The sequence below is a fragment of the Pinus tabuliformis genome, chromosome 4_1 (genome assembly GCF_031772625.1).
Source record: "Pinus tabuliformis cultivar Carrire ecotype Pingquan chromosome 4_1, CPIR1, whole genome shotgun sequence".
Classification (NCBI taxonomy): Eukaryota; Viridiplantae; Streptophyta; class Pinopsida; order Pinales; family Pinaceae; genus Pinus; species Pinus tabuliformis.
In genome coordinates, this window is record NC_142303.1 from 85,533,829 (window position 1) to 85,678,007 (window position 144,179).

Here is a 144,179-nt window from a genome sequence, read left to right on the forward strand (position 1 = left end):
GTGGTCGGTAAGCCCAGCCGTTTCACAAACTCTGCCGAACTGAGGTTCTTTTGGCTCTCGTTTTTGACAATGAACTGTAGCGGGGAACCATTTACCCACATCTAGGAGTGGAAGAGGCGCTCCTCCTCCTCTGGATCTTTGGGTTCTTCCTTCTAGATCTTTGTAATGGGAACAATGGCGTTGGGCTCTACATCAATAATCTGCTTCCCTTTTTCATTCCCCTTATCGGGTTCTGACTCAGAGTCGGAACATGCATTTGATTCCTAAGCCTCCAGCTCAACCACTAGTGACTGCTTGGCCCGACACTCACTTGTGTTGTGAGTGGAGCTCTTATGGAACTCACACCACTTTCCCGTGTCCTTCTTCGGCTTCACGGTGTTGTTCTTTGCTTGCGGCTTTGGCGGGTTGTCCTGGGCCACCCTGCCTTGGCTTTATCCTTTGTTCTGTGGTTTGGGGGCACCTTTCCCTTGCTTTGGATTCACATATCCAAAGTCTCACTTCTTCTATTTAAACTTCTGCTTGATCTTGATGGAATATCAGTACGCCGTGCCGAGTAGGAGATGTCCAGGAACTCCATCTCATCCTAGATGTACTTGTGTAGGCAGCTGCGGTACTTGAGTACCAAATGTTTATCAAAATCCTTGATACCCAACTTCATGCAAAGGGTATGAAAAACATTGGTAAACTCCAACACATCTTGGTCCCTTCCCTATCGCAGTGTTGTCCACTTTATGTATTTATACTCATAGCTCCCTACAGGGTAGTATTGCTCCTTGATGGCATCTCGAAACGAATTCCAAGTGGGTGCGGCTAAAAACAACAAGGTCATACTTTCATCCTTTTGCTCATAGTAGGTTTCCCACCAGTCTTTGACGTGGGGGGTAACTTTGAGAAGAGCAAAAGTAATATTTTCTCGGCTGGAAAAATCATGAATAGAAAAATATCCTTCTAGAAGATTTAACCATTTATCTACAACGTCTACATCTATTTGGCCCTCAAATATGGGAATGTCAAAGTTTACTTGTACCTTAAAAGGAGTGGAGCCTCCAGAGTGGCTGTTGGATGTGGATGCACCGTCGGTGGGCAACCGTTGAAGGATCTGGGCAAAGTTATCCATCATCGCGTTCCTTTGTTTCTTGAGGGCCTCCTTGAGCAATATTTTGATAGGATATCCTGCCCCCTCGTCTTTCTTTTCTTCTCCCATGGGCGGTCGTCGGGGTTTGTGAGTATGATCTTGCAAAGGTTCAACCAGATTGAGCCCTAACTCCTTATATCCGGACCTTGTTGGGACATGCAAAGAAAAACAAAGAAAGAGCAGATCGCTCTGATACCACTGATCTGGATTTAAAGAAGAACGCAACAAATTACAGATATAACCATAAATACAAAGATGAAGTAGAAATAACACTTCATTTCATTAATATCAAATACTAAAATATGCTTACAAACATAATGGAAATAAGACTAGCTCGGGCGATGGTAGCTTATCTCTGAGATGAGATGTGGTGGCTACATGACTCTGAACTATGTTACAATGAGACTTAAAGGCCTATTTATTATTCAGAAACAATGGAAAACCCTAAACATTCAACAACCTAACCCTAGGAGATGAAGCGCCAAACTATGGGCCCTAATTGGGTAAATTGGTACATCAACTTTCCGGGGTCGTAACTTTGGCATACGATCTCTGTTTGACGCGCACAATACCTCTCTAGAAAGGTTTATCTAAGGACTACAAATTTTGAATGACCAACATTAGTTATTAAGCCATGTTGGTCCTAATTTTCCCAAAAAACGTCGTTTAGGGCCTCAAAGTGGCTCCAGAAGTTTAGGACCCGAAAAACTGCCAAAAATAGTAAATTGTGCTACAAATAAGAAAACTGAAAAAGTAAAAGAAACAATGGTGGGGGTCCAAGTGGAATAGGCGGGTGGCCACCAATATCCACCTGGATCAATTTCTTTGCTGAGGAACTGAAATCCAAGATCTGAGTTAGTTTTGAGCATGAGATAGAGGAAGGCTTGTCCTTTCAAGCCTACGGCCTTGCTTGTAAACCATTGATAGTGTTTGAATGACATTTGGCTATTAATTACAATGTTGTGATCACTCATTTCAAAATCTTAGAAAGTATAAGGAATTGGGTGATAACTCCACCTCTCATTTTTTTTGTGAACGCCAAGATTCCTTGTGATCCCTCTATTTACTAAAGAGTTTGCTTGAAGGTTTAATTCTCATTACCCCTGACAAAATGTGACCGTATTTAGAGTGCTTATCTCCTTCTCAATTTTAGGTGTGATCAAAGGCCAAATTACTATCAATTTGAGGTTGATTTCAAAACCATTAAATTTATAGATATATTTGAATATCATATGACTATTATGGTTGTCAATCAAACCTCTTTTTTTAGCAGTATAATCAGGTAGAGAGCATAGGCTTATGATTGATTGTTTGTAGCCTTTTTTAGGCCACAAGCATATGATATTTGTATATTTCTCTCATGATTTGGCCAAATCCCTCACATTCCTACATCCCTTTTTAAATTATACCAATATTAATATTATAGGATTCCTTACAACACACATACATATATATTTTGAAATTCAATGTGATGTCTAAAAAATCACCAAAGCGATAAACCCATAGGCACCACCTTGACCAATGTTATATTGCAACCCTAGGTAGTATGTAGTCTCATTTATGGTACTAAGATTGGATGATACTTGTGATAAACCCATAAGCACCACCTTGACCAAATTTTAAGTTGCAATCCCAAGTAGTATCTAGTCTCATGTATGGGACTAATATTAAATGATACTCAAAAGCACATGACCCTATCAGAGTTAGAATTGATGATGACCACAAGAGTCGTTGGTTTATTTTGGATATTATTTATGTTGAAGCCACCTTTTAGTTCTAAAGTAAGACCTAAAATCACTTTTAATTGGCTAAGTTTATGTCTTCTTCAATGTAAGGAACCAAGTTTAAATATTCAATACCTAGAAATACCTAAAAAAAGTGAAAATTTTCCCTATAAAATATCATAGTAGACTTTAAGTGCGATTTTTTGGAGTTTCCGACGGTTTTTTGGCCAAAATCTGGCTAAAAATTTTGTGGCCAAATGTTAATTTGTGTTGTTTAAATTGGTTTTTTAACTGCATATATGGATTCAACGCCCTCAAAAACCCCTGGGGAACTTTGATTGTGAAGATTTCACTTTCAAACTTGTGATTTCCATGAAGCCTACCTGATTCTAGGCAAATTAGATTGGAAAATCAACCAGAAAACTTTCCAAAAAGTCACACCCAAAGCCTACTCGTAAAATATCACTGATAAATTATTTCAAATATATTTTTTTAAGATAATAATGATAATTTCTAAAACTTTCCTTTGAGACTTACAAACTTGAAAAACAATAAAAAAATGAAAATTAAAAGAGATGCAGACGCTTGAAAAGAATATTTGAAGGGAAGATATGTGAAGAGAGGCCTCGACCCATAAAAGTCACCATGGCAAGCGTGCAAGACAAACACCAACTCTTAGGCAAAAAGAAACTCTTGAAAGGCTCACACTTCTTCCTAGACGAAGATTTAACCAACAAACAACAAGAGGAGAGAAGGGAAGAAGTGGAGAAAATTAGAGTAGCAAGAAATGAAGGGAAAGGGCATGGTTGTACAATGGTAAAGTAGTTATTGCAGTGTTTGGGCGTCCGGGCAAAACATGACAACAAGCTGGCAGTAAAGAAAAAACATAGAATTCGATAATAGGGAGAGAAACGACAAGATCAACATGGATGAAAAGGGGTGAAGACCCAAATTTGAGTCTTATGTACCAAACTGCGTAGTAGTCAAATCCTACCCAGGTATACATATGTTTAAATTGTTGGAACTGTAGAGGTTACCCTGGGAGGAGGAGACATAGGTTAGGGCCTATTGCGGAAGGTAGAGACATAATTTTTTCTCATGGAAACTCACAAACATGATGGTTGCAAAACTCCTATGTTTGACGATTATTTGAAGTTAGCAGTTTGGATCGAGATAGAAGAAAATGACAAAGGGTATGGGGGGATACTAGTTCTAGTGAAAGAAAAAGAAGGTCGTTACATTCAGTTAATTAAAGAAGATGCAAATAAACAATATTTATGGTTCAAAATATTAGAGAATGAGAATCACATAAGAATTGCAGCATGCTATTTTGCCCCTTAAGTCTCAAAAACTATAAAAAATAAGGGTCTAGACAACAAGGATCTGTATGCAGCGTTAAAGCAAGATATTGTCATGTATTCTCAGCAGGGAGAAGTTCTTTTAGTGGGATATTTCAATGTTAGAAAAACAAATCATCAAGCTAGTATTCATTGTTGCAAAGAGGATCACAGTCCTATTTGGCTCACTGAAGAGGAGAATCCCCAATGGGTGAGGTGTTCAGAAGATGACAAAGTTAGCAATCATTTTGGAGAGGAGTTGCTTACACTATGTGGGGCTTTCAACTTAATTATTTGCAATGGTCTAGATAGATGGAAAAGGTCTGGGAACTTCACTTGCAACACATACAATGGGGAAAGTATCGTTGACTATGTGATGTGTTCACAAAGCTTGATAGAAAAGATAGACGAAGTTAAGATTGGAGAACATATTTGGGACTTAAAATCAGACCATAACCCAATTTATATAAAGTTATCATGGTTAGAAGAAAGGCAACATAGGAGGAAAACCCAATGCTCTCGATAATCACTATCAAGGGGCAAAATTCTTCTAACACAAGAAAATTGTACTATCTTCAAGACAATGTTAGAGAGATTAATTCAGAAGGAGAAAACTGGTTTCAAAAGCTTCAACAGTCATGAGTTAACAAATATAATTCAAAGTGCACTTGAGAAGTGCAAAAGAGCAAAAAATAGGAAATCAGAATCAAATTGTTTTCCTGTAAATGCTTGGTTTGATGAGGAATGCAAAATGGCAAGGAGAACCTTGAAAAAGGCAGGCAATGAGAAGATGAATGTAAAGTTATATAAACATATACTAAAAAGGAAAAAAGATGAGTTCATGCAAACAAGGCGAGAGAAGTTAATATATCTAAGCAAGAATAACCCAAAGCTTTTCTGGCAAGAACTTCAACCAAGGAAGGACCAAATCGATAATAATATTACAACCAATCAATGGTTTAAATATGCAAGACAACTCTATGAGAAAGAATCAGAAGCAAAGCCTCCCCCCAGGATCAACAAAACTACAAAGCTCTTCACATTACATGAGGTAGAGATTGGAATTAAGAAGCTGAAAATAGGAAAGGCAAAGAACTTGGTTGAACTTCAAGCAGAGTATCTAAAATGGGGAATGAACACTCTTGCATCGCACATCATCGAAATATTCAACAACATCATTCAACATGGATTCCCAAGAGACTGGACAACTAGCCATCAATACCCCTTTTTAAAAGTGGAGACATTAATAATCCTTCCAACTATAGAACCATTATGATCAATCCTATGTTTGCAAAGCTTTTCAGCAGCATGGTAGACAATAGAATCAATGAGTGGGCAGAAGTAAAAGAAAAGAGGGCAAGAGGAAAAACAGGTTTTAGGCTGAAGCATTCTACAGTGGATCATGGTATCACATTGAGACACGTTATTGAAAAGGTTTGGGAGGACAAAGAAGAAGTATTATGCTACTTTGTTGACTTCAAAAAGGCATTTGACATAGTCCCTGGAGATAAGTTGTGGCATAGAATGGAAGAACTTGAAATTCCTTTGCATTATAGAGCCGCTGTCCATAGACTTTATGAAGAGGTGAAAGCCAAAATTAGAACCTCAACAGGTATTTCAGAAAGCTTTAGAAGTGACATTGGAGTCAAGCAAGGTTGCCCTATATCCCCTACTCTTTTTGGTTTATATATTGATAAACTGGAAGAGTGGCTAAATATGCAAGGTGGAGATGGTGTTCGGTTGGGGGGGTTTGTGATAAATGTTCTTTTGTATGCTGATGATCTTTTATTGATTTCTAAATCGGCCCACGGATTGCAAATGCACCTATATGCCCTTGAGCATTTTTGTAGAGCGGTGGGGATGGAAGTCAATACTAGCAAGACCAAAATAATGATTTTCTTTAATAAAAGGAACCAGAACTAGCATACGTTTTGTTTTAAAGGCAACATTCTTGAAGACGTAAATGAGTACAAGTACCTCTGGATTGATTTCAACAACAAACTTAATTGGGAGGACTGCAGAAAGAAGAGATTTTTAGGAGGGTGGAAAGCATTATATGCTCTTCAAAATAGATGTAGAGAGGCAAAGTTATGGGATTGGAAAATGATTAAAGTGCTTTTTGGACTCCTAGTTTGTCCAGTGATGCTATATGGGTGTGAATTGTGGGCTAGTAGCACACCCCGTCTCAAAATGGAAACCAAATGAGAAAATCCAAAAAAGTTTGATCATGAGCAAGTTCAAAATAAAAAGTTCGGTTCCTTATGAGATAATGTTGAGTGAAACAGGAGCAACTCCCATCAAAGCAATTGCTATGGTGTGGCTCACAAGATATCTAAAAAGAATTGAGCAAATGGGAGTAGGTAGATGACCTAATGTTATCTTCAATGAAGGCATGAGTGAAAGAAAGAAAACATGGATGAAAGAAAACTACACATGGATGCAAAAATGGAATATCTACTTCAGTGCCTGTCCAACAAATAACAAGGAGCTAAATAGTTTTGTTATGGAGAAGTTTCTTAAACAGGTATGGGGAAAAGAGTTGGGTAGAAAGAAGAAGTACTACATTGAGGAATTCAACCCTATGTGTGATCTACAACAAAAAAAGTTCATTGGAACTAGCATTTCGTGGAGGGCAAAGGTTCTTATTGCTCAATTAAGAACCAACTCGCATCAACTTTGGTGTTAAACAGGATGGTGGAAAAGGCCTAAAGAAGCTTGGGAAGAACAGGTGTGTACATTTTGCACGTCTGGGGCAGTGGAATCAGAAAAACATTTCATTTTGGAATGTGATGCATTCAAAGACATCAGAGAAAGTTATGGGAATATGTTAGCATTGGTTTCTTGGCATTGTCTTTTCAACGAGGGGATTGTTGGAAGGTTGGGCCAGCTCATCATCAATTTAAATAAGAAAAGGATTGAATTGCAAAAGGCGAAAAGTAGAGAATTAATGATCCCATAAACTATTTTTAGTCTTGTGGACGTTAAAATATCATTTCATTTCATTATTTCAAATAACATTGTTTTGTTTTAAGATAATATTGATAATTTGAAAACTTTCTTTTAAGACTTACAAACTTGAAAAAACACTTTTGAAAAGATAAAAAACAAGAGCAAGTTAAAAAGCACAATAATGAAATGAAATGAAATTTTAATGTCCACTAGCTTCCCAATATTTTTGCTTTTTGTAATTCAATCCTCTTACTATTCAAATTAGTGATGAGCTGACCAAAGACAATGCCAACTAACCAATGTTAATGTACAATGTATAATGAACATCACATTCCAAAATGAAATGTTTTCCCAAAAAACACTAAAACCTATTAATACCTCAACATTTTTATACCCAACATTTTAAAACATACTTGAAATGGGTTTAAAAAAAAGAGATTGATTTTAAGTGTAGGAAAAAAAAAAATACTCGAAAAAGGGTAAAAAAGAAAGAAAGATTGATTTTAGATAAGGGGAAAAAAATCGGAAAAAAGCAGCATAATGTAAAACACTAAAACCTCCACGGCACTGATCGGGCCGTAGATAAGTCTGGGATTTAGCCAAAATATCCAGGCAGAGGGAGAAATATCCACGAGGAGCGCCAAGATATGCACGAATTCTCATCCCCTCCATATCAAGGTATGCAGGGACAAGCTAAGGGATGTTTCTACCGTCTTCCTTTTAGTAAAATCAATAACAGCTAGTTATTCTCTTATCTTTTCGTCAGCCGATCTTCATGCTCACGGGAACGCTCTCATGTTACCCATTCATTTTCGAATTCTCTAAGGCACAAAAGTGATTGAAGGGGTCTTCCAATTCAGCGGGCAGAAGATTACCTTAATGGTGGGCTACAGTTGTGAAAGCTTGGCAGAGGTTACCTAATCCAAATCCATCCGTTTACGATTAACCCAGATAAGATTTTTCATTCCTTCTGTCTCCTACCCAGTTCTTTTTTGGTGCCCAATTGGGACATAAGGTCCTTATGTTGTGTTTTATCTATAACTTCTCTGATATTTTGGCGGGTAAGGATGTATTAGAACTGGGTAATGAGCTGCATTTATAAGAACAGTTTAAAGATTCAACACTTTAGGGGCTTCGTTCACTCTTCAATGGCATTGATCCCTGCTCATCCTCTATGCCTAGTTAGTGCGCTGCATTCTCTTTCATCCTCATCCCATGTCAAGGGCGCATGTTTGCACATATCCATCAATCCCTGTTCGTTAACTGGAACTCCCGGGCAGCATCACAACCGTTTGTGTACATACTTCGAATATAATACTAACAAACCAAAAACCGACTCAAATAAGATTAGGAACCCCAGATTTCGTGATAAAGCACACGATTCTAGGTCCGACAGGCCTAATACCCAGAGGCCAAAGTACCCAAGGAAAGAAGATAAAGGCGAATCACAAAGACGCCCCTGGGATAAACAGAGCTCATCTGCAAACAGTACCAGGGATGCATTGAAGACTTTATCAAAGACTGCTGTGAAAGATAGACCTTATCCTGATGAACAAAGTATGCCATTTTATCCCTCCAGAGGGGGTCCTGGATTTGGCAGTGGACTCAATATGCCTACAGCCCCATGGATGCAAGAATGGAGTAATGTACCCGCTAAGGAGTTTGAGAAGAAGAATGCTGGAAGAAATAAGGCAGAGTTGGATACCAAGAAAGACGATATGGTGCAAACTCGGCATTTCAATGGAGGCAGAGGTATAAGTGCAATGAACAGAATTGTGGACAGGGTTAGGAATCTCAGGTACGTCCTGGAAGCCAAAAAGGAGAGAGACTCCAATGCAGAAATTGATTCTCCAGATCGGAAATTTCTCCCCAATAACAACATTGGATCTTTACTCGAGAAGAGCTGGGGCAATATGGACAGTGTGGTTCCTGAAGATGGCCAGGAGGTTGCGAACATTTTGTTGCCTTGGGAGAGAGGTGACGAGGACGCCGAAGAAGGAGAAGCCGTGAAGCAGAAGAGAGTAAGAGCTCCTACATTAGCGGAGCTGACAATTCCTGATACAGAACTAAGGAGACTGAGGACCCTCGGAATAAGATTAAAGGAAAGGATTAATGTGAAGAAGGCAGGACTTACTCAGAATATTCTTGATAAGATACATGACAGCTGGAAGACTTCCGAGTTAGTTAGGCTCAAATTTGACGAACCCTACTTGCATAACATGAAAAGAGCTCACCAACTGGCAGAGGTTAGCAGCTTTTCTTGCCATCTTCTTATCCTCAACATATTCCCAGAAAAAGAAAACTCTTTGTTAAGATGTTGTAATTGTCCCTTTGTTTTGTTTCTTTCGTTTCTTTCATTACTAGTAGTATTTGAAACCCGCTATCATTTTGCAGCATGTTTCTTTGCCATTTTTTGTTTATAGTTTGCTCCTCCGGGTAACGGTAACTGTGTTGTATTTCTTATTACATTTTATGATTTTCTATGATACAACACAAGAACTACTGTGTAATACTTTCGTTCATCTTACAGCAATTGTTTGAACTTTGAGTATGTTTCCATTTACAAGTTCTCCAAGCTTTTATTTTTTATTGAAGGAAAGTGCAACATATATTTCACTGATGCACATTAAAATATATATCATACAATTTTGCAGTACTGAGTCACAGGAAGGGAATATGGATTTCCACTCACGAATTGGGCGAGGGCACTCCTTGTAAGATACCCCAACACCTTCCTGAAAATGTCTATCCTAGCACGATTATGATACTGTTTGGCTAAATCTGCCCTCTAAGCCACTGAGTCACCTAAATGAACTATTGTATAATCTCCATAAAAGGTTGCTCGGCAATGCCATTCCCACAGGAAGGAGATGCTCAATTAACATATAGCGTTCCATATACTCTTTCCTGCCTGTTTAATGATCCACTTATCTTTAAAAGTGACCCCTCTCCATTTAAGTGGGGCAACAAAGAGTGAGGAATACTCACTGAGAGGCGGTATTCTTTCCTAGAATCTTTGGCCTGGCCTACCTTGTATTGCCACAATAAATTCTTAACTCTATGGAGGTCAAAAAAATTGTTGCCGGTGAAAGCCTTCAGAATTCATTAATCATCTCCCACATGTCTCTTTGTTTATGCTTTACGCGTACAGAATATTTGGTGTCTAAGGGCATTGGCAGATTGATGAAGATTTCTACATATATTCAATAACAATAAATAAAATATGGAATACTTGTTCAATTTTAAGACCAGGCTGCATTTTGTTTTCTCTGTTTGTAAATTTATGAAATATTCATTTTTGTTTAATTTAATTGCTTGCCTTGAGGCCCGGTGTATCTTTTCCTTTTGTATATAAAACTATAAGCATTCACAGGTTTCTTATATCATGTTGTTTAGGATAAAACTGGAGGACTGGTTATTTGGAGGGCAGGAAGTGTTCTTGTTTTATATAGAGGAAGTAACTATGAACCTCCATCCATAAAAGCTGCTAAGGTTCAGGCTGAAATCAGTTCAGGTGTCAGTTCACTGGCTGAAGATACCAAACCATTTGTACCTGATATAGTCCCTGCAAAAAAAACAGCTGATTCAGTGATAAGAAGGAAGGCATCTGAAATATCACTCAGAGACAGGGAAAGCGATTTGATAGATGAAAATATTCATAGTGGTCCTCAGCTTGGCTGTGACATTGCTAATGAGGCACTGATTGTTCAGTCTACAGTGGAAATGGACCCTCAAAAAGAAACAAATGATATCTTAGATGGGCTGGGCCCTCGTTTTATTGATTGGTGGGGAAATGATCCATTGCCTGTAGATGCTGACTTGCTTCCAGAAGTGGTTCCCAATTACAAGACACCTTTCAGGCTTCTTCCTTATGGCACAAAAAGGTCGAAGTTGAATAATCAGGAGATGACCAATTTGCGTAAGCTTGCAAAGCCACTACCTGTTCACTTTGCCTTAGGTAATCTCTTGATACGATGTTCATAAACATATAAAATATGCTTCGAATGTTGTCTGCTTTGTTATTATTTAGTGTTTCTAGGTATGTAAATTTAACTTATTATTTCTAAAAGGGAGAAATAGGCGCCTCCAAGGATTAGCTGCTGCTATTTTAAAGATTTGGGAAAGATGTGAAATTGCTAAGATTGCTGTGAAGCGAGGGGTTCAAAATACCAACAATAAAATAATGGCAGAAGAGCTCAAGGTGAGTGTTATTGCTGTCTTGTTATAATCATTGGTCATCAATATCTAAGGTGTAGTTGAGCTTTCTTTGGATAAGCATGAAAACTATGTAGACTTGCCATATTTTTCATACCTCTTTTTAATTTAATTTCTTTTTTTTTTTTAATTTTTATTTTTATAAACTTGTTTTTCTCCTTTAAATTTTTTTGGAGGAAAAAAAATCTGTATATTTGCTATTCCAGCTCACGGAGATCGCTAATTGTCTCAGAGAGACCTTTAAATCTTTTATTCCAAATTATCCAAAGAAAAAAGAACCTTCAGCAGATGCTAGTACTTCCTACCAAGTGGATACATCAATATCTTCAAAAACATAACCGAAAAGGCCCAGTCTTGTCTTTCATGCAGGGTAAGTACGAGAGACCATTGTGATAACCTGAAAAACCTGACACTAACATTCATCCTTCACAAGATATGCCTCTGTAACTTTGGAAGAGCCTCCTCACCAATAAATTCATTGCATACCAAAAGGTCTTCATCAACAGCAATTAATTCCTTAGAAAGGGCATCAGTCTGTTGGTTGAAGTTTTGGTAAATGTATTCTATAGTTGCAGAGTCATAAGACTCCTGAAGCTCCCTAATTGAATGTTGCCAAGAAGACAGAAATATGCTATCCAACAGAGCTTTTCCTCTGAACTAATCAACAACTACCTTGGAATCAGTGGCCACCTGCAAATGCCAAATTCCTTTATCTCTGGAAAAAGATAAATGAACACACAGTGCTAACAATTCTGCCTGGGTGTTTGCACCAATGCCAGCACCCCATCTTAATTGAAAATAGTGAGCAGGAGAAAGATACAAAACTATACCAGCTCCCCAGAGCCTTGGAGACCCTTGACAGGCTCCCTCAAAATAACTCCCTGCATCAGAATAATTAGAATAGGTGCTCGCCTCGTGTCGAGTCCCAGGGCTGCGGGGGAGCTCCCCCTCGAATCCGCTCCCGAAGCGCACCTGAGTGGGAGTACCCCGGGAACGCGCTCCCACAAAAAAAATCTCTCCCTAGCTTTCTTCACAAAAAATATTTCTCAAAGTCGTTCCAAACACAATTTTTTTCAAAGAAACAATAATTTTTGAGTGGGGCAGCCTAATATTCAAGTCTATGGCCCTAGTATTGATATGCAATTCACAGTGATGCTAAATTCTTAAAGTAAAAGGGCCTTTTACTTTAATTTTTAACATTATCATGAAATGACACAAGATGTTTGAGAGTGGTTCCAAACTCATTGGATTTCATATGGAAAAAAGTAGAATTTTAGATCTCACTCAAAATCCAACAAACTTATCAATTATTCAGGATTTCAGGATTGGGGGATTGCAATGTTTCCATTGGATTTTGTCATGTACTAGGGTATGAAACTCGTATTTAATCAAGAGCACCAAGCGCTTTGTGTACCTTGATGTTAGTGACGTTGGTAGCTGAACTCCTCTATCATGACCCTACTAAAATTGTACCCATCACTCAAACAAAATCTTGACTTGACATGTTATGTTTTTTCTGTCTTATGTTAATGCTTAGAGGGTGATATTAATGACAAAGATCCCAATATAGGCAATGATTTTGATGATATGTAGGTATTTGTTGTAGCATGATTTTTTTGGATATTAGAGGCCATCGAGAGCTTATTTGTTGATGTATTTTCGGTTCAGAGATGAATTGCACTCGATGCTATTTTGGTTATGTGCACCTTTACATACTATATAAATGAGAACTTGTAATTTGTGGACCTGTAGTTGATGAATATTATAACTACTAGATGAATGATGTTATATGGTTTAATCCATGTTTATATGATTTTTATCACTATTTCATCATTCTACATGCTTTTGTTGACATATATGCATCAAAATATATAAAAAAATATTAAATAAAATTTTCTCCCAAAATCGCTTCCGATCCAGGAGCTTTTGAAAATGTCACTCCCCGCTCTTGCTTCCGCTCCCACTTCCCACTTCCGCCCCTGCTTCCCACTTCCACTCTCACTCCCAAGCAACCTTGGCAAGAACACAAGGCATATACCTAGTTGCACCATCATTCAGGTATCATGTAGAATGCTTCAAATGCCACAACTATGGACATATGGATCGTGGCTGAAGGAAGTCTTCCCTAAGAGAAAACACCAATTTTGGAAACAAGAATGTTTGGAAAAGAAGACAAGAACAAGAAGAACAGGTAAATGAAGAAATTCCAAAGACCATGCTTTTAGGAGTTGAAAAGACACAAGATCATGATGAATCTACAAGTGAAGAAGAAATCGAGATTCAGGATGATGATCTTGAAACAACACAGGTTCATGTATCATTCTAAATGATCGAGCTTGACGACTCCCTGACCTGTGAATTTTGAAGACGGGGAGTTTATGTAGCAGTGGTTGCACCTTTGAAGATCTATCCTTTGACGGTTTGACAAATGGCAGATATGAAGAAGTTGTCAGATCAATATTTAGCATTGTGGGAAGATTTAGCAGGTTTGGAAAGAAGAGTTATGGACATAATTGCAGAAGATCAGCTGTATGAGGCATAACAAGTGAACAAGAGAGAAGTGTCATAGGAAGATATCTCGTCAGGGGGGTAACCCTTTGCCATTGATGTTAAAGGGTGAGAGAAATCAAGAGAAGAAGAAGCATGGAGTTAGGGGGAGTATGTGTGTTGTGATCAATGACAAAGGGGAAGATTGTTGAATGGTGTTGTCATTGATGCCAACGTCAGTCCTTGAATGCTCTTAATATTCGTCCAATTTACATCGATTGAAAGCTCCAAATGACAAGAAGCCCTAGAAGCCTCGCTTTCGTTGACCAAAATGACAAGGAAAATCACGTCTGTTGGGCTCATGACCATCATCATTTGATAGTCCTTGTCATGCCGATTCTAATTGTTGGAGAATGTAACTAGATTCAATCTTCATAATGACTTTTATAATCATGACATTGTATATTTTATATAAAAAGAGAATTTTTATTAATTATTCAAGCATGGGTTTCATGCTCAAAGTCTACGTCAAAGCATGTTCTTAATGCTTTTAGGGCTTCTTGAGTCAAAGAAGAAATTTTGTCATGTATTATAGTCTTATTTGGACTTGCTGTAACAAAAGAAAATCATTATTTTTGAGTCTAGTAGGTCATTTTGTCTGCAAAGACCAAGTCGTCCTTGCCAAGGAGAAGTCGGCCCAGAAGAGGCCTATTTGACCCCTTGAGAAGAGTATATATAGAAAAGACTTCGACTCATTTGGTAGAAGTTTAGAACAAAAACAATCAAGTTCGATCTTCAACATGAAGCAAGAAGAAAAAGAGCGAAGGTTAAGGAAAAAGAAGAATCTCAAGAAGAAACCAAAAATTTGACTTTTGTACACATTTATGCTCACACGTGTGAGAAAGCTAGGGTTTTTGCAGTCTGTTGGTGGCTGAAGTTGCGGGTCCCAATTTCAGCGCTGAGGTAGAGAGCCAAAACTGTGATTTGGAGCAGATTGGAGGAGGTTTGACTTTTGTTGACTTGGTTGATCTTTGACTTGTTTGGAAGAGATTTTGAAGTGTTGACTTGGTGCTTGGAGGAAGTCTTGGTCTTGATGTTGGGTCTTGGATTTCTCATTTGATTTTATTCTATAAGAATAGAGGAGATTCTTTCTAGGTTTTCCCCTTGGAGGGGTTTTGCCCCGGCTTGGAGCCTACATCTTGTGTTCATTGCCTTTTATGATCTTCATGGTTTATGGTCTTGATAATTGTTTGATGTAAAGAATCTAACAAATAATAATAAGAAGTTAATATAAGTTCACAAACAATTATTAGGGAAGGAGAATTGTTTTAATTGCTACCCTACTTGATTCTCCAACATGGTATCAAAGCAAAGGTAAAGGAGATGGAAACTTGAAGATCACAGTTGTTGGATACATTCTATTTTCTTTGAGAAGACATACAAGTACACCAAAACATAAGGAAGACATCTCTAAGACAACCTCAAATCCAAAGCTACCCAACAAAGAAGAAAATAAATCTATCTTTGTGTCTTTTTGTGATTGGACAAAGGACCAAGTTTTTGTAGCATGCAGATCGAGCCTTGGAGGAGAATTCTGGGCAACATTTGTACAAATTTTCTTAAAGGAACAAACCTTTGAAATATAGCCGCAAGTTTTGTGCAAGAAGGCCAAGACCTGTAACCACAGTTTGGAGGAGACTGAAAAACATTATAGTGGGTTAGAAGCAACCTTGGAAGATAGCAAAAGAAAGCAACTTATAAAAAAAGAAGGTTGACAACTTGAGGAGATTTTTTGGAGAAGGAAGAAAGGACATAAGGAAGAGAGCACCTTAAAGTAAAATTGACATTCTCCTTAATCTTCATTTTAATACTTTTACTTAAATTTTTAACATTTCCATGAAATGACTCAGGGCGTTTGAGAGTGGTTCCGACCTCATTGGATTTCATATGGAGAAATTAGAATTTTAGATTTCATTCAAAATCCAATAGACTTATCAGTTTTTTAGGATTTCAGGATTGAGGGGTTGAATATCTCCATTGGATTTTGTCATGTATTAGGGTATGGAACTCGTATTTAATCAAGAGCATCAATCCCTCTATGTACCTTGATGTTAGTGACACTGGTTGTCAAACTCCTCTATCATGACCCTACTAAATATGTACCCATCACTCAAACAAAATATTGACTTGACATGCTATGTCTTTTCTATCTTATGTTAATGCTTAGAGGGTGATATTAATGACCAAGATCCCTATACAGATCCAGAGGTAATGAGAAAGATACCTCTGAATATTAATGCTTAGAGGGTGATATTAATGACAAAGATCCTGATTTTCCAACAAGACTAAAAAACTAGACATTTCTCATTAGATCCTGATTTACTTGTCTTCTCTAGTTTCTAGTAGTTTTTATAACTGTTGACTCTTTCATATTTATTATGATATTTTTTTGTAAACAATATATGACAATTTAAGTTTGAAGTTTGAAGTTGGCAATTATAACTCATTGGTAATGAATTATGAATATGATGCGTCGTGAAAGTTGAAAGTTGTTTCATTTCATTTCATTCTATAACATTTCATTTCATGTTAGATATTATTTGTTGTAATGGTTACACTTAGCTTACAAGTACAACTTTGGTGATCAATGATGATAAATGTTATATATTGAATTTTGAAAACTTGAAACTTTAAGATTGATGAATCATGAGACTCAATATGTTGTATGTTACTATGTTACTAACTTGTGGACGTGGTTGCTGAAGATTATAACTTCTAGATGATTGTTGTTATACGGTTCAATCTATGTTTTTTATGCTTTTTATATCTAATTAATCATTCTACATGCTTTTGTTGACATATATGCATCAAAATATAAAAAATAAAAATATATATATATATTATATAAAAAATCGCTCCCCGAATCTCTCCCAAACCGGGAGCTTCTGAAAATGTCGCTCCTGCTCCCGCTCCCCGTTTTTGCTCCCGCTCCCAAGTAACCTTGTCCTAATGATTAGGTGTCAACATTCCCCCCTTAATCAAGGGATGTTGGTGAGTTCAAGCATCGTTTTGAATCTTTCGAACTTTTCTCTTCCAAGCACCTTAGTGAAGATGTCTGCAATTTGCTCATTTGTGGAACAATGGTGTAGATGGATTGTCTTGGCCTCAACATGATGTCGAATCAGATGGTATTTTTTATTGATGTGCTTCGTTCGATCGTGGAACTTTAGGTTCTTGGCCAACTTTATTGTAGAAGTGTTGTCAATCATGAGTGGAGTTGAATGCACTTGTTTCACCTGCAAATCTTCCAGAATTTTTCTGAGCCACACAATTTCCTTGTTTGCTTTAGCTGCTGCCACATATTCTTCCTCTGTTGTGGAATCTGCTGGAACTGATTGTTTGCGTGACCTCCAGGAGACAACTCCTGATCCAAGACTCATAGCATAACTTGAAGTAGATACCGTAGTTTCTTTATCTCCATCGAAGTCTAAATTAGAGTATCCAATCAAGCTGAAGTCACCCACCTGTGTATACTGAAGTCCAAAGTCTTAAGTTCCCTTCAAGTAGTTTAGAAGTTTAGAACTCTTTTCGCAGCAGACCAATGTCCCTCACAAGGCTTTTGCATAAACCTGGAGAGGATTCCAACAACAAATGAAATGTCTGGTTTGGTAGTAGTCAGGGAGTTGAGACTTCCTACAAGCTGTCTATACTTTGTTGCATCCTCAGATTCTTTTCTTTTAGTGGATGTGAGCTTTAAGTTTTGTTCCATTGGAGTAGTCAAAGGATTTCACTCAGCGTTGCCAAACTTGTTCAACAAATCTCCAATGTACTTTTTTTGAGAGAGGAATATAAACTTCATATGTTGAGTTACTTCAATACCAATATAGTAGTGAACATACCCCAAGTCTGTCATTTCAAAACCTTTCCTCAATTCCTTCTTTATGGATGCAATATAGCTCTCATTGTTCCTTGTCATCAAAAGATCATCTACATACACCACAAGATATACAACTATTTTGCCAACTTTCTTGACAAACAAAGTTGCATCATCAAGATCATAATGTTTGAAGTTGAGTTTCAGAAGATGCTTAGTTAACTTCTCGAACCAGGCTTACGATGCTTGCTTGAGGCCATACAAGGATCCTACAAGATTGCATACTTTATGTTCTTGACCCTTCACAACAAATCCTTCTGGCTGGGACTTTAAAACATTCTCTTTCAGATCTCCATTCAAGAAAGCAGTTTTTACATCCATTTGATGGACTTTCCAACCGTTATGAGCTGCCAAGGCAAAGAGTGTCTGGATGGTAGCCCATTTTGCTGTGGGGGAAAAAGTCTCCTCATAGTCGACCCCTTCTTTCTGTGCAAAACCTTTTGCCACAAGCCTGGCTTTGTGCTTGTCAAGTGAGCCATCAACTTTATACTTGTTCTTGTAGACCCACTTGCAACCTATTGGTTTGGTTCCCAATGGAGGATCAACCAGCTTCCAAGTGCCATTCTTTATCAAGGCATCATACTTTGCATCGCTTCTTTCCATTCATCATGAGAAGTGACTTCTTTGAAGGAAGTTGGTTCAAAATCTGAAGACATATTTAGTTCACAATCATAAGAAACATCCATATCAATAGGTGAATCAGAATTGTCTACATCACCTCCATTTTGTCTGATTGAACTTCTTGTTTGTGTCTTTCCAACCTCATTAGGATGAACAATTTCAAATGTCTTTGTCAACCATTTTGGAGGACCTTTTTGAGATGGCCTAGGCTGCTAAGTTGATTGAGTTAGGGGTGAGTCAAGATTTAGTATCCCAATTTTGTCAATCACATCACCCAAAGTGTCATCAGGATTAGTGGCTGGAGCTTCATGCGGGGGAGAAAGTGCTTCAGAAGAAGATTCCACAGATTGATTTAGTATAGGAATCCTCGCTTCAAGATGTGGAATGTCATTATCAAATTCTTAAAAAGACTTTGCATGTCCGAATCTATCCAAGCGATCAAACTGCTACTCAACAACATTGTTAGCCTTGGAAGATTCAAGAAATATCACATCTCTAGATACTACAAACTTCTTATTAACTTCATCATAGAGACGGTATGCTTTGGAGGTATTTGAATACCCCAAGAAGATACACTTATGACTCCTTGCACCAAGTTTGTTTCTTTGTTCCTTAGGTATCAAGGCATAACAGGTGGAACCAAAGACCCTGAGATGCTTTACCGAAGGAATGTGGCCATACCACATTTCATAAGGAGTCTTGTTTCTAATAGCATTAGATGGACACCTATTCTTTATATACACAACACATAGAACTGCAACAACCTAAAACACCAAATTTTACATTCTTGAAAAACATCATGGAATGTACCATATTTAAGATTGTCCTGTTTATTCTTTTAGCTACTCGATTCTGTTGGGGGTTATAAGGCACAATTGTTTGATGTTCGATCCCATGCTGGCAAAGATAGTTTTCAAATTCATTTGAAGTGTATTCTTTTCCATTATCAGTGCGAATAGAGCCAATATGAGATTGTGCATCATTTTCAATCCATGCATGAAAATTTTTGAATGTTTGAAAAGCATTAGATTTGTTCTTCAATAAATAAACCCAACACATTTTGGTGTAGTCATCAATAAATGTCATCATATATTTATTTCCATTTGCAAAAGGAATAGGCATTGGGCCATATAAGTCTGAATGAATAAGTTCAAGTTTTCTATGTGCTCTGAAATGTTCATGAAAACACTGTTTGCTGTGCTTTCCTAAGATACAAACATCACATTGCTTAAGTTTCCTAGGAATTGTACGCAAACCAATAACACCACTTTTCTTCAATATACGAAGGTTGTCATAATTCAAGTGTCCAAATCTAGCATGCCATAAAAGACTTGATGGAAATGTACCTTCATCATAATGAGAACTGTATGAGAAGTTTTATGCACGAACAGAGGTACCTTGCAACTTTAGAAGTCTTTCTTCTTCTATCCTCGTCATGACAAGTGAGTGATTTGATGCTTTTTTGACCTCAACCTTGCCATCAAACATATGAATGGAGTGTCCTTGCTAGCAGATGTGGACCAAAGACAACAAGTTTCTCCTCGGCTCCGAGAGATATAGAACATCATGCAGAGGAAAGTCTGGAAAACCAGACAGTTTGAGCTTGATGGTGCCAAGCCCTAATAGGTTGAGTTTTGACTGGTCTGCAAAGTATACTGCTCCATAAACATTGTTAGTAAATTCTTCAAAAAAATCTTATCTAAAAATTCATGTGGCAAGTTGCCCTTGAATCAAGCAACCAATCATTTTTCCAAGAAGCAAGTGAAGCATTAAATAAGTCTTTAGTTACTCCAATATTGCAATGTGCCACAACATAGTGGATTCAAGTGCTTTACCTTTCCCTTTGTCATTGGTTTTACCTTTGCTTTCCTGCCCAATTTTGTCCCAAGGCAACTTACATGTGGATGCATCATGTCCATCTCTATTGCATTGTATGCAATGAAGATTAGACTTTTCTCCTTGGAACTATCTGCCCCCTTGCCTCTAAAATTCCTTCTCCCTCTTCCTCTTCGGCCACCTCTTCCTCTAGAAAAATCTTGTGCATGATTCTTCTCTCTATGTGCAAGACAGACAACTTCTTCAGAAGAGTAAGGATCTATCTTCTTCCCAAAAGCCTTCTCCCTCTCAACAAACTTCCTTGCAAGGGAGTCAAAGGTAGCCTCCTTGAGGTTTCCACTTACTTGCAATGACTCAAGATAATTTGAATAAGTGAGATATAGTGCCTTGACATAAGCTATGAAAGGAATGTTTATTTGAACACCAGTGGTTTTTATATCATGCATAATGGATCTTGTTGTAACATATTTGGTTTTGATAAGTTAGTTTTTTTTTTTTACAAAAAGAAGGTATAAAAAAAATAGAATAAAAGCGTGAAAATGCAATAAAAAATGATGAAAAGAAACCCCATGAAAAGGAAAAAACAATTGTATAAGTGAGAAAATTTAAATGCCACTAGAAAAGGATAATATTTGCATTAGAAATAAATTAGGGTTTTTGTGTGCAGCTTGTTTAAATGCCACAACCTAATATTTTGGTTTGAATCATACAGTTTAACCATGATCAAATCATTTAAATTTTTGTCTCTAGATTAAAGAATAAGTTCACCAAATTGTTTAATCTTGGTTGAACATGAATTAGATAGGATAGAATAGGAAGAAAAATTGACCAAATATACTCAAAACTTGGCCAAATGCAAAATATATACTAGAGTAGGGTTAGGATAGAATTAGGAAAAATAAAATGGCCGCTAGATCAAATGCGCCTATTCAATAAATTAATTATGCTTTAATTAGAAGTTAATCACGTTTTGAAGGGTGATTAATTATATGTAATAAAGTTATGAAATGATTTTATTCCAAAGTCACAAAACGACAATTTCATTGTCACCAAGTGCTATTGAGCAGCTTATTTTCAACGGTGATCCTTTTCCCCGCCCAGATCAATGGCGGGAAGTCATTTCACACCCCCTTCCCTCGATTCACGTTAATGACAAGGGGGTGGGGTCCGAAAAGTGTTATCCTTTCGGCGGGCCCCTTGCGACGTGTCATCCCCTCATAGCTTTGCACCCCCCTGCTCAATACCGCTTACCACTACCCACCGCCCTCCCCTCCCCCCCATGAAATCCGCTCATCGTGCTCACGTTAACACGTCATCCTACCAACAGTTATCACATCACTTCTCGCACATTCCCTCCGTTAATCATATTCTGCCACTTGTCCATACCCGTTGCTACATTCTCGTTATCATTTGCCTGTTACACTCTTGTCCGTTACCAGGCTCTCGTTGTCCATTAATGCTCCTAAATCCCATTTGGTAACGGTTTAATCCTAACGGTAATTCATTTGTAGTTATAAATAAACCCTCCATTCCTTTCGTGCGATTCCCCTGACTTCATCGCCACTGTTTGAAATTACAGGTTTTAAAGCTCAGCTCTGGTAAAACTCTGTTACCGATTGCGCTTACTTTTTCAAGCAGATACCAAGCTCACCAGTGTCTACAGAGACTGTCCTTTGTTCAGGTATCTATCCTATCAACATCCTGTTACTCTTCCTCTTTGTTTTATCAGAATATGGCACCAAAGGGAAATGACCAGCCCTCTGGCAGCAAAACCCCGACTTAGGAAAATCCTAAAACTTCTGCTACCCTAGACCTTGACCATATCCCCTTAGCAGACCAGTTCTTCAAAATCACTGATACAGAGTGTGAATTCGACTTGTTCGAATTACACCACTAGCTAAAACAAACTTACCAGGATTCAGAGGATGAGATTAATCTGTGGGAATCCCTGTTGCCCATGTTTATGTTCCCTCAAACCCACTTATTCCCTGATTTGGTCATGTGGTGTTAGGCTAGGTATAATCCCCTCCAAAGAACCGTTGTGGCCCAGAATGGAGACATTCTGATCTCTATTACACCTGAAACCATAAACAAAATGTTGTTAATTCTTGAGAATGACTCCCTTAGCCATTTGCTGCTGTCCTCATGGATTTATATCATAAACTCACTTTCCCCCAAAGAGCTCAAATTTTTGAAATCTTTCTTCCAGAAGATGCTGAGCTTCCCAAAAAGAATCCTCCATATCCAACCTCTATGTTCCCAGAGAGAGCCAAACAAATCATCTCCCTAGTTTCTTGCTTGTTAGGTTACCAGACAGACCAATGGGTAGATGAACCTATTCTAAGTTATCTATCCATCTTCTCCAAAGAGCACAAGTCAGCATTCATGTATAATTACAGTGAATTTCTCGCTGAAAATATGCATGAACAGATGATGAAGATGAGTACAGAGGGTGTGTTCAAATCAATGTTGCACGAAGTGGGGACGAAACGGGGACGCGGAAGCGCCATTTTCCAAAAATCTAGGAAGCGAAGCGTTTGCTATATATATATATTTTATATTTTTTTGCATTTACAGTCAATTTCTCGCGGAAAATATGCATGAACAGATGATGAAGATGAGTACAGAGGGTGTGTTCAAATCAATGTTGCACGAAGTGGGGACGAAACGGGGATGCGGAAGCGCCATTTTCCAAAAATCTAGGAAGCGAAGCGTTTGCTATATATATATATATTTTATATTTTTTTGCATTTATACTCAAAACAAACATCTCAAATACCAAATTAGTTGTAGAAGACATGAAAACATGCATATTTTTGCATAAATCAAGATAGATATAGCATCCATTGTACATTAATGATTAATTATTCGAGCATCAACCATTTAGATGCATCAACCGTCTAGAATCTAGATTCTTCTCCTCTTGTCTAGCCTTTGCCTCTACCTCGATTGTCTAGGGATATTAGTCAACATTGCCCAATTTTGAACAAACTACCTAATTCAAGACTTAAAATATGGTAGAAAGAGCTTAACATGCTTGATCGATGATTTTGACTTGATTGAAAGGTAATTTTTTGCTAAGGGCGTGACAAAGGAGACCAACACTAGGGTACATATAGGGCTTGGTGCTCTTGATTAAATGCTAATCGCATACCTTCATACTTGATATAATCTAATGAAATGCCACAATCCCATTGATCCTGAATTCTTGAAAACTGTTTAGTCTGCTGAATTTTGAATGGGATATGAAATTCTATTTTCTCCATATGAAGTCCAATGAGGCTGGAACCACTCTCAAACATCCTGAGTCATTTCACGGTAATGTTAAAAATTTAAGTAAAAGGATGAAAATGAAAAATAAAGGAGAATGTCACTTTTACTTTAAGAATTTAACATTACCATGAGGGAGCATCTGCTATATATATATATATATATATTATATTTTTTTTGCCTTCATTCCTCACCCTAACCGAAGGTGGACCCACCCCCAATATGCAAACTCACTTAAAATTAAAAAAAAAAAAAAAATCGATTTTCTAAACAGCGCGGCGCTTTTTCCGGAAGTGTGTACGGAACTGTATGGGAATTGTACGATTTGCCCTTTGAAGTGTTGCGCTTCAGAGGGACGCTTCCGGAATTTCCAGAAAGTGTCCAAAACAGGCGGAACCACGCTTCCGAATTTTGGAGTCGCACTTCCGGGGACACTTCCTGTACGAATCCGTACAGGACGCGCTTTGGGCATTAGATCCGGGGGGGGGGGACGTTTCCTGCAACATTGGTTCAAATACTCTTTTGTACTGGTTCATATGTTCCTTTTTCAACAAGGAGACATGCTGCCAATAACTTTACATAAGTAGGATGATCAACAAATCAATCAATCAGTTATACAGTGGACCTCATTGGTCAGAAGAAACTCAACTGAGTTTAAATTTACAGATTTTATTGACTGTTTCATTCATCTAGTTGCACAACTTCTTAATAGCCAAAGTGAACCTAGAATCAGTTCAGAGATAAAAAGGGTCCTACACCTGAGTGACCAAGCCAAAACTGGAGACTAGTATCTTTACTAGAATTATACAGAGATAAGGGTATATGGCTGTGACCTAGCTCCTTATAACCTGCCTAAATATGTTCTAGTCAAAATTTTCTCTTTGGAATATATAAGGCAAATGATTAACATGGATGAGATTCATTTTGTTTTAGGCAAGAGGAAGTCTCAGTTTAAGATCAAGTCCCAAGAGGGACCTTTTATATGTAATACCAAAGCAGTGGGAATTGAAGCAGATTCATTTCTCAAGCAGTTGGGATTGCAACCAAGCTTTATCTGGTCATATGACCCATTCAACATAATCTTACCTGGTCATATGACCCATTCAACATAATCTCTAATTTAAGGGTGGAACTCAAAACCACTCCTTATAATCACACTCCCAGACCAGAGATTGAGAAATACAAGAATCAAGAACAGTGGGAGGAGAACGCACTCCAGGAAGCAGAAGAGCAAATTCTACCTGCTTCTACCCTCCAGACTCCCATTTCTCAAAACAAACAGGAAAAGAGGCCGAGAGAAGAATCATCATCTTCAACAAAGAGTGCAAAAGAGTTTATCATCTATCAGAAGAAACAAAAGATAGATCCTAAAGTTACCACTGTTCAGGGTCAGAAAGAGCCAATAATTATTAATTTGGATGATTCATAGGTTTCTACAGGATCAGAGGAAAATGTCCTTAATACTCCATCCTCCTCTTCAACTTCACATAATCTATTGGAGATTACATAGTCAACAAGAGTGAGTGAACAAGATGAACCCAATATTTTCACTATTTTTTGGAAATTAAGCAAAAGAATGAAACTCTTAAGGCCAATGTCTATGCTCAATTCTGGAAGCAGACATCTACTTCATAGCATAGATTGTTGACAACATTTGACATTGAAAAGGGAAGGATGCAAATGGCATTCTTACAGGCCCAAGTGCCTTTTCCAAAGACTTCTTTAAATTATAAGAAAACCATATTTTCTTTTGATGCAAAACAAATACATCTTATTGACCAAATGGAGATGCATAGAGAGGTTGGAGAGATGCTTTTCTCCACCATGTCTAACATTGCCATGGCACTGTCAAAGTTAAGAAAAACTCTTTCAAATGTGCAGTCACAATTGAAAATAGAGAAGATATCTTCCTTGGCAAAGGATAATACCGTCAAATCATTAGAAGATTTAGTGATCAAGATTGGGTATGATCCCACTGATGTTAAAGCTGTAGAGGATATCATCAAGAGATTCATATTGCAGACAAAACAGAAACCATTTTAGAGATTAAGAAAGTTTTGCAGAAGAAGAATCTTATGACTTAGTTGGAGACAAAGTGCCAGACTCTGAGAACTACTGTCCAAAGATTTCATTTTAAGTTCAACTTGCTTAATCAAAGAGGATTGCCAGGACTAGTAGCACCAAATGACAGATTGATCAGTTTGGAGGAATATTGCAAAAAGCTTTATACAATTGCAACTGACAAAGCCAAATTTGCAGGTATCAAAGGTCATCTTACAGGGAAGGCTTTCTTAGAGGCTTTAAACTTTGATTTAATGATCAAGCATGAAATTAAACATATCTTTGTCAATAAGCCTACTTTTGAAAAGTATACCGAGGTGGATGAAGTTTATAGAAAATTAATTAATCTTTCTATACCAAGTGAAGACAGATGGGATCACTTGTGTGAAATCATTGAGTAACTTTCACCTTGAACTGACAGACAACGAGGCAACACATTTTGGGGCCATATTGTTATGCTCTTATCCTGCAAAATGATACCCAAATACAGAATATGCGAAGAAAAGATACCCAGAACACAGAACAACAATGATTTCATTATTCAAAGAGTAATGTTCACTTGCCTCTTCGAGGGGGCAACCTCCAATAGAGCAGAGCTCGCTTACAAAATAAGACACGATGCTCCTCGCAGGGAGTCTCTATCCTTTATATATGACTCATACATGCAATACCACGGATCAATACCGTGGGTTTTATTAATACCATCTATCTAATACTACGGCCCATTTGCAACTAACTGTGGTCCCGTCATTAATTGCGGGTTAACCACTTACAAATATTAATATGGGCTTTATTGACTCTTGACTATGACGTGATCCCATTACATAAATAAGGGGGTTAGGCTGGGACCCTAACATGCCCTCCCCCTTGAGACTAGCCTTGTCCTCAAGGCTGAAGCTGCGGAAACTGCTGAAGAATAGTGGCTAGTTCCCAAGTTGCATCTTCCGGAGAGGTGTCTTTCCATTTGACGAGGACTTCCTTAATCATGCGGCCGCGCAGGTGCTTGTCTCGTGTGTCTAGGACCTGTTCGGGTTGAAGCCAGATTGACCCTTCTTCGTCCAATTCAGGTAGACTGGTTTGAATTCTGCAATTGTTCCCAATCACTTTCTTGAGGCATGAGACATGGAAAACTGGATGGATTTTTGCAGTAGGCGGCAAGGCCAACTTGTAAGCCACTTCTCCAATGCGCTGAAGTACTTGATATGGTCCGTAGAATTTGGGAGATAGTTTCTGACAACCCTTGTCTTTGAGTGATGTTTGCTTATATGGTTGCAGCCGTAAAAAGACCTGATCCCCTTCTTGAAATTGGCGCTCTGAGCGATGCTGGTCTACTTGTTGCTTCATGTGGTTTTGAGCTTGATGAAGATTCTCTCGAAGATGGCCGAGCATGGTGGCGCGGTGTTGTAGGAGTTGATCCACTGCTTGTACCTTCGAACATCCCTTAATATAAGAAGTAGGGGAAGGAGGGAGTTGACCATAGACTGCTTCATAGGGAGTCATTTTGGTGGTGGCATGATAGTTGGTGTTATACCACCATTCAGCCAGAGGTAACCATTGTACCCAAAGATGTTGCTTTTCTGAAGTGAAACACCTAAGGTAGGTTTCCAGACATTTGTTGACGGCTTCAGTTTGACCATCCGTTTGTGGATGATAGGAAGTACTGAGTTTCAGTTGAGTGCCTTGTAGCCTGAAGAGTTCTTGCCAAAAATTACTTGTGAAGATTGGGTCACGATCGGACACAATAGAAGTGGGCATACCATGCAATTTGAAGATCTGATCCATGAAAGATTGAGCGACCAAAGTTGGTGTAAACGGGTGGGGTAGGGCGCAAAAATGAGCATACTTCGAAAGTCTGTCCACAACCACCATGATGACTGACTTGTTTCCTGACTTTGGAAGACCTGTAATGAAATCCATAGAAACCTCTGTCCATATTGATGCCGGGATGGGCAACGATTGTAATGTGCCTGGCGTATTGACTGTCTCCCCTTTGTGTCGTTGACAGACATAGCATTCGTCTACGAAAGTAAGGATGTCCTTTTTCATACCTGTCCAAAAAAATGATCTTCTGGTGCGAGCATATGTCTTCTGAAAGCCTGAATGTCCTGCAATGGGGGATGAGTGCAATTCTGCCAAAATGCGACTTTTGAGGGTGGAGGTTGGTGATATGACGACTTTGTCCTTATAGCGAAGAATCTCATCCTGCCACGAGTAGCCCTTGTTGGAATTTGGATCCGTCTGCAATTGAGAAATGAGTTGGGAGAGCCTGGGATGTGAAAACCATTCCCGGCGAGCTTCTTCAATCCATTCTGGAATGGGAAGGGAAATTGCTAGCAGGGTACTTTCCTCCTCAAATTGGCGAGATAATGCATCTGCTACCCTATTGTCTTGCCCTTTCTTGTAAATGATCTCATAATCATATCCCAACATTTTGGCTAGCCATTTATTTTGTTGTGGGGAGGATAGGCGTTGCTCCAAAAAATATTTAAGACTGTGATGGTCTGTGCGGATTTGGAAACGTCGCCCCAATAAGTAAGGTCGCCAGGTCTCTACTGCATGTAAGATGGCCATCATTTCCTTCTCGTAGGTAGATTGGCCCAGATTCTTCCCACTGAGTTGTTGGCTGGTGAAGGCCAAAGGTCGTCCTTCCTGCATTAAGACTGCCCCAATACCCGTACCCGAAGCATCACATTCAATGACAAAAGATTTGGTGAAATCAGGTAGTGCTAAGACTGGAGTGGAACACATGGCATTTTTGAGAGTTGTAAAGGCCTGTTGTGCTTCCTCATTCCAGAAGAATGAATTTTTCTTCAGGAGTTGAGTGAGGGGCTTTGCTATGCGACCATAATTGCGGACAAATTTGCGATAATAGCCTGTGAGACCCAAGAATCCTCTCAGGCTTTTCAAGGTCCGAGGTTGAGGCCACTCCTGCATTGCCTGGATCTATTTGGGGTCCACCTTGACACCTTCACGCCCCACAATGTGGCCCAAATACTCAACTTCTTCCATGCCAAATGCACACTTGGACATTTTAACAAATAATTTATGCTTGCGGAGCAGTTGTAGGAGTAGATCTACATGCTGAAGATGTGCGGCCCAAGTGCAACTATAGATGAGGATGTCATCGAAGAAGACAAGGACAAATTTCCTGAGATATGGTTTGAGAAGGTGGTTCATAAGGCTCTGAAAAGTAGATGGGGCATTACAAAGACCGAATGGCATGACTAGGAACTCATAATGGCCTTCATGAGTGCGGAAAGCAGTCTTTGGAATGTCGACTTCCTTCATGCGAATTTGATGGTAGCCTGAGCGCAAATCCAGCTTAGTGAAGAATTGAGCCCCATTGAGTTCATCCAGCAAATCATCAACCACTGGGATGGGAAATTTATCTTTGATTGTCAACTTATTGAGAGCCCTGAAGTGTGGACACATCCGCCACTCCCCATCTTTCTTGAGCACCATGACCACCGGTGATGAATAAGGACTAATGCTGGGACGAATGACACCTGCTTCCAAAAGTTCCTTGATTATTTTTTCTATTTCATTCTTTTGGGTGAACGAATATCTATATGGGCGCACATTTGGGGGTTGGGCCCCTGGAACCAAGGTGATGCTATGATCATGTTCCCCTCTCGAGGGTGGAAGCTCATGAGGCTTGTCAAAGACCGGGAGATGGTTATTTAAAATCTGTTGCATCTCCGGATGAATTGGCAGAGACTTGGTTGCGACTGCCTGGATGGCATTAAATTGAGCTATAACTCCATGATGGCCCTTTTTTAGCAATTTTTCCATCCTATGCGAGCTGATGATAGAGGGAGCTCCCGCCTGGAGTCCCCGGAGGGTATGTGTGGAGTTGTTCTGCTTAAAACTCATATATAACTCCTGGAAATCCATTGTGATAGGCCCCAGAGTGCGGAGCCAGTCAGCGCCGAGGACAATGTCGCATCCTCCCATGTGTATGGCAAACATGTGGGTCTTCAACTGATAATCCCCCATTTGAAGTTTGACATTTTCACAGCGGCCTTCACACTTCATTGTGCCACCATCCGCGATTTGAACTTGGAAGTTAGAAACTGCTCGTACAAAACAATGCACTGCTTACGCGACTTTTTGATGGATGAAATTATGTGTACTTCCACTATCAATCAAGACTACTACTGGGCTATGTTTAATAAAACCTCTAATTTTGAGAGTTTGAGGTGAAGAAATCCCTGCCAAAGCATGCAACGAAATAACTGGTTCGTCAGGTACATTGTCTTGTTGGTTGTCCTCTTCTACCTCCTCATGTTTCTCCAGTGGTGGATCTTCCTCCGATGAGCTATAGTTAGTGGCATCAATTTGAAAAAATTTGGGCTCCTTGCATTTATGACCTGGGGAGTATTTTTCATCACAGTAGTAACATAATCCTTGCTTTCTTCTTTCGGCCATTTCTGCAGGTGACACCTTTTGGACCTTAAGTGTTTGAGTGGTGCTGTGAGCCTATGGGGAGCGACCCTTAGCGGGGAAATTTGGGCGACTGTACTGGGCTGCTAACGCACGTTCCACGTTACGAGCTACCTTGCAAGCCTCTATCCACGTGGGAGGGTGGTGCAGTTGGACTTGGGCTTTTATGGCTTCTTTAAGACCGCTGATAAAACATTCCGTGTAGAACGCATTTGAGAGATCCCAGGTGCGGAAGGCTAAGGCTTCGAAGGCTGTAATATATTCGTCCACTGTGCCAGTTTGTCGGAGCTTAGTAAGACGACCCAAAAAAGAAGATTCTTGGTCAAAGCGGTCTTGAAGAGCTTTTTTGAAGGTGGTCCAAGTCCGAAAAGGTCCACTGCAACGTTGATGCCATTCCCACCATTGCCACCTTTCATTGTCCAAGTACATGCTCGCCACCATAAGCTGAGTATCATCATCTAAGATGTTATTCACATTGAAATACTGCTCCATTTGTGCTATCCATGTTGTCGGCTGAGACCCATCAAATTTATGCATATCCAACTTGGGACGACGAGATTGTTGGTGGGTGCCCTAGACGTGAGGAGAGTGGCTAGACTCACCCTCACTGTGTCCCTTGCCATTATACGCCTCCTCGTGGGCTTCCTCCTTGCCCTTCAAGATTAGTTTCGATAGGCTTTCAATTTGAGTTTGGATGGATTGCAAGGTTGTTTCAAGGTTGTCCATCCTCTCATTGGCCATAGCTTGAGCTCTAGTTTCTACCATGCACCAATCAGATGTTCTTGAGATTTGGGACCGCCCAAAAAAAAAGTCAGTAAGAATTGAATGGTACCACCTTCTTAGCTCGTTGTCCTGATTCTGATGGGCTAGATCACCAATAAGCGCCCCGGGAGATCTCAGACTTTTTTTTTTTGTTCTCTGAGAACTCCTAACGGAGTTTTACTCCTTCCTTATGAATACTGCAGTCGCCAAATCTTCGAAATGTCAATGCTGCAAAAAGTCCTGCGAAAATTATGCCCCGGTATAGGAACCCCACACACTACTAAGATCTGGTGGATCTGAGAGATCTAAATGGCGGATCTGATGGCTCTGCGGCTTTGATGGATCTAATAAATCTGATCTGTGAACTCGAGACTGCGGGACTGATGTCTGCTGCTGCTTCACCCCTTTGCACAAGCGGATCTGGAAGAGATGATGCGTGATCCCCCGACAGAAAAGGGAACTATGGTCTTGAGGAGTGTTAGGTGCTACAGATCGCAATATACATAAGGGTCTGGCAGTAGTACTCGGCCCAATGTTTCAGGGCTCTAACTAAGGAGGATCGACTGTGCCCTTAGCCGTACAACCCGACTACCCTATCGTACGGGCGAGTAATCTCTCCGAGTGCTGTTCTCAGTGTACTGTAGCCGCAAGACGGCTGACGGTTTATCTATGGCAAGGTTTCAAGGGAGCCTAGGGGGCTTCCGATATACCTAGAGGGTACGTGGAAGACAGTCCGTGCGCGGTTCTGTCTAATGCGCTACTACTCAAAGGGGTACCCACAGGGGTTACAAGGGAGTCCAACAGACGTGATCACCTCTTGTATTTCCTGCGTGCATGCCTCCCCAAATCCGCAGGTTTATGCGCTCAATGACAGATCCCGTGGTTTAAAGATGCCAGAACACGTCTCTAGCCAAATTTTTTTTTGCTAAGAAATGGAGATCCCACCGGCCCTGGAAAGTTCTCTAATACCACTTGTTATGCTCTTATCCTGCAAAATGATACCCAAATACAGAATATGCGAAGAAAAGATACGCAGAACACAGAACAACAATGATTTTATTATTCAGAGAGTAATGTTCACTTGCCTCTTCGAGGGGGCAACCTCCAATAGAGCAGAGCTCGCTTACAAAATAAGACACGATGCTCCTCACAGGGAGTCTCTATCCTTTATATATGACTCATACATGCAATACCACGGATCAATACCGTGGGTTTTATTAATACCATCTATCTAATACTACGGCCCATTTGCAACTAACTGTGGTCCCGTCATTAATTGCGGGTTAACCACTTACAAATATTAATATGGGCTTTATTGACTCTTGACTATGACGTGATCCCATTACATAAATAAGGGGGTTAGGGTGGGACCCTAACACATATCATCAACAACTTCCTTGAAGACAGTGCCAACAGCTCAACACTTTTTTTGGATTCCTATATTTTTGTACTATTTTTGAAATTTGTTAAAGATGTTTCTAAAAAATCAAGTGTTTTTGTATAAATAACTCCTCATTCGAGTTATTAAGGATTGAACCCTTGGATGAGCTTTTCAAAGCAGAATTGTAATCAAACTGGATATTTTCGAAAGGATTCTGGATTTGTGTCAAATAGTGTCTCCTTGTGAGTCTTTTTCATGTTTTCTTTTCATTATGTTATTCTTCATGCATTTAAGTTTTAATGAAGAACTATGGGTAAAAGATTAAATTGAATATTAGTCTATCTTAAATCCCCTGTGAAGTTATAATCAATATTAGAGATTAGTTTATAAGACTGTATGTTATTATAAACTCCTCTACATTTATAAATTGTCACACCCATCTTCATAGAATTAAATACATTTTGTTTGGGCTGTAAACATCGTTTACCTGCATTCTGTCTTATAATTAGATAAATACTCAGTTTGAATATTTAGTGAGTTATAACTTTTTCAACTTTGCTATTCATGCAATTATAAATCAATTTACTGTTTAGAGACAAAGAATCAACCCTTTCATTATAGTCAACATTGTTAAGGTTTAAGCATCAATTTTTAACTGTTCATAACATTGGTCATCCAAAAGAAACCTTAAAAAACAAAACATTTTAGATTGCTCTGGCATGATTAATTAACCTAGAATTATCTCAAAGGACAACAAATATTACTTCTGATGCTAAAGCAAGAGGGTCATCATTTTTCAATTCAAGATTGAACAATTTAATCATCAGTTGGACAACTTCAAGTTCAAAGTGTGAGTCATAGAATTCCTTCAACTTCTGTAAGGCTTCCAAAGCCATTTGAAAATGGTGAAATATGGCGACTCACCTCTTCATTTATAAGCCTTGTTGTTCTTGTTTTCCCAAATGACTATCTCCTTATTTGAAGTGGGCTTTGTAGGTTCATTATCTCTTTCTCCTTCACAAACTCCTCTCCACAACTCATTGAAAATGAGAGTGTTTTATCTTCTGTGACCATTCAGGATAGTTCTCTTTTCCAGAGAGAACTACTCCAGCGATTGATATCAATGAATGCATTTTAAAATTTGTGTACTGTGTAAAAAATGTACTTTGCTGGCTATATATTGTGAAAAAATGTACTTTTGGTATATATTCGGTAAAAAAAGGCACTTTTGGTATATATTTATATGATAGAGTTATTATATGGGGGAGGGAGTATATGGAGGAGGGGTTTTATGGAGGAGTAAATGTATGGGGGGAGTGTTAAGTTTAGGTACGTTCTATGCTTAGAGCAATTTAATTCAATTTTCATAGTTAGCTCAATATCTTTTCCAGATTAGCAATCACATCAGCATTAAAGTAAATTACAGATAGAACATAAACATAAATCGCAGAAGACAAGCCAAGACAAGAGGACACAAGATGTGGCGTTAGCCAGGGACAAACCCCAATGTGGGGAAACCCTTGATCAATTCTTTTTATATGTTCTTCAATAGTTCAACAGAGAGATAAAGAGAGATAGATAATACATTTACAATAGAAGTCAACACTTTGACTTGTCTAGATAGGAGCATAGATCATTTCTAAGAAGATGATACATGAGATCAGTTGAAGACAAGTTGCTTCAATTGATTCTCCAAGGTGACTCCTTCACCTGTCATTGTGCTGCATCTCGTCATCATGCTGCACTGCTGTTCCAGTGTTTGGCACTGTTGTACCTTATGCCACTGCTGCACCATGTTGTCACCCATGTGCTTGCGGCACCATCGCTGCTTTGTGTACTTGCTGCACCATGCTGTCACCCATGTGCTTGCTGCACCATCGCTGCTTTGTGTACTTGCTGCACCATGCTGTCACCCATGTGCTTGCTGCACCATTGCTGCTTTGTGTACTTGTTGCACCAAATACTATACTACTGTCCCAATGTACTTGCAGCACTATGCTTGTTGCTGTCCATGCTTTACCATGCTGCTGATGTTCATGCTTCACCATGTTGCTGCTGTCCATGCTTCACCATGCTTGCAGTGGTCCCATGTGTCATCATGCTTGCAGCGGTCCTATTTGCTTGCTCCACCAAGCTTCATTGCTGTCCCATTATCATCATGCTTGCAACTGTCCTATTTAGACATGTTGTACCTTGTTGTCCATGTATTGATCATGTACAACTATACTGCTGACCCACTATAACACCTACAACACACATTTCCATGCTGTCACCTACAACACACTTAGATTTCTGCTGCAGATCTTGGTTATGCTTGACAACAGATTAGGACTTCCCTTTGATAACGTATAGGAGCTCCTCGTGACTGTAGATTAGGCCTCCTCTCCTAGCTGCGTATAGGTCTCCTCATTTGTTGTGGATTTGGCCTCTCTTTGCTGCGGATTTAGGCCTCCTTTAACTGCAGCCAGACCTCTCCCTTAACGGTTGCTAGAGCTCTCCTTCATCTGCGGCTAAGTCTCCATTTAGATCTGCGGCTAGGGCACATTTAACTCAGTTGTAACCCTACCTTAGATCTGCGGCTAGGGCATACTTAAGGTTTCCTTATGACAGTAGATTAGGGCAGCGTATAAGGGCTCCTTTGGACAGGGTATGAGGGCAGGTTAGGGCAACGAATGGGAGCCTCCTTATCGCTGTTAGGGTATCCCTTTTGTTGCGTCTAAGGGCTGTCTCAAACCCTTCCAGAACAACGTATAGATTAGGGCATGATAGGACTGCGTTAGGGTATGTTGTTAGGCCTCCTTCATCGTGCTAGATCTCCCTTTCCTCTTGTGTCTAGGGCTTCTTCATTAGGGCAGCATAGAGCCTAGGGCACTCCCTCTAAATAGCGTAGAACCTTTTTCCATTAGGGCAACGTTATCCCTTAGGATCTCCCCTCTCACCAAAACCCAAAGACAAGTAGAGAGGAAGAGATCCCAAGTGAGTGTGTCCAAATGACTTTCAAGGCACCTCTATTTATACTAAAACGTTGAGCACATGTGGGGTTTATTTGGTTGTTGGCCGACCTTGACGAATTGTCCCATAACACAAATAAATTCATATCTCCATGAATACTTATCAGAATCGGATGATCTTTAGATCAATCCTACACCTCTCAATGAGAGGGATCCAAGAAAAATATCAGCTGCCATTAATAAGATGACCCACATGGAGTTTGGCCCTAGTTGCCAATTTTAACAGGGAGGTATTACCACGAGAGGTATTATATGACAGAGGTTATATATTATATAACCGAGAGTTATATATGACAGAGGAGGGTCAACGTATGTCCGATGGTTGCATTGTTTAACACAGTGGAGGTGATGTGGTATTATATATGACGTGTGGTATTATATATGGCACATGAATTATGATAATTGACGATATATGGTGGTGGTGTTAACCAACGATATGGTGGTATGGTGGAGCGGTGTGGAGAGGCGTTAACTCTCGATACCATGTCAGGCCCATTAATTTCCTCAAAAAAATGAATGATATTACCTTATGTTGAGCCTTCAGGCGTCAACCTCCCCACAGAGGTCAAGAGTTCGAGCCTCTTCCCATGCTTACTGCACCAATGTTCAATCCTCCACAACCTTCAAAACCATTCCATGCAAAGATTTGGGACAACACGATTATGCAAGGTAGGAAATGCAGGACAAATTTTCTGTCAAAGAAGAATAATGGTAGACAATGATAGGAGTTACAACACAACAACTAATTTTGGAACCTGGCTTTGATACCATGTTAGGCCACGAGGTAACTCCCCAAATGAATTGTGTTTTTGCATTAAGGATGATCATAGGTATATACATGGAGGGAGAGATCCTTGAGCTTCATCTCTCAGTGTCTCTTCATATTCTAATTCTCCTTATTTTCTATTTACACTATTTACATGGATTCACCTAATCCCAATGATTAGGTGTCAATAGTAGCAATATAAAAAGATAACCTGGTGTTTATGTTTCGATGACAATGAAGATCACTTTCATGATTAGAGGGAGCTATGATTGGCTCAATACAATGCTTTTGTTGATGATGTGTTAATTTTAGTTAACAATGGTATGTTCTATGCTTAACATAATTACTTCAATGTTCTTTTAGCAACCCAATGACAATTTCCAATTTAGTTTCCAATAGCAATCACATTAACCATAAATCACATTGACAATAATTATAGATAGAACATGAACAATAAAATGCAGAAGACAAGCCAAGACAAGAGGACACTAGATTTGGCAGATGCCACGGAAAAGGTCCAAGATGGGGAAAACCCATGATCAATTCTTCTTATTATTATATCAAATGTTCAGCACAGAGAGAGAGTACAATAAAGTCAAAATTTACTTGCCAAATGATGATCAAAGCAACTTTGTCAAATCTGAATTTTTCTGCATAGTCAACAACCCTAACCAAAAAGTCAACACTGGTCAAATCAACAACAAATTATCCACAAAGCAGTGTGGTCAAACCCAGTCAAACTCGGCCTTTTAAAGCTGTCAAAGTTAGCCCAAAATAGTCCTGAAAACAACGATCAAACTTGGTCAAATTTTGCACTTCAAGTCTGCGGTCAAGTTTGTGGTCAGCCTCGGTCAATGTGCCTAGAATACCTTGTTTCCCGTGCCAATCAATGTAGCCTTCCAAAATCAAAATTCTGGCATGAAAACTACAGTCAAAGGAGGTCAATATGGCCTTGGTCAACGTTGGTCAAAATTGCGACTGTTCCTGAAATTCGGCCTTGTAATGTCCTAAAATTCGTCCTTCTTGCCACGTGTGAGAGAAAATAGCTGCCCAATAAGTTGTACGAAACAATCAGATGAGGAGAGAGAAGAATGTGTGAGATGAGATGATGCCAAATGAGGTTTGAGGTCTCTCATATTTATACAAGTCGCTGGGGGTCAAGAGACACATCCATTGGGCTTCATGAGCCTACATGATGATTTGGCCGACCTTGACAATTAGCACGTGTGGGCTAGATCTCAAAAACATATTTTTCCTTGCCCAAATTTGATGATATTTAGGTCGATTTTGGTCCTCTCGAAAAGAGGAATTCAATGCAATAATAATCTCCATCAATGAGCTGTCCAAAGTGGAGTTTAACACTAGTTGCCAATTTTAACATGATGACTAGAGGAAAGTGATGTGAAAGGTTGATGGCCTTGTTGTCGCACAAAGTGTCTAGGCATCGTGACAACACTCAGAGTAAGGGCTGTCACTCTAATCCTTACTCACTCCGTTTAGAGTCTCTCCTAGACAAGTCAAGTCCCTAAGGTGAATGGATGAGGATAGCTTGTGGAACACATGCTCCAGGGGATTTTAAGGATGAACAACTTGATGAATTTAAAACAAGTCTCGGTTAGTTGAGATAGATAGACACAATCACAAGATAAAAATGACTACAGACCAATGCCATTAATTTGAATTAAACAAAGACTAAATAAATGACAAGTCACCCAGAGCAATTTATAATGTGGCAAAGCAATGATCATGATAATCTAGCAAAATTATCTTTCTCCAACAGTGAATATGATTTAAAAATTTATTGCACCTTGACCATAGAAAAATCATGAAAATTGCATTTAATCACCAAATAACACCAAGGAACTTTAAATTAGAATTTTAATTATTCCGTAGGTAATTAGTTGAATGAAGAAATCAAAATCTTTTTAATGTGACAAAATTAAAATGAATTAAAGTGTTAAAAGTTAAAATTTTAATGGGCCTTAGGCCACATTAAAATATAAAATGTGAAAGTGCAAATCCTTTTTTAGTTTATTTTATCCTCAATCCCGAAGTCACAATTTTTTTTAATGTTTTTTTAAAATGAAATCAAAATAAAGATAAAAAAATAAAATCAAAACAAAGATTAAAGTGAAAATGAAATACAAAGCAAAAATAAAAATAAAAGATCAATTTTTTTTGAGATTTCATTTTAGTAAAAAAAAAATGAACAAAACAAATAAAAACAAAATACAACCAAATAATAATAAAAAAAACAAATTCGAATTATTAACAAACCTAGACCTAATGTATATACAACGCAAATAAAAAAATAAAAATTTGAATGAGAGAAATGAAGCTAACCCTAACACATTACACAAATAAAAAAAATATCGAATGTTTATTTGCTGTGTGTGCAGGTCGTAGGAGAACGGAGGTTGCAGAAAGGGAATGATGGTGGCAGGAGCAAAGGGAGTTGCAGTGATGGGCGAGGAGCTAGACGAGAAGAAGGAAAGTTGCGGATAGGCAGCAAGCAGGTGGACGTGGAGGACGCGGGGGTAAATGGAGCAACAGGAGGACAGAGCAGGAGGGAAGATATGACGACTGCGTGGAGGGAAGAGAATTCGAAGGGGAAAATGGAGCAACAATGATAGTGTTTGGTGTGGGCAGCGTTGAGTAGTGATGAAGGAGCTGGGCAGAGGGGAAATGCAGCGAGGAATGGCTGTGGATTTGAGAGATATGACAATGGATTTTGAAGACAATAATGAGAGGGAATGTAGGCCGGATGGGGGACGATGATAGAATCACAGGCAACCACAAATATATATGTGGGTATAATGGAGCTGTAGGGACTGCGAATTTGCTGAAAAACACAACAAAAATGTGGGAGGATCCGTTGAACGACAGCAATGGAATGACGCAGAGATGAGGGGAAACCCCAAAACGCAGACAAAGAGAAACCCAACAGAAAACACAACAGAAAATGGTAGCCGAAGAACCCAATTTTTTTTTCCAGAAAACCTTGATTAAAATGTTATATTTCTGCTTCAGGTTTATCAGTGAAACGCTTAAAAAATCTCCTAGATAAAAAAAATTAAGTTTAAATCCTTGGATTGCAAAATGTCTGAATAATATCCTTGGAAAATTATGTTGATGAACCCCAGAGATCCAAATCTTACCCTCCAGGGCTTAGATCTGGACTCTACATAGTTTTCTTCTTCAAATCTGTAGCTGCCCGACAACAAGAAAACACCCAAACGATATATACAATGATAAAACTAAAACCCAGAAAAACCCAAGTCAGAAAACCAAAAATAATTATAGATCTATGCACAGGAATGGCAAATCTATTAGATTTGGGGAGTGTGAGTCCAACTTCACTCCTAGATCTAATAACCTAAAGCTCTCAACAGTCAGATTTATCAATTTTGTACATAAAAAATGATTTCTTTTAGATTTTAAAGGGGGTGCTTAGCTCGAAGCCTTTCATGCATCACCAGTAAAATTCTTATGATAAGCCCAGGATTAAATTCAACTGAGTTCTTCAGAAAACACGGATCGGGAGTTGACAGGTCTAATTGAAAACTTGCCCGAATGCCTGATGATCTAAAAATCAAGATTTTTCTGCAAAACTCAATCTAGCCATTAAAATAGAGCGAGAAAATGATAATAAAATTCAGATAAATAGAGATACCTTCTATTACATTCAAAATTTAAATTATCACTTAAACCCCATCGACTGAGCAACATACTTGTATTCAAATCACTCTTTAGAAGCTATCATCAATGGCTAAAAAAAATTTACGCATGAAAAACGACACATTCTACAGTGTTTCCATGAAGAGTAACACCAACGAAGATTAACCCCAAAGTATTTATTTATTATTAAAAAAAAAGATTACACGAGAGATTTTCGCTTAGCACATGACTCAAAGGTCGGATCAATGGACTGACAAATGACTTCCTATTTAAAGATAAACCCTCCAACGACCAGTTCGAGTGATCCTCGTCAAAGCAATATCGACCGTTGATGAGGATTAAATTTTTTTTTTATTTTATCCGTTGAAATTTTAAATTTTTGAAGAAATTCGATTTTTTCAATTAAATGCATTTTAATTAACTCAAAAATAATTTTTGAGTTAATTTCCTCAAAAATTTGATTTTGACTTAACCCCCCCAGGGACCAAAGGCTTAAAATTTAGCAAAATAGTTAATTTACCTTAGTCCCAGGACCTTTTAAATTTTGATTTTTAAGGACCGACGGATTTTGTCTTTGGAGAATTTAAATTTACCTAGGACCTAGAATTAATTAAGTTTCTGGCTTAGGATTTTAATTAAATTTTGGCCAGAAAATTTAATTAATTAACCTATGAGCGGATAAATTATTTTTCCAACCTTCAAGACACTTTACATCATGATTTTCATATGTTTTACATCTTAAGGGAGAAACTCATCTGTAACAGACCCTCACAGACTATCCATTTCTGCGACACAAATATAATCCAATAGACTAAGCAATTTGTAATAAAATAACCTAACCAAATACTTAGGATTATTCTCAAATCACTTTTACATAGACTCGATCCAGAACACTAGGACTCGCCTAAGATCCTAGTGACAAAATCCATTCCGGCTTTGGGGTAAGGCTGAAGGAAAACTCTGCTGATCATCCAAGAATGGATCGGTGAGACAAAAAACCTCTCGGAATGTAGATCGTCACCAAAAAAGTAGGTTTACCAAGGCAATTACATACATGACACAGATCTGCTGAGATTATCTACATTATACACATGCATAATGGGTTTATATTATAACATTTTGGTCAGGCTGATGATGATGGTTGGATGACACAGACACATCGATCAGGCACTGTCCCTTTTGCGAAAAAGGGGGTGTACTGCTATGGGTTGTTGACACGTAGTGGTCAACAGGCCTGAACCCTGCCATAGACTAAAGAAATTTTGGCTCCATTACAAAAGCTCAATATGATGAGATGCAAAAGAGAGGAGGAGCCATGCAACTACTACTTGAAGATCTCCATGAAGAACGAGTAGTTATGTCTTCCTAAGAAGCTTGTGGTTATGTCTTCCTAATTAAAAGGAAGTAGGGAAACTCCTCTATGCTTGAGAGGGAATAAGAAGTCTCCTTAAATGTTTGTGAAGGAGCAAGGACCTATTCTCTGATCGAGAGGGAATGAGGATCTCCTCTCTGGTTGAGAGGGAGTGATGTTAGATATCATATTTTCCATGTGTCATGCACTAGACCAAGACTAACAACCGTAAGTCTAGTGAAGGCACTAGGAAGGAGAATGGAGGATTGGATAAGCATCTGAGATTGATACTCCTTGAGGATATAGAATCCGAGATAGGAAGTAGAATGACACTCTTTAAGGATTGGATAGAGTGTCCAAGACAAGAGTGGTCGAAGAGGACCAATATTCTTTGAAGACTGGGAATCTAAGATAAGAATAGCCCTAAAAGGACATACCTAGTGAACCTCTGGATGGTGGGTATATGCCCTAAGAGGTAGTGTGGTGGGGGGTATATGCCCCAAGAGGTAGTGTGGTGTCTCAAGTAAAGCCTCCCAACAGTATGCTCTGATACAAGTAGAACTTGTTAGTTAAGGCCTTGCTATGTTGACAATGCTGGTTATGATGTTGATGCTTAATGATGGCTTATCAATCCGACTCTATTTATGAGAACATTTCAGTTTGAGAGAATCTTTGTAGCGGTTATGTAATTATTAATATCTCCCTAGTTAAGAGGGAGTGTTGGAGAATGTAACTAGATTCGGTCTTCATAATGACTTTTATAATCATGATTTTTATAATCATGACTTTGTATACTCTATATAAAAGAGAAATTTAATTTTTATTTATTCAAGCATGAGTTTCTGGCTCAAAGTCTTGGCCAAAGCATGTTCTTCATCCTTCTAGGGCTTCTTGAGTCACAGAAGAATTTTTGTCATGTATTGTAGTCCTATTTGGACTTGTTGTAACAAAAGAAAATCATTATTTATGAGTCTAATAAGTCATTTTGTCCTGCAAGACCAAGTCGGCCCTACCAAGGAGAAGTTGGCCCAGAAGAGGCCTATTCAACCCAATGTTTTTTTTTTTGACAAGTTCGGTTGCTGTTCATTAACTGAAAAAAGAGGCTAGAGCCTTACATAGATTGCTTCTGGAGCAGTTTTGATCCCAGGAGTTACAAAAAAGAATTTCTCCTTGATCCTTATCTTAACTAGACTACTACTAGTGCTACTTAAACTACTGTAGATACAGACATACTGATTTCCCCAAAATTTGCACTTACAAATCATGATCAATCGATCTCAATGTGACTTATTTTTCTGGCTGTTGATCCTTCTGGATCCATATTGACTTCAGTGGGTTTGGCACTTGAGGAGGAGGAAGCCTCCTTCTTTTCTAGCATTTTCTTGAGTGCATCAATCTTCTCTTCAGCATGTATGCATTTTTGTTCTGCATTAATGCATCTGTTGTGCAACGCACTGTATTGCTCGTGGAGGGTGTGTACCCTGTGCAAAAAGAGCTCCATTTCAGCTTTGTATTTGGTATGAAGGATCTTAACCTGCTCCTCCAACCTGTGTTCCAGAATGCTAATTTTGTCTTCGAGTTGGTTTTCCATACTACGGACCAAATCTTCCAGCGCTCCTTGCTGGGCTCGAAGTTCGTTAAACTCCTTGTTTAAGTCTCGGCAATGCCAGCAATCCTCTGGGCGCTCCATGATTTCTTTTGACTGGATGTGGGCTGCGTTCTTTGGCGTTGTCTGATGGCTGTTCCAATTCTTTTGATTGTTGCTGCGGCTTCTGTTGAGGCACTTTACTGTGGTGGGCTCCCCTACACGATCGCACAAAGGATTTCTGAGACCGCTACTTTCCCCCTTGATGTTCTGATGACAGTCAACGATGCTCTGTAACAGGATAAGAGCAGAGCTTCTGAGGCACTTCCTATTCTTACTTGAACTTTTGTTGCAAGGATGACCTCCGTCTCCTATTTTGCTTTCAAGTTCGCAATGGGTATTTCCAGAAGTGCATTGGAGCGAATGCTGCGGGCGAGTACTTATGAAGTTTCTGTGGGCATACTGGCGGGAGAGGCTTCTCCTTATCCCGATACTTTGACGGGAGTTAGAGCTACCCTTTCCAACGCAATTTTGAGTTCTGTTGCATATATCTTGGTTGGGATTGCCATCTCTGCAACAAAGACGATTCTCTGCATTGCAAATCTTAACTTTTGTGATTTGAGTTGAGGTTCCTTGCTGTTTACACCTTTCTGCGCTGTCATACTTATCCTTCTTATCATGAGATCCTTTGGAGTGATTGCTGCAGCTGGTTCTGCAGGATATGAGATCACATGTTGCAAGTGGATGATTGTGACTCATGGAATCGGTTGAGTAGTGATGCGATCATTGCAGCGCAGCTGCCCTTTTGGGTGGTGGCATGCTTGATTAGCATGAGAGTCCGCTTTTTTATTTAGATTCCTTAAAATGTGATAGTAGTTGGCTTCCTCTATCAATTTATGTAGATTTTGATTTCTTATGTTGATTTGTTGTAGGAGAGTGTTAGGAGTGTTTTGTTTTTGCTCCATAAGGCGTATGATAATTGCTGAATCGCCAAAGACATTAACTTTCTTGATTCCCAGATTGATTACTTGGATTAGACCTTGAAATAGAGCCAGCCCTTCAGCCCGATTGTTGGTCAAGTCTCCAAGCCCCCATTCAAAAAACAAGATTGTTGTGCCATTTGCATTGCATATAACACCACCAGCACCTGCTCGACCCGGGTTGGATTTTGAAGCTCCATCAAAAAATAGACAATATTTGTTGCTGTTACTCAACCAGAGGGCGAATTCTTCCTCCTTGGGTCTCAATTTCCACGCTGTGGCTGTCTCTTTTGTTTTTTGCTCCTCCTTTACGGTTTCGTAGCTGTTAATTACGTTGCCATAATTGACCAAGTCTCTTTCTTCAACACTGAGGTTGCTGAGATTGATTTTGCTGTGAGGTCGAATGGTCACAGTTTCAACGGCTAAGCTTATAGCTTTGTGGCATATCTTTCTAATGTTATGATTTTTGTCTTGAAACACTTTCTTATTTCTTGCTATCCAGATACTCCACAGCATTGTTAGGGGCAGAGTATTCCAGATTCTTTGAGATAACTTGATTTTCTTGCTCTTCCATGGACAAAGCTTCTTCCAATTTTTGATTGCCTCTACTATGCTTGGATTAGGATTCCACTCTGTTCTTCCAACAGCGGCTAGTTCTTTCCAACAGTTAGCTGCCACCTTACAGTTGATAAATAGATGCTGCATTGTCTCTTCTTCTTGAAGACATATTGGACATCTGGAGGGGCCTATGATTCCTCTTTTTTTGAGGTTTTCAGCTGTTAAGATTTTCCCTTTCATTAGGAGCCAACAAAAGAATTTGACTTTGGGGGGGGCCTCTGCTTTCCAAACAAGCTTCCAATGGTTCCATATGTCCTGTGGAAAGGCGTTGGCGCAGAGGTGGTGGTATCCTGCCTTGGTCGTGTACTCCGCGCCTGATGGATCCCATCGCAAGCTGTCTCTTGCCCCTTTCTGAGTCGGGGCTTTGCTGTGTAACTGCTCTTTGAGAGCGCTGAAATTTGGATGAAGATCCCTTGGGTAGTCTGGCAGCTCCCAGCCAATCCATTCTTTGAGGGGGTCTCCCCACTTGGAAATTTGGGCAAGATTCCAAATTCCTTTGCCTTGTAACCAGTTTAAAGCTGGAAGAACCTCTTCTTTGGATTCCACTGGACTTTGACCAAGAATTCTATCCTTAGATATGCTTATGCTGCCTCCCTCTCCTGGTACTTTGGAGACATGCTGTGCCATGATAGGGATAATTTTCTTGCATAACTTCCAGATGTTGGAGCTGTCTCTGTTGGGTATGTTTGTCTCTAGTAGCTTGTGCCTGGAGTCACTGAGAGACTTGGCTTCTAAAATTGATTTCCACCAAGCCTGGCTCCCCGTGATTAATCTCCAAACTATTTTTGCCCCGAGCGCTAGGTTCAAAAGATAAGGAGATCTTATTCCAAGACCTCCTTTTTCTTGGGGCTGAATGATACTTTTCCAACCAACCAAATTGAATTTTTTCTTCTCTGTTTTCCCTCCTTGCCAGAGAAAAAGGCGAAGGGCTTTTTCCAACTTATGGTGAAAATTCATTGGAGCTTGGAGCAAAGTAAAACGATAGATAGGGAGAGAGATCAAACCTGATTTGAGAAGGACAAGACGGCCTGCTGGGTTCAGCCACATGGTTCCCCACTGCTGGATTTTCCTCTTGATCTTGTCGAGAATAGTGTTCTAAGTTTCTGTCTTCAGAGGGCCTTTGCTCACTGGCATACCTAGGTAGGTGAAGTGGTTCCATTCAGTCTTGTAGGTGACTTCTAAGATACTTGCAATACTTTGAGTTTTGTGGGCCGATATATTCCATCCATAAATACAGCTTTTATCTTGATTTATTTTTCCTCCGGAGCATTCCATAAACTGGTCCAGGATCCTTTTGAAGCGCCTAGCAATGATAGTCGAAGCACCTCCCATTAGAAGGGTATCATCAGCAAATTGAATTCAACCCAATGTTGCAGTTATTGTTATTGGGATATTATCGGCGAGGGCAAAAAATCGGAAAATAGTCCGGAAAAAATTGTAAAATAAAAAAATATTCATTTTTTTTCAATTTTTTTAATATCTAAAGAGCGTCTACAACATAAAATAAATACATTGACACATAAATATGATAAAAGAACTAATATATAAGATGTGTAATATCATTTCTAGTGCTACATCACACATAACAGTGAATCATGTCTTGAATAGTAAGTCCTGACTCTTGAGTCCCAACTCAGCCTCAAAATATCAATAAAAAATATAATAATGTATCTCATATCATGAGTCATAATGTCATATACAATGAAATGAACCAAATAAATAAAGTCTAATGCTACTGATTACCTTTGCCCCTCTTGCGAGAAAATGCAATAACTTTCCCTTTCCCTCTAGATGTAGATGCTGGTGAAGTTGGCAGTGGACTCTGCTGTTCTCTAGAAGCTGAAGAACTAGGAGCTATAGGAGGTAGACCACGTCCTCTACTGGTGGTAGGGTAGCCCGGGTAGGTGGTGTCACCTCCTCCTCCCATTGCTCCTCTTCCTCCTCCTTCCCCTCCACTACCGCCTGCTCTAACCAATCATCAGCAGATTCCATGAGAGGCCTCTTGGCCTCAACCCTCCATGCAACAGTGGTGTCAATCCCATCCAATGAGATGGCCTCCATATCAGGTATCCTCTCAAGTTGCCTCACCCACAATCGAAGATTGTAGTAGACGTAGACCATGTCATTAAGTTGCTGGGACTCCAACCTGTACAGAGATCATGAAATAATAATTATAAAAGAAATATTGTTTAATGAATTCAAAAAATTATCTGGAAATTTGCAATATTTTGAGTTTTAACTTTTAAGTTTAACATGTTGCGCTTCTTGTTGTGTATTTTTTAAATTAGACTCTAGTTGCGCTTGCATCCTGAGGAGCTACATGTTTGGCTAAGGATTCAAATGGAAAGCTTTTGCAGAAGGGGTATCCTGGCACCATACATTCTCCACCATGCATCTACAACAAAATTACAAATAAAATCTTAAATAAACATAAGAAAAAATGAAATTCGAAAGTTGAAGCAAAGTATGAAGTTATGAACTTGAAGAAACAATGAAATTTGAAACAAACTAAAAAATACCTGGCATTTTAGTTGTCCTATCAGTCACAACCATGTTAAAGCCAAATGTGCCACCTGCTATCCTGTATGTCTCAATTTCTTTGGAGATTTCTGTACGTTCTGCTAGAGATTGCACCATCCTCTGAACACACGTTAAGAATTCATCTATGATCTCAACATCAAATACGCACCCACATGGGTAAGAAAATGCGGGGTTCAGGTAGATCTCTGCAATATGAATGGGATGATGGAGTGTGTTGTTCCATCGTTCATCAATCACTTCCTATAGGAGGAGTTGTCCCTGAAACTCCTCATCTCCATTATCATCATAGTAGGCCCGAATGGATTCTTTGGCTCTGTCCATGGCCTCATACAAATAACCCATTGCGGGCTTCTCACCATCAACTAATCGAAGAACTTTTACCAAAGGTTCAGTAACGGTGCACACCTCTTACACTCCCGCCCATAAGTCTCCCTGGTATGAAACTAATCTGCATATGGCTTTTCCCTCTAGTTTGCGGCTCATTGTCAAAGCACGCCACTTCTCTGAAAGAAACATTTTTTTCACATCCCACATAGAATTCAAGAGGGATTGAAGAGATATGAAACTGGTGGCAAACCGTGTAATGGCGGGGTGCACCAACTCTTTGTTGTTGGTGAATTTTCTCATCAAGCTAAGCACAAATGTATGACTATATATAAATTTTATAATGCTTTTTGATGACTCAACAATATCTTTGACAAAGGAAATTTTCTTTATGTCCTCCAACATCAAATCAATACAATATGTAGCACAAGGTGTCCAAAATAAAGTAGGATGCCTCTCCATAAGCATCATGCCAACAACAACATAATTTGCAGCATTGTCCGTTATGACTTGGACAACATGTTCTGCACCCACCTCCAAAATAAACACATCCAGCAAATCACATAAAGTTTTTGCATCTTTGATATGTGAAGATGCATCAATAGATTTCATAAACATTGTTCCCTTGGGACAACTAACCAAGAAGTTTATAAGGGTTCTTCCCTTTTGGTCGGTCCAACCATTTGACATCACAGTGCATCCTGTTTGTGCCCATGATGCCCTAAACTCCTCCAATCTTTTGGTGCAGTCAACCTTTTCATTTTGAAGAATCCGATCTCTAAAGTCATCATAAGAAGGGATTTTGTACCATGGGCCAACAATTGCAATAGCATCGACAACAGGCTGGAAAAATGGATTATTCCTTGCAACGCTGAAAGGAATATCACTCCAAAGGAAAAATTTGGCCAACAATTTTTCAGCTTGTTCTTTCTCAGTGTTTTTAAGCATTGAAGTGATAGATGGTTGTGAACCAGGCGTGGTTCTAGGAACAAAAAATGACGAGGCAGCTACTGGGTTGGTTGTGTATATTGATGCTGAAGTAGAACCAATGCCACTTCCTTGTTCACCTGAGCCTAACACCCTCTTTGCTAGTTGCTTCTTCATTTCTGCTTTGGCCTCTCTATTGTGTTCTAAATTTTCCAATGATCTCATGGCTCTTCGGATGATTTCCGGATTTGTATTTGGCAAGGCCTTACATCAAATCCAGAGATTTGTGCAAGGTGATACTTCAATCTATAAACCCCCCTTGACATATGCTGCCCACACAACTTGCAAGACAAGTTTATTCTATCAAACCCTCCATCAGGTTCGCCAAATTCCCACAGAGGTTTCAATTTCCTTGGCATGTTTGTAACTTGGTTGAACTCTTGACTCTTGAGTTTTAAATTTGTAAGATGAAGTTTGAACTTTGAAGTTGAATGGTGAACCTATAGAAAAATAAGGATTGCAAGTTACAAAAATTACAAAAAATTACATACATGAGTAACATGACAAAACACATTGAATTTTTGACAATTTAACAAACAAAAACACTATCAAATCAACTCAAAAATATTTGATAAACCAATGGGTTATCCAAACCCAACCAAAAACAAAAAAAAAGCCAAAAAAAACACAAATTTGTTGCCCATATCGGTTTGGCAGAGAAAATTGATCCTTTCCTCTTCAGCTCTCAACCCACTGGGGGTTTTGAGTCGTTTTCTCCTCTAATCAGTGCCCAATTGACCAAGGTTTTTCTCCTAGGTCACTCCCAATACACTGCTGTTGCTGTCTGATGAAATGAATATATATATATATATATATATATTTTTTTTTTTTGGTGTTTATAACCCGCTGTTAGCCGGCCCGATGATAAAAACCATATTGAATCGCGATAAAAACTAAATTGTCGCGATTTTTTTCCGAAAAAATTGCGAAAAAAATACCTGTAAAAATAGGGCAATTATATTGTTGTTTTTAAAAAATCGCGATAATACAATAAAATCGCGATTTTTGCATCACTGATTCAACCCCTTGAGAAGAGTTTATATAGAAGAGACATCGACTTATTTGGTAGAACAAAAACAATCAAGTTCAATATGCAACAAGAAGCAAGAAGAAGAAGATCAAAGGGCAAGGAAAAAGAAGAATCTGAAGAAGAAACCGAAAATTTGACTTTTGTACACACTTCGGCTCACACGTGTGAGAAAGCTATGTTGATTTTTAATGTAGCTTGGACAAGTGGTTTCCCATGGGTTAGTCTCTACCTAGGGAAAATTGTCCAAATAATTCTTTTCCTAAGTGTGACTTTATAAAGTGAAAGTGACTTTATAAGTGGTAAAGTCAATGTTAAATTATAAAGTGAAAAGTGACTTTAGACATAAAGTACAATGTGGGTACTTTATTTAATGGGTGAGTTAAAAAATAGAAAGTGAGAATTAAATGCACATTTATTCTCATCTCTCAATCTAAATGAATCTAAGCCATTAGATATTTGGGTTGACCAAAAGTCATTTAGGAAAACAAAAGGGAGAAACGAAAAGAGAGATTTCGTTCATTTTTCATGAGCAGATTGGAGAAAGGAGGCTGAGAGCTGGAGAAAAGTTTTGAAGGAAAATTTTGTTGTATCAAGCTGAAGGAGTGATTCTTGGGCAAAGCTGGGCATAAAATCAAGGTTTAGAAGACAACAGAAGGTACAATACGAACAACATTGAATGCTGTGAGCTGCATGCCGTTCGAGAGAAGTTTTTGATTTTTTTTGAAAAAAGTCCGTACATCGGTATGGAATCTGTACAGTCATGATAGTTCATATAGTCGTACTTGTACAATACATATTTTCAGCTCCAAGTGGGCACATAAATTGAGGCAAAGTGGCATGGTTTTCAAGGAGTTTTGGGCTGAAAAGATAAGTTGTATTTTGCTGTTTTGTTTTGTCTGCAAATGTATTTTTCCTGAACTTGGAAGATAAATAAATTTGAAGAGCTCTCTAACAGGTTTTCCCCGGAGAAGATTGAAGGGGTTTTGCTTGGGTCTAAGTTGACCAAAAATCTGTATTTTTATGTGTGTTGTTGGTCTGGTTATGTCCATATTTATTTTCAGCATGTGTTGACAGTCCCATGTGTTTTAATTTGAAAATTTCATTTCTAGAATTCTATATTTTGAATGTATGTTTATGGGAAAGGGCATTTAACTGAATGTGAGTGATAAGGTGAATTTAAAACCGGTTTGGGATTGTTGGAAACTTTTTATAGTCATCAAATTTCAACAAGCTAGGGTTTCTGCAATCTGCTGGAGGCTGAAGTTGCAGGTCTGAATTTCAGACCTGAGATAGAGAGCTGAAACTGTGATTTGGAGCATATTGTAGGAGGTTTGACCTTTGTTGACTTGGTTGACCTTTGACTTGTTTGGGAGAGAATTTTGGAGGGCTGACTTGGTGCTTGGTCGAGGTCTTGGTCTTGGATTTTTCATTTGATTTGCTTCTATAAGAAGAGAAGAGTTTCTTTTTGGGTTTTCCCCTTGGAGGGGTTTTGCCATTGCTTGGAGCTAACATCTTATGTCTATTGTCTTTTATGATCCACATGGTTTATGGTCTTGATCAATGATAATTGTTTGATGTAAAGAAAATCTAACAAAGAATAATAAGAAGTTAATATAATTCACAAACAGTTATTAAGGAAGGAGAATTGTTTCAATTGCTTCCCTACTTGATTGTCCAACACTAACGATATATGGCACATGGCACGCCTCATAGCTCCTCACGGTTCGAAAGATATGCCCTTTGGAAGGTCAAAGCCCCCTTGTTGTGGTCAATATCCACAAAAGGAGATGATGTGGCAGTTTATCATTGGTTAGGGTCATGAGGATAAAAGGTCTTTTATTAAAAATTAAATCAAATACTATTATGGCACAAATTTACCTTATGGAGGGTTTTTAAATTTAAATTCAAATTTAGGTGCAAGCTGGCAAAGGGGTTTTGGCTCAAAAAATTTCAAAATTTCAAAATTTATTCTATAAATAGAGGCATGCTAGCCCTCCAAAGACACATAATTTCTGTGCATACAAAAGGAATTAATCTCTGAACTGCTTCGGCCCTGTGGAGCAACGAGTCATCTTAAGGAGGCCCGAATTTCTGTGAAGTTTGGATCTGTTTCTGTGTACAAAAATTGCTGGAGATTCAGGAGGTTGGTTATTCTTATTTTCTTTTGGGATTTAGGGTCTCGTTTTGTTTTTCTTGAGACAATCTTTTGGGATTTAGGGTCTTGTTTTGTCTTTCTTGAGACAATCTTTTGGGCTACAAATCTTGTGATTCTGAAGATCAATTCGAGTTCACCGAAGGGCATTCCTGAGATGATTGAACAGTGAAATTTTTGATCGCTAGGGCACACGAAATCTGAAGCATTTATCTTTATTTTTCATGTTATGAATGGGTTGGATTTTGCTGAAATATTGAGGCTGTTTAAGGTCTGCTCATCTCATCTCAAGGTCATTCTGAAGTCTTCTTTACCTCTGCAATTTCCGCACCCTCAAGGGCATGGATCTGAGGCAAGTTTTTTTGAGTTTTCTTGGAACTGATTGAGGATCTGAGGCCATTCGACCTTATCATCAGGACACATCTGAAGCAATTTCTGGGCTCATTCATACTCTCCAAGAGCATCTAATTGGCCTTCAAAGCAGCCTTCTGTTGACACAGACTTGTGACTCTTTTGTCTCAATAAACCAAGGGCGATCTTCACAGATCACTCTTTGAATTCTGGAACAATTAGGCCCTTGAGAGTAGTTTTGTTAGGGCATCTCTGAAGCTAATCTAAGTTGAACTGTGGAAGTTCGTGTTGATCTGTAGCAATCAAGTGCTGCATTTGTGGATCTACTATGCATCTGCTTGTGAAGATTAATTGTGGACTTATTGCTGGGTACAATTCTGAGCATGAATAAGGTCTGTCGCTCTTTCACGGATTAATCAGATCTGAATCTCATTTTCCAGTATTATGGCAATGATGTTATCTTGAAGCATTTTGAGTGTACTAGTCTGACGTATATTTGCATTGTTGAGGACACAAATCAAAGGCATCTTTCGCATCCTCTGCAAATCACTGTTGAACACATTTTTTGAAGGTTGATCCGTGGATTATTTTGGCATCTTACTGAACTACTGTGGACAATTTCAGAGTTGTTGAATAATGGTACTTGATCTGGGCAATATACTTACAAACGGCTTCAACATCGGCAAAGAAATGACAGTGCTGCGTCCCCATTCATAAGCTAGTTACAGTACCACATCCTTCAAGCACCAGGTTTGATTGAACTGGAATTTTGTGAGAACGATTGTGAGGTACTTGCACTGTTTGAATTTCAAGTGTCATATAGACTATGAGTTACTTGGTGATTGTCAGGATCTGTTTGTGCCATTTTATTTGCTTCAAAATCATTTCTCAGAGATAAGGAGTCAGTGCATTTGATTTCTCTTATTAAGTTTGATATATGAGGTATTGGAAGGGTACCTAAGTCACAGATACAAGTTGAATTAGGTCTCAGATTGGTAGCCATTCATCAGGGGCAGACTTCTTGCAAAGAAATCATCTCCAACAGTCAAGGCAGAAGCATGAGACAACCCATCCTGTAGTAAAAGCACAAATTTGAAGACATATGTTGATCAGTTCATTGACACATCATTTGGGAGCAGTTTTTAAGAAGTCTGTTTTCATTATACATCTGAATTACTTACCAGCAGAAGTGGCATTTGAGGTATGACTTGTTTCCTAAGAGCAGTTCTGTAATTGATTGCACATCAACAATTTGATTGGTTGTGAAGTTGGTATCATTGTACTAGTGTTGCGAACATCTCAATAACATCGCAATTTTATCTTGAAATCATGATTTTTTGGCCTAGCCGATGTTTGCTGATTTTTATCGATATTTTGATGGTATTTTGATTTTTCCGATGTTTGTCAATTTTTACCAATATTTTCCCAATTTTTACGATTTTTTGGTTTTTCGGACCCTTGCCGATTTTATCCCAATGCTGATGTTCGCAACATTGCATTGTACAATTATTAGCAGTAATGAAATTTTGTTGAATATCTTTGAAAGTGGGTCATGATCCCTCTTACCGGAGCCCAAAGTTTATTTCTTTAAATTTCAAGGGTGGTTGGGTGGTGCGAGGTAGGAGAGTGAAGTCTCCTTCAGGTTTTAGCCTAAGAACACTTCAGGACGACAGGGTGGTGCTAGGGCAGGTTGGACCCTGTGTAGGGCATTGGAGCGTCCTTCTTGTTGTTGCTGGTAAACCAGGGTTTCAGAGCATCCTTTCAGTCGGAGCTGATAAAGATAGGATGTCAGAGTGTCCTAGTTGGAGCTAGTAAACTAGGGTGTTGGAGCGTCCTTTAGGTTGGAACCTGTAAACCATGGGGTTGGAGCCTCCTTTAGTTGATGCTGAAAAAACTTGGAAGATGGAGCTTCCTTTTGATGTCAACTATTGAAGACAAATATTACAAAGCGTTTGGAGGTTTTTCCCCCAGAAGGGTTTCCACCTAAAAATATGGTGTCTAGACTCTACTGTCTTTGATACTGTGCGTTGTTGAATGGTGTTGATTTGATGCTAATGAATGCGCTGTAAATTAAAAATTAACTAATTGAAGAGAAATATTGATTCACCCCCTCTTAGTATTTCCAACAACAGGGAGTTACTGCTCACCAGGGGAAGTCAACCATGCCACAGAGGTAGACATATCATGAAACAAACAATATTGGGAGTAGCCATGGCCGTCCACACCAAAGGGGATCTAAGAGTCACTTTCACAAAATAACATAGAGCCACATGGCTTTATAGGGCTATAAGGCACATCCTTTCGGTTTATATGGTGTCGCCAAAAAGCTCTGGAGTACTCCTATTGAAAGAGGGGTAACAGAGTGTAGATCAACAACTTCTAGTTCAGGAGGTCAACATTAAAACGAAGAGGAGAGATTAGCTTCTTCTAGTACTGTGAGAAGAGCTCAATGGTTCATGTAAAGATTGAGAGATGCTTAGGAGCATGTGGGGGTTCCTAGGAGCGTAGTATGGGAGAGCAAGCCTCTGAAGGAGTTTCTGAACTATACGACACTAATAAGTAGCATCATTGAAGAAGAAGGAGATCAATAGGTTTGGAGGAATGCCATGGTGAAGGATGATGTGCGGGACAGTGTGCCAAGATTGAAGGGGAAGCGAATCCCAGGTGGTTTTTCAAGGAATTATTTCCTTGCTAAGAGGGAGTGTTGATGTTTGTAGCATTGGACAGGAACTTGCACAAAGGTTTAGTGTTGGACATGTGGAAGCTATCCAGAAAGGTCCTTTCTATTTTGTAATTTACGTTAATTATTAAATTGAAGAGTCTTTTATTAGTGAGTTGATTAGTGTCTGGTAAAATGTAAATTGTACATTAGTGATTTAGATAACTATGGAAAAAGTTCCGATAAAATTGCGATAACATCGAGAAGTTGCGATTTTTTCAAAAATGAAAAACTAGGGATAAAATCGGGAGTTTTTCCAAAAACTCGTGAGTGAAATACTGGGCGACATATAAGTTAGTGAAAGGCTGATTTTTCCGCTCATTTTGCACTCTAACCTTTGTGATTCATGCCTATGTAGAGAGGAAGTGTTTGTCATTGCCTAAGAGGAGGAGATTTACCAGTTTTGTGAGGTGGATCCGGATGCACTAGAGTTGGAGGAGGTAGCAGTTGCAAGGGAGAGAGGTAGAGAAGGAGGAGGAAGAGGAGGAGGAGGTGACACCATCTAGGATGGGCAACAACAGAGGACAAAGGCGACCACCTCTTTTTGCTTCTAGAGGACGATAAAGTCCATTTGTAGCCCTAGGGGCAAGGCCTTCTTCCTTTAGAGGATGTTGGACACCTAATCCTAAGTGGGTTAGTGTGGCAGTCGAATGGACAAAAGGAGTCCAAGAGACCTTGGGATCTGAAACCCAAGAGTCACATATTTGTACTATAAATGTATATCTATTGTTAATAAAAAAATGAACTCACTGATTTATCTTTCCTATTCTTTGCTGTCCATGTGTGTTTAACATGGTATCAGAGCCGCTTGTTTTTCTGTGGCCTTTTTATGTGCATGTCAGTACTGCATCTCTGCCCATAATCCTGTAATAGTAAAACTGGCGTGGTAGATCTGCAAACTCAAATATATCAGCGTGGTCTTCATTACCTGTGTCTGAGCTCCCTTGAATAGCGCTGGCCTGGTATTCATTATCTGTAACGTTCCACGCATACTTGACACTACTGAGCACCTTGCCTTCCTGCGCCTCTACTGCCTGACAATGTCTGCGCTGCTACTCCATATAATTAGCCGCTACACTGCATGCGCTCTATCCTGAGATAATCTGGCCAGCACTACACATCTGTCCTTGTTACTCCTGGTCTGCTCCATTGCTCAGGTCCCAGGGTAACAGTCTTCACTGCTATGGTCAGTCATCTGCGCATCTTTGCCATCATTCTCTGTGCATTTTATTCTATCGTTTAAGAATCGATTCGCTGCATTGAGGCATCCGAATCTGGTGGTATGAATTCCCTTCGCTACGCCTCCACCCAACGGCTCTGCAGCTCCAGTCTATTGTAATACTCGATACCACTCATACTGCGTTGTCGCTTACCGTTTGTGTTGCAAGGGCTCGTTATCTTGATTTTAATAGGCGGCTTAACAGTAGACCAGTGTTCAGACAGTATGGTTTCATAAAATTCAGATTTTATCAGAACTTGAGAATGAAGATAAAGAGGATTCCGTTCGTACTCTGTCCCGTCTGAAGCGATTAACTTTAACTCTACGTCTGCGGTGCTCTGGTCCCCGAATTGCAACAGGTTTTTGGCCATTGCTATTCCAAATGTTACACTGTTTTGACCATTGTTTTGGATGGATAACATGCGCACTGCTTCATTTTATTGTGTTGTGTTGAATGCGTGGGAATTAGAGCTGCGCAAGATGTCTAACTCTGCACATAACATAACATGAATGTGATCTCTCTCCACTGCAACTTCTTGCATTAAGTCAGCAGCCTCGGCAATAAGACCCTGCTCCTCCTTGATTTTTGCAAGCTTCCTAACCAACCGGGCCCTTTCTATTTCGACATAAATCTTCCCAGCTGAGACATTATTCAGCGTTTTGATCAGTTTGCGTTCATACAACTCAAACGACGAAGATAGGAATACGGAGATCCATGGCGCTGGATTGCGAGAGCTCTGTTTTCCTGTTCTGCACGCTCAAATTCAAAAGAACGACAGAGAAAGATTAAAAAAAAAAATAGTAAAGCATTTGATTTTCAAGATACGGAGGGGAATCTCTTCTTTTATCCATTCCAAATCTGTCCAGAGATTGAAACGCGAAGCGACACTGATTTCTGAGGCCCACTTTCATAGAAAAAGCCCCTCCGGCCGCCGCTGACAGTGCACCGTCTTATTGTCCATCCACGTCAGGAAAATCTCAGAGAGCAGATTCTCCTGGACTTTAAATCATCACGCCTACGATACAGTACATGCTTTGCTTAACAAATTAAGAATCCGACGTATACAAAGCACAACAGGCAATCAATCAGATCCTCCATTCCACTTGCCCACTTGCAAATTTCTCAATTCATTGTACTTCCCAGAGCGCTCCTAAATCAAAGCTCCGTGCTAGAGTGTGCTGGCTTCTCATTTTTATTGATTATTGACTTGAGAACTATGCAGGCTGCTCATTACTGCAAGGCGGGCAGCTGACTAAATAAATTTTTAGATGCCTTATTCTGGGTAAAGTTAAAGAAGCTATCACTGTGCAGGATCGTGGAGAATATGAGATTTATGGTGCATCGTAGTATATCATGAAACTTTTCTTCGTGGCTTGATGCAATAATATGTAGTATATTGCTTGTGGTTGTTTCAGTTGAGCAGAAGCATAAAGAATGATCTAGCCCCAAGGCTACAAACTTGTATTTTCTGTGGTTGTTTCAGTTGAGCAGCATATCACTGTACCTGTGCTTGATATCTACAGCCACTGTTCTTCCTAACATTTGCTGGTATTTGCGGATTTTTTATTCTTTTTGCATTCCTGAGCTTCCAGAAGGGATATAGAGGCAAGTTTGATAAAGTTTGAAGGAATCAGCTACGAAGTCTAGTCAGATGTGAAATTTCTACAAAATTTAAAGAACAGAATCTCTGAAAGACTGGTATTGGACAATGTATTTTTCAAACTGATATTCTTAATTTTTTGAAATCTTCAATAGCTGGGGTTTGTCTAGACTTGCTATAGTCTCCACTAGGATTGTTGAGTGTTCATTTCTTTGTTGAGACAATGGCTAGATTTGATGATGTATTAGAGTTACTGAATACACTAATACACTCCACTATTGATGGGAAGGTAAATGTCAGCAAAGACACTCTTTGTGACATTCAGACCTGCCTGCATGATGCACAAGAAAAGATTGATTTTTTGCAACTAGAATCTCAGTTCCAGCAAGATGAGCTTCAACAAATTTGTCATTCCAAATTGTTTTCTGCTCAAAACAATATGTTGTTCAAGGTTAAACCAGCAAGTGGTGAAATTAGTAAGATTGAGGTTGAATCAGATCCAGAACCCAATAAAGCAGCAATTGTACATGCAGATCCAGAAATTCAGTCTGCACTTCCCAAGCCCATCATCAGACCTTGGGAACATCTTGTCCACAACAAGCATAGAACTGGTCTTGGATATGACAAGGACTTGTCCTTTCATATTCCAGACTATGCCAAGCCCATTCAGTTTCAGAGTGCTGCATTTATTCATGACAGTTCACCTGCTTCTCATGACAGTTCAGCTTCAGCTGTTCCAGATTCTGCCCCTCTTCTACAGCAACAACAACAGCAACAAAAACAACAGATCGTGAAATGCCAACACTGTGATCGAGTTGGCCATTTGAAAGATCACTGTTTTGATCTTCAACCATGTAAGCACTGTCATAAAACCAGCCATTCTTCACACAGATGCTTCAGAAACAAACGTCCTGCAAGAACAAAGATTCATCTTGGATGGATCGCTTCTTGGCAATGGGCATCAACAGCCAAGAAGATATTCCAAACACATATCAGAACTTGTTCCAGAGTATTGAACAGTCTTGCAATTGAGTTTTCTCCATCTTCTCACCTTGTATCTGACAGGGGGGGAAATGATGGTCATCTACAAGCTTCAAAGTCACATCAAGCAAGCCTGAGCCACAACCTGCCACACCAGTTTCAGAGTTGTAGCCATAGACAAAGATGCCCGTGAACATGCCTTCAGTTGGCAATCTGGGACACTTCCTCTAGCAGAAGACTTCAGCTTCTTGCCAGTTTTGGAAGAGTTCCAGGAATTACAGAGTTGTTGGTCATCCTTAAACCATCACAGATTAAGAACACTTCCTCTAGCAGAAGACTCCAGCTTCTTGCCAGCTTTGGAAGAGTTCCAGGAATTGCATTAAGCATTCCAGAGTTGTTGGTTATCCTTAAACCATCACAGGTTGAGACTTCCCTTTTCAGGGTGAAGTTTTACCTTTTATGCGAGGTGAGACCTCCCTTTTATGGTTGAAGGTTTCCCTCTTCAAAACAATAGGATCACTTCCTCTAGCAGAAAACTTCAGTTTCTTGCCAGTTTTGGAAGAGTTCCGGGAACTGCACTAAGCGTTCCAGTGTTGGTGGTCATCCTTAAACCACTGCCCTTTATACCAACATTTCATAGAGCACATTCAGCCTAGTGCTGCCATGCATTTTTTTGCACATTTTGTATTACAGCTCTCTTCTTGGACTCATACATAACCCTTCGGATTAAGGGGGGGAATGTTGGACACCTAATCCTAAATGGGTTAGTGTGGAAGTCGAATGGACAAAAGGAGTCCAAGAGACCTTGGGATCTGAAACCCAAGAGTCACATATTTGTACTATAAATGTATATCTATTGTTAATAAAAAAATGAACTCACTGATTTATCTTTCCTATTCTTTGCTGTCCATGTGTGTTTAACAGAGGAAAAGGCAAAGCCATTCCCTATTCCTGTAAAATGGGCAGAGGAATTCAGTGACTGATTAGTTTATGACATGTAGATGACTCATGATGATGATATACTTTTATTATATTTGGGACTGAGTCAGGACTCAGGATTCAAGATTTGATTCACTGTTGATATGTGATATAGCACTAGACTTCTTATACATCTTATATATTAGCTTTCTTTTCATATTTATGTAGCAATGGATTTATTTGATGTTGTGGATACTTTAGATGCTACAAAAAAAAAATGAACATTTTTGTACTTTTTAAATTTTGTTGAGTGTTTGTTGATTTTTTCAAAAACCTCCTGACTTCAACGACTTTTTCAATTTTTGGACCCTTGTCAATTTATTCCCGAGGTCGACTTTTTCCATATTGATTTAGATGTAATCTCCACCATTGATTGGGATTTAATCTCAATGGTCATTCTCATTGAGATATTGGAGATGTGGTCATCAACTCAATGCTATAAAAGAAAGACAAAGTCAAGGCAAAAGACACAGAGTGTGATACATAGAGAGTGTTAAAAAAGCACAAGTGAGAGGGTAGTAAAGGATTTTCACTCAATGTGCAAGTCCAAAGGAGAAAAGAGGAAACAATATGAGCAACAAAAGGAGATTAACCCAGCTCATAGAATTTGAAGGGGCCATACACAATAGGTGTAGATGCAACTGTAGGAGGCCGTACAACCCACCAAAGAAAAGGGAAACTGTATAAGTTTATGGGCCATGAAACCGGATTCGTCATTTTTTCCTGAAGTGTTCGAAACCTACGAATCAGACACAATTTGAGGGAATTTGAATCCCAAATTCGGGACACGTCGTGTCCTAACAAGACACGCTCGAATCTGGGTCGTGTCTCGTTAGGACACAACGTGTCTCGAAAACTGGATTCGAATCCCGCGAAAATGAAACCCACGGGCTTTAAAAACAACGCATTCGTTTTTTTATTTACTATTTTCTCTCATTCCTTTCGCAAACAGTGGGTTGTGGGTTTGCTATTAGAAGTTTGGAGCAAGGAGCCAAGGGTTTGGAGTGATCGACAAGGAGATTCGAGCACCAAGTAAGTGCATTTCATCTCTATTTTTTGCATTTGTATTACAGCAGTTTGCATATGTATTTCTTTTACAAATTTGTGCATGTTTTGTTTTTTTTTTTTTTTTTTTTACAGTATTCATGGCTCAATCAAGGGCAGCATGTAGGGGGCAAAGGAAGGGGAAGAATGTTCCCATTGGAGATGCCCCTCCTCCCCCAATATCATCAGATTCTGCTGCAAGTAATGTTGAGGGAAGACTTCCTCTGAAAGACAACATTGAGAAATATCCCTTGTGGAAATGTCACAAGAGAGGATGGGCCAAGCACCAAGGGGAAGGGAGGAGGCAATGTGCATTGGAGATGCAACTTTTGTCACAATACTTTCACAAGCACATATTACTGTGTGAAAGACCATTTGTTGGCTTTATCAGGTTGTGGAGTTGGAGCTTGTAAAGCTGTTCCTTTATAAAAGAGGAAAGAAATGGAAAAAGAGTTCACTGTTGGTATGGAAAATATGGCTGCAAAATCAAGAAAAATGAAGAATGATGACCCCCTTCCATTTTTGAGGAAAGGCACTACCAAATTTCCATTTGAGAGTGCTATTGGGGGACAAGCAGCGAAAAGAAAGGCAATTTCACTTTGTCCAATGGACAAGATTTTTCAAAAAGAGAAACGGGTAGAGCTTGATCTCACCATTGCCTTCTTTTTCTATCAAGACTTCATATCCTTTAATGTTGCAAGCTCACCTCTATTTATTGAGATGTGCCGAGCTCTAACTCATGGATCTCCATCATGGTATGTGCCTTCTGCTTCAGAGAAGCTTAGAAGTTAGAACCACAATGTTGACGAAGGCAAAAAAAAGGTGCAAAAAATGCTTGAGCCTATTAAAGCATCATGGACAACATCTGGGGTTAGCATTGTTTCTGATGGATGAACAGATCCAACAGGACACCCACTCATCAACTTCATGGTGTCTTCCTTGAATGGTCTAGTTTTCTTGAAAGCAGTGGATACACTTGGAGAATACAAGGATGCACAATTTATTGGTGAGTTATTTATTAAGTTATTGAAGATGTAGGTGTTGATTCTTGTGTGCAAATCATTACAGATAATGCACCTGTTTGCAAGGCTGCTGGCATGATTGTGGAAGCTAAATATCCACAAGTGTTTTGGACACCTTGCATTGTCCATTCATTGAACTTAGCACTGAAATCCATTGCTTTAGATTGGTAACATTATTGAGGATGCACGACATATCCGTAACTTTGTGCAAAATCATACAAATGCCCTCACTATCTACAAGGAGTACAACAATCTATCATTGTTGAAGATTGCTGATACACGGTTTGCCTTTTCATTCATCATGTTGAAGAGGTGGAGGGAGGTCAAGACCGCTCTTGGGGCCATGGTTATTTCTGAGTTTTGGTCTTTTTGGAGAAAGACAGATCAAGTAGCCTCTAAAAGAGTGAAGGACATAGTGCTAGATGATGCTTGGTGGTAGAGGGTAAATCTAATTATTCAGATCATGGACCCTATCATTTCTTTGCTTCGATTTGCAGATATAGACAAACCCATCCTAGGAGAGGTTTATGAGGGATGGGATTCCATGATTGAGTCTGTGAGGAGCATTATTCTACAAAGTGAGTGCCCCGAGTATGAGACATCACCAGAGGCCTTTTGTGGTACTATACAGGATATTCTTGTCAGCAGATGGGACAAGACTTGCACACTTCTACATTGTTTGGCTCACTCATTGAACCCAAAATACTACAATGATGAGTGGCTGAATGGTGGACCTTCCCTCAGATTCCCTCCTCACATGGATGGTGAAATCTCATAGGGGAGGAAAGATGCATTCAAGCGGGTTTTTCAGGATAGAGCATTGCTTGATGAGGTGGAGGATGCCTTTGCAGAGTTTTCCACTGGCACTGGTCGATTTGCAAGATATGATGTGATTAGAGACAGGGGGGCTAAGAAGCCCTATTCTTGGTGGGAAAATCATGGGGCAACAAGCCCTCCTCTTCTGCAGTTAGCCATGAGGCTCCTATCTCAGGTGACTTCATCCTCTTGTTGCGAGAGGAATTGGAGCACATATGGGAATTTGTATAGTGTGAAGAAGAGCAGGCTTGAGCAGTCCAGGGTAGAGACAATGGTGTATGTGCACACCAACCTTCGTCTTATTTACAGGCAGAGGGAAGAGTGGTTGAAGGGAAAGACAAAGACGTGGGATGTCTTTCCTGATGATATGGGTCTGGGCAACAGTGTTGAGTTGGCATTGGCCAACATGGATCTCAATGATCCAGTGCTAGAGCCTGTTAGATTTGATGACGGTGATATTGTAGAGGGGTCATCCTCCACACCAACAGATGCAGAGGCGACTATGGATACAGGGGAGGAGGAGGATGCAGAGGAGAGCAGTGGTGACCATGATGATGAGGACATTGATGCTGATTTTGATGATGACTATGAGGATTGATGACTCATGAGTCATGGGCTACCTACTGCCTTGAGGCTTGTATCTCTGTAGTTGTTTTATATTTTCCATTTCTATTTTCCGTTGGCATTGCACTACCTATGTAACACATTTTGATTTGATGACTTAATAAGAAAACTACAACTGTCAGTGTCTTTATCTTACTATCTTGTCTTTCTCCTATTGGATCATTGATAAATTGAATATGTATTATGATTTATGATTTATGAATTTAGAATTTATGATTCATTGATTTATCATTTATGATTTATGTGACATTGACATGTATTTGAATTTTGTATGTACTATGCATGCTATAATGTTACTAACTTACTTTGTAAACAGTAAAACTAACATCTAGATGAAAATCTATGTTTGAAATCAATGAATTTGTATAATTAATGAGAATTTGTGTAAGAAATATATATATATATATATATATATATATATATATAATAAAATAATATATAACGAATCCTACGTGCCCTGTTCTGGGGGATCAACGTGTCCGAATCCGACACTCGAATCCCCGTATCATACGAATCCCGAATCCCAATGTCAGGTTACTTAGTTTATGGGACAAATTTCAGCAACAGCAGGAGGGTTTTTTTAGCAGTTTTTGTCAGGGGTGTACAGGCTGTATGATGCACTAGAACAACCAGGTTTCGCTGTAATTTTTTTGTTGTTTTCTTAGCGGGCTATTTTCCTAGTTTGGGCACCCTTGTAAGCTTGGAGTAATTTTAAAGAAAAGCTGATATTTGAAGGGCATAAATTTCTATGCATATTTTGGAGATTGGTTCCCTGTAGGTTTTGCTAATTTTTTATTTCCAGCTAAATTTTATTCTATGAGTTGAAGAATTCAATCAAATTATTTTTTAGTAAGAATCATAAGGAATTAATTTACCTAGGTTGCTGGTATAGAGATTTTAACAATGAGATTAGGGCTTCTCCTTTAGGGACAATTTGAGTGATAACTTGCATCATTTTCTAGGAAAGTGATTAATGCCTAAGGGCACCTATATTTGGTGCTCTGTTTTTCATGGGTTAGTTTCTCCCTTGTGTTTGATGATTCTCTCTCTAGTGGACTTATGATCAACTTTAGTGTTGTTACTTGGCTTATTTTGGCTATAAGTGCAGATTTCTTTTTTTGGCACAATTGTGCTATGGTGTCTTGTCTCTCTAAGGAGTGTGCTGCCCTGTTGTTGTTATTTACTCCTTTATTGCAGGATTTTGGGTTGACTATTCAGTTCCATTCAATCCTCACTCTCTTATGTGAATCTCAACATGGGTGATAGATGTTACGGGTAGAATCACCCTAGGCTCTTGGGTTGAGAACCCCAACAGAGCGGAGGGCATACAACATAAAGAGACATACAAACAAGCAGTCCTAATACTTAAACTACCGAAGTATGAAGAAGAGGTATTACCCAGAGGTCCTACGTTTGAGGTTATTCCCGTAGGGTCCAAACTCTCTGCGTGTTCCAATGCCTTAAAACCTGTAACTCATTCAAGCAAAGCATATACAACAACAGTAATAGAAAGCATGTTCATGATATAAGTGTTAGGTCATATAAGCATGTAAGCAAATAAGCATTAACGTAAGATTTTATAAGAAAATCATGACATAAATTAATGCATAAAGACCATAATCATCAAGAACAAGACAACGCCTCTTTATTAATGTAAGCTAAAGAAAATACAGAAGAACTACAACTTGAGTTGTTCGTCGACTCCAAGCGAAACCGTCCTCTAGATCCGTCCTGCCCAGGCCTCAACAATCCTCCATAAATATACACAACGATGTCTTGAAGGGATGATGGACATCTCAAGAAGGAAACAGGGGTTTCCTATGACTTGGGAGTGCAGAAGGCACAGGGATATCTTCAAACTTGATCAGGGATGTAATCAACTATAATATCAATATCTAATCTTTTCTCCTCCCTTAGGCCTTCCCATGGAGGTTTATTTATACTTCTCCAATTTTTTTTGTTTGTTTGTTTGTTCAGTTGGGAAACATTTGGGCCGCGAGCTATAGTAGGTGGGTAACAGGTAAAACCCATAAACCTTGCCCGAATTAAGGGAGATTATAAATTTTTTATTGTTTTAACACATATACGCGGGTTGGGTATAGACTGACCCATGTGTACATGTGCTTTAGATAGGGCAAAATCACGTATGGGATTTAAAACATTGTTTTTTACAAAAATTGACCAAGTTTGGTAGGGAAGGGTTGCCCTAGGCCATATCATAGAGCATCAAATCTACCAAAGGTGGTAAACGGTGCTATAACAATAGACAAGACGTGTATAGTGTAGAAGAAGTTGATGATATGCTAGCATTGATGGCTAAGCCACGATGGAAAGTGCTGAGAATCTGGAGAAGAGGAAAATTAAAAAATGTTCCTTGGGAAGATGCAAACAAGAAAACCATTGTGACAACAATGTTTGATCATAAAAAAGAGAAGAAATTGATCTTTAAGGCACTAGTGAAAAGGCTTGGATTTCCAACTATAACATATCTTGGATCATGACCCCTTGGATTGGTTGCATTAGGATGTAGAGCTGATGGTAACTAAACGTTGCAAATTTTAAGGAGTTTGGGTATGGGTGACCTCATGGCTACTGGGTGCAACCGTGCAAGCCTTGCAACCTACAGGTGATGTTGGATGCTATGCGATTCATTTCTCTAGATGTCCCTACTTGTTGCCCTTTTGTTTGATCTTATGCTAATTATGTCCCCTTTCCTATAGTTTCCAAAAGTCCTCTCCCATGGATATAGACACCCACTTGGACTTGTTTCTTGGCTACCCTGTCTTTTGGCAATGTTGCACATATCGCGATATTATCGCTGATATTTATCCTGATAGATTGCCAGATTTGCAATTATCGTGATAATGTCCGTATTTATTGCAAGACGATGGAAATTATCGCCCTTCTGCGCGTAAATTTGTTTTAAATTGTTCGAGTCAATTTTTTTTTTGCTCATTTCAGTTTTTCTCCTGCTGAGATTAAGCTTTAAGAGGTATAACGACCTTGTGATCTGACTGTAACCATAAACAAAGGGAATTCAATAGTTTTTTTGCCATTAGCATAATAATTGTGGAGTGGATATCTACTCCAATATATGATTTCCACGTTTCCAGGTATGAAAAAATTTTCTCCTTCCTTTTCTTTGTTTTTCAAGATCTAGAATAGGGTTTGTAATGTTCATTAGATATACCTTTTTTTTTTCTCCCTTTGAATGGAGGATTTAATACTTATGTAGCTCGGGTATTTTATTTGAAGCATTTTTCATGTTTTTTCAATTTTGTGGATTTGTATTCTATTTCAGAATTTGTAATTCTAAGTTGCTTCATTTTTTTTGTCCCATAGGTTTACAAATTGAATTAGTGCTCTAGACTCTAGGGTCTACAAACTCTACACATTTCAAAAATCAAAATTCGAAAGCCATTGGATCCATTGTGGGAGTATGGTCTACCCTACGAGTGTACTAATAGAATGAGGTTGAATTGCAAGTTATGTGGTATGGAAATGTTTTGTGGAATCAACAGTTTGAAATACCACCTTACCAGAATACCAAGGAATGAAGTGGAGCTTTGCCCAACATACACCCCAGAAATTATCCATATTGCAAACTAATCCATTTTCTAAATGCATAAGAAGAGGGATCAAAAGGAAGAAGCAAGGCTTGAGCTTGCAAATAGATCGACAAGCTTCTTAGGAGTGGGGTTTGCCAATCCTTGGGTTCACCTTCTATAATGCCTGGCCTGTCAGCGCCTTCACCTTTCTTTGTGCCAAGATCCGTGCCTAGGGGGCAACCTTCTATTCGGTCAATGGTGAAATCGAAGGAAAATGAAGAGGCTAACAAAATTGTGGCGAAATGATTTCTATGGAGTGACATACCATTTAACATTGCAAAGAACAACTCATTCTACCATTTCGTGTTTGAAGTTGCTGCCATTGTTGGCCTGGGGTACAAGGGCCCTTCTTATAATGACTTGAGAGAGCATTTCCTTCAAGGGGAAAAGGATGATTGCACAAGGATATTTGCTGAGTTGAAAGAATCATGGGAGATCACGGGATGCACTGTTATGTCAGATGGTTGGACAAATGGGAAGGGCAGGTCCATTCTGAATTTCTTGGTTAATTGTCCCAGGGGGACAATGTTTATCAAATCTATTGATGCATCTGCATATGTTAAAGATGCACAATTATTATGTGAGTTATTGGATAACTTCATTTAGGAGATAGGTCCACAGTATGTTGTCCAAGTCATTACAAACAATGCTGCTAACTATGTTGCTGTTGGCAAGTTGCTCATGGAGAGGTATTGAAGCTTATATTGGACTCCTTGTGCCGCCCATTGCATTGATTTGATGCTAGAGGACATGGGAAAAATTCCTTGGATCAAGGAAATTGTTGAGTTGGCTAGGAGTGTTACAAAATATATTTACAATCATACATTTGTTCTAACACTCATGAGACAGTTCACAGGAGGAAAGGAGTTGGCCCATCCTGCTATCACATGTTTTGCAACTAGCTTCATTTCTCTTTAATCTCTCTGTAATTCGATGTTGGAGTTGCAAAGGATGTTTCTCTCAGATGAGTGGAATGCTTGTGTCTATAGCACTAAAGTGGGTGGGCAAGCCATAGCCCAGTTTGTGAGACACAACCAAAGTTTTTGGATGGGAGTGGAGGAATTGTGTGCTATAACTGAACCTTTAGTAAAGGTTCTTTGCTTGGTTGATGGTGAGAAGCCCACAATGGGCTACTTGTATGAGGCCATGGATAGGGCCAAGGAAGCTATCCATCAATACTATGAGGACAAGGGGGAAGATGGATTCACTAGATGAGATGAGATATGGGGTGTGATTAATGAGTGATGGAACAACACTCTCCATCGTCTGATTCATGTAGCAGGGCTCTACCTCAACCCCACATTCTCTTATGCATGTGGATTTAGGTTTGATGCAGAGGTTATGGATGGATTTTACCAATGTATTTAGAGGATGGTGTTGACTTCCATTGAATGCAATGAGATTTCCAAACAACTTGAGGTATATAAGTTGAGTTCTAGGACATTTGGGTATGATATGGCTATCCAAGATAGGACTGCTAGGATGCCAGGTAAGCTACAAGTAAAATTTATTTCAATTTTCACTTTCAAATTTCAATGTGTTTCCTTTCTATGACTATCTATGATTCTATTTGAAATTTTGACATTTGTTACTTAATGGAAAATTGAAATATAAGTCATTGTCTTTCCTTGGAAATTTGAATCCTTTCCATTTATTTGTTGTAGATGTTTGGTGGACAAACTATGTTAGAAGAGTCCCAAAGTTGAAAAAAGTTAAAACTTGCCATTCGAGTGCTAAGTCAAACTTGTAGCTTTTTAGAGTGTGAGTGAAATTTATGTTATATGTGGGACATCATCCTAAATCCGGATTCCTCTAATGATTAATCACAAAATGCCCCTCGTGTAGGTTAGATGTCCATTGCCTCAATGACATGGTATATGTTTACTACAATCCATCGTTTTAAAATTCGGCCGTTTCGAAACCGAAACGGTCGAGTTGATCCATTTTGTTGCCCTCAGGAGTGACTCGGTAGAAGAAACGACTTGTTTGGCCGAGTCAGCCATGACTCGGCCAACTCGGCCGTTTCCATACTGACTCGCCCGAGTCACAAACAGCAGCCTGTAACCCCAGTAAAACAACGATTTAACAATTTTTTAATGATTTTTTAAGGTGTTTGCTGATTGGTTTGGATTCCAATGTGTTTTATGAATTAGTTAAATGTTATTTGGGGTCCATTTCCCCCTCGCAAACCCTATTTAACACACTCAAATGCTCTCTACTATTGATATGCTATTCAAATTTCATGGTAATGTTAAATTCTTAAAATAAAAGTGACATTCTCCTTAATCTTCATTTTCATCCTTTTACTTAAATTTTTAACATTACCATGAAATGACTCAGGATGTTTGAGAGTGGTTTCGGCCTCATTGGATTTCATATGGAGAAAGTAGAATTTTAATTTCATTCAAAATCCAGCAGACTTATTAGTTTTTCAGGATTTCAGGATTGGAGGATTGCAATGTTTCCATTGAATGTTGTCATGTATTAGGGTATGGAACTCGTATTTAATCAAGAGCACCAATCCCTCTATGTACCTTGATGTTAGTGACATTGGTTGTTGAACTCCTCTGGGATTTGCTCCCAAACCAGGAGCTTCTGAAAATGTCGCTCCCGCTCCCGTTTTCGCTCTTGCTCCCCACTTTCGCTCTTGCTCCCAAGTAACACTGAGCCAGATGATGTTGGCAACTCTAGCAGTAGCCAGTAGTACTGGTCACAGACTTTTGTTGTAGAGGCCATTTATAGCCTCCTTGGTTATGTGTTTTTGTTTTGATCTCTATATCATCATCGTTATGTATTGGACAATGCACTGGGTGCCATTTTGATATAATGGATATATTCATGAGCCTACTTTGATCATAGGTTGTGTTCTATCTATATTCTAATGCTGTGTGTTTGGAAACATGAATGAAAATCTTTAAAATTATGTGTTTTTATAAAATATAAATATTTAATGTATTTTTTACAATGACCGAGTCATTGAAATCGAGCCAGCCTAGTCGATACCGAGTTGGAGTCGGAGTCGACCCTTGGCCGAGTCGGAGTCGGAGTCGGAGTTTTAAAACTATGCTACAATCCCAGGTTATGGGTCAGGCAAATAAACAAAGTACTTGATATAGATTCCATTTCATTGGAGGCACTTACGATGAGTCCGTGGAGGGTGGAAACCGAGAAGCCTATCATGGAGGAGGCACGTGAGTGATTGGAGCAAGAGGAGGAGGAGGTGGAGGTGGAGGAGGAGGATGCTCCACTTGTAGGAGAGACAAATTTAGCGTAGGGGGAGGATATTGAATTTGAGAGTGTAGAGACACAACCACTGCTACCACAATCACCTGCACAAAGACTGCCAACTAGGGAAAGAGGTGAAAGATATCCTACTTCATCTTCCACATTTTCCCCAAGAGTTCAACCTTCCACGTCAGGCTTAAGCTCAAGCTCAGGCTCAGCATGTCCACCTACTACTTCTAGAGGAAGAATGACACCAACGACCTTTTCCCATAAAAGGGGTAGAGGGAATTGTTGAAATTTGATCTTTTAGTGCATCATGATTAGCCTTGTAGGCTTGGAGTACCTAGATGCCTCATGATGGATCATCTCATGAGATACACCTTTTTGTTTTGATGCAATTTTCTTTGATCTTATTAAGACTTGTGACTCAGAAGAGTCAGAACAGATATCATATTTCAGTATCAATGTCTATTGTACCACTTGACGTCTTATACATTTTATATAGTAGTTTTATCTTCATATTTATGTGACAATGTGTTTCTTTGATGTTGATGTTGCTTTAGAAGTTTAAAAATTTGAGTATTTTTTTAAAGTTTCCCAATAATTTCTCCAATATTACCAATAATTAAAATTTTAGACCCCGGCAATAAATTACCGATAACAAAAAATGTGACATTGATACAATCATACGAAGATATGAGTTCCATTGTACAGATCTGCAGAGTAGTCTAGGAGCTGTTCCTCAGACTCATGGTTCACGGTCTCCAACATCCTGTTATTATTCGTCTAACTCTCCTACAAAACCACATCATTAGCTGTTTATCTTCTTTCTTAAGATGGACCATATATTCAGTATTTCTTTGATGTCATATTACTCTATTGTGACCATGAGGTCTTTTACAAAGTTGAAGTAAAATAAAGCTGCTAGTCCATTGTGTATATGTTCAAGAAGGAAATATAGTGAAGAAACCTATAACACAGTAATTTAGAGTGATGGCTAGGAATCTTATTGGTCAAAGTCTGGTATAGAATATTTATGTGGATGATGTGCGTTGTATTCCTTTGAAATTTGCATATTTTATATTTGCAGAAGCTTACAGGAGGTATTCTACTTTTGAGAAATAAGTTCTTCATTATAATTTATAGAGGAAAAGACTTTCTTCCTCCACTTGTTGCTACGGTATTAGCAGAGAAAGCAGCAGAGGCAAAGGTACATCAAGATGAAGAAGAAATTGCAAGGTCAGAAGCTGCTGCAGCAGTTCAGGCAAGAGCTGATGTGGGAACCAGTATTGCTGGCACACTAGCTGAAACCTTTGAAGCCCAAGCTAAATGGATGATGGATAGTGAAGAGCAAGAAAAGATGAGAGCTGCTGCTGCCGAGGCTAAACGGGCTGAGGCAGTCAGGAGAGTTCAGCGAAAGCTGGCTATTGTAAGTTTACTCGTTGAAATTGAACTGACTAGTGATTTTTTTGGGGCAGAATTGCTATTTAGCTGTATCTTTAGTAAACTAGCTATGTGTAGTGTCCATTCTTTGAAAGGTGAAGATAAGAATTATATCCCATCAATAAAGTACCAATTTGAAAATACATGTCACAAATATTTTTCCTTTTTCTTCAGGGAAATGTTGCTTTTTCAGTTGCATATTATACTTAGGCCATTTGTTCCAATTATGGATTCACAGGCACAATTAAAGAAGCAGAAAGCGGAGAAAGATCTAGCTAAATTAGAAGTATCGTTGGTACCTGTTGAAAAACCAGCAGATCAAGAGACATTAACTAATGAAGAGAGATTCATGTTTCGGAAACTTGGATTAAGAATGAAGACATTTTTAATGTTGGGTGAGTTTTAATTGTATTAGGAAGGTAGTTGACTTGATTTATTTTAAACCAGTCACTTTTGACAGGTTAAACTATCAATAACAGGACATGTCTGTCATGACCCATGCTTCAGGGAGGCGACGAGTCTTTGACGGTGTAGTGGAAAATATGCACTTGCATTGGAAGCACAGGGAATTAGTGAAAATTCTCTCAAAAGGAATTATTAGCCTTGCACATGTTGAAGCCATAGCAAGAATGTTGGAATATGAAAGTGGGGGAATATTAGTGGCAGTTGAGAAAGTGTCCAAAGAATATGCTATAATTGTTTATCGTGGCAAAAATTATCAACGTCCAACTAAGTTAAGGCCAATGAACCTCCTGAACAAGAGAAAGGCATTAAAACATTCAATTGAGATCCAACGCCAAGAGGTACCTTCGTATCCCCCCACTTCTCTATTTTATTTGTAGCAAAGAATATTGAATTTTAATTTTGTGTTTTACATTTAGATGGGAACTAGAATTGCTGTAGATTAAGTTCCCGTCTCCCTGTTTTGACTGCTATTAGTTTAAATGCCCTATACTCATTATAATGTGCATTGTCATTTTTGCACAAATTTGCAGGCACTGAGTTATCACATATCGCAACTGGAGGAGAACATAAAACAGCTAACATTTGACCTTGTATGTTTCTGCCCACCTGCTTTCTCAATATCAGTTTTAGTTTTTTATATAAACAACTCACCATAGGTTAATTACTATTAGTTTAAGTTATTTAGCAATGATACTAGTTGTTATAATTGCACATTGTATGTGGATGTACGTATTATATTGCATCTGAAATTCGATTAGTGAGTGCGTTCAGCTTAAAATCAACCCTTTGAAGCAACAGATTATATGGATTTTCATTTGATATGGTGACTTATAATATTTCTTGTGTTTTTTTCTTTATCTTTAGAGCAAGACGGAAAAAGTAGATGAGGATGTAAATACTGCAGAGGCAAATGTAGAAGTTAATACCAAATTTGCAAATTTAGAGGTGGGAACTGTTCCAGTCAAATTTAGCTGCCTACTAGTTGGTAATTTGCTTATTCTGTAATGATCAATTAAGAAGACCAAGTGTTTCAGGAATGCTTCATAAACTTCATAACGAACATGCTTTTGTTTTGTCTGGCACATAGACTGAAGATGAAGAGTCAGATAGTGAGCCTTCAAACAGCTACAGTGAAAATGAGGATACATCTTCTGAATATGAGTCAGAGATGGATGTAATGGAGTCAGTCCAAGCCAAGACTAGCACAGAGGAACACATGGGCAAAGAGCTCAATCCAATATTTAAAGGTAAGTCACTTCCAAATATAGAAATAACCATGCTACATAAGAAGAATCAGTGATTGGAAAAGCTGTGCATATTTTCTGTCAGTGAACATGTGATATGATATCCTGGAAAAATGGTATGTCGTTTGTGATGACTACAAAAAAATATTCGTTGCTAAACTCTATTTGTACATCTAATCCAGTATGATTCTTGGAATGAGACGAAAGAGTTGTTCTGAACTTCATAAATGCCTCAACTATTCAAATTTCAGAAGCGATGGATGTGTGCTTCCACCAGCAGGTTATCACCTGAGTTACGCTCGGAGACAGTAAGGAGATAGACAATCCAAATTATTTGGCACTTGAAGGATAAATACAGTCATGGTTTTTACAGGAGCTATGCAATACTTGTCTTGAGGAACCATCCCCCCTTAGCTCAGGGGAATTGATGCTTTTTTTAAGCAAGAATTGGCTTTGCTTGTAAAAGCCAAATTCAAATTTTTTCTATTAGAACAGAGGCTCAAAGGTTAGCATCTCTGGCTTTTCAAGAATGGAATTTCATTTTAATTCTGTTCTTAGATTGATGTAACTCTTTGTTCGACAAAGTAATATATGGCGCATTGTTAAAAATAATGGTTGCTCGATGTTTTCTATCAACAACCTGATTCGGAGAGCCGGAATTTCTTGTCGCTTTTGTGGCGTTTGTGGGATGTAAAGTAATTATATTGACTATTCTGGGACAAGACTTTATATGATTGGGTCATGTAGAAAATGGGGAGGACCCTAGACCCAATTAGTTGAAAATTTCCATTTATAATTTCAGAAATGCTATAGCAGGTGTCTGGTCGCTTAAGGATATTTTCAGGCTATTGTTATATTTCACCGTTGTCTAATTTGTCAATCATGTGTGGCAAATAACAACGAATATGTGCATAGAATGTCCCTATCTTTTGTCCTGTTTGAATTCTATGCGAGGCCTAGGTGCTTGTGATGCAGGAGCATCTGGCTGACAGGTTAAGACAAAAAGGAAAGGCTGTTTGGTCTCTGAAGAGGACAGAGGAGTAATTTGCTGAGGGAACAATGTGGTTGTTTTTCTTTTACTTTTATTTGTTTATGTTGTCTAATTTAATAAACGAACAGTAAATAGGAAGGTCAAGAATATTAATTAGGATAATTGTTACAAGCAACTAGTTTTACTTTTGTAATAATATTGTAAGACAATAACAGTTCCGGAACTAAACAGGATGTAACCAACAGCAGTTGGAAAAACAAAACAGTTCCAAAGAAACAGTTCCTGAAGATCATTTTTAAAATAGGAACATAACACAATTGGGGGTTCGACTTTTTGAGAAGTGAATAAAGAAATATATTTTCTGTGCGCACAGACATTCCTCTCCAGCGTCCTTTAGCTGTTTAAATTATTTATATGACATTGCATTGATTTCCATTCACAATACAGGTCTGTCTTTATTCTATCCTACAGGTATATTTACATGCATGTATTTTGAGTTACGTTGGTCCAGACAAACATACAAAATCAGACAGTTGCAAAAACAATTCCCGAACGTGTTGTAGAGACAAGACCCACGGACCCGAATCAACAAGCATATGAACGCCGAACCTCGAGCAGCAAATCTACAAACAAGGTGCAAGCATTGACAAACAGGAAACCAAGCAGAGTACCGAGGTACGCCTGAAGAGTAAAATTCATAATTTTCATTTATAAAATAAGTACGGGAGAAACCTCTGTTCAGTCCAAAACCCTGTTCAAACAATTATACACTCGGTGCCAAAAATTTATTACAAATTCGGGCCAATATACAGTGCGGGCTTAGAAACCCTACCGCTAACAAATAGCAAAAACAGCTAAGCAAGCCTACAGCCGAGACTTCATATACTTGATGGCTCAACAAAATTCTGAAACAGAGATTACAGTGACCCCAAACTTAAGGCGTTGAATGTAAACAAGAGGAACAAAGAACGGCACTACCCGGGTCTAGCCGGAGTTTCGAACAGCCAGGTTCCGAAACCCCCCAGGTCATCATACCTGCAACAAAACCATACATCAAGTTTCATGAGGACTGAACAGCGAAATAAGGCGAGAGTACATAGAACAATAAGAACCAGTTCCAGAATTTACCTGACAGAGGTGAGCTGCGGTCTTGGCAGTTCGATAAAGTCACCCTGCTCGCGAAGGAGCAAAGACATTAGTCAACTGAGGGAAAAAAGGTAACTGCTGATAGCATGGAACCAGTGAACTTACCCTTGCAACGTTGAAGGAGCCGAAGAGAACTGCAACCACATTCTGCTCGGACCCGAGGAAAGATGACTGGGAACGCAATGTTTGTTACCTGGAAAAGTTCCAGCCAGAAGAAAATCTCAATGACCATAAGAACCACCAGCATTGACACTGTATACTAAGAAGGCACAGAGATGTTAACCAGCGAGCTACAAACACATAGTAAAATACCAGAACAAGTGCAGATAAAGCAGAGATCGAAATTACAGTGATAACAACATTCATACCGGACGAAGGAAGGAAACTTTCAGGTCAAAACCCTGAACCAGAGCACATAATAGCAGAACCTCGCACAAAAACCGCCACAGCCTACCAAGAACGCAGAGCTTACAAACTGAATGAATGTGCACGCAAATGATTCATGCTAGGGTTTGATCACCCATACCAAGGCGGGCTTGAGAATTCCAAGGGAGGACACTTGTCCAACAACTGAAGCAAAAAGTACCAATCACAAATGCGGGTTCCAAGGACCAAATCCACATCATTACAATCAACCGCCGGTGAATCCACCTTACACCTAATCTGCTGATCATCATTAATTTCTCTTTATTCACGCGTTAAAGACCGTGTGTAGTGTGTCAAGGTGGGCTGGACCCATCAGCTTGTGCATCTCTTCCTCTTATCCATACCAGACACAAGTTAGGTCTTCTTTATTATTGACAAACCAACAGCATAACAAATTCAGATATTAGCTAGGGATGAGACTCAATACAAGAGCCGATACATTCTACCAAAATTGGACAATAGTATGGTCTCTTTAATGACTAGAAACAATACTGGAAATTTTGACATTAACACGTTCCTATAGACATCGACATTAACACGTTCCTATAGACATGGACGTGATGTTGTCCTTTTTCAAAATTTAGTGGATTCAAGCTCCTAGATTTTGTTGATCACTGTCTCGAGCAGATATTGAGAGCTTTTAACGTCCTTGCAAAGACAACTTTTCTTGATTATTTTACAATTTGTATTGACCTTTTCTGTTTTCTTCTTACATTCATAGAAATATTTTGGACGTAGTGGTTGAACGATTCTTGTAGATCGTAATGCATTTGTTTCAAGCTCTGATTTGATTCACTTTTATAAAATCCTCTTTTTATGTCTGTTTTTAAGCATTTCTGGTACTAACACTAAATTTAATGATATTAGCTCTCATGGGTGTTGAATATGATGTTAAGGGTAGGGGTACCATTATGCTTATGTCTATTTGTACGAGTGGAAGAGTGGAAGATTAGTAGGTTATTATTTTGTTTCCCAAGGAAAACCTCATGGCAAACCTAAGGATGTCTCTTCGTGATATGATGATGATCAATGTCCACTAAGACTAGAATTGGTCTATTAGGCTTTCTAAAAGGTAGGAGATTACTTAAATTTCTTTAGGATTTTATTTTTGTGCTAAAAAAACATTGAAAAAACTGCCCCAATATTAAGGTAGTTTTGATGATTTGTTAGGTTAAGAAGGCTGGTAGCGTGACAGATATTTTGAAATTGTGATTGAATTTCTGTACATGCAGGGCATACTAGGAAAAAGTGCTTTTCATCTTCAACTCTTTTAGCGTCATAACGATGACGTGTTTTTCATCCCATGGTGTTTTGGGAATTGTCTAGCACCTAGTTTCACTATGTCAGTTTGTGGGAGTTGGTTCATACTTTAACAATGTTGATTTTTTTCTTTTTGATAGTCAAAATCAACAGATAATTTGATCTTCCATATGAAGGTTGACCACCTATTTGTATTATCTTAGATTCCTTTTATCCCTTAATTCTTTATTGCACCATAGTTTCTCTTTAAATTTAGATGTAATAATAGTTTTAATATTATTGATATTCTGTAAAGTGACATTTTCCTATATTTTCCAATGATTTAGCCAAGACTTGGCATCTTTATGCCATCCTTGCTTGAGCCATTGGTGGCTTTGATTGGAGTTTGAAGCAATTTTAGGGGTCTCTTGTCCTTTATTTTGTTTATCTTCTTCTTGTACATTAAGTATGTAATCATGGCCACCCTCTCAATGAAGAAAGGCTTGCTTATATAAAGAGCATAGGATAGGGTGTATGCCTTTAATTTTGAGATTAGAAGTTAGCAATTTCTTTTGGATTTGTGTTATCTTTCTCCAAGATTCTTTAGAGATACTTCTATAAAATCTCATGATACTAGCCCAAATTTATTTTCGCACAACAATTATTATTCCCAACAATTTATTTAATAACTAAAATAAATTTTGAATTGTCAAAAAATTAAATCACTGGTATTTTAACTTTAACAATTTATATGCAGTAAAAAATAAAATTAGGAGAGAGCAGTCACACATTGCAACAGATAACCACAACAATTCTCCATCATTCATTACTTTGGAAAATCAAAGCTTTCGACCCACACAAAATTACGACGAAAAATACACTTACTGGACGCTGTAACTTAGCCCCCCCATTGGATGAATTTTGGCCTAATGGTTGAAGGAACTTGACCTGAAGAATTTGGCCCAACAATGCACCAATAAATCTACCCTATGCCTTCCCTTCGAGTTGCCACTGTGCCTTTGGAATTTCAGCCTTGGCAAATCAACTTCTCCAATCGAATCAACCTCCCTCTCTCTTTAGCAATGTTGGAATGAGCAACCAAATATGAAAGATAAGTGTGAAATGCATTATTATTCTCTAAGATGTTACATATAAATACATTGAGTGATCATTGGATTCATCTTCCAAAGTCTCTTGGGCTCCTTATGATGGTTCACCTTCCACACCCTAACCCTTAGCAGATTAGGTGTCCAACATCCCCCCTTTAATCCGAAGGGGTATATATGAGTCCAAGAAGAGAGCATCAATACAAAAATGAAATAATGCATGATAACAATTGGTTGAATGTGCTCTTTGAAAGGATGGTATAAGGTGGGAGAACTCGAGGTTTCAACCTATGGTAGTTTAAGGATGGAACACTTATTGCAGTTCCTATGACAATTCCAAATCTAGCTAGAAGTTGAAGTCTTCTGCCAGAGTAAGTGCTCCCTATTTTTCTGAAAAGGGAGGCCATTGAGGTCTCCACTAGTGGTGGTTTAAGGTTGACCACCAACTCTGGAATGCTTAATGTAGTTCTTGGAATAGTTCCGAATCTGGCTAGAAGTTGATGACTTCTAGTGGAAGTGCTCCTAACTCCAGTTTGAAGATGACCATAAACTGAGTCACGCACATAACTTTGACTCTGACTGCAACTTTAATTCTGGTTCAAGTTTGAGGCTATGGTTTTCACTATTGCTTAGGCTGTGGCTTAGTCTCTTCCAAACTTGTAGTTGATCATCAATTCCCTCCTATCATATACAAGGTGAGAAGATGATATTATTGTTACTCAACCTCACTTGTAGATGCTAGATTGATAGGGCTTTAAAACTAGAAGCCTCATTGTCAATTCTCTCATATGCCATACAAAGTGAGAGGAAGAATATGTTTATAAAATGTTCACATGGATGAATATCAAAACACAATGATCCTCCATTCATGCAACTCAAGAAGGGTGTCGATTTTTACCAAAAAGGCACCCATTTACAATGGAATTTCACTGGTAAAGTTACAAAAAAAATACCGTTTGCAAGTTGCCATTATTTTAATTTGAATGCCCAATAAGTCCAGTGCTTTTAAAAAAATGAAGGAAGAATGCTCAAAACCAACAAACTTTATCAACAATTACAAGAACCTTTGATGGATATCATTGCTTCACTATTATGCAAAATCATCTTTGTAGATATTACATATTGGTTTCTAGGATCAAGGCTTGCGACTCCCATATCTCCTTGAGCTAGGAGGCTCTAATATCTAGCTGATTGAAGGTAGCTTGTATAATTAATTTGGCAGGTGAAACTTCAAACAATTATAGGTTCTCTGTTGTCAAAGTGAGACAAGGCAATTTGCTTTCTCCATAATAGTGGAGGGAATGTCCTCTTCTCTAAGGCAGGTTGTCGTCCCCTACAATTATAGGGACATTTACTTGAACACAACATTGCTTATCTAAATGTTGGACATTATAGTCTCATAAGCTTGATTGATCTTGTGAAATTGAACACCACAGTTATCCCCTTTGCAAACATGTGGATGATACTGCAACACTAGGCGAGGGAAGGCTCTCTTGACATCTTTCTTAGTAGCCCTGGGGCTCAATCTCAGAATCTCATTTTTTTTCATCCTAGAGAAATCAACAAAGGCTATCATAGTCACATTGCTCCTGCGTCCCAAATTCTTCTTCTCTCTATGTTTACTTTTCAAAACTGAATTTCCCTTGGTGCCCACAAGCCTTTTGACAACAACATCCATGATCACTTGCAATAACCTGCTAACCCTCAAAAGCTTGAAGCCCAACTTAATAGTCTATGCAGGCAAGCACAACATATAAAAGGATCGCAAACCCTCCTAGAAAAACCACTTCACACACATAATTTGCATATACCCCGCTAGGAATTGAGCTATCATAAAATTAGCGGCTGAAACATGCGCCACACTGCCATTAAAAAGGAAAACCATTCATCCCAAGAGTCGTTGTAGACTCCCATCAGGGCCTCCATATGGTAATCAACAAAATAATTTCGCTGCTTTGCCTGTGCCAAATTGGACATTACACGATATGGGGGCATTATCAATGACACCAAGGCATGATGGGTTTTGAATAGTGGAGAAAGACTTAGGAGAATGGCAAAGGTTGGGACAAGTGGGAAACTCTTAGAAAAGTTGGCACCATAGCTCCTAGGGTTTGATGCTGATTACAACATTGCAAAAAACGTATGTTAGGTATTCCAAAAGTTGTGTTGTGTTGATAGGTAATGTTGTGCATTATATGAAATACCACTATGCACATGACAAGTTCAGAGGAGTGGTGACTGCATATGGCAGAGTGAACGTTAGGGGTGGCAGAGCGAACGTTAGAGGTAGCAGGGCATTAGAACAATGGCAGAAAATACCAAGGATTTTAGGATTGCTTAGAGTGGTAGATCTGACTAGTTTAGAGAGGTAGATATGTTGTAATACCACTGTTGGAATGAGCAGCCATATATGAAAGATAAGCGTTAATTGCATTATTATTCTCAAAGATGTTACATATAAATACATTGAGTGATCGTTGGATTCATCTTCCAAAGTCTCTTGGACTCCTTATGATGGTTCACCTTCGCCACCATAACCCTTAGTGGATTAGGTGTCCAACAAGCAACTCGATCTTTTAATCTCTAATGTTTTAGCCTCCTGGATACACCCTTGAATCCTCATGTAGACATCCTCCTATTCTCTTCAGTCTATTGAGCCACTCGCATTAGATACAATCACTGTCGTTGTGTCTCCTCTCTTGTGTCTTCGCCTCTCCCTTAGGCTTCTTTTTATAATCTTCATTGAGGGAAGGAAAAGGTATAACCTTGAATATGATCAATTCCTCTCCCATTGGTCGAGTCATGTTGTAGCATCCTCTCCCATTGGTCGAGCCTACTTGCGCATACTTTCCTTATTGATTTTCCATTTCAGATAAAAGGAGGTGGTCTGCGGTGTTATCTAAAGGGCGAAGGGAAAACGCTCCCCAAGGGAGGGATTACGAGGATATATCCCCGTTCTTTACCCACCCCCCCGCTGCACTGGATATCCTTATTTATCTAGGGCTCGCTGAAGACCCTAAAGGCCCTCGGCCTCCCTCCGCTTTGCGAAGTGTTGAAGCTTTATTTTTATATTATAAGGAATAATTGCTCACCTGACAATGGAGGGTGAGGAAGAATCCCATATCGGCTAGCGCGGGAAACCGTTGACAACAACGGAAGGGAGGGGTCCATGTAGCTGCGGTGCTCAGACTCACTGAGCAACAGGTTTGGCATCTACGACAACCACTTCAAACGCGTAAAACCGCTTGCTTTGCTAGACAACGTGTGGAATGGCCGAGAGCAGAACTTTTGGATATATAATCCGACAGAGTAGAGTTATAGAGCCGTATGATGGAAAACAACTTTCACGTTCGGTCCAAGGAGCACTTTTCTTGTAGGTAATTTCTCGTTCTCCCTTGTGTGGAAAACTTCTGCTGGCTTGCTAAGTGAACACGAGTTAACAACTCGCTGGGCCCTAAACCCCCTCTTCTCCCGAGCCCCGAAGAAAACCCCCCTCCCCCTTGGACTCCATATCTCTCTCGACTCTATATATGTGGGCACCTGATATCTATGAGGGTTCACCCACCCTGGTTGCAGCATTCTTCTCTATCGCACCTAAAATCTCTATTTTTGCGAATATGTTACGTGTTTCTATCCATAGTTTCTATGGAACTACATTGCAACAAATCTTCTTTCTCCGCAGCATTGCTCCTATGATCCTAGGAGCACTGGCCGCCATGGCCCAGACGAAAGTCAAAAGACCTTTAGCTCATAGTTCGGTTGGACATGTAGGTTATCTTCGTACCGGTTTGTCATGTGGAACCATGGGAGGAATTCAATCACTACTAATTGGTATATTCATCCATGTATCAATGACGATCAATGCATCCGCCATAGTCCTAGCATTACGGCAAACCCGTGTCAAATATATAGCGGATCTGGGCGCTCCAGCCGGGACGAATCCTATTTCGGCTATTATCTTTTCCATTACTATGTTCCCATACGCAGGAATACCCCCGTTAGCCGGCTTTCGTAGCAAATTCTATTTGTTCTCCGCCGCTTTGGGTTGTGGGGCTTACTTACTAGCCTTGATGGGAGTAGTTACTAGCGTTATAGGTCGTTGGGCGGCCGGAAGGTTGCCTGAGTCAGTGTGGGGGACGGACCGAAGGCAGTTCTCCGTGCACCGGACACGTAGCTTACCAAATAAGTTGCGACACGGATGGGAACGCATGCTACGAAAGGTCCTTAAAGGTCTTACCTTTACCTGAGCGCGCTCTATATTCTTGATTCTATCTCTAGTTACCGAATACGAGCTTCTAGGGTGGCCTGCCTTACAAAGCCTTCGTCAATTCAGAGTCTATTTCAATACTTACCAAACAGAGACTATTGAAAGATTTCTCTTACTGTGTCCTCTCCTTTCATATTCTTATCCTTATCGCGCGAACTAAGGCAGTCGTTAGATGAGTTAGCGAGGTTACCCCTAAGACAGATATCTCTTTCTATTCCACCACTACTTTAGCCCATAAAGAAAAGTCGTTCGGTGTATACTTCGTTACATAAGTCATAGCAAAGCCCTTACACACGTTATAGGTGGACCTATCTGATATGGTAAGGCCATTCATAAGGTCCTAAAAGGACCTTATTTTTCGCTCTACGAAGGTAAGGTCTTGAAAGATAAACCCTGGGCTCTGCTCAGGCAGGTAAGGTCCTGAAAGGTAAACCCTGGGCTCTGCTCAGGCAGGTAAGGTCCTGGTCTTACCTGAGCTAGCTCTGCGAAGGTAAGGGTATCTGATGCATAAACCATCTACTCAAGATCCTTACCTTCGCAGAGCTCAGACCTACCTTTCATATCTTCCCGAACTCTAACTCTTTGAGGGGAATAAATAAAGGGCCAGGACCTTGTACGAGTCCGCAATCACTGCACGAGATGAACCTGGGTTTGGTGAATCAAAGTTGGCCCTAGGTGTAATAAGACTCCCAGTTACAGCGCGCGATCGTATACCGAGGTGCTCCCCGCCGGTTGCTTGCTGGGACGACGCGAGCCAGCCGGAACTCGAGGGTCCCCGCCCGTGAGGGTACCCTCGAGTTCCTTGGATCAATTAAGAAATATGGAGAAAGGGACAGAGGGAATTACCCATATGATCGGGGACGGGGAACGAATTGACATCTCGATGTGATACAGCCTTTTTCCATTTGGGTTGGGAAATAACGGCGAAGTCCATCCGGGGAAAACCGTCCGATGAATAAGAGGATAAGCGCCAATGGCGCGCGAAGCGCATGCGGAACGGGCGCGGAGAAAAGAGAAAGTGCCGCCGTTTGCATCTTCTATTCAGATACATGGATCTCTTTCCATATATAGTCATACAATAACGTGTCATTCTGATCTGTTTATGATCTAAATAACTGCGCTTAGCACCCCCGCTCATTGAACGGCTCTGCTGCAATGGATGGCAAAGGGTCCGTATTACCCTACCCCGAAGGCCGGGAGAAGCACTAGAATGGTCCAATAGCCAGGAAGGGGCTTGATTGATAAGTGCCTACTGCTACACTTGGCTTTACACATTGACAGAGCTAACCCCTGTCCATCGGATGTGTCCGACAGGTGTTGGACTTCATAATTACTCTCTCCTTGACAACTTTTCCCACTTCTTTCTCTTGTTTTCCATAAAAGACAGATCCCTATCACTGATAAATGATAGATTTTGTCTCAAGGAGGACATTAAATGATTGACATGTTATACTTTTATGTTTTTGCTATTTGAAATAAGTTTTTGCAAATTAGCTACGGAATGCAACCTATTCTGCAGCTAACTATGTGTTCCGTAGCTACTTCCATGGTTGAACAGGTTACAGGTGTCAAACGAAGAAACTGGCCACATGGGCATCTCTGGAATCGTCTCGACATGGATCCTATCCTAGTCACCCAGCCCATATCGATAAAAAAGCCAGCTCAAGACCACAATCAAAGGTGGAGTCAAATGTATGAAACCCGGAAGCAATAAGACTCTTTGTCTACCCTTTCGTGGTTAATTAATAAATCCAACAGATCTGTTGAAGCATTAACTTGGATCAACCACCTGTGTCAACGATTCTGTGCAACCACCTTGTTCGAATTCAAGTCACTTGTAGCTGATCAAACATTTATGCAGACTGGTTGTAATACATGTAGACCACCTGTAGCTAATTTTCCTCAAAAGACAATTATGAATATTTTCTTTTAAATACCATTTGAACAGAACCAGAGGGAGTTCGAAGTTTTTGATGTATTAAGTTTAAACTTATCAGCTCTGTAATTTTGGACTTTTGTTCCTGTTTTATAATACAAAGCTGTGTGTTGACTGATGATCATTTGAAGGAGCATTTTGAATTAAGTTAGCAGCTCAACCTAGTCAGTTGCAGAGGGCCCCTGCGCTGAAGGAGGTTTTCTTTTCATTTGTTTTCTTCTTTCTGTTCAGTTTTAAATTCCTCATTTACTTTTAGTAGTGTTTATAACTTAGGTTGATTTCTTGTAGTTTGATTTCTTTTAGTTTTAATCAATAACATAATATTAGAATTCAATTGTGCAGTCTTGTTTCCCCAATCCATTTCATAAAGAAAATGACTTTGTTTCTAAACATAGTAAGATTGAAAGTAATGAGGATGCACTGTTGATTAGCTTACTCACTGTTTTTGTTATTTATTTCTTAGTTCAGGTTGTCAATGCATTGTGTTAATGAATGTTTTTGGTCACCATTTCACAACTAAATAGTTGAGCATTCACTTTACATAAGGTTTGAAACCAATCAATTACCTTCTGCATGCTTTTATTTAGTTTTTACTAGATCATAAAGTACAAAAGTTGCTTAAATTCCAGCTCAAGGAGGTTATCTTTCAAAATTGAAGGTTAGAGTAACTAGAAGTACTTCAGTTAATTTCATTCTCTGTATTTATTCCAACATGTCTTGCAACTTTACCTTTTAGTTTTAAGAATTATTCATGAATTAGGATTAGATGAGAAGATAGGACAAATGCTCTATTTTTCCTTTAACTTAGATTTTGACTAGTTTTAAGCTCTTGGTTCACCTTTAGGAAATTTAGATTTAGTTTCTCATAGTTCAAATTGTACATCATTAGGAATCAAAGAACAGAAACCCCCAAAACAATATAAAATACAAAACAACGAAGTAAGAAGGGTTAACTAGCACATACAGTGCACTACACTTCATTAGATTACGAGCCTCAGTTGATAATTTATACAAAGCAATTTAGGACACTAAATTGACTAAACATTTTGGTGCCGTTGCCGAGGAAGTGTAACTAGGTAACCTTATCTCTTACATTTAAAAAAAAATGATATGCATAGAGAAAGAGACTCTAGGGGTAGATTGATATCTAGAGGAAGGAGTTCAATTCCTACAACACCACCTACTCCACCAAGAACAAGAAGAGATACACCTCCACCTCAAGCTCATACTCCCAGCGATAGAACTCCTGAAATTCCAAGGGTAGAAATCCAATTAAAAGAATCTCCTACTTTATCTACCAAGGCAGTGCTAGAGGAGAAAAATCTTGGGTCTCCAACAGCAGGAGTAGCCTTTTTCACCTCCACAGGGGAGCACATTTTAGTTGAAGAATTAGGAATACCTGGTGAGGAAGAAGAAGTAGAACCTCTGTCCCATATCCCATTAATAGAAGAACCAGAGGAAGACAAAGTAACCTTGCAAGGTTGAACCTTATACTGACTCTGAAGAAACTATAATGGCAGAAGAAGGAGAGGATGGAGAATTCACACTATTTGGAGGATGGGGTAGAGGAAGAGGTAGAGGAAATAATGGAGGAGGCAGAGGAAATAGGGAAATAAATAATTCTTTTGGATTCCCTAGAGTGGATGAAGAAACAAATGCCACAATGAAAAATATCTCATTTTCTGTCCTCCCAAATTTCCATGGGTTAAAAAGTGAGAATCCTGAAACATTTTTATTCGAGTTTGAAGTCTTGTGTAGAACATATGATTATCTAGAAGACTCTCAAAAATTTAAGTTGTTCCCTTCAACACTCAAAGGCGCTGCTTTGAAGTGGTTCATGGGGTTAGTCACTCAGTCCATTAGAACATGGAATGACATGAAAAAAGTGTTTTTGGATAGGTATTTGGATTATTGCATGCCTACCAATCACAAAGATGAAGTGTTCAAAATGATGCAAATAGAAGATGAAAATTTAGAGGATTTGATTGAGAGATTCAACTATAATTTGAAAAGAGCAAAGATGGACAATTTAGATGAAGATACCTTAAAAACTCTTTTATTAAAAGTCATTAGAGATGACTGGATAGATATCCTTAACATGATGGGGAAGGAAGATATCTCTCAACTCCCATTAAATGACATAGGAGAATTATGTGTTCATCTCTCAAGAGGGAAATCCAAAACTGGGAAAGGTCCAAGAGATCCTTCTTTTGTTAGATTAAATACATCTGCAATTGGATCAATGAGTAGGGAAAAATTGGTAATATGCTTGATGAATTCAAAACATATATTCTAGGGAGTCTTTGTGAGCAAATAGACACCCTTAAGTTGTAAAACAAGCAGAAAACCGAGGCTGATGCTTTAGCTATTTTTTGTCCAAAATGCAGAAAAAAACATGCTTTAAGAGAATGCCATTTGGATGCAAAAATTATAGAGACTTGTATGATTTGCTCAGAGAATCATGAGACCAAAGGTTGTCCTTTGATTCCAGTTCTTAAGGCTGTTGTTCAAGAAGAAAAAATTCCAAATTCAGCAGAACCTCTTTGCTTTGTCTTTATAAAACCTTGGCAGGGGCCACACAATCAGGGATTTAACAATAAAATGTATCTTCAGCCCCCACCAAATTGGAATTCTTGGCAGCAACCTTGGCCTCAACCTCAATTTCAACCTTAGCCTCAACCTCAATCTCAATCTCAACCTTGGGCACAAGGAGTACAAAATCCTTATGGGAGATTTTCTCAATATTATCAATATCCTCCATATCAGAATTATCCTCCCTCACACATTCCATAATAAAATCAACAACCACAACTTCAAAATCAGAACCCTCAACTTTCATTACCATTTCCACAATAAAATCCACAACAAAACCAAAATCTTCAACTCTTACTACCATTTCAGCAGAGACAAAATCAACTACTTGCCCAAGCATTACCAAACCCCAACAATAAAAATCCTTAAAATACTTACATGGTGGAAGGACAACAATTTCCAACTTATATGATCACTTCTCTAGATCTCAATGATGTTCAACTAAGATCTGGTAGGGTACTAGAAAAGGAAAGGCCTTCAGTGGTTATTTAGGAACAAGACAATTCTGAGGTAGATTCTCTACAACCCAATAAAAGTTTTGAGGGAACATCTCTCCAAAACCAAAATACTGAAAATGAAAAATAGAAAGAACCAGTGAACTCAACTCCTATCATTGAGCAGCCAGTATCTACTGCTGCACCTCCTTTTCCTGAAAGATTACAAGTTGATAGAGGAGTAGAAAAGCATATCATATTGCCTAATTATGATTTTCTAGATGAATTAAAAAATATCTATATCAAAATTCCTTTGTTACAAGCCATTAAGGAGATTCCAATCCTAGCTAAAACAATAAAGGAGTTTAGCATAAAGAAACCAGGAAGAAAAGCAAAACAAACAAAAAGAATTCACCTGGTAGGAAACATAGCAAATATAATGATGGGAAAAATTGCCATACAAAAATATTTAGATCCAGGAAGTCCAATTGTGAAAATACATATCAATGGAGTTGAAATTCCAAATACATTGATTGATTTAGGGGCAACAATAAACATCATGAGCAAACAAACCATGGAACAACTCAAGCTTCCTAATCTTCTTTACACACCTACATCACTGCAATTAGCGGACAAATCTGTAATCAAACCAGATGGAGTGTTAGAAGATATTTAAGTATCTTTAGATTCTTGGGAATATCTTATTGATTTTATGATCTTGACCCCCAAGAACAATCTAGGAGGACACCCGCTCATATTAGGAAGACCTTGGCTGGCCACAACTGATGCTTTCATTAGCTATAGATATGGTGATATGTATATTTTTGATGGGAATTCAACAAAGAAATTCACTCTATATCCTCCAACAAGAACAATCACAGAAATAGATGACAAAGAATAGATTGATGATGAAAATGACATTCAACCTTTCTTTAATATTTCAGATATTAGTGAAGATATTCAAATCTTAAATACAATGGAAAATTTTGAATCATCTCCAGAATATGAACATGATCAATTTCAAGAAAAATCCAATATTGAATATTTGTCATCTAGGCAGATGTCTCTTTATTCTATGGAAGAATTTGGTAGCTCTACAATTGAAATCTTTCCAGGGAGAACGTTGAACATAAACAATAACTTGGAGAAATTACATCAGGAAAAGCTAGTCAAGACATTACAACAACATTTTGCTGCATATGCATGGGAATAGACTGACATGAAAGGAATTAGTCCTAAGACTTGTATATATCACATTTACATTGAGGAAAATTGTAGACCTATTAGACAAACTCAGAGAAGGATGAATCCAAATCTTAGGGAAATTGTGAAAGAAGAGCTGCAAAAACTGTTGAATGTAAACTTCATTTACTCAATTTCAGACAGTCAATGGGTTTCCCCTTTAGTGATTGTGCCTAAAAAGAATGGTAAATGGAGGGTGTGCATTGATTACCGAGAATTGAATAAAGCTACCCTTAAAGGTCATTTTCCTTTGCCCTTTATAGATCAAGTGTTAGATACATTAGCAGGAAAGAAGTATTTTTCATTTTTGGATGGTTTTAGTGGTTATAATCAGATTCAGGTGGCACTTGAAGATCAAGATAAAACCACATTTACTTGTCCATGGGGAACCTATGCCTACCGAGTACTTCCTTTTGAGTTATGTAATGCACCTGCAACATTCCAAAGAGCAATACTAGGAATTTTTTATGATCTAATACATGATCGTGTAGAGTACATATGGATGACTTTATAGTCTATGGGAATACATTTGAAGAACCTTTAGAAAATTTGGCAAAAGTTCTTAAAATATGTAAGGAAGCAAACCTTTCAGTAAGCCATGAAAATTGTTTTATGATGTTTACAGAAGGTATTGTTTTAGGGCATCACATTTTAGGAGATGGGATTAAAGTTGATAAATCTAAAGTTGAAGTCATCTCTAAATTATCAATTCCAAATTGCCAAAAGGATGTTCGAAGTTTTCTAGGATTTACAGGATACTATAGACGATTTATAGAAAATTTCACTAAAATAACATCACCACTCTTCAAATTACTCACCAAGGCTTGTGAATTCAATTGGAATCCTGACTGCCAGTTAGCATTTGAGACCTTAAAAACAAAAATTTCTAAAGCACCCATCTTGAGAGGGCCAAATTAGAAACTACCATTTCACATTTCAATAGATGCTTCAGATACAACTTTGGGAGCTGTATTATGACAAAAAGACTTGATTCCCTATGCCATCTACTATACAAGTAATAATTTGACTCCCACTGAGTTGAATTACACTGTGACTCAAAAGGAATTTTTAGCTGTTGTTCATGCAATCAACAAGTTCGGACATTATATAACAGGCTATGAAACCCATGTTCATACAAATCACTCTGCAATTAGATACTTAATGAATAAACCTATTACTAATGACAGAGTTACAAGATGGCTTTTACTCTTGCAATAATTCAATATTACTGTGCTAGATAGACCTGAAAAACAAAACACAGTTGCTGATTTCTTGTCCAGAATTCAAAATATCAAAAATGACACTCCGGTTGAAGATAAGTTCCCTGATAAATATCTTTTTGCAGTGACTACTCAAACTCCTTGGTTTGAAAATATTGCTAATTGCTTAGTCACAGGGAAATTGCCTTCACATTTGTTTCCTAGAGAAAAAAGAAAAATCATTCAGATAAGTGCAAGATACTCATGGATCATTAATGAATTGTATAAAATAGGCCCAGATCTTATGATCAGAAGATGTGTTAGGGAAGATCAGATGTCCGAGATTCTTAAGGCATGTCATGATGAGGTGTGTGGTGGACACTTTGCTGACAAGAGGACAACCTATAAAATCTTTTCTTTAGGATATTATTTGCCATCCATCTTCAAGGATGCTAAAGAATATGTCAGGAGGTGTGACAACTACCAGAGGGTAGGGAAACTTACTCCTTCAAATAAAATGCCACTACAAATTCAGGTATTCATTGAACCTTTCGAAAAATGGGCCTGAGATTTTGTTGGGTCAATTAATCCTTCATCTAAGCAAAATAAGTATATATTGGTATGCACTGATTATGTCACTAAATGGGTAGAGGCCAAAGCATTACTTTTTTTTAATGAAAAATCTGTAGTTAATTTTCTTTTTGAGGACATATTCATTCGTTTTGGTGTTTCAAGAGAAATTGTGACAGATCAAAGATCTCAATTTACATCTAAAATGGTGAAGGGTCTTGTGGAAGATTACAAGATCTGTTAAACACACATGGGCAGCAAGAGAAAATATGAAAGATAAAACATGCAGTGCATTTTTTATTAACAGGAGATATACATTTATAGTACATTATTGTGACCGTTGGGTTTCACATCCCAAGGTCTCTTGGACTACTTTAGTCTATTCAGCTTCCACACTAACCCATTGAGGATTAGGTGTCCAACATTCCCCCCCTTAATCTGAAGGGTTATGTATGAGTCCAAGAAGAGAGATGAAATACAAAATGTGCAAAAACGCATGGCAACACTAGGCTGAATGTGCTCTCTGAAATGTTGGTATAAAGGGCGGTGGTTTAAGGATGACCACCAACACTGGAATGCTTAGTGCAGTTCCCGGAATTCTTCCAAAACTGGCAAGAAGATGGAGTCTTCTGCTAGAGGAAGTGCTCCTATTGTTTTGAAGAGGGAAACCTTCAACCAATAAAGGGAGGTCTCACCCCACATAAAAGGGAGAACTTCAACCTGAAAAGGGAAGTCTCAACCTGTGATGGTTTAAGCATGACCAACAACTCTGGAATGCTTAATGCAATTCCTGGAACTCTTCCAAATCTGGATGCTGGTGTCTTCTGCTAGAGGAAGTGTTCTCAATTTTGTTCCTGGAATTCTTCCAAAACTGGCAAGAAGCTGAAGTCTTCTGCTAGAGGAAGTGTCCCAGATTGCCAACTGAAGGCATGTTCACGGGCATCTTTGTTGCTAGCTACAACTCTGAAACTGGTGTGGCAGGTTGTGGCTCAGGCTCGCTTGATGTGGCTTTGAAGCTTGTAGATGACCATCATTTCCCCCCCTGTCAGATACAAGGTGAGATGATGGAGAAAACTCAACTGCAAGACTGTTCAATACTCTGGAACAAGTTCTAACATGTGTTTGGAATATCTTCTTGGCTGTTGATGCCCATTGCCAAGAAGCGATCCATCCAAGATGAATCTTTGTTCTTGCAGGGTGTTTGTTGCTGAAGCATCTGTGTGAAGAATGACTGGTTTTATGACAGTGCTTACATGGATGAAGATCAAAACAATGATCTTTCAAATGGCCAACTCGGTCACAGTGTTGGCATTTCACAATCTGTTGTTGTTGTTGTTGCTGTGGAAGAGAGGCAGAGTCTGGAACAGCTGGAGGTGAACTGTCATGAGGAGCAGGTGAACTGTCATGAATAAATCCAGCACTCTGAAACTGAATGGGCTTTGAGTAGTCTGGAATATGAAAGGACAAGTCCTTGTCATATCCAAGACTAGTTCTGTGCTTGTTGTGGACAAGCTGTTCCCAAGGTCTGATGATGGGCTTGGGAAGTGTAGACTGAGTTTCTGCATCTGCATTTACAACTGTTGCTTTATTTGAATGAACTGTAACATTATTGACTTGTTGCTGATGGGTGGTTGTCTCAATGTTCTGAACAAAAACAGGTTCAGAATGATGTCTATTTTGATGTAGCTCTTCTTGCTGTAGCTGTGATTCAAGCTGCAAAAAATCAATCTTTTCCTGTGCATTTTGTAGACAGACCTGAATATCTGTGAGAGAAACTTTGCTGACTTTTAATATATCATGAGTAGTAGATGACATTAGAGTTTTGAGGAACTCTAATACTTCACTGATTCTAGCCATTTTTTATTATTTATTTATTTATTTTTTTCAATGTCAGATTTACGCCTTACAACTACTACTCAGTGCAGAAAAGTAATACCTACTCACAGTACACAACAATATCCTTTATACATGTGCAGCAAATGATAAGAGTTCAACCAACAAGCACCGATTACAATCCATTACATGAAAATAAGAGTTTACTCATGACCAGCATTATGTTCTGACAAAACAACCGACAAAACTTTTCTCCATAGAAGATTACAATCAGCCCACCAAACTCTTTATGCAGCAGTTGAAGCAAGGAATTAATGCACTATAATGAATTTTTAATACAAAGCCACACTGGGGCAGCAACAACTGCAAACTTGTTTGAATCCTTCAAATACTCCTTCACTTTCTCGGCCAGTGGAAAAGAATAGTCAAGTTCAATAGCGACTGTAACCATTCATGATAACATGTGGAACAACGACAATTGTGGGATTACAGATTCCCAGAGAAAGAATTGTACATAATCTCATAATCTTATGTGGAACAATGCAGATATATAAACTAAGTCAACATTGCAATTTCAAGGGTTTCATAGTATAAATTCACCACCTGCTGATATAACTACCGACTAAAGACACTTGAATCACTGCTCAACGCACATACCAGAAAACAAAACCGTCTTGTGGTAATGATATTGAAAGCTCTTGGTCGCTTTGCCTTCAGTATAATATGAGAAATGCTACCAAAAATCATTAAAAAGACTTTGATATCCAATGTACCACATAAAAATTCAATGCGCCATGGCAGATTCAAACTTCATTGTGGACTCTGCAAGTTGTTACTTCTCTCCCCTTATAAACAACAAATATTTTCAGCAGGCAACGATGAGTCGCTGTAGAAAATACAAAGTTGGCCTATGCAGGTCACGAACCAACTCTAGAAAGATTGCTTCAGGCCTGGAACCAACTGTCTTCTCAAATTAAAGCCACAGGACTGAAACGAAGTTTCTGAAAATGAACATGCAAGAACTCCTCGACTTCAATCATTTAACCAATTCAACTTGGAATCTCTAAAAGAGTCTGCTACAGCAAAGATAATATGGACTTGTGGAAAATACAACTCATTGTTTGATGCATTCGACCTTCCAACAGTAATTTATCAGCCACCAAAGTATGCACTCGGCCTTTATTGATGGAACCCGATTTTAGATGCTGCCCAAGAAGAGTATAGTCGTCAGCCAGCTTCAGCGTGCATTGTAGTGTCACTGGTCAGCTACAGGATGTGAACACAATCTCTCGTACCAGCTATAGGGAGTTATGCATCACCACCCTCAAGCGCATGTTTAGTGTGAAGAATCTGACTTATATCGTCTTGCAAATTCATCTCTTTGTCTAACAATTGTTAAAAATGACCCGTTCAACAATAAAGGAGTTTGATCAACAGGAGTAATGAACGAGTGCGGACCCTGGAAATTTCTCACTTATTTTAACACCGTAATGCTCATCTCCTTGAAAAATTTAGCTGCTCTCCTGAAAAAATAATTAATACGCCCATCATATGCATGCCCTATACACTGCCGCTTGTATCGTTGGACAAAATTTAGGTGGAGACCTGGTTTTCTTTGCAGATGAAGTGGCCCCACAACAACGCATTGACTCAGCCCTTGTATTCGGTCTGAACTATGTTATTTTGCTATCAAACTGTAATGTTCCAATATTATTCTATCAATCGCATGAACAACATGACCATCTCCATACTGATAAATGCACATAGACTTCAGCAAATTTGTCTTCAAATTTGGTTTTTCAATAATCATTTCAGTTAATGTACACACTGTCTAATATCCCAGACAATTCATCAGTGCATACCAAAACCAAGTAAACGCAGAGCACCATATTCAATCTACTTCAGACTGTCCATCTATTACGTAAAAGAAAAGAAAAAATCCCTTCCGGCTTCCGTGGTGGCCAATGCGGCCCCTCAGTCTCGTTTGACATTCGTTGACCAATCAATCGGTTTCCTGCGGCTGGCTCGATTTGGGAATGACACCTTACTCCCGTACCTGGAAATTATAAGTCATGCCCGAAGAGACTCGGTGATACAAACTCGATTCAGGTTGTGGGCGAGGAAATATGACCCAGAACTCGATCACTGTGCCAACGATCTCCTGGAAAGGAATGAGCGTCAAGCTAAAGTAACAATTTTGCGAGGTGCCCAAAGGGAATGGATGTGTCCTTCTTGTGCTTCAAAGCAGAAAACTTGGCCTTCTCAAATGAGCGTGCCCTACCACTGGACGTGGTAGTCTAAACAGGGTCACGCCAATGGATCGTTTGAGTCCTTTGAGGTTTGATAATTTGTATTACGAGAATCTTGTGAGGCACCGGGGCTTGCTTGGACCAAACAGGTACTCTTTCTCCAGCAGCCGGACTCGAAAATTGTTCTAATATTGCAAATTCGAGAGACGTTACTACTGAGTGAATGAGAAACGGGAGGAAGACAGGTCTGGCAAAACAAGGAGAGGCAGGATTGGAAGATTCATCAGAGTGGCGTAGAGAATATAGCTGACAGGAGGTAATATGTGGGATTTTATGTGTTTACAGTGTTTGAAGCGTGGAGTATGGAACCACCTCCGATGGGAATGGGAGCGTTCAATGTAAATGGCATTTTAGTGTGACAGAGACATCAGATTGGAGGGTGGTATTGAGAGAGTCGGTGGAGAGGAGTATTCAATGTAACTGCAGTGCTGCAGAGCGTTATTAAAGGTTCTGATACTATTCAACGCATTCAATAATTCAAACGTTTTATACCACTGGACTCCATTCAATATATACAGCGTTAAAACAACGTTCAAATGATTCAAAACCGCATTCAACTTCTAACATAACGCATTTATTCAACATCATTAATGTTCAAAAACCATGCGCATACCAGGAGCTGGACCAGCGTTCAATTATCAGCATGTCAGGCCAGTTCAACGCACAACATTAATATTCAACAACCATTCAATAATGATACCAACGCAGCGTTAATATGATATGGACAGATGTGCAGCGCTGGCCAGGTTATCTCAGGACAGAGCGCATGCAGTGTAGCGGCTAATTATATGGAGGAGCAGCGCAGGCATTGTCAGGGGTATGGAGGCGCTTCTATATGGAGAGCAGACACTAGCAGCAGTGTAATCAGGTTGCAGCTAAAATTGAGCTGAATAAATATTCATGAAATTTATGGCAGAAATAAACTGCATAGAGAGGCCATAAAACAAATGGCTCAAATTAATTTTGTAGGGCAGGAATACGCCTGCTCTGATACCATGTTAAACACACATGGGCAGCAAGAGAAAATATGAAAGATAAAACATGTAGTACATTTTTTATTAACAAGAGATATACATTTATAGTACATTGTTGTGACCGTTGGGTTTCACATCCCAAGGTCTCTTGGACTACTTTGGTCTATTCAGCTTCCACACTAACCCATTGAGGATTAGGTGTCCAACAAGATCAAACATAGGAAATCTACTCCCTATCATCCACAAGCAAATGGTCAAATTGAATATACAAATAAGGTGATTGAAGGAATTCTCACTAAGACTGTGCATCTACATAGAAGAGATTGGGCAAAAACGCTTCCTGAAGCCTTATGGGCCTATAAAACTACATGGAGGAACACAATGGGACATACACCCTATGAACTTGTTTATGGGAAACAAGCCTTGTTCCCAATAGAGTTTCAATTCAAAACCTTCAAGATGGCAGTCCAATTGGGACTGGATTTATCAGAGGCACATAAACATAGATTGGAGCAACTCAATGAACTTGATGAAACTAGGCAAGATGCAGTCCAAAGAACCAGTATAGTCCAACAACAGAGGGCTAAATGGCATGATAAATATATTAAGGAGAAGAAGTTTCATGTAGGAGATTGGGCACTGTTGTTCGATTCAAAGTTCAAAGATTTTCAAGGGAATTTTCAAACTCATTGGATTGGGCCATATAAGATTGAAGAAGCCTTTAATAACAGAGCATTTAAGATAAGGACGACAGATGGAAGAAAAATACATCTTCTTGTGAATGGTCATCGGTTGAAGATATATCAAAAACCAATTTCAAGAGAGAAGTTCATTAAGATTTTCCAGCATAAATCTAAAATGAAGCTAGTGAAGAAGAATTCTTCTTCTCCACTAACTTAGTCTTTATTTTTCCTAAGAAATGACTGATAAAAAATAAAAATAAAAATTTGTATGAGGTTGAAAACCAATCATTGATTGGCATACTTATACAGAAAATACAGGGTGAAAATAAGAGATTTTTGACATCCTATATTTTCCATTTCCTTTCTGTAATAAGTAGTGACAAAAAACTACATTCGATTACAATTTAGAGTCTGCAAATTCATCATCTCATTCCGTCCCATTCTGTTTTTATTTCTTTTACAGTTCCACTTCATCTCATTGTCATATTTCATTTACATTTTTTTTTTTTTTTTTTTTACAGTTTTACCTCCTTTCACCCTATTTTTCATTTTATCTTACATCTCATTCCATCTCTCTATCATACTCATTTCCATTTTATTTTTACATTCATATTCCATGAGCCATATTTCACTTTTCCTTCTTTTCACATTCTGCAGCTGATTCCATTCCGCAGCTACAACTTACTTATCAGCTCTGGCACAATTGTACAACTCACAAATAAATCATGAATGCAGGGAAATTGAAGAATCAAGTTTTTGATATCAACCATACCCAAAGTACCTACAGATCAACACCAAAAGAATTATCAAGCAAAATGTTAAGTTCTAAAGGTAAAATGCAAAATTTATTTCAAATAACAAGTTAGAAACATAAGTCATGTATAATATGAATGATCATATGTCTCCTTAACAAGTCATCATTTGATTTCACTGCCACTTCATGCTACCACATCTCCGCCACATCTTCCACATTCGATACCAATCGGTCTATAATGATTTTATCATACCACACCAAAGCTACGTTTTCCATACTCTGTACTTAAAACGGTCTCTAATAACTCCATCTGTTGACGGTCAAAACTACGATGTGACCAACGTATTCACGTCTCTCCAAACCATCACTGTCTACTTATTCCATGCAAAACCATAGTTCTTTTTCACCATACCCGCAGTCAGTCCATTTCATAGACCAGGAGAGTAATTCTGAAGGTTAGAAAATTCTACGAAACAGAGACCATGGGAATCATTGTCAGGGCAGAGCCCGTAGGGGAAAAGTTTATGGAAAGGTACCCACAACTCAAGGAGATGCCGCAGAAGGCTGAATGGCTCAATTTCATTGAAAAATTTGATGGATATCACAAAATATTTTGCTAGATCATTCGATGGTACAAAAGTAGAGATTGGAGACATTAAGTTTGCAGTAACAGAATCTTAAATAGCAGAGGATATACAACTGCCAAGACTTGGTGAGAGATGGTTCAAAAACAAAGTATTTCACAGCGAATCATGGAAGGTAATCCTCAGGAACCCAGGTATGGATGTCACTGTGTTTAGAAAAGGAATTCCTATTTCAACACTTAAAAATAAATGGAAAATCATGCTTTTGATATTACAAAAATTTATTACCTGTGAGGGAAGATTCAGATGCATGTATGTTTATCATATATGTTTATTGATGAACTTTCTAGAAAATGGAAACATCAACCTCCCTTTCTTCCATCTAAACAATCTAAAGAGAATGGCTTCAAATGTATAGAAGAAAATATAATTCATAGACACAACTATGTACCATCATGGGTAGGTAAAAATACTGGTTGAGTTTCATCTGAAAAGAATAGGAGATACTTGGGAAAATTTCTTGATAAGAAACTATTTCCAAGAGGCACCAGAGTCACTTGAAGAGGGTAATGTCAGAAGGAGTAAGATGAAAAAGACTAGTATGACCATTCAAAACAAACCTAAGTCCTCCACACAGGAAAAAAGATGAAGATCCAGTCTTTGAGATAGATATCAGGGAGTAGATCAAGCAAAAAGGAAAGATAAAAAATAAAGTTGGTGGAATTACTGAGAACAAACTTGAATCTTCATTACGACAAGATAATGAACAACTAATCTTCAAAAAATTGACAGAGATTAGGAAACAAATCAAGAGGAAGGAAAAGTTAGGAAAGGAGAAAAAGGGTACAAAGGAGGAGAACATAAACCCCCTAACCCCCTACAACTTAGAAGGATCTCTAGACTCCAAGGTATGGTAAAAAATGTATCATCGAAGGGAACAGAGTTCATAAATCTAGAAGAAGAAACCCCGGTACCATATCCTGATAATGTTCCATTTACATACATTCATCAAAACTCTCCTAAACAGTATTTTGAAGGCAACCCCAGTAGAGGATCCCTAGACATAGACCCAGTGCAGCAACAAATTTATGATTACATAGAATCATTGGAAAACAAAAGCACCTCAATGGATCCAGGATCCTCAGCGAATCTAGAACAACCTGTCAATCCACAAGAACTTCTGACTAACTCTCTCAAACAGGAAATCTATGAGTTAGAGATATTGAACAGACATATCAAGAAAGAAAATGAAACCCTGAAGGAACACAATAAATTGGATAAAGCCATTCATGATAATACAATACTGTACCTAGGGATATGGTACAAGAAGAATAGGGAGTTGAAAAAGAAGAATAGAAACTTGAACAAAACAATCATCAACCTTAAATACAGACTTGTCATGAAAAAACCCAGGATGGCAGTCACTTCAAAGAGGAGCAAGAGAAGAAAGTTAGATGTACTAGTAGAGGTATATGAGCAGATGCAATAGGAAAGAAGAGTTCACATTTTTGGCAAAATTGCATGGGGAAATGCAATGATTTTGCAGTGGGGGTATGTTGGACCTCAGAATTACTCTCTCCTTGACAACTTTTCTCACTTCTTTATCTTGTTTTCCATAAAAAACAGATCCCCATCATTGATAAATCATAGATTTTGTCTCAAAGAGGACATTAAATGATTGACATGTTATACGTTTATGTTTTTGCTATTTGAAATAAGTTTTTGCAAATTAGCTATGGAACGCAGCCTATTCTGTGGCTAACTGTGTGTTCTGTAGCTACTTTTATGGTTGAATAGGTTATAGGTGTCAAACAAAGAAAACATCCACATGGGCATCACTGAAATCGTCTCGACATGGATCCTATCCTAGTCACCCAGCCTAGATCGATAAAAAAGCCAGCTCAAGACCACAGTCAAAGGTGGAGTCAAATGTATGAAACCCGAAAGCAATAGGACTCTTTGTCTACACTTTCGTGGTTAATTAATAAAGCCAATAGATCTGCTGAAGAATTAACTTGGATCAACCACCTGTGTCAACGGTTCTGTGCAACCACCGTGTTCGAATTCAAGTCACCTGTAGCTGATCAAACATTTACTTAGACTGGTTGTAATACGTGTAGACCACCTGTAGCTAATTTTCCTCAAAAGACAGTTATGAATATTTTCTTTTAAATACCATAAGAAAGCAGTGGGAAGAAATAGAGAAATATGCAGGGTTCTATCCTCAAGAGGAAACTCCATCAATAGAGGCCTGGGATGCCAGAGAGGCCATAAGAGCTATGAAATATATGGACATATACTAAGTTTATGAGAGGATGAGAAACACTTTCAGTAGGGGGGTAATGATGAGGCTAATTAATAGGTAAATTATATGGGCCTTAATGCCACTCTCCATCTTATTAAAATCAACTTTTCTCACATTTCTTACATATATTATTATATTTTTCTTAGTGAGAAGGGTAAAGGTGAGATGTTATGTCATGTGGCTTAATGTGCATTAATTGCAGGATTTGGAGAAGTTTTGGGATAATTTAAGTGCACGAATGCGAAGTAGAAAAGCAAGAGGGATTCTAGGAGATTTGGTCTCCCTCCTTAACTCCTCAATCACTCAAATATTCCTCCACCAAATCTCATCACCTCGGAGTTACAAGCAGCCAAATAAACTGAGTTCATTAGTAGCCAAGCTAGTGATAGTTGAAGATAATTCAATCTCGAGTTTGGGAGCCAAGCCTCCGTAATTTTTAGGACTTTATTGATAGCTTCAGTTGTATAAATAAGAAGGCCTAGGGCCTCATTAGGATTCAAATTTTTATTGTAGCCAAGAGGCATTTTCTAGCTAAGATATTGTGACTGTTATTCTCACGTTATTTTTGACCTTTTGATGTAATGAAAAGGGTTTATTTGATCCAACACTGAGTTGACTCAAAGGATGAATCTCTTGGGTTAGGGAACAACCCTAGCAGCATAATATCCTATTTTTGTACATGTATCATTAGATTAGAATCATAGATTAGATGCTGAAGTTATCTTTGCTTTGTTTAATTTACAAGTCTTTGAATGATTGGTTATTTTTGCTTCCATTAGTTGGAGAAGTAGATCAGTCTTGCAACAGTGAAAGAAAATACTTTAGAAAATCTTGTGACAATGGCCTCTTTCTCATCTCCCTCATGGGATCATGGCTTTAGGGCCCCACTCTCACAGTCCCAAAAACATATTTATCTTCTGGTTATTACATAGCTTATGATTTCTTATTGAGTAGATCATTGTTTATGATTTCTTAGAAGCACCTGCAATTGTCATTTTGGTTTCTTGAGTTTGTTGTAGATTATAAAGCATTCCATTCCATAGATTTAAGCCATTAGCCATTCATAAATCAGTTTCTCAAATTCAACTAATCTTTTCCACATTTACATAAAGTTGTGCATGAATGAAGAAAAGAATATGTGTTGTTGCAGGAGTTGCTGATATGCAGGGAGGAAGTCATTCCACTAGCCTCATCTAATTCTTCTCCACCTCTTGCCAAATCCTACCAACCACTAATTCAAATTTATGTTTTGTAGCCACCGTGGAAAGCCACCTTGAGAAAATACAACCATCCTGAAGAGTTAGGTTGATCCTTGGGTAGTGTGCAGCTTCCCCATACCTTATTCCACCATCATGCATCTTCCCAACACTTTATTTCACCTTCCCTACCTTCCTACAACTTTTAGCTAAGTTTCCTGTAGTAAATCAGGACATCCTGTAGTTACTACAAGAAATCCTGTAACAACTACAAGAAACCCTGTAGCAACCTATTTTGGACTGTTTTGGGCAGAAATGATGATCAGAGCCTAGGATAGGCCTTTAACTTGACTTCCATACCGCTCAATGCCATTTTGGACCAAATTTTCCATACCTTCTTCCGCTGCAAAAGATCAGATTATTAGCTTAGCATTTACATTTCTAAATTGAAAACCAAAAGACTCTTTTATGCAATATTTAGCTAGTGCATGCATACATCAGTCATAGCAGTGTTAGGATAATATCCATGCCTACTTTGTCCAGATAACTAGATGATAGAGTGCAAGGTTAACTTAGGTCTCTTCTGCAAGTAATGTGTGTTAATTCTTAGTAAGGTAATTTCATGTCATTTCATAGCACTTTCTATTCAACACTTTCATTTCCTTAAAATAGGCAAGCATTTACTTTCTGCATTAAAGATAGATTTACATTCACTGTTAGTAGTCAGCCTCTTTCCAGTCAATAAATGGCTTGTTTGAAAAACCCTAGTGGTCTATCACCCCAGTTGAGAAGTGACAAGAGTAGATTGTTGTATCTGTTGTGCATATAGTACTGTCACCTCCAAGTTTGTACGAACCCCGGGTTGATAAAGTAAAGTTGGTCACCTTAGGAGTTACAACATCCTTGTTGCAATATGGGGCTCATCACCCTTAGTATTCCAAAGCTTTTTGTACCACCAGAGATTTGGGGCATCACCTAGATCCTACATGGCCAAACATACAAAGATTTTCCTAATATGTACACTTATAGTTCTTGTAATCACAAACTAATTCATCCTCTCTATCTGAAAATTGAATGTGATCCTTGCACAATTCTGACATAAATTATGCCTAGTCATTAAGCCATCCAACATCAATGTTTAGATCCTGAGTTAGTAGTCCCCCCTGACTCTAGATAATCATACAAACATTGTCCCACAAGTCCCTCCAACAAAATCAATCAATCTCTCTCTCTCTCTTTCTTTGTTGGCAAAGAAGAAAAGTTTTAGTGTGTAATGGAAATGGTGATCAATGAAATTTATCCAACTATTTTGAGATAATATAGTATTATTCACCTTACTCAATTACATATTTTTCTCTCTCTTGGCAAAGAAGAAAAGTTTTAGTGTGCAATGGAAATGGTGATCAATGAAAATTGTCCAACAATTTTGAGATAGAGATAGTATTATTCACCTTACTCAATTACATATTTCCTCTCTTTGTTGAAAAAAAAACAAGTTTTAGTGTGCAATAAAATGGTGATTAATAAAAATTGTCCAACTATTTTGAAATAAAAATAATATTATTCACCTTAATCAATTACTTCAATTCTCATAAATAACAAAGTTTTTAACAAGTATATCATTCTAATAGCTCTAATCTTTGCCATTCATCACAAATAATAATCGTGAAAATAATAATAAATAATTAATTTTGTGAAAGAGAAATGGAAAGTTGGAGTTTTTATTCCTTACCACGGTTTATATCCACGAAAGGTTCATTGTAAGTTATGAATGAGAATATTAGTATGGGTGCCCCATATTATTATAATGGCTCCAAGTTGTGTTATCGCTTTGTTTATTTGTTGGGGAATGTTAATTGTTTTCCAATAGAATTAATTAAGATTATAAATATGGGTGACCATTTAAGAATTTTCATTTAGAATTTGTTTTAGATTGAATTTAAGAATGTCCGTGTTCATTATTTTAAGACAATTTTTTTATTTCAATAAGTACACACTGATTATCTTTTATCAAATATAAATAAATTTTTTATTTCAATAAGTACACACTGATTATCTTTTATCAAATATAAACATTGAGAATGTTAAAATTGAAGAGTCAAATTTATTAATCAAATTGGAATGTGAGGAGCTTCACGTGGACACTAGCAGAACGCTTTATTTGCAAATCACATTACAAATTATAAATATATAATAAATATATAATTTACATTTAAATAGGGAAGTTAGAAAATACAACTAAGAAGTAGGAACTAATTCCTAATCCAAGACTCCGGTGAACCATTCTCTCCTAAATTACATTTCTCCATTAGAAAGTAAATAAGTTCTAAATTGGATATAAAATTTGAGAACCAATTCTCTCCTAAATTACATTTCTCCATTATTTGCACAAAAAAAGTAAATAAATTCTAAATTGGATATAAAATTTGAGAAAATAAATAATTATAAAAATGTTTATTAACACGTGCAGATAAAAATAATAAAATAAAAACATAGATTAGCCACATAAAATTTAAAAATATCATATAGATAATGATAACAATTTTTTATTTTTTTTATATATTTTTTATATAATAGGAAAACTTATCATAATTCAGTTGTCAAATTAGCAGTGAGGACAATTATTATTGGTTGTTATATTCAATGCCACCTGGAATTATATGGTCTATAAGAGGGTAGAATTTGGCTCCTGCTAGATACCTCCAGGCGTTGTATTATTAACTTATTTATTTATGTCAAAGGAAGATGAACTCTTAGCCAAACATACTCAATTTTAAGGCATATGTTTTATTTTACATCATATTTGTGGTTTTTTGGGAATGTTAATTATTTTTAATAAAACTAATTAAGATTATAAAAATAAGTGATCATTCATGAAATACATATATTTTGTTAGTTAGAATTTGATTTAGAGTGATTTTTATAAATATTTATGTTTTAGATGATTTTAGGTCTATTTTTTAATCTTAAAAAGTGAATATGTTATAAAGTAATTAGTCTTTATCAAATATAAAAATTAATAAACTAAATATAAAAGTTAAGAAAATAAATAAAAGAGGATTATCGCCAAAAGATGATGGATCATCTGTGTAACAGTGGCAGCTATAAAAAGCTTAGTAAGAATCCCTTAAAAAAGATCTCCAGAACAGTCGCTCTAGCCGTAAAGTCTAGTAGCATTGTGGGTTCTTTTTGCCATAAGCTTATTGAGAGTAGCCCCATCACTCCGAGGATCTATGGGCTTCCTAAGATTCACAAAGAAGGGGCTCCCCTTAGACCCATTGTCAACACCATAGGAGGTCCTACCTACCTCCTTGCTAGATATATGGCCTTGAAGCTTAGACCCCTTGTGGGCCTCACAGAGTCATTCGTTAAAGATTCTTCGTCTTTTGTCAATGAACTTAAGGGCATTAAGTTCAACCCTGATGACATTCTTGTGAGTTTCAATGTGGTCTCCCTTTACATGTGCATTCCTATAAAGGAGATGTGGTCTCCCTTTACATGCGCATTCCTATAAAGGAGTCCATTTAGGTCATCACCCGCCTAACCGATCCTGATACCACTCATTTAGTCGAAATTTGTCTCACATCCACTTTCTTCAGCTTTGAAGGTGAATTATATTAACAAACCTGTAGTGTTGCCATGGGATTCCCCCTGTCCCCAATTATTGTTAATATTCTTATGGAAGACTTTGAATCCAAGGTTTTGGCATTGGCGCGGCTCTTACCCAAGCTTTGGAAAAGATTTGTTGACGACACTGGTGTCATCTGGTCTCATGGCCAGGAGGAGTTGGATCTCTTTTTCCAGCACCTCAACAATCAATCCCCTTCTATTGAGTTCACCATGGAGACAGAAGTTGATGGATGTTTGCCTTTCCTAGATGTTCTCATTTCAAAAAATGATGACGACTCTTTCTCCCACCAAGTGTTGAGGAAGAAAACTCATACTGAGTAGTATCTTCATGCCAGCTCCCATCATTTCCCTGCTCAAAAGTTAGGTCTTCTCTATACACTAACGACTCGTGCGTTGAGAATCTCTGATGAGAAGAACCTTGAGAAGGAGAAAACCCATCTCCTTAATGTTTTTGTTAATAATGGTTACAGTAGGCACCAAGGCCTTGGAGATTTCCTTAAAGCTAGCCAAGGTCCCAAGGTTAAGAAAGACCTTATGGATAAGGTCTCAGGGGTTCATCTCCCGTTCATCTAGAGGACCACCAATAAGATTGCAAGGATCCTTAGGAGGCATAATGTGCCCTCTTCATTTAGACCCCTTAACACCATCCATAGCTCTCTTAGGTCTGTTAAAGACCCCATCGACCCCAAGGACATGAAAGGCGTCTATGTTATTCCTTGTTCCTATGGGACCTCCTGTGTTGGGGAGATTGGGCGCTCTATTAATCAAAGGATTCATGAACACTTAGCTGACATAAAACATATGAGGACCCGTTCTTCCGCCCTGGCAGAACACGCGAAAAAAACTAAGCATCACGCATGCATTGAGGAGGCCCATGTTATTGCCAAGATTGCCCCTTTTGATCGCCAAAAGTTTAGGGAGGCCATAGAAATTGAAAAAATGTCGAACAATCTCAATAGATATGATGGCTGGAAAGATCAATAGATGTTGGATCCCTGCCCTTTCTTCCTAGTCGCCCACACCTCCACCTTGCCCCCACCCCTTGTATTGTTCCTTTGTTGTTATCTTCTCTCATCTTCTAGGTTTTGTGTTGTCCTTTATCTGCTCGATGATTTTAATGAGTTATTCATCATTTTTAACTTTACTTACTCTCCCTTTAGAATTAGATATTTATTTATAGAGGTAGTAAAAAAAAATAAAAATTAAGCCTTAGTTAATTAGCATAATTAATTAAAAAAAATACCTCGATTAACGAATTTTAAAGAATAGTGTCTATTATCCCATCTTTAACTTTAATATAAATATTCATTAATGAATTTAGAAACTGCCATCTTCTTTTTCCATAGCTCATTAAAAACCTTTAGATGATTTTTAATAAGAATTTTCCCCTTTTCAATTTTTGTTAAGTCCTTATTTTTAATCATCTCTCTAACTAACTAAGTAGGTTAACCCTTATTAAACAATTTTAATCTTTCTTAGGATTTCATTTAAGATTAATAACATTAATTTATATTTATATAGCTTTAACATTAATTATAAATCTATTATACTCTTTAATTATATATAGTTAAATTAAGACTTAGTTATTTAATAGTATAGGGTTAATAATTAATATAATTAGTCTCACCTTAATGAAGAAAATTAAAAATGAGGATCCCATTTTAACTTTAGGATTATGAATAAAGAATTCATTTAACTATTAACTTTAAAATAATTTTAATCCAACTAACTTAGTAGGTTAGCCTTTAATAATCTATTTTAATTTATAATATTAGTTTGTATATTTTTTAATAATAATAATAAATCTATTTTCTCATTAAATACAAACAGTTAAATTTAATCAATTATGGTAATAAATTTATCGAAACAAACTTTTAAATTAATTTCCCTATCCCTATCCCTATCTCTCCATTCAATACAACTTCTTGGTCAAATATAACCATTTCTTGGTCAAATATAGTTGTTTCCTGGTCAAATATAGCCATTGATGATCTACTCTCTCTATTTAAATCGCTGCCATGGTCTGGTTCTTCAACTTGTCTTGATGATGAATCACACTTGTTGATTCAAAACACAAATGAAATACGATGTTATTTACACTGAAAATCTTCTCAACTAAAATCTATATTATAAATTAATTAATCTTTATCAAATATAAAAATTAATAAACTAAATATAAAAGTTAAGAAAAAAAATAAAATCTAAGTGTAATATAAAATTAAAAAGTAAATAATTATAAAAATTCGTATGTTAATAAATAATTCGTATCATAAGATAACAAAATAAAAATATAGATTAGTCATATCATAATAAAAAAATATTATGTAGAAAGTGATACATTTTTGTTTATTTTATATTAAACAAAAGACAACGTTAAAATTTGTATATGATAATTTTGAAAAAGTTATATATGAAATGTTTTTAATTATATTCTCTAGGTTTTAAAATGAAATTATCTTCTCGTAGATTTATGTCTTACCTATGACTTGGGCTAAATCTAAAATAGAAATAAAGAAAATTTTAAATTTATTTTTTATTTAAAAAAAATTATAGTAAATATTTTTAATTTCATTTTTTATGTTTTTAATTTAATTTTTTATGGTTTAGAATTGGAAGGTTTTATATCTTATATATAATTTTTTTGACTTATTAATAGAAAACAACTTATTATAAAACAAAAGGAATTAAATTAGAAAAAAAAAAAACAACAACAACCAAGTACAATGACGCAATTATTAGGGGTGCGCTCTACTGCTGAGCTAATAGCCCATCGTGTAGGCTTCCGGGAATGGAGTCTTGCCCCTACACCAACACCAATATATTAGAAGAACCAATTGTCGATCTCGCATTTGTGTAGGAGCAATATTGTGACTATGGATTGCCTTCTATTATATTATAGGAATGTCGCGCGAAGTGTGGCTAGTGCTTCTGGATTGGTTATTTGATAAATTCCCTAATTTCTCCCCCTACTAAATAATAAGGCGATCTTGTTCCCCCTTTCTTTCACAGCCGACCCTTTTCATCTTACAGAGGGACTCTATATTTCCCAGCTCGACGTACCCCGCTTACCTTGGGTCACTTCCTCAATAGATTGTTTCATGTATCTAGCTATTCTACCGCCAGCCTAAAGACTCTTTGACCAAATGAAGGGAGCCACAGTATTTTCTAAGATTTATTTGCAGTCTAGATATCACTAGCTCAGAGTTAAAGACAAGTAACCCCAAGACTGCTTTCAGAACTTGTTTTGGCCATTATGAGTTCATGGTAGTACCTTTTGGCTTGTATAATGCACCCAATGTGTTCATGATTTAGATCCATCAGCAGTACCATCCTATCTAGGACCAGTAGAAGCAGTAAAGCAAGCATATGCTACGGTGGTATCTGGAGCAAAGTAAGTAACATCAGTAGCAAAGCCAGTCGTTGATCCAGTAGGTTCTGTATAGTATGTTGTTTAAGCAGTTGTTTAAGTAGTTGACTAAGCACCACCAGCATACCTATAAGCAGCATATCCACCAGTAGCACTAGCAGCAACATAGGTAGTAGCTTCACACATTTACCTAGTTGTTTCACCTATTGAATAACCATATCGAGATATAGATTCAGACCTTCGATATTCTGACCCTTGTGATCGAGATCAATTTCGTAAGAGAGATTCATATATGGAACGAGCCAAATATCCTGCAGACCCATAGCGAGCGAGAAAGCCTTAAGTCTAAGACAAGCAAGTAAACAAGCCATAAAGCCAAGCCACCAGTCAACTACGTCCTCTCTCTATAGTATAGACAGTTAGAACCGAGGGTGAATGAAGGAAGGATCCGGATGGATGCATGGTTCCGGATGGATGGTACAGCTAAAGAAAGGATGGCCAGGGTGGGTGGCCCGATGGAGACTTGACCTTCCCTGGGTGGGTTCATCGGGATTCTAGTTTCACTCATTATGCAGAACTTCCATACCTAAACTATGATATATCTATATAATTAAATTGGTATATGATCCGATATAATAATAGTTACATGATTTACGGGAAAAAAAGGAGGAAAGGAAAAAAAAACGAAAGGAGGGAAATTTTTTATGGATGAATTGAAATATCCAGTACTTACGGAGAAAAGTATTCTTCTATTGGAAAGGAACCAATATACTTTTAACTTGTCTTAGTTAGATTCCTCGGATCACTAGTCATATAAAGCACGTGGAGCAGGCGTTGTTTCTACCTATCTTGTTCTGTCCAATTCTGGTCTCACCTACTCCCTCCTCTAGAGTGAGAATAGAGTAGTCTCTTCTTAGGATATGCTGGTTCTTCATTGTGCGTGCTTAAAAGATAGTTGGTGTAGCGAGAGAAGTTCACGAGGCGAGCGAACAAGTGGAGCATGGAAGGCAATGCACACTTGAAGTACTCCTAACATTTACTTATAGCTACGCCTCCATCTAGCATCTTTGAGGCGAGCATAGAGTATCCGTACTATAGCCCCGGACATCTGTCCAAGCTCCATAGGTCTCTTCCTGGGGTTGACCTAATACCTACCTATTAAGTAAGTGGTGAATATGTCAGCTTCTTTATGCATGCCACCGCGCTAGCTAGAGTGCGCCTCACCACTTGTTGCTCCTTATGCGGGGGTCCTCAACCACTTTCGGTTTATGCGACAGTCTCCCCGATCCAATCAATAGGTCTCTTCCATTTATCCATAGGACTAATCCGAGGAGTTGCCTCTCATTAGGAGTGGGTGAATAAGGGATCTCTATTATATGCGATGGTGGTTTCTTCTTCATTCTGTTGCTATTTTGTCAGGTTTTATAAAACTGTCGATATAAAGAATATATTTCTGGCTATGCTATAGGAAGAGAAATCCAACTTGGTGGAATAAAAATGGGCTATAGACTCTTCCATCAATGGCCATTCTATAATTACAATCATCAACGAAACAAGGGCTCTCTGAAAGTACCAGTTGCAGTAAGCAGTTTGTTCTACTTGCTTGGGATTGCCAAAAGTATTCCTTCTTTCCGTTTGGTTAGCGGTTAGTAGTAACTAGAGCCCACGGTAGGTGCCACAGACGGTAGAGAGAGTTTGAGTTCCATTTGCACCGTCAAGCGCTAGTGAAATTCAGTTTCGATTAGTGGGGCAACTGGAAGTCGAAGGTTACTTTTAAGCAATAACAATAAGTAGACGCAGTTGGAAAGCGATGCGCTCAAGCTTAGGCACTGAAGAAGATATCCATTCAAGTAGGCTGGATTAGTTCTCTAATTCCTTCTAGGCCAAAGATCAGGGCATGACCCATGACCAAGGATTCGTTCCACTAGGCCATAGTAGGTCATTCCACTAGGTCAGAGATCAGGGCAAAACCAAGGATTCATTCCACTAGAGATTAGGTCTCTATACTAGGCCCCAGATTAGTTCTATATACTAGGCTGGATTAGGTCTCTATTGTCTAAGATATTGTCTAAGTAATATCATTGATCATTTATCCATCTATTCTCTAATAATGGGTAGTACATCATTCCATCTTTTCTATCTTTTTATAAGTAAGATCATTTTTTAATGCATCTTGGGAATTGATTCCAAAGAATCAACTCACTCATACAAACATGAGTGATACGGACACAATGTCTAGTCACTCGATGAAGATTACCCGGATAAAAGACCAACTTGAAGCCATCAGGATGAAGGTTGAGAACAAGGATTTGGTGTCTACCACAATGAATGGATTCTCAGAGCCTTGCAAATGGTAATTATTCGTTCTGCTAATAGATAAAGCCGTTTCAAAATAGGTTCAAGTTTTTCTATTTTCGATGATTTAGTGATCGGAACAAGTGAACGAACAATATATGTAGGTAAGGGCTCCTAGGGTAATCGAAAGCTTTCATGCTCCAATTCCTGCCAATGATCAGAGATATGGTACCCATACCCAAATGGATCATTAAGGAATCCCTCTTTACCATTCAATTATTTTATTACTTTAAAAAAGTAATAATTCGATTATATAGAACCTTGAAATAAAGAGATAATTTTTAGATTTAGATAAAGGAGGATTGGTGGGTGAAAATAACAGTTTACACGAAAGGAAGAATCGGTAAATCAACAACTAGTTGTAATATCTCAGTCACTCTAGAGATACGTGGTCAAAAAGTGCTATAGATTAGGTGTGATCCCAAACACGATAGTACTTTTACTCGTACAAGATTTCTAATACCTACAATTATAGATACTTTACAATCCAAGGATTATCATTATGAGGATAATTGGCTCAAATATGTAATTCACAAGGGTTATGGAAGGGTGGATTGCATGGAAGCAGGGGGTCCACCCGCAAGAGCCGGGTGTGGAGATGGTAAGGCGTAAGTCATCGGTTCAAGTTCGATAAAGGGCTCATGTTTCTCACGAAGAAAGAAGGCTTGGGTGTCCATTTCTCGTCCTTGAAAAGGGTTTTCATCTTGAAAAGATGTGGATCTATGTATATGGGAACTACATGAATTCGTATAATTCTGTTGGTTAATAGACTCTGATCAATAATACATGTGACATTCTTAATCAATTTATAAATATCCTGATCCTAATTTATGATGCATCTAGGAAAAAGGTACCATTTTCGTATCTGTAAGTCATTCATGTGTCTGGTTGAACAGAACTCAGATGTTGGTTTTGAACTAAAGTTAATAGGTAAGGAAAGAGGATTCAATGAATGATTAAGATTCCTATATGATCTTATGCAGTCATAGGTTCCATCGTTCCATAACATCTAGCTAAATGCCTAGGTTTTCCCTCTGCATTGGAGCTTTCCTCTGTTACAGAATCGAACAAGGATTGGAGAAGATATCAATAGTTTTCCATTTCCTGATCTCTACCTTTCATGGGATCAATTCTCCCATGACTGAATTTACAATCATATAGGCCTATCATGATTGTCTCTCATTGGTTTTCCATAGATACCATTATCGAGAAGTGCATCTACAGCTTCTTGGATCAATTTTTTTGACAAATACAAATGACTCAGATCCACTTCTTGCTATAAATTTGCAAGACCAGACATGTGCAAGGAAAGGCCTTGCCTATGACTGCTACTTTAGACCCGTGTACACAAAGTTCTTATCTGCTTGGCTTTTTTATTCCTCTTCGGCAAGGTCCATAAGGAGAAAACCAAAAACCTTATCTACTTAGTTAGGCCTCTAGAGGAACCAAATTATGATGAATCTTCCACTAAATCTCGTAGAATTAAAATTTCGTCACATGCAAGAGCGCACCTACCGCACCAGCTCGAGCCATATGACAAATATTTCAAATGACAATGTTGTTCCATATACGAAGTTGCAATAAGAGCTCCAAGAATGAAATCACTACCTTATAAATTGGCTCGATCAACTAGATTTGTTGGTTTGCCTATTAATTTAATAATTTTTTAAGATATGTGAAAATTTTATAAAAAATTATAATATAATAATGAAGTAATGTAAAGTCAAATTACTTTAATTTGCAAATAAAATGTGTAGTACAAGAACCATGAAAGGATAATATGAAATCCCAATTTAATAATCTATATTATATCAATAGTTTTGTTAATGGAATTCAGTTTGGGTAGAATTCTTTTGAGCTCCTATCCAAGTCAAGTCTCATAAATTGAGATGGTTAAGGTTTTGAATGTAGTAATTAATATGTCACTCTTAAGTGAGTTGTTTATGATGCGTTGGTCTTGCTTCATATTCATGTTGAAAAGACGGCCTTTTTTTTTAAAATTTATATCATTATTTTTTTTATAAATTATATTAAAAATGATTTGAATAATTTAAATTACTATCATTTTTATTTAAAAAATTCAATTAAATCATCGAAAAACTCATTTGACATTTTATTGTAAATTTTAAAATATTTATATAAAAAAACAAAATAAAAAAAACATACAAAATAAAAACATATAGATATATATAATAATTTTATATAGAACATATAGTTTTAATCATGATGTTGATGTCACATATACTCTTAATCATAATGTTGATGTCATTTTATTCTCTTTTTTAAGCTTCATAAATATATTTATATTATTGGAAAAACTTATATTACATTGATAGCTTCAATCTCTCAAAAACTCTTTGGGATCTCGTATCCTAGTAGCGTGGACATAACATATTCCTGTATTCCCAAATTGATTAAAAAAAGCTTGCAAAACTTACTAAATATCAAGTTAGTTAGATGAGACATCGCCCATATGTAATTACATGTAGAAGTGTGTTTAGGTAAGACAAACAAAACCAATGTTCACATATAGCATACTATGACATCTTGACAACAATATGAGAATAGGAAAGCTAGGCATAACCTAGTCAAAAAACAAGAGTCGAGCACCACGAGAGACTATTAATCTAATATGATAAGTGGAGAAAGGGAATTGGAGTTGCCTTGAGGCAGATCCTCTGCTGGAGCATTAATAACAGTTGGTGTTTGAGGCTATGAATTTGATCCGGAGTCGAAATCAAACACAACATAGAGCTCCACCCGTGTTAATCTGGCCATGATATCGTGTAGATTGTATCTAATGTCCTGAAGGATTCGTTTAATCTCCTCTTATCCTACAAATAACTGATAGTTGTTGAATTTCTTGTCACATATGGCCATGTGAAGCAAGGTTTCTAATTGATGGTGCATAGCCACAAAAAAGTATGCTCGATCCCTGAATTCCTTAGCTTCCAAGTGAAGAATCCCATTCCTCAGTTTAGGGGGATTGGAATCGAAATGATAACCCATGAAGTGACAAACCAAAAAGACATCGATGATGAGAGGAAAATGCACCTATGGCACCACCCCGATGATTGGGTAAACATTGTCTGTGAGCCATGAAAGAGTAAGGACAATGTGTATGAATAAGTGTAGGTGGATCGACTAGAAGATAGCGATGATGGACAAGCAGAATTATGGGAGTGTGGAAACTGAACTAAATGAGGGAATCATCAACTATAAACAAGAAGAGCAACTCAAAATGAATTACTAGGTAGGCTTCCTCTTCAACCTAGATTTGCAAAAGAGAATGATGGATTAGACCTAGGAACACAAATTAGTGAAGACCTGGCCCGTGATACTTTCAAATCATATTGAAAATGTGCTTGAATACCAGACACCACATACCAATACAGGACAACTAAATGATATACCCACAAGTCAACAATTTGGGAGGATGCAGAGGGTAACACAGTGACCAACACAAAGGAGGGGCACGTCACTATGTTATGGAGAAGCAAAACAAAGAACATGGGAACTTGCAATAACTAAATAGACTTCCAAGGCGAAACAATACATAGTATTCATTGAATTTACAACAAGAAATGAATCGTAAAGGTTGGAAATACATAGACAGACCTTCACGTAAGTTGTTGAGAATCAATGTTGGTAACCTGGAGCCGAATGAGAGAGCGAAATTGTTTGTTGTCCAGCTAATAATACTGAAAATATGCCACCCCGAGAGAAGGTCGACATGTTTATAAAATAAAACCAACAAGAGAGGATTAAATGGTGAGGAGAGAAGGTCTGATCAAGAGAAAACCCAAGAAGGACAAGTGTGTGTCATGGCATGAATGTTAACACCCACATTAAAGATCCAATTCATGTGCACTCTTCCATGAGATGAATCCATGATCAGCTGTGATGGTTAGAAATTGCAAACAAGGGGAATGTTGGACTGAGACCCCTCTCCCACCACATGTTTGCATTTAAACTAATTTGACGATGGTGGATGTGTTTGAGCGTGAAGGCGGTGTGGACACCACTTGATGCAGAGGTTAGGACATGTGGAGTTAGCGCTCATCCCCAAGCACAACTTCCTTTTCACCACTGAAATTTCCCGCATGCTAATCATGGTAACTAGTGCACTTTTGAAACCTTAAATATCACCCCATCGGGGATATGTCATTCTACCCTCACACAAGACACAAACAGATCCATTGACAATGATCAAATATGATCCCAATTACTAGGGTGGCCATCCCAACAAATCACTCTAGCCCTCACGTCTATGTAGAAGAAAGCCTAAGCATTCACATAATGCTTTACCTAAGTTTATTAGTGAAGTTATTTAGTATAAATCAAATTTGGTTGTTATTTATAAGGATTATATTATTGTTGATTTATATTTATTATTTTATTTATTTTTATAATAATTAGAAAATTTATTTGTAATAAATTAAGGGAGTTGTCTATAATGCGACTTTTTGAGATTCCGGTGACGGAATCCGGTAGAAGAAATTGAGATGAAATCATGATTTGTTGCAGTTAAAATGGTTTTTTAACTGCATATTTGGATTCAGCACCCTGAAAAACCCCTGAGACGCTTTCATTGTGCAGAAACTAGTTATCAAACTTGGATTTCAATAAATTACTGCCGGATTTTCACCGGAAAAAATCGCCGAAAAGACTTTCAAAAAGTCGCGTTAAAGACTACGGCTAAATTAAGTGGATATATATATATATATATATATATATATTATAATTTAATTTATCAAATTAGATTTTTATATAAATAAAGTTAAAGTTGTTAAAAATATTAGTAACTTAAGGATAATGTCATAAACAATTTTTTTAGAAGAAAATATTGGGAAGAATAAATATTTTAAAAGTGTTGGAAACCTAATCCTTAGAGAGGTTATGTAAACTTGGACATATTCATTTGTTTGGAACGCTAAAAGCTTGAACCCAACATGAAATGTTACGAGAAAAAAAACCTTTTGGAATATGAATTTTTGAATATGAAACTAAGGGTCAAGAAAATGTATTTATAGGCATTGTCTACATAAGCTACAATTTTGCATAAATAATCATTTTTATTTTTTATTTATTTTTTAATTAGTGGGATTGTTTGAATTATGTTTTTAATGGTGGAATTAGTATATGTTTTTAATGGTGGAATTAGATTCAACACCATGAAAAACTCTTGGGGCAACTAAAATCTTGAAGCTTGACAGATGTAACTCAGATTTCCAAAATATTCCACCTGATTTTGTCAAAATCTTGCCAGAATTTCCATTATTTTTTGAGCAAAAATGTGGATTTTTTTTTTTTTTTAATGAGTCTAACAATAATATTATATCCTCACGTATTTATATATGAGTCTGTTGAAGCCTCGAAATTCGTTGCAACAACATTGGGGGATGACCACTCGGTCTGAACCTTAAAGAAGCTCATTTTCTGTTTGGAATGGTGCTTCCCACTGGTTCAACTAGGTCTAACTACCTTCTCTCAATCTCCAAAATGGCTTATAATATGACTTTCATCCACCAATGGAGAAGAGACATCAGATCAACCCTCTTGTTGATTGGGCAAGAAAGTGATCCTTACGCTGATCTAGGGCTCAACCAAGCCACAACTAAAGTTTGCCTCTTTGGGAAGATGACTTATAAGAATGTAAAAATAAATCTAAATGCAAACTTATTCTATAATGCAAGCAAAATGAACTACATCCTAATCTCATCTCAATTAAGAAGATATAGATCTAACTCAACTGAGAGCAGGCTATTTAAATGATTGGGATTTAAATATGTCTGGATTATAATGAATATCAAGATAACGAATTAGTTCAATTAATTGACATTATGTAACCCAAAACATATTCTATTTAGAGACCCCTTAATTGAAATAATAAACCAACAACATTTAGGAAGAAGTTCACAAAATGATGTTGATTGTTTAATCAGTAATTCAAATAATTAAACAATAATATGACGAAGTAGTTCACACCATATCACTATTTGTTAAACCGGTATTAAAAGACATATTTATGAGTAAATAGTTACTCAGAAGTCAGAATTCAACCCATAAGAGAAGAAATAAATAATAACATATGATTGAGACAAATTACTCATACCAACAATAATGCACAAATATGAATAAAATGACACATTCCTACCATCATAAATGAAACTAGTATTTAAAATAGTAGTATTAGAAATACCAATTTATTGAATCTATTTCTCTGGATCTAATCTCCAATAGTTCTTTACATTGCTTGAATTTCTGTAGTTACAACAAGAGTTGCAGAAGTGTAAACCCTGTCCATCATACATAATTCAGAATGCAAAAGAAAAATCCTCAATAATCTCCAAATTTGAGATTTTCTCTCTTCTTGCCTACAACTCTAAATTCCTATTACAGAAGTGCTTTTAGAATTCCAGAATTGCAGAGGAGAGAAACTCTTATTACATTTTACAATCTTCTATTTATAATAGTTTCAATAGAATTCTTAAAAATAAAGTTTGTTGAAGAAGAAATTTGTTAATCAATTTTCATTGGCTCAAATTCCATTCTTCTATTGTTGGAGCCTTCTCGAGATTCTTTTCTCTTCATCTCTTCAAATGTTTTCTTACAAAACAAAACAAAGCAAAATTAAAATACAAAATTAAAATCAAAATGCTAAATATGAAATTAAAATAAATCCAATCAAATTCAATTAAATAAATAACTGAAAAGGAAATTTGATCTTTCTATTGATGCTTGTGACGATTTAATTAGCCAAGGAGATTATTGACGAATGAGTCTGCACTCAGAAGAAGTCGTGGAAAAATAAGAATGTAGAAAATAAAACTCAAAAAATTGATTTTGTTAAAAATTCAGAGCTTGATCTTCTGTTGGATTTTATACCTAATAAATGATCAAATATGGAATTCAAACCACTTCAGAAATATTCTCCACAATTTTATCTTTACAATGAGTTATCCCGATCCGCATTTGGCCAAGTAAAACTCCATTTATGAGCTTATGAAGTTGATATATTAAAATTGCCAGAATTCTGGAAATTCTGTTGCTTAGGCTAAAAGTCATAATTTTATATTACAAATTTAATCTTAAATTAGACTATAATTATTATTTAATTAATGTTAATTAATTAAATTTAAATTGTTAAACTTAATTAATTATTAATTATTTACAAAAATTAATTAATATATAATTTAATGATTCATTAAAATACTATTATATTAATATTATAATGGTATTATATAAAAATTACAATTAACATATAAATATTATAATACTAATATGATATTATATAAAAACAAATTTAGAATACAAAAAATTTATAAGTCACGTATTAATGTGAGGGTGGGGAGTGTATTAGTTTGACTTTGGAGATTATGGTGTGATAAGGTATGGTGAGAGTATTAATGGAGAGATAAGGAGGGTGAGTGAGGTCAAGTGAGTGGAGGATGACGTGAGGGTGTGTGAGGTGAGGTCTTCGAAGTTGAGACAAATTTAAAATACAAAAAATTTATAACTCACGTATTAATGTGAGGGTGGAGAGTGTATTAGTTTGACTTTGGAGATTATGGTGTGATAAGGTATGGTGAGAGTGTTAATGGAGAGATAAGGAGGGTGAGTGGAGGATGACGTGAGGGTGAGTGAGGTGAGGTCAGTGAAGTTGAGAAGTATAAGGAGGATAAACAAATTATATGTTAAAATAAAAAGACTCTATTGCATATTTTTTAAATCTTAAATCTGTGATTGCAAGTTGAAGGTTTTTTAAAACAAATAACAATATGAAATTGTAATATGCAATATTGTGATATCGCAATATTGCATCACAAAAACAATTTTTATCGTATTTTTTAAAAGAATCTCAATTTTTAGATGTAAGAGAAGGGTTGTGAAGTGGGGGCCACGTGAATCAACAGTTCTACAAATTAGACTTCAACTATTTTGCAATTTTGAGAATCCAGTCTTGGTAACTTGTTTTAAAATAATAAATTGGAGTAAATTACCAAGATTCTGAAACACGTTTCCATCCATTGTATGATTTAGCTGGGTCATTTTGTAAAACAGTTAGTGAAAAATGAAAGAATATTAGTAAAAACTAAATAAGAGTTAATATTTACAATGAATGACTATTGAACTTAATTAGCTATGAAGATCGAGATCTTATATATTTATTTACATTTTTAGTCTAGGCGAGAAAATGATCAAAATTCAAAAGAGTGCCATTTATAAATTGTTTGAACAAATGGGTCGAAACAAGTATCAATGAAAAAATAGTGGAAAGTCGGATTCAATGAAACAATTAAAATAGAAATCCGAAGAAAACTAAAAAATGAAAAAATTTCAAAATAATTAACTTAAATGAAAATCATAAAAGATGCTTAGCCAAAAATTAATGGAAAGGGTCCCCATTACGTCAAGTAATAGGGGGTGTTGGGTATTCCCTACAACAAATTCTAACCATGGTATTTATATATACATTATTTATTTAATGAAATGCATCTCAATTTTATCTAATTTCCTATTCTCCATTTATATGAGTCCAACACTGGTATTAGATCCTCTCAGCTATGCACCTAGCTACTCTTCCATCCTTGGTTTTCAAGTCACAAATATGCACTAATTTATTTCATCTGAGTCCTATTCTTTGCCACCTCTTCCTATCACGCTGACTGCAACTCCTTTGCCAAATCATAAATACCAGAAACAATCCTTATTTTGGCATCCTGTTAAGAGCTTTGGATTCTTTCTTGTGCCTTCTCTCTGTAATCCCTAAAGCTCGGGCTTGTCTCTTGTTGTCGTTGCTACAATAGCTTCCAAAATTTTAGCTTATGCTCAATTTCAAAGCCTTCCTTGGTATTGTACATTATCGTCGCAAACATTGGAACTCATTCCATGTGTTTTCTTGAGGTGTTTCGGTCCCTTTTGTAAGATAGGAAAAATGTCGTGTTTTCGCATGTTAGTTGTCGCACAATGTGTATAAGCCTGTTTCGATGGTTTTAAGATGTCATATATGTGAAAATGAGTTGTTCTAACCATGCAAACATTCGTCGCACTCATTTCCAAAGTTCAAGCACTGCCGCACAAGTGTTGTCATGGTCGTCACAAAGAGTATCTTTAGTGTCGCACTTGTCGTAAGTTGTCGCATTAAGGGAAATGAATTGTTCATGTGTCTTGGATGATCTATGTTATTATGTTGTCAAGTATTAAGTGTGTGATCACAGTCGAAGTCTTATCACTATTCACATCAACCTCATTGATCCCACACTTAGCCATTTTCTGAAAAAGCTTCCCGACCAAGCAACCTAGCTTCACCCGACCTCCCTAAAGTACACATTGCACTATCTTAGTTCTCTAGCTGTGACCTTGCATCTTGACATTGCGCAATGCGTAGTTTATGTTTTCCAAGACTGCTGCACTTTGTAGTTCCAGTGGTCAAGCCCCGACCTTGGCTCCCAGAATTGTGCAATCCATCTTCCTAGTTTGACCTCAATTGCGCATTACGTAATCTCTAGAATCAAGATCATCCCTTGAGCCCCTAAGCTACATAATTGTGCAATGGCCCATACTCCTCTATCAGCTGGAATTGTGCAATATCAGCTGGAATTGTGCAATGTTTTGATCCAGTGCCCATCCTCTCAGCCTGTGACACTGACCTCTAAAGTTGTGCATTTTTCTTCCTCGACCTAGCCTGGACCATGCTTTGCACAGTCTCAAGGCTTAAGGTTCACCCTTGGCTTCTTGAAATATGAAAATGTGTAGTCACTAAGCCCCTCTCCCAACTTGTGACCTAGTTCCAGCTTAGTCAATGGATCAATAGGCACTATCTTAGACTAGGGGTTGTTCAAACTGATGTCGTCTCATCATGAGTGAATGCAAATGCAGGTGCCTTATCATGACATGGTGAGATGATGATGAAGGAGACAGGGAAGGGAAACATGTTGAAAGACATATTTGTAGTTGAGTATGCTAGCTAATCATTGAAGATTACTTATTAGCAAGCCATGTAGAGGTAGGAAAAAAAGCATTCTCAAGCAGACACTCAATACACAATAACAACAATGGCTTCCATTGCCACATCATCAAGTAGTCCATGTCAATAATGTAATGTATGGTCATGTCATGAGTTGTCATGTGCCACAACATTATGGTGGATTATGTAATTCATGTTTCAACTCTGTATAGTAAAGTGAAAGTCCAAAGGACATGCATGGAATATGAAGAGTCATGTAGAGTTGAACAGTTACAGGAAGTCAAATAGTTATGAGGGTAGATGTAGAATCACAAGGAAGGTGAAGCATCACCTCCTCATTGTTATATATACACCCTCGTTGTAAGAGCAAAGGAATTTTCACCTTGGCTCCTCTCACAAGGCATCAAAGAGATAAGCTAGTTCTTTTGAGGAGTAAGGAGTGGTTCCAACGCTCCACTATTGGAGATAGTGGTGTTCATTGTATACATGTGTTTTGGAACTTTTACTTAATATAAGAACCTATATGGCTAGCACGTCTCCATGCATGGATTATGGCTATTTGTAAGACTATTCTTTGAATGTTTGTAATTCATGTTTTCTTTCATCTGTGCTAAAGTAGTTGACCTATTTCGATTATTTTGGTACTTATCATATTGAGAATGTGTTGTAATTGTTATTATCATTGTCGCATCCTCGTGAACTATTCCACTGGATATTAGACAAATCTTCCTTGTTACATTAGTTGTAATGACCATTGCATCTCTATGGACTATTCCGCTTGATGTTGAATGGATTATTCTTGTTTATGTGTGTCTCTACAAAGGTGTTCCTATTACCTCTCTCTTAGAGGCTCAGTTCTCCTTGCCTCCGCAGTAAAATAAATTTAACAAACATATGACTGAACACTCACTAGGAACAACCCCTTTATTTTTGAAGACACCATTGCACTCCTCTCTCTTTTTAACAATTAGAGCCAAGGAAAATATTTAAGAATTTGGTATCTGAGCCATATTCCAGATGGTGCTCCTATCTAAAACAGTGTGAGGTCTAATTGGGACCACATATCAGGGAGACCCCTTGAATGTTGGCAAGTCCAACACCATTAACATTTCTAGCGCTAGAAGGAGGGTTGCCAGATTTTTATGGTTGATAACCTCACCCACCCAAATATTGCTTCATCTACTCAAGGCAGTAATATCCCCAACACCTCCTGTGTGCATATTCCTAAAGTTTGAAATCCTTCTGAGCTTAAGACTGTACAAAATTGTAAAATCTCTTACAACCATATCTGGGCCATCTGCCCTATCACCAGTAAGTTTGGAAGAGCTATTGGATTGATACCTGGAGTACATAATCTTCCATATTTTTCAAAGAAGAACCAAACCACCCCCACTGGGATAGTGGTCTCAAAAGTTGAAAATTTGGTTCTCGCTACCCTTGAAGAGCAGAAAAATAAGAGAATCATCCAACCTTCAATGGTAGTGATGTTGATAACGTGGTACTCTTGGACAATACGTTCCGTAGGTTAGGCGGTGAAGAAGAAGAAAAATAAAACCAATCATATTTTGACGAAGAAGGGGAAAGCAATGACCAAGACATGGCAGACCAAGATCTGGACTAGATGCCTCAAGGCCCCTCAAGGCCCACTTGCACTAATAGGTGTTCTACACAAGATTCCAAGACATCCATAAAATTTGTTAACGAAGTATGACCTTGGAAAAGCAATAAAAGTGGAGGACCATCTAGACAACTTCTACCTACATCTGCAAATGTTAGACGTACATTACTATGATGTTGCATGTATATTTTTTCCATTTACCTTAGATGGAAGAGAAGTTGTATGGTATCATAGTCTTCCTCTGAATTCCATCTAAAATTGGAAAGGGTATAAGAATATTTTTCTTGAAAAATTCAATGATGGCAAAAGCCCCACATGCTGTAGAAAGAGCTAGGAAATCTCAAGATGGAGCAAAAAGAGAAAGTGAAAGATTTCAATCAGAGTTTTAATCGTATGTTGAATAGATTTCTAGTAGACACAAAACCTCATGACTCCATTACTATTGATTATTTCACATTTTCCTTACCAACAAGCATTGCACAGTTCGTGAAAAGAACTGTGAAGCTGACTTTGGATGAGAATTTCGAAGAGGAAATCGCAGTTGAAAAGGACTTGTGTGTGATCAGAGTCATCTCAGATGACGAATCAACAAAGGAATCCAAAGACATGGGGAAAATGTCTCAGGCCTCTTTAAGAAAGGCTAAGGAGAAATACACAATTGATATCAAGATCTTGACCCACACTATCAAGTCTTTGTCCAATGAGTTGGCAGAATTGAAACAAAAGTCAAGCGAGACCACCGTGAGAAACAAGCCTCTGAGATTCAATATCCTAACAAGGGCTGCTAACTCCGGTAGAAGTAGCAACCATTCAACCAAGTCAGCATAAAGCTCGAATATTCTGATGAATGTTGAAAGTATGGGAATGGATCAATATTGTTCGTTTCATTAAGAGTATCATTCAGAAAATACATGCCTACAATGGAACCATAGCATGAATGCTCTTGCTACACAAGTTATTTATACAGTTATTTTATATGAGTAGACTGACCTTGCAGAAGAGAAGGAAGAGAATGTTGCAACCAAAGAATCTACAAGTTTCAGACACACAATGAACACACTTAGTTGTGTTTTCACAAATAAGAAGAAGAGCATTGAGGAACCACTGCTAAGTGAGGCCTCGGTTCAACAACAGACCACTCGATACAACTCTAGGAGCCAAGGGCCGACCTTCGCTCAAGATTTGATAAAGCAAAAGTTGAAATAGAATTACTGAGAAATATCACATTTCCTGTCAACTCATCTCAGAACAATCAGATCAAGTCTCGCAACGCGAAAACAACAAAAGGTATTTCCAAAAATAGTAAAAGTAATCCAATCACTCCATAGGTAAGAGATAAGGCAACTTTGCCAGAAACTTTGGCAATGTCTCCCACACTGGATTATAAGATAGTTGAAGATATGAAGAAAGCTCACATGAATATCTCACTTTTTGAACTAACTAAGATCGTGAGCCAACATGAACTCTTTGCCCATGCTCTTAAACAGTCTTCCTCAGCTAACGATGCTTTGTCACATAAGGGATCTAGTACATCCTCTAGTTCTTAATTCTTTAACGTTAGATGAAAACACACTTTGCCCCCCATTTCTCTTAACATTTGAAATTTTCAATTATAATATACATAATTTCTTAGTTGATTTCAGTGCATCGGTAAATGTAATTCCTTTATCTTTCGCAAAGAAAATCAATGAAAAGTGGGATAAAACGGATGCACAGGTCATTCAGTTGGACAAGACTCTTGTCCATGTGATTGGTGAACTAAAAAATGTGCATATTCTTTTAGCACCAATCATCGAGCTAACCAATGTATAAATATAGTAATTTTGTACATTCCGGAAGCATATGGTGTATTGTTGAGCAGAGACTGGTCCAATAAGTTGCATGGGTATTTTGTGATGGAATGGTCACACTTATGGCTTCCATACAAGGGCAGAAACAATGAGATCCAAGTGAACTCATAGTGATACATGAAACATGTGATAACTCCCTTAGAAGGCAAAAATGAACCAATGGATTTCACAGATCTCATTTTTGGAAATTTCTTCTTGGAAACTGATCTAGGGTGTTATCTTGCTCAACCATCCCCAATACCATCTAACACACAGTTGAAGCTCCTTCCTAGTCCAACTGGTGAAAATGGCATTTGTATAGTTAGTAGTAGTAGTAATAATAGTACTAGTTTAGCACATAGTCCTTGTACATATAATGTTTGGACATTTTATTTTCATGGTTCCAAATCACAGGAGGGCTCTAGATCTAGACCTATTTTAGTAGACTTGTGACATAGGAAACATCTAATATCCAGCCGCCGAGAATTCGAGTGCACAAAAAACACCACAGAATACAAAGCACTCATCTTTGGTTTGAAAAGAGCCATCAACCTCAATGTTGCAGTTCTTAAAGCAGTGGGTGATTCAGAAATTGTCATACGACAGGTACATGATATTATACATTGTGTGTCACCTCATTTGAAAATTTATCAACAAGAGGTACGACATTTGATTTTGCATTTCCAAGCTTTTAATATTATTTTTGTTCCTAGAATATGCAACGCAATTGCGGATGCATTGGAAAATTCTACTGCTATGTTATCACCACTTAGGGATAGTTTTTTTGTAGAAATTATTTATAAACGACCCATCCCTTACAATATTACTAATTTACATGTTTTAAATTATGACCAACAGATACTATACTTTATGGTGAATGCTGATGTATTTAAGGATGCAATTATCGACAAAGACGAGCACGAGAAAGTGTTGCAAGATGCATCTTGCGCAAGAAAAGAGAAATCCATGCCGAAAGGCATGGTATCATTGAAAAACCTATACGACTTGCAGAATCACTTCTGAGGGCCAGTCAATGTGAAGCTCAATTGTCACATGAGAAAATAAATCTAGGAACATAAAATGATCTAAATTTTGTCAATCCTGGTACTTGTTGAACACCACAAGAGAGGCAAGGTTTTATCTGCTTATTCAAGCATTACTGTGATATATTTGCATGGGCACACGACGAACTCAAAAATTATGACAAGCGAATAATACAAAATGTGATTCCAATCAAAGAAGGGGCCAAGCATTTTCAACAAAAGTTGCCGATGGTACATCTGATGCTTGAGCCTTCAATTCAAAAGGAGATAAGGAAATTGTTGGATGCTTGGATAATATATAAAGTGTGACATTATACCTGGGTATCGAAATTGGTCCCGGTTAGAAAGAAGTTTGGGGAAATCCGCTTGTGTGCTGATTTCCGTAACTTGAACTGTCCCTCAGACAAAGACAATTACCCTGTGACGTCTATGGAACAGATACTGCAAACAATATTGGGGTCATAGATGTTTTCTTTGTTGGATGGATATTTCAGTTATAACCAGGTTCTAGTCTCATAGTCTGACAGACTAAAGACAACATTTTGTACGAAGTGGGGTACATTCGCATTTAGGAGAATGCCATTTGGGTTGGTCAATTTCGGTGAAACATTTCAATGCGCCATGGACATCACATTCCACGGACTGATCGGGCAGAGTGTGGTGGTCTATCTTGATGATGTCATGATGTTTTACAAAATAGATCTAATCACATATGCCACTTAAAGAAAAAAATTAAGTGGTGTCGCAAGTATGGGATATCCCTTAATCCAAAAAAGATTATTTTCATGTTTCCTAGGGAAACCTCTTGGGCCATATCATTTCCAAAAGTGGGATTAAAGTAGACCCAGAGACGGTCAAAGAAATTACACAGATTATTTTCCCTGTGAACAAGAAATCTATGCAGTCCTTCGCTGGGAAAATTAACTTCCTTATTTGACAATGATATACATTTATAGTACATTCGTGTGACTGTTGGGTTCCACATCCCAAGGTCTCTTAGACTCTCATGGTTGTTCACATTCTACACCAACCCATAGAGGATTAGGTGTCCAACATTCCCCCCTTAATCCGAAGGGGTATGTATGAGTCCAAGAAGAGAGTTGTAATACAAAATGTGCAAAAAACATTGCAGCACTAGGTTGAATGTGTTCTCTGAAATGTTGGTATAAGGGGGGTGGTTTAAGGATGACCACCAACACTGGAACGCTTAGTGCAGTTCCCAGAATTCTTCCAAGTCTGGCATGAACCTTAGGTCTTATGCTAGAGGAAGTGCTCCTGATGTTTTGAAGAGGGAAACCTTCAACCAAGAAAGGGAGGTCTCAACCTGTGATGGTTTAAGGATGACCAACAACTCTGGAATGGTTAATGCAATTCCTAGAACTCTTCCAAAACTGGCAAGAAGTTGAAGTCTTCTGCTAGAGGAAGTGTCCCCAATTCTTTGAAGAGGTATCACTTACTAAAGGCATGCTTAGGGGCATATTTGTCTTTGGCTACAACTTTGAATCTAGTGTGGCAGGTTGTGGCTCAAGCTCGCTTTATGTGGCTTTGAAGCTTTTAGATGACCATAATTTCCCCCCTGTCAGATACAAGGTGAGATGATGGAGAAAACTCAACTGCAAGACTTTTCGATATTCGAGAAAAAATCCTATTGTATGAGCGAAATATCTTCTTGGTTGTTGAAGCCCATTGCCAAGAAGCGATTCATCCAAGATGAATTTTTGTTCTTGTAGGAGGTTTGTTTCTGAAGCATCTGTTTAAAGAATGATTAGTTTTATGACAATGCTTACATGGATGAAGATCAAAACAGTGATCTTTCAGATGGCCAACTCGGTCACAGTGTTGGCATTTCACAATCTATTGCTGTGGAAGAGGGGCAAAATCTGGAACAACTGGAGGTGAACTGTCATGAAGGAATCCAACACTCTGAAAATGAATGGGCTTTGAGTAGTCTGGAATGTGAAAGGACACATCCTTGCCATATCCAAGACCAGTTCTATGCTTGTTATGGACAAGCTCTTCCCAAGGTTTGATGACTGACTTGGGAAGTGCAAACTGAATTTTTGCATCTGCATGTAACTTTGTTGCTTTATTGGGAACTGTATCTAAATCAACTTCAACAATATTGACTTTCTTCTTATGGGAGTCTGTTTCATTGTTTTGAACAGAAACAGGTTCAGAATGATGACACCATTGTTGTAATTATGCTCGTTGTAGCTGAGATTCAAGCTGCAAAGAGTCAATTTTCTCTTATGCATTTTGTAGACAGACCTGAATGTATGTGAGAGAAACTTTGCTGACTTTTAATGTATCATGAGTAGTAGACAATATCAAAGTTTTGAGGAACTCTAATACTTCATTGATTCTAGCCATTTTCATTGAAAAAATAAGGTGAATTTCACAAATACAGATTCTTGATCTCAAGCCATATATAAATAAGCCAAGTCGTAATGATATATAATCAGTTCAAAACCACAATTGAATATGAATGATCATATGAAATATGCAAGCCTTCAATGTATTCAAAGCAGCATACAGTAGTTCCAGGTCGTGGAATTTCAACCGCCCCCATTCAATTTTGAACAATACAATGCCAAAGAGATTGCCTTATTCAATGCTCAACGCTCAACATTCAAATGCTCATGCCAATGCACCAATACCCTAGGCAGTTCCAGGTTATTTAATAGCTATATATTTCCTCTGTAACAAGGTTCACGAAATCATTGAATTCAAGTTTCAATTCTAACACATATATCAACCTCAAACAATTCACATCATGCTAGCAAAATATCAACGCACAGGCAACATATATTGTATATAGATCTTGCTCTCAACACACCTCAGAAGCACGACCAAAGACACCAACTTTGAGGACCAACACTTTGCCACTGCAATCAACTATGATATTATGCACTGCAAGGCCAAGCTCGAACACGTGAGGCAGCACTCCCAAGCTCTTATAATGATCCCTTCACTTTCCTTCACAATGTTATTTATGTGTGCAATGTGTCTGACTTTGTTTCTTGCCTTCTCCCACGAGCCTCTTTTTTTCAGAAATCCAACTACCAAACTTTCACTCTGTGCTGCTCTCAAGTATAAAGAAATTGTTTCAACTATAAATCAATTCCTTGTCTCTGCCAATCACAATCTATGCAATCGACTTCTTATGTTCTATTAACAACTTGTTTCACCAGCATATCTTTGAGTGCTTTCCATCCCCAAAATGTCAACGCACCAAGGGTTGCACTAGAATTAGCTCCAATACATTTTAACGCACAAAGCCAGTCAATGAACTCACTTCAATAGTTGTAATAATATTGACAATTGGAGCAAATGACTTGAATTTGTTGTTTCCTTTTATAGTTCAATAAGCATCATCCCACACAACATTCAAGCATTGAACCATATGCATCACACTGTTGCATTCAAATAGTTCAACGCATATACTTGGAAGGGGATTTCCACAGAAAATGTGTATAACTATGTGGTTATGGGAATCACATCTCCAATATCGCCTCCTCCATGCACTCAACAGAGATGAGATTTATGATAGGTCGACTGAGGCTCTGCATTGGTGGGAAGGTGAGGAGATTCTTGTTTGTTACTTGGAAATGGTCGATTGGAGGTGTTATATATAAGATGAATCCAATGGACTTGAAGCCATCATTCAATTTAATATCTCGTTCCAAATGTTTATATTTCTTGACCAGGGCATAAAACAATAATTGGTTTTGAACAACACAGATTTCATGAGTTACGCACACTAGATGCCCTGACTCACCATTCCAACGGATATGAACCCTGCAAATATACCAAAAAATACTAAGGAATATGCATGGAATGTTCAAAATTCCAGGATTTTAAAGTAGGATCTTCATCGCATTCACGAGACCCAATGCAATCAACTAAGGCTCATGGCGTTCAACCAATTTTAACATAAAGACGATAAACACAACAATGGCAATATCGATATACTCACGAATTCAAGAGCAACAACAGAAAAATGGCTACCCTTCTCGAACCCATATGTAATTATTTGCCTATCAACTTCCCTTTCACCACAAATTCCAACAGGAGCACTTCACAAGAAGTGCATGACAACCCTAACCTTGCTGAAAGTGTGAGAAAACTATGCAAGCAGAGTTGATTGACTGAGGTGCTTCGAATTCTACATTTTACGGACCATAATGGTATTTGGGTGGATCCCTACACCTATGAATCTCTTTTACAGGTTTTCCTCAAATTAAAGGCTCTAAGAGAAAGCAGATTAGTCCATGCCCACATTATTCAAACTGGATTTAAGCGAGATTTAGCTTTGGGTACTAAGCTTGTGATAAGATATGCTAAGTGTGGCATGAGGGTTGATGTCGGATTAGTTTTGGCCTCAATACCTGAACGAAAGGTGGTTTCATGGGCGTCCACTTCCACTATGGTTCCATTGTGGGTCAGCCCTCAGATCCCATTTAGAAGCTCGGTTGGGTGGGTGTGGTAACACAACTAAGATTTGGAAATTTTACAACGGTTTTTTTTTTTGTTTTTTGTTTTTGTTTTTTTGTTTTGTTTTTGTTTTTTTGTTTTGTTTTGTTTTGTTTTGTTTTTGTTTTTGTTTTTGTTTTTTTTTGTTTTGTTTTTGTTTTTTGTTTTTTGTTTTTGTTTTTTGTTTTTGTTTTTTTTTTTTGTTTTTTGTTTTTTTGTTTTTTTGTTTTTTTGTTTTTGTTTTTGTTTTGTTTGTTTGTTTGTTTGTTTGTTTGTTTGTTTTTTTTTTTTTTTTTCAGTCAGGATTTACAAATAGGGCATAGGAATACTGAATTGAGACTTGTGTAGGTTAGTGAGCCTTAGAACGATAGAAGAGGGGTAGAAAATATGGCAGAGAATTAGGATCAGAATGGCAAGAATGAAATTCGGAACATGCATACCAGGTGGAGGCCACAAAACCAGTGGCTCAAAATGGAGCAGGACCAGCAATCGCCCGCTCTGATACCATGTTAAACACACACATGGCAGCAACAGAATATTAAAGATAAGCAGGAGAGTATATCTATTATTTGATAATGATATACATTTATAGTACATTCGTGTGACCGTTGGGTTCCACATCCCAAGGTCTCTTGGACTCTCAATGGTTGTTCACATTCTACACCAACCCATAAAGGATTAGGTGTCCAACAACATGCTTGTTGTTGCATGCTAGCTGTAACATTGCATGCTTGGTGTATTTGCTACTAAGTACCATACAATTGTCCCAATGTTTGTTAATTGTCCCTTGCATGTTGCTCTCTTTTGGAGACAGATGCTCTGGTTGTTCCGGCAATTTCGACAATTTCGGTTGTTCCTGGTAGTTCCGGCAATTCCGGCTATTCACAGCAGTTCTGATAGTTCTGGTGATTCTCGGCAGTTTTGGCTTCTGCCCTCTGTGTCAGCTTTCCCGACTGTGCTGATAGTTCTGGCTGTTCCTGGCAGTTTTAGCTACTCCCGGCAGTTCCGACAGTTTCAACAGTTCTAGCAATTCCGGCTATTCCCGGCAGTTCCGACTTTTCCTGATAGTTCCGGTAGTTCCTGACAGTTCTGGCAGTTCAGGAAATTTCGGCTACTCCTGGCAATTCCGATAATTCCAGCTTCTGCCCTCTAGATTAGGGTAGCGTTATCCCTTAGGATCTCTCCTCCTACTAAAACCCATAGACAAGTAGAGAGGAAGAGATCCCAAGTGTGTTGAAATGACTTGAAGGCCACCTCTATTTATACTAAAACGTTGAGCACAAGTGGGGTTTATTTGGTTGTTGGCCGACCTTGATGAATTGTCCCATAACACAAATAAATTCATATCTCCATGAATACTTATCGGAATCGGATGATCTTTAGATCAATCCTACACCTCGCGATGAGAGGGATCCAAGAAAAATATCAGCTTCCATTAATAAGATGACCCACATGGAGTTTGGCTCTAGTTTCCAATTTTAAAAACTTTCAATATTGAGTAGAAGTTTAAATAGAAGCAGCGAGACTTTGGATCTGTGAATCCGAAGCAAGGAAAAGGTTCCCCCAAACCATAGAGCAAAGGCCAAATCCAAGGCGGGGCCACCCAAGAAACCCTATTGAAGCTGCAAGAAAATAACAACAACATGAAGACAAATAAGGACACATGAAAATGGTGTGAGTTCCATAAGTGCTCCACTCACAACACAAGTGAGTGTCGGACCAAGAAGTCACTCGTGGTCGAGCTAAAGGCATCTTAATCAAATGCATGTTTCGACTATGTGTTAGAACCCGACAAGGGGAATGACAAAGGGAAGTAGATCATTAATGCAGAGTCCAGTGCCACCATGGCCACCACCAAGATCTAGAAGAATGAGCCTTAAGATCAAGAGCAAGGGGACGCCTCTTCCACTCACAGATGTGGGTGAAAAGTTCTCAAATGCAGTTCATTGTCAACAGTGGGAGCCAAAAGAACATCATTTCAGTGGATTTCGTGAAGTAGTTGGGCCTATTGATGACAACACATCCACAGTTGTACACTATCAGGTGGCTTCACCAAGTACAAGATCTTCGCATCAGCCAGCAGTGTTGCCTTCCCTACATCATCAAGCCCTTCACAGATGAGGTACTGTGTGATGTTGCTCCTTAGGATGTTTGTGATGTATTATTAAGACAACCATACTTGTGGAAGTGACATGTTGTATATGTGTCTAGACCTTGCTCTGTGATTATTACTTTGGACAATAAGTTATATATGATACCGGAGGTAGCCCGCCTACTACCATCTCATTAATCACTCCAAAGCAATGCAGTAAGATCGTTTCCCAGATAAGGAAAAATTATTCCTTATGATTCACCGTCAAGGCAAGAAGAAGTTTGTGGCCACAACTTCTAGGTAGGGCTCCTCATCACAACAGTAACAGATGGAGAAGGTCATGGAGGAGTACAAGGAAATTTTTGCCTCACCTACATGGGTATCTCTGCACTGTCAAGTCAAGCATTCCATCGATCTGACCCTGAGCACGCAGCTACCCAATAGACCAATCTATCGATGCTCTATTTTGGAGAAAGATTAGATAAAGAGGCAGATTCAGGAGTTGTTTCAGAAAGGGCACATCAGGCCAAGCTCACCATGCTGTGGAAGCTCGATTGTATTGCTACAGAAGAAGGATGGGACCTGGAGACTCTATATTGACTATTGGGTGCTTAACAAGATCACTGTCTAGAAAAGTACCCAATCCTATGGATTGATGACCTTCTGGACCATCTCAAGGGGACCAAATATTTCAGCATGACTGACGTGAAGTCTGGTTATCACCAAATGCCTATCGAACCCTCCGATGTGTGGAAGACTGCCTTCAAATCCAAGGAGGGCCTTTTTGAATGGTTGGTCATGCCTTTTGGGTTGAAGAATTCCCCCACAACCTTCATGAGATCGATGGATGACATCTTGCAACCCTTCCCTAATGCATTGGTGGTGGTGTATTTAGATGACATCTTGATCTTCAACCAGAGTTGGGAAGAGCACCTCCGCCATATTTGATAGGTCCTTCAAACCCTGTGATAACACATGTTGTGTGCCAATTTGGAGAAATGCACTTTTGATATGACCCAGGTTCAATATCTGGGGTACATCACTGATGAGCACGGTATGCATGTGGACCTAGCCAAGATAAAATTCATTCTAGGTCTTGCAAATTTCTACCGCAGGTTCATGTTGGGGTTATCTCATATCACTTGGCCTTTAAGTCAAGTCACCAAGGGCAGAGCGAAAGAAAAGTTATTTCGGTTTGAAACCCATCAAAAGGTGTTTTCTGAGTTGAAGCATCACTTCTCCTTTGCACCAATGCTCACATTACTATACCTGCAGCAACCATTTGAGATTGAGACAAACGCCTCCGACTATGCTATTGGTGCAGTTCTTACTCGGCAGGGGGCACCCAATAGCTTACCATAGTGAGACACTTTCAAACACAGTCTGAAAGTATCCCACTTATGACAAAAAAATTTATTCCATTGTGCAGGCATGTCATCAATGGAAGCATTATATTCTGGGGAAGAAAACGATCATCTACACATACTAGAAACCCCTGCAGTTCATAGAGACACAAGGGAAGTTGCAGAACAGTTGCCATCAGAAATGGTCCAGATACCTGCAATAATTCCATTTGAACATTAATTACAAGAAGGGAAGCAACAATAATGTTGTAGACTGCCTCAGTCAACCACCGATCATGGCTTTGATCATTGTGATTGACTCTTGTGGCCACAACACTTTGGGGTGGCCGCATCTTTACAAGAGCGATCCAGAATTCGGCTACACAAACCTGACACTCCTAGAAGGTAAGCAAGTTCAAAATTTTCACCTCTAGGATGCATTGTTATGCCACCTGGGATACATATGTGTTCCTTCAAACGAGTGTGCCAAGATGATTTGGGAGGTGCACTACAGTAGGGTCACTGGACATTTCGGAGTAGAGAAAATAGTGGCAGTACTACAGAAGTATTTTTATTGGCAAAACCTTCGTTAAGATAATGGAAGGTACATTAAAAACTGCACTCCCTGCGCCATTGCCAAACCAAAAATCAAGAAGAAAGGCCTATATACTCCTCTTCCTACTCCTAGTCAACCTTGGGAATCCATCTCCATGGATTACATGTCGGGCTTTCTTTCTACTAAGCATGGCAATGACTGTGTTTTCATGATCATCGACAAATTCTCTAAGATGGCCATTATTGCGGCCTGTAAGGAGAGTATCACAACATAGTTCACTACGAAGCTCTTCTTTGAGAGAGTGTGGGTACACTTTGGGATCCCACAGTCCATTGTCTCTGATCAAGAGAGTAGATTCCTAAGTGCATTTTGGTCAAGTCTTTGGTTGATGGTGGATACCAAACTTAGTAAGTCCACGGCTTTCCATCCCCAAACTGATGGCGAAAGAAGTCGTCAACAAGACGAACGTACACATTTGGTGCATGTATAACTCGAAGCATCCACGCCCATGGATTGAAAGCCTCCCCTATGTCTAGCACAACTACAAAAGAGCTCTCCACAGCTCAATGGGCTGTAGCCCTTTTTAGGTAGGGCTAGGATTTCAGCCATTATGTCCCATTGATGTGGCCATACCATTTGCAACTACTTAGGCATATCCAGCTCATGTTTAGTCTGAAGCCAATAAGGCTAATAGCTTCATTGAGCACATTCCACAAATTTGCCAGTACATCCTTGATATATTGGACAGAGCCAATGCTAAGTACAAGCAGTGTCATGATTAGCATCTAGTGTCACACAAGTTCCAGTTGGGCGACAAAGATTGGCTACATTTGTAGGAGGAGCGCCTCGCTGGAACCCAACGCAAGCTTCACCTGCTCCGATATGGGACATGCACCATCACCAAAGATGTAGCAGACAATGCCTTCAAGCTTAGAATTCCATAGTTTCTTGGTATGCACCCAGTGTTCAATGTAGACCACCCTCTGCCATACTTTCCGCCATTGTTGGACACATCTGACGTTATAGAACAACTCACACAACTAGAGCTAAACCCAGACTACATGGAATAGGCCATAACTGATCGGATCATGGACACAAATATCAAGAACACTCGCGAGCAGAAGATCCAACTATATCAAGTTGTCAAATTTGGCTAACTCCTTTACCAAGGCAAGTGGATCACCAGGAACCAAGTTTAGCAGAAGTTTCCCCATCTCATGGAGGCACTCAACGCAATGGGGGCCATTTCTTCCGAAGGGGGGTGGAATTATCCAGGTCGATATTAGTGGCCACCTACCTATTCCACTTGGACCCCCAACATTGTCTCTTTTATTTTTTTGGTTTCCTTAATTGTAGCACAATTTACTATTTTTGGCAGTTTTTCGTGTCCTAAACTTCCAAAGTCATTTAAAGGCCCTAAATGACGTTTTTGGGGAAAACGGAGAGACCAAAAACGTCCCAAACTACCTTACATTTTCGTTTATAGCCTCCTCTTCGAGACCCTCGAAACGAGGTGTTATGATAGCCAAACAGAGATCTTATACCAAAGTTACGACCCCGGGAATTTGATGTACCAATTTACCCAAACAGAGCCCACAATTTTGGCGTTTCATCTCCTAGGGTTAGGTTTTTGGATGTTTATGGTTTTCCATTGTTTCTCAATAATAAATATGCCTTTGAGCCTCATTGTAACACAGTTCAAAGGCATGTGGCCGCCACATCTCTTCTCAAAGATAAGCTACCATTGCCTGAGCTAGTTTATTTCCATTATGTTTGTAAGCATATTTCAGTATGCTGATATTAATGAAATGAACTTTTATTCCTGCTAAATTTCTATATCTATGGCTATATGTGTAATTTTTTGTGTTCCTTTTTAAGTTCGGATCAATGGCTTTAGAGCAGTTTGTTATTTCTCTATTTTTCTTTGCATGTCCCCAACGAGGTTAGTGTATAAGGAGTTAGGGCTTGATCTGGTTGAACCTTTGCAAGACGAGCCTCGCAAACCCCAATGGCTATGGCAGAAGAAAAGAAAGACAAGGGGGTAGGAGATCCTTTCAAAATATTGCTCAAGGAAGCCCTCGAGCGACAAAGGAACGCGGTGATGGATAACTTCTCCAGATACTTCGATGGCTACCCACAGGCGATGCATATCCAATAGCCACTTTGGAGGCTCCACTCCTTTTAAGGTACAAGTTAACTTTGATATTCTCGTATTTGAGCACCAGATAGATGTAGACGTCGTAGATAAATGGTTGAATCTATCGGAATGATATTTTTCATTTCATGACTTTTCCAATCGAGAAAAGATTACTTTTTCACTTCTCAAATCCACCCCATACATCAAGTATTGGTGGTAAACCTACTGTGAACAAAAGGACGAGAGGGAATCCTCACTGTTTTCAGCTCCACCCACTTTCGATTCTTTCTGAGACATCATCAAGGAACAATATTACCCATTCGCAAGCTGTGAAGATAAATACATAAAGTGGACCATGCTACGACAAGGAAGGGACCAAGATGTGTCAAGTTCACAAATGTTTTCCATACACTGCGCATGAAGTTGGGTATCAAGGATTCTTAGCGGAATTTGGTACTCAAGTACCACGATTTCTACACAAGTGCATCCTGGACGAGATGGAGTTCCTGAGCATCTTCTCGCTCAGCACAGCATACGATACGCTTTCAAGATTGAGTATAAGTTTAAACAGAAGAACCAAAACTTTAGATATGTGAACCCGAAGCAAGGAAAAGGTGCCCCCAAACCATAGAGAAAAGACCAAATCCAAGGTGGGCCACTGAGGAAAACCTGCCGAAGCCACAAGCAATGAATGGCACCATGAGTACAAAGAAGGGCACGGGAAAATGGTGTGAGTTCCATAATAGATCCTCTCACAACACAAGTGAGTGCCGGGCCAAGAAATCACTGGTGGTCGAGCTGAAGGTTTCCGAATCAAATGCATGTTCTAAGTTTGAGTAAGAACTCAACAAGGGGAATGACAAAAGGAACCAAATCATTGATGCGGAGCCCACTGCCATCGTGGCCACTACCAAGATCTAGAAGAATGAACCTGAAGATCCAAAGGAGGGGGAACGCCTCTTCCACTCATAGATGTGGTTGAAAGGTTCTCCATTGCAGTTCATTGTTGACAACAGGAGCCAAAAGAACCTCATTTCAGTAGAGGTTGTTAAGAAGTTGGGCCAACCAACGATAGCACATCATCAGTTGTACACCATCGGATGGGTTCACCAAGGATGAGATCTTTGTGTCAACCAGCAATGTCGCCTTCCCTACAACATCAAGCCCTACACGGATGAGGTACTATGTTATTTTTCTCCTCTTGAATTTTTGATGTATTATTAGGACAACTATACTTGTGGAAGAGGCATGTTGTATATGAGTCTATACCTCACTTTGTGATTATTACTTTGGGAAATAAGTTGTATAGGATACAGGAGGTAGCCCTGCATACTGCCATCTTTTTAATCAATGGAAAGAAATGCAGTAATATCGCTTCTCAGACTAGGAAATTTGTTTTCCTTATGATTCTCCTTCAGGGCAAGAAGAAGATCATGGCCACAACATCCAGACAGGTCTCCTCTGTACAATAGCAGTAGATGGATAAATTCGTGGAGGAGTACAGGGACATTTTTTCCTCACCTACAGGGGTACCTCTACACTGTCAGGTCAAGCACTCCATTGATCTGACCCAGGCACGTCGATACCCAATGGACCAATCTATCGATGCTCAGTTCTAGAGAACCATGAGATCAAGAGACAAATTTAGGAGTTGTTGTAGAAATGGTACATCAGGCCAAGCTCATAACCCTGTGGGAGCCCGATTATATTGGTACAGAAGAAGGACAAGACCTGGAGACTCTGTATTGACTATTAGGCATTGAACAAGATCACTGTCCAGAATAGGTATCCAATCCCACGGATTGATGACCTTCTGGACTAGCTCAAGGGGGGCAAAAATTTCAGCAAGACTGACTTGAAGTGTGGTTATCACCAGGTGCCTATTGAGCCCCCCGATGTGTGGAAGACTGCCTTCAAATCCAAGGAGGGCCTTTTTGAATGGTTGGTCATGCCTTTCAGGTTGACGAATGCCCCCACAACCTTTGTGAGATTGATGGACGACATCTTGCGACCCTTAACCAATGCATCTGTGGTGGTTTATTTAGATGAAATATTGATCTTCAACTAGAGTTGGGAAGAGCACCTCTGCCATATTTAGTAGGTCCTTGAAACCTTGTGACAACACAAGCTATGTGCCAATTTGGAGAAATGCACTTTTGACATGACCCAGGTTCAATATCTAGGGTAAATGATTCCTATGCACGGTGTGCATGTGGACCCTGCCAAGATACAAGTCATTCAGGATTGGCCAGCCCCAACCTCGCTAATAGAGCTCTGTAGATTTCTGGGTCTTGCCAATTTCTATCGTAGGTTCATGTTGGGGTTCTCTTATATCACTTGGCCTTTAAGTCAAGTCACCAAGGGCGGAGCAAAAGCAAATTTTTTTTGGTCTGAAACCCAAAAAAAGGTGTTTTCCGAGTTGAACCATTGCCTCTGCTCTACACAAGTGCTCACATTGCTAGACATGCAACAACCATTTGAGATTGAGACAGACACCTCCGACTATGCTATTGGCACAATTCTTACTCAGTAGGGGCATTCAGTGGCTTACCACGGTGACACACTTTTAGAAACAATGTGAAATTATCCCACTTATGAAAAAGAAATGCATTCAATTGTGCAGGCATGTGGTCAATGGAATAATTACATTCTAGGGATGGAGACAATCATCCACACAAACCACCTGATGAGCACCAATATTGTAGCAAGAATGCTGCAACTCCTGGGGCTACCAACTTTAATTTATCAACCAGGGTTCTTACAAACTTGGAGGTGATAGTGATGTATACACAAGTAGATGTGATGGGTCCACTCTCTGTCACTGCTAAGCTGGAGATAAACTACTTATAGTTTTTCAAACCAGACTTCTATTGATTCAGAAGAAGCTTGATTACTAATGAGAAAAAAAAGGGAAATTTGCACTACAGGAAATCTTGTCTATTGTAGTAAGGAAAAGACTGAAATCAAATTCTAAACACACCATTCATCTACTAACTGCTAAGAGGCTTTGCTTCAAAATAATGCTAAGTTAACATATGTGCAATCCTACTATCCTAGGCATGCAATTTGAAACATCCAAACATTCTATTGTTGTGCATGCAAATGAACAAAATAACTATTTTTCCTTTTTTTTTTTTTTTTTGTGTGAAAATGTGAATGCTAAATTCTCTTTGTGGTGTGGTAGGTGGATTAGGGATGATGGTGAATCGTCAGATGGCTTGGGAGGCAAGTACGGGTCTTCTCCTATCTTCCCATAGGATTTTTCCACAATTCGGCCTCAAAACAGGCCACTACAGGTCAACCTACAGGATGTCCTAATGCGTCCGACAGGTGTCCTATTACTCCTACAGGATCCCTTGTATTCCTACAGGATACAGCCGAGAGCAAGAGGAGGTATTTAAAAGGTGATGTAAGGCTTAGGGAAGGTGAATGGTGGGTGAAATGAGGCAAGGGAGTGCCTAGGTCGCCTTCAGAGCTCAAACAGAGTTGTGAGATGGTTGGATTTGCTCAACAAGCTTGAAGAAGTATTCTCATGGGATGATGAATTTGGTGATGGATTTAGTGAAAGAAAGTGATAATCATGGATGGATGAGGTTAGGATGGGGTTTTTGGTCGTGAAATCTCTTTGTACTACTGAAACTCTTGCACTGCATCAATCACTAACATTTTATGCATGAATCATGTTAAATAAGAAAGATTTTCAATTAACAAAGGAAAAACAAAATTTTATTATCTAGTTGCCTATGCATGGGAAATCTTGCATAATGATGTGAAACCTTTATGGTATCTAGTGCAAGGCTGAATACATCAGAAATGGCAATTAAATCCTATTCTTGAAAACTAGTAAAATGCTGGCCTAAGTAACAGAAAACCCTAAATTCCATGAGAAATCAGAATTCTATCTTTTTGGGGCTGCATAGGAGTTCTTTCCTCAAACCATGGTCCCTGAAGGGAGGAGTGAGGCCAGATCCACCCACTAACAGCTTTTGGATATTCCTTTACCTTCCTAAGCTACTACTACAACAATGCACAAATGGAAGCAAACTAATCAAATCCACAACTACTTGCAATGAAATAATGCTAAAGACAATTCAATCATTAATCTATGAAATCAACTAAGCATACAAATACAAGAAGAGGAGCCTTTGTTGCTAGGGTTGGGCCCTAACCCAAGAGCTTCAGCTCTCTGAGTCAACTTAGTTCTGGATCAAGGAAATGCTCATTCTCACTATCAAATCAGAAAATGACATAACAATGTCTTCCACAACAATGTCTTCCACAACTCTTGAACTCAAAAAATGCTTAGTGCTTTTACATAAAAAATTGGAATCCTATTGAGGCTCTAGGCCTCCTTATTTATACAACTGAAGTCTCCAACAACTTCCTTAAATCTAGGGAGGCTTGGCTCCCAAAATCAAGATTAATTGGCTCTTTAATTGTCACTGGCTCAGCTGCCTTTTGATCTTTGTGACTTGGCTGCTTGTAACTTCGAGCTAGTGTGATTTGATGGAGGAATATTCAAATGAGTGAGGAGTAAATGAGGAGGATCTATCTCCTACAATCTCTCCTCCTTGTCTCATTCTAGTTTCTTCCCTTAATTAGCCAAAATTTCCATGATTTGCTCCCAAAAACCTGCAATAAATGCACATTAGTCCACTAGGCATAGTATCTCAATTTTACTCATCTCATTAAGAAAAATATAGTCAAAATATGTAAGAAATTATGAGAAGAGTTTATTTAAATAAGCTAGGAGGTGTATTAAGGTCCATATAGTTACCCAATGATGAGGCCCATCATCACCTCCCTACTGAAAGTGTTGCTCATCCTATGAGCAACTTAATCTATATCCATGTCTTTCATTGCTCTAGTGGCATCCCTGACATCCCATGCTTCTATTGTAGTTTCCTCTTCCTGTGCATAGAATCCTACCTTACTCTCTACCTCCTCCCACTACTTTCTTTCTTCCTCTTCCTTCCTTCCTTCCAACATTCCTAAGAGCAGTGTTGGACTGAGACTCAAGCCAATCCAATTGACTTTGAGTCTTTATAGAGCTTGCTTGTACATGGGTGTTTTGTTTAGTGCCTCTCTCAATATCTGAGGAGAATGTTACTCTCTAATTTTCAAGCTGTAGGGCAAAGTGTTCCATCTCCTTTGGCAATCTTGCATGCTATCATACCCTAACAACCTGAACATGTCCTCATAGTGTGTGATTTCTTGCTCTTGTGTAGCAAGGTACCTAAGTGCAAGTTTAGGGTCATTTGCAATCAGGTTGTGGGTGCTGATGACAACCATTGGATTTGATTTCTCAGCTCTTATCATGAGGGGTTTTTTCTCCTCTCTTGCCAATACTTTCTTCATATCTACAGCTCTTGCCTCCTCATGATTCATCCATGATGCTAAGGCCATCAATTGCAAGTTCCCTAGTTTTGAATTAGGGTCCCACACATTCAGATTTGTCAAGGCCAAGTTATGTAGGTAAAACTCAGACATTTTAGCTCTATCCTCCAAGGTGCTTTGATCATAGAGATCAATGAATTGTCTATAATCTTGGAAGGGCATAGTGCCTCTCTGTGCTAAAGTTTTGATTTGGAACTGTAGCCATTGTTCCTTAAGATACAATGCATAGGACTTTGTTGGCATCCTACATTGGATTGCCTCTAAGGATAGACTAGCCATGGATGCCAATTGACTTTATCTTTCTTGTAGCTATCCCCTTAACCATGCATTCTATGCTTCCAACTGAGCTTTCATCATTTCCTCTTTGTCCCTCAAGCTGCTCAGTTCTTTGCCCATCTCCTTTACTTTCTCCTCCATATGGCCTATATCCTCCACTCCTTTAGATTTAGCAATTTGTATCCACCTATGTGTTCTTGCCCTTTCTTTCTCAAGCTCAAAGAATAAGGGGATGGAAAATTTTTGTGCAATGACCCTACCCCCTTCAATGAAACTATAGTAGGAGTCAAGGTTGGGTTGAGGACTAGGTTCCCTCAGTTTTGGATCCTTGTTCTTTGTTTCCTGTTGCATGGTCCCTTCTTTGTCCAATTTCTGACTTTCTTATAGGTTTAGCAGAGTTTCCTATCGGATGGCCTCTATTTCCTGTAGGTCCTTTTGTGTCTCCTATAGGAGACCTTTTCCTTTGGATGAGGAAGATCTAGTGACAGGCCTCATAACATAAGTGATGGGAGATTTGGGAGAGGCTTGTCCTGGTGATCCTTCTCCTTTATTTTTCACAAGAGGAGCTACCTTTTCTTGCTATTTTGGTGAGTCTTCAATGACAATAGGAACTTTGGTGGGTGCTTGAGGTTTCCCTTGCCTGATCCTTGTAATTTTTCTTGTCCTAAAGTACAATGGGGTTTGTCTCTATCTCTTCCCTTTTTGCTTGATAGGGGTACTTAGGGCAGTGAGGGCAGTTGTTGGCTCTTTCTTAGTGGGTTCTGGAGATACCCTTGGTGATTCCACCTCTTCTTTGCCTTGCATTGTAGACCTCTATTCTTCCTTGTCTCTTGTTTCCTCTTTTCCATTTTCCTTCTCATCCTTATCTTTCTCTCCTTTTTCTCCCTCAAGTTCCTCACTTTGTTCATCAGTTTCTTCCTTTGCATCTTCTTTTGTCTCTTCATCACCTTCCTCCTCCTTTTCTTCCTCTTCTTCCTCCTCTGTTTCCTCTTCATCCCTCTCTGTTTCTTCTTCATCCCTTTCACTGGCAGTGGGGCTTTTGTCATATTCAAGGGCTTTTATGTGTCCCTCTGTCTGCATGTCTCTGAAAGTTTTCCATGTAATAGGGAGTCTTAGGTTTTGGAGGGCATATTCTAGGATAAGTTTAATTAACCCATGATGGGCTAGCTGTTGATGTTTTCCTTCCTGTACCTTAATGCTCATATCTATCACTGATTAAAGAAGAAATTAGGGTATGCTTAGTCTATTTTGAGGAAGTGTGTCTGCTCCAAACCTCAGCTCTTGGAGAAGCCTGAAATGGTACCCATATACCACACTGTACCTACCTTCACATGATATATAATTAATGAGGTGGTAGCTAATTTCATTCCAAGGATATGGCAGGCTTGCTCTTCTAACCCCATTTTTGTCTTCCATTTCCTCCTCTCTTTCCAAAAAGAATTTCTTCTTTTCAATTTGGTTGTTACCCTTATCTTCCTTTCTCCAAGGAAACCCTAAAGGAAGTGTGGTGATTCTTCCTATGACCTTAGGGGTGAGTTCTATAGAGAGGCCTTTCACCACAGTAATGGCATGGGTCCTAGTTAGTGGTATGAGGGAGAGAGAAAAGTATTTGGCCACTTCATAATCATATACCCTCATTTTTTCAAAGAAACCCATCCAATTGTGCCTTGTGAATATCTCTACTACAAGAGGGTGCTGATGAATTCTCACCGTGTCGGTCGGTTCCCTCTTGTTAAATCCCCCTGTCATTTTTATCTTATGGATGTGGAGGGTTGTATAGGTCTAACTCCAAATTATAATGGGTGAGAGATCTTAAATGAAAATTTTGTGTACAATTCCCCTAGACTACAATCTCTTTAACAAAATAGAAGGCTTATATATATATATATATATATATATATATATTACTTGCAAAATGTGGGAAGGTATAACTCCTACCTCCTTGTCATTTCCTGATGAAACCAACCTTTGGTTTTTCCCTTCTAAAATGCTCTCTACCAATCTTGTAGATGACTGTTCTATATCTTGTAGGATCTCCTATAGGAACCTGTAGGTTTTCCTGTAGGATCTTGCAGGTGCTCCTACGCTAAAAAAACTACTCACTGTCTTTCTTGTAGACTACTTCAGGGGCCGAGAGCAAGCTTGCTTCGATGTAGCCTTGAGATTGTGAATGCCTCCTATGCATGGGAATCAGTGTTTTATTTCCTCATATGGGTGATTTGAGTGGGATGGTGTGCTGGAAACCGAGGTACGAGTTCCCATTTTTGGACCATTGGTCCCACTACCATATCATCATTCTCCTTACCTCATAATCAACTCCCACTTTGGGCATCCGTAACTTAACCACTTTCGACCTCATCTCTTCTTTCTCCTGATTTGACTGCTGCCACATGTGTAATGAACTAATTGTATTCTCCTCATTGACTGACCAAAGGTGGCTAAGTTAACTGGCCACCTTTGCTTATAAAACCAACTCTTTCACAAATCTACATGCTTGATCATATTATTCTAACGAGAGAGCTTAAGCGAGATAACATACCTGTGGTAAGATCCTTGATGCTACTTGTTGGAGAGTGAAGTGCTTGCTATGCATTTGTTGCATGTGTCTTTCTCTTCTTTTTTTATTGTCCTCCTTTGATGTTTTTCTTTGATGTGCAGGTACTGGATGGTGATGTTGGTGATCCTGTTGATGTTGCTAAGCTCTAGAGGGGCTTCTTTTACATTTGGATCTCCATGTTGAAGCTGAATGCAACATGTGATGTTTTGTTTTATGGGATAGGATGCTAAAGGATGTCCTATAGCTACCTCTCCCCCAAATTTTTATTCATTCCTTCACTTTTGGAGCATGAGGATGGTTGTCATGGGTAGAGAAGGGATCTAGGGGTTGGTGAATGAGAGGTATAGCCTTCAGGTGTTGTCCCCTTGTTCTCTATCTTTACCCTCTTTTATTTTTTATTCGTGAAAAAAAAAAAAAAAAAAAAAAAAAAAAAAACTGACCTATCGAATGAATGCAAGGATAATCATGGTGGAGAGATACATGGTGATGAGGTGGTGAAGTAAAAAATTTTTGACACAAGAAAGTTATCCCCTTGCTCTAGGGTCACTTTCCTTGGGATTCCCAAGGCACTTACGGGATCATCCTGTAGGTTTTCAACGAATCCTGTAGAAAGCACATAACCCTTGCAAACTGAGCTAGATGAGTCCATAAATGGGGGGAATGATGGGATGATGAAGGATATGGAATGGAGGAATGAAAACATGAACTGTATAGGTCCTTTTGATCCTCCTCCTGCTGACCTGCAAACAACATTTTCAAAGTTTTCTTTTCTCTCCTTTTTTTTTTGTTTTGTTTTTAAAAACAACTAGTCTGCCTCCAAGAGGTTTCCATCCTGGCTACTAGCCCTGGGTGCCTCAAAAGAGGTTTTCACCCAAAGATCTTTTTATCTCTTTTTTTTTTCTTTTACACAATTGGGCCGCCTTAAGAGGTTTTCAACCCAACAGTGGGACTCAAGTGCCTCATGGAGTTTTTCACCCGAGTCTCCTTATTTTTTCTCTTTTTTCTTTTTTTCCTTTTCTTTTTTCAATGACTTGATGGGGTAGAAGCTGAGACGTGCTCCACCAGCATCACTGCCTTGTTGATGCCATCAATGAATTCTTGCTTTGACAAGGGTTTCTTGTAGACCTTCAATCTATGCCCATTGACAAGTAAAGGAATAGCCTCTGCATCAATGGTTCTTATCTGCATTGAACCATTATTATGAAATTTATCTATGACATAAGGCCCTAACC

General features: G+C 38.4%; 2 protein-coding genes across 8 annotated transcripts; one reads left to right on the forward strand and one right to left on the reverse strand.

The window, feature by feature from the left end:
• The first annotated feature begins 7,682 nt into the window (after positions 1-7,682).
• LOC149174304 (CRM-domain containing factor CFM3, chloroplastic/mitochondrial-like) lies at positions 7,683-73,322 on the forward strand. 3 transcript variants are annotated; one of them, XM_089419297.1, is made up of 11 exons: positions 7,699-7,823; positions 7,912-9,391; positions 10,542-11,103; positions 11,216-11,346; positions 70,457-70,795; positions 71,048-71,204; positions 71,317-71,612; positions 71,805-71,864; positions 72,139-72,219; positions 72,362-72,521; positions 72,770-73,322. In XM_089419297.1, the coding sequence occupies exons 2-11, from the start codon at positions 8,231-8,233 to the stop codon at positions 72,808-72,810; spliced, it is 2,988 nt and encodes a 995-aa protein (XP_089275423.1). In that variant the 5' UTR covers positions 7,699-7,823; positions 7,912-8,230; the 3' UTR covers positions 72,811-73,322. The 3 variants fall into 3 exon arrangements, with proteins under 3 accessions (XP_089275425.1, XP_089275424.1, XP_089275423.1); XM_089419298.1 differs by having other exon boundaries at positions 7,684-9,391; positions 72,701-73,322; XM_089419299.1 differs by lacking the exon at positions 72,139-72,219 and having other exon boundaries at positions 7,683-9,391.
• A 935-nt stretch (positions 73,323-74,257) lies between these two features.
• On the reverse strand, positions 74,258-75,554 carry LOC149174305 (uncharacterized). Of its 5 annotated transcripts, none has more exons than XM_089422567.1 (4): positions 75,182-75,554; positions 74,761-74,848; positions 74,638-74,681; positions 74,258-74,544 (listed from the first exon to the last, which is right to left on the reverse strand). In XM_089422567.1, the coding sequence occupies exons 1-4, from the start codon at positions 75,330-75,332 to the stop codon at positions 74,444-74,446; spliced, it is 384 nt and encodes a 127-aa protein (XP_089278693.1). In that variant the 5' UTR covers positions 75,333-75,554; the 3' UTR covers positions 74,258-74,443. The 5 variants fall into 5 exon arrangements, with proteins under 5 accessions (XP_089278693.1, XP_089278698.1, XP_089278696.1 ...); XM_089422572.1 differs by having other exon boundaries at positions 75,110-75,544; XM_089422570.1 differs by having other exon boundaries at positions 75,016-75,544.
• Positions 75,555-144,179: the final 68,625 nt, after the last annotated feature.

What these genes read in the sequence shown, in the direction of transcription:
- LOC149174305 (XM_089422567.1), bottom strand. Translation starts at nt 75,332, where the DNA reads ATGATGATCAGCAGATTAGGTGTAAGGTGGATTCACCGGCGGTTGATT. An exon ending in GAATTCTCAAGCCCGCCTTG is followed by an intron (nt 74,849 to 75,181) that starts GTATGGGTGATC and finishes GAACTTTTCCAG; the next exon opens with GTAACAAACATTGCGTTCCC. An exon ending in CCGCAGCTCACCTCTGTCAG is followed by an intron (nt 74,545 to 74,637) that starts GTAAATTCTGGA and finishes GTTTTGTTGCAG; the next exon opens with GTATGATGACCTGGGGGGTT.
- LOC149174304 (XM_089419297.1), top strand. Translation starts at nt 8,231, where the DNA reads ATGAGCTGCATTTATAAGAACAGTTTAAAGATTCAACACTTTAGGGGC. An exon ending in TAATGGCAGAAGAGCTCAAG is followed by an intron (nt 11,347 to 70,456) that starts GTGAGTGTTATT and finishes TTATATTTGCAG; the next exon opens with AAGCTTACAGGAGGTATTCT. An exon ending in GAAGACATTTTTAATGTTGG is followed by an intron (nt 71,205 to 71,316) that starts GTGAGTTTTAAT and finishes CCCATGCTTCAG; the next exon opens with GGAGGCGACGAGTCTTTGAC.